The sequence below is a fragment of the Mastigoproctus giganteus genome, chromosome 2, assembly GCF_048544385.1.
Source record: "Mastigoproctus giganteus isolate SK-2022 chromosome 2, ASM4854438v1, whole genome shotgun sequence".
Lineage (NCBI taxonomy): Eukaryota > Metazoa > Arthropoda > Arachnida > Uropygi > Thelyphonidae > Mastigoproctus > Mastigoproctus giganteus.
In genome coordinates, this window is record NC_143576.1 from 77,568,264 (window position 1) to 77,712,442 (window position 144,179).

At 39.9% G+C, this 144,179-nt stretch overlaps 1 protein-coding gene across 2 annotated transcripts; it reads right to left on the reverse strand.

Annotated features, from left to right (window-relative positions):
• Window positions 1–22,240: 22,240 nt before the first annotated feature.
• LOC150089354 (nuclear receptor subfamily 2 group F member 1-A-like) lies at window positions 22,241–117,186 on the reverse strand. 2 transcript variants are annotated; one of them, XM_090389176.1, is made up of 3 exons: window positions 116,213–117,181; window positions 114,914–115,441; window positions 22,241–25,196 (listed from the first exon to the last, which is right to left on the reverse strand). In XM_090389176.1, the coding sequence occupies exons 1-3, from the start codon at window positions 116,607–116,609 to the stop codon at window positions 24,922–24,924; spliced, it is 1,200 nt and encodes a 399-aa protein (XP_090245302.1). In that variant the 5' UTR covers window positions 116,610–117,181; the 3' UTR covers window positions 22,241–24,921. The 2 variants fall into 2 exon arrangements, with proteins under 2 accessions (XP_090245302.1, XP_090245310.1); XM_090389184.1 differs by having other exon boundaries at window positions 22,243–25,196; window positions 116,225–117,186.
• Between the last annotated feature and the right edge of the window lie 26,993 nt (window positions 117,187–144,179).

Consider the following 144,179-nt stretch of genomic DNA (forward strand, 5'->3'; position numbering starts at 1 on the left):
GGAAGTTTTATTTGCTATCGTAATCCTTCCGAACGAACAAGGCGTCAGGCAGTTTCTCCATCTGTCTTCTCTTTATGGTTTGCATCAACGCCTATTACGTAATTGAGTTCATCAGTTACAGAGCAGGCTGCCTTAAAATACTTTCAAACATTTCGGTGCCAGCACGTGCAGATAAAGTATGGGCATTGCTGTTGGTTACTGTAAACAATCTCGCATCGAGACACGCGTATCTGTTTACTGTAATACCGTAATTCTTACAAGGAGACCGTTTTTACTATGTAAACGGTACATTTCGCTTTCCCAAAGATAAACTTTGATGGATTGGGTTCCGGGTACCTTCACAGGCGTTAAGTCTGCTTACGACACTTCCGTTATCCGAGAAAATCTGGTCAGTATGCTACCTAGCAATATGATGGAAGGAGACAGGAAGATGGGTCGCGCTGTACCCATCGAAATAATTCTATATTTGCATTATTTCGATGATTTCCATTGAACTGCATGAAGATAGTTGTCTAAATTAGGTACCAATCGCTTTTTCTTGGCCGCAAAGTCTAAGCCCTCGACTTAGGGCCAAAGGACCTTATCTGGCTTGTGATTCATCCGCGTAATTTTGTTTACTGTTGTACACGCTTGCAAATTTCTTTACGTTGTGTTTCTTTTAGGAATCATGGTATGCTGCATATTGTTCTGAACTTCGGATACAAACAAACAGCCTCGGAAAGTCCGTTGTTAGGGGCACACATATCGAAAACCGTGTGTCGCATTGTCATTAGTTTTCTATCCAGTCAGCGAAGATTAGTCTAATTCGTAATATAGTTTTTTGATACAATATTAGTCTAATTTTTAATATAGTTGTTTGATAAAATATTAGTCTGATTCTTAATATAGTTCTTAATATCTTATAGTTCTGTGAAAACCGTAAAGGATAACGGCCTTGTCAGATCGTTGAACAAAACTAGCACTGTTACTCCTGGCCAATTAACTTTCTCTCATGAGTAACCGGTGGGACTTACGAGCCTTTCTTGATCCCATATTACGAAACTATTACATTCATCACCAGAACCGAGCCTTTTATTAAGCTTTAAATCATAGGTGGGCAGTATTTTGGCTCGCGGGTCACATTAGAGTATTAAGTAGGCATCGAGGCTAGTAAATATATAAAAGAGTGAACCGGTTATTCCGGTGCATGAAGCGAAATTGAAATGTGTCAAGTTAACATTTCTGAAAGGGAAAAACAAAGACCACATTGTTATACGTTTTATTTATTGAGGTGGTTTTATAATGTGGACTTTCTTAATATTTTATAATTCGGGCAATAAATTTATAGTAACAGTTGGAGAATGATAATCAATGAAGATTTATAAAATCTTTCTTAATTTTTTTATTATTATTTCATGATTTTGAATCTTAACAGACCCGTCGAGGCATTTCGGGGTTAATATTTCAAAATATCGTCTTTGATCGAACAGAACATTAGAATACAGTGTGATTGAACACGGCTCACGCGAGTCTGCTGTTAGATTTTGTATAATCTGTCTAGAATGTAACTGTTTTGGACTTGTTAATATAGTTATGTGATAGCTAAGTACACGTAGGTGAGGTTTTAGAAGTATCTTGTATGGCAGCGCAAGAAGTAATGGCTCGCGCAAGTGAACTCCCTTTAGGTGTGTATTGACTATTCATCTAAACAAACACTAAAGCACAGGTTAACTCAAGCGATTCTAACCGAGGTACCATATAAAGTGATATTGTGAAGTGATGTTATGAAATAGCACAGCCACTCGGTTCAAACACTGCATTTAATTTTGATCCCTTTTAACTGTATATTCTCAGTATTCTAGATGTCAGCCTAAGATGTCAAAATTTTAAATATTCTATTATTAAATCATAATTACTCGTGTATTTCAAAATTCCGTATTCACCCTTTCAGGGTGAAAGGTTGTTTCAAAGCTTGTTGGCTTCTCTTCGGTGGGTGGGCAGGTACCCTGGTGTTGCAATAGTGACAACCCAGTTATGAAGTATTACTTCACAATATGAGAGAGATGCCTGATGGTGTGTAGTGATATAGACTATAAAGTATTTGGGGGCAAAGGCCTCATGTACCGTTTGGGTGGATACAACCACCCAAACGGTGCCGTCTGGGTGGTGGTATCCGCCGAGAATAAATAACAATAGTCTTCTCCACTGGTGAAGTGTTATTTATTCGAGGTAGTACAATACCATGGCAACTCGTTAGTCACAATATGGGATATAACCAAAACGATGCCAATTCAATTAATTAATTTAACTACTTTGGTAGATAGCTATGTTAAAATGATGCATTTGCACTAACCTACATGAAGTGCGGAATTTAATTTTTATGGTTTTTTTTTTTTTTTTTTTTTCCACAACGTGGCTAAGTTAATCTATCTTAGAGGAGTGTAGTATGGTATCCTCCAAGAAACTCTGTTGTTTTTTTGGTCCAGAAAACAGGCAAATCGCTTACAGATTAGATCTAATTACAGACACACAATGAAGAGCAATAAGCCCTATCCAGTGTTGCTACTTCCAGACAGTATCGAGAGGGTTCAGTTCGACTCCCGTGGCCAGCTGAGGTTAAGAATTAATGAAATACTTGACGTGAGTAGAGAACGGAGTTTTATATATAGTTTATTACGTTTTGGCCAAGTTAGTCGGTCTCGTGCAGGAGTTACGTTTTTCCCTTCCAGGAATTTCGGTTTTTCATCCCTTTACCCCTAAATAACACAACGCTCATTTGTATAAAACAAAGTATAACACGCCAAATTAAAAAATCAGAGTAATACAATTAATTCAAAGTAATTAATAAGACATGACAACATTTAATTAATGAAATTGTTCGCAAACCGTGACCTAACAAACAAACACTGGCAGTTTACGTCAGAACCACCTGCCTCAAACTACTGCACATATTTGTTTGAAAAACAGCGTGTTATATTAGACAGTGGTCGTAATTGCTAAAGAAGCGTAGCGCTGTAATTTTGACAGAAATTTTTGAATGATGGTTCTATCTAAAGCGCTCTCTAACTGAGGAAATACGAATTGCGAAGTGTCACAAGAACTCCAGAGGCACATTTGTACACCACGAACTTCGCTAATCACTACTAAGACGAGGAGTCTTAGGATCAGCGATTAGAGCATATATCTAATTAATTAATTTAGTGCAGGGTTAGACACAAACGTTGACTACGTGACTAATGACCGATTCACGGAATAGCTAAAGTGTGGAAAAAGCCATCACCTTTTTAAAGAAAGGTGGGGCATCTCTAATATTTTGTTCACTCAGTGTTTAACTAGATATCAGCTGTTTGATGAACTGATAAAGTAACCTCGGTGTTCAGGAACTGGTTCTCACTAATTGTTCGTATCCATCATTTCCTATTCCTGTGACAGTGTTCACACGGCGTCCGTTCAGAATTCGTTAATTTATTGAACTATTTCGTGCGTTGATGCTCACAACGGCGCTCATTGCAATATTTCGATGCAAGACAAGTCGCAAATCGGGCCACAGGCTAAAGGAGGTTGGGGCGAAGATGGATTGCGCTTGCTGGAAGAGGGAATGTGACAGAAAATTCATTGTGTATTAATAAAACATGTACACAAGAATTAAATTATGGAGGGTTGCGATGGCATTCATCACGTGACCTGTAACACCGGAGCAACGGACATCTTAAGCGTGCTGTCGGAATGAACAAAAATAGAAAGATGAAGGACGTATTCGTTTTATCGTTTGGTTTTTATGTTCCCGCCGTACGACACGCTTGCGAGTGAGCATCATTTGTGTACGCGGATACCCTTTTACGCGCTGACTAACCTCCGAATCTGAATTGATTCATTGCTCGCGTCTTTGGAGGTCTCTGCATTGGTGACTTGCCCTTCATTTTCCTGCACGATTTCCGTATTGCAACAATAAGTAACCGTACACCGCACCTACTCCTCTGACAAGAAACTAATTGAAATGCAGATTAAAATTCTCCACCAACTCCATCTTTGCCCCTTCCCAAATGGGAGTCACGAGCACTATTGGAAAGTTTTTGCCCGACAAAAAAAAAAAAAAAAGAAGTAGGTAGGCAGTAGGTTAATTTTTAGCTTCGAGGTCAGCGAGAAAAAGCCAAGAACCAAAAACACCTGTCCAGAAATGATGCATTGCGTCCATTAGTGGAGACAGTACAATATTCATTAGTCCTCGGTTGTCTTCGAACAATGAAATACTTAACCGTTTGCGGAAATGACCTCCCATCCCCTTTCTCCTTTTCATAACCTTTAATCGACCTTGATATTTGTTTTCCTCAGAATCATTTGTAACCAGCCAGAACAACAGTTTTTATCTTTCCAAAACACATCAAAATTTCAGGATTGCTTTGTTTTCAGTTCTAATGGTAATATAAACTGGTTCTGATGTCGATTAGAAACTGTGCCTTCCAGTTGTCTCCAAATGACTACAGACAGTGTGTACTGTACTAGTTACCTCTCTGAACCTAGTGCCCAAGTAGATCACACCCAGGAAAAAGAGTCTCTCGACTGTGACTCACCACAAGATTTAATCTTAGACTTTTTGGAAATCTAATCTTTTTGGAAATTTAATCTTAGACTTTTTTCCCTCGCTACATTTGTTCCACTCAGCGCATCAAGTCAAACAAAATGGCGGTTAATTTTAATGCCCGCCATCACTTTAATGTATTTTTATTTTAGGCTTCTCGGAGGAAGTGATTCAAATAATAGACCAAGTTTTAAATAAATATTGCTGGTTTGAACTTGCTCTACTCCATAAATTTGAAGTTGGCCATTACAACACGATTCAGACTTTTTCTTTAAAGAAACAGTTTCTGCAGAATAGCGTCAGAATTGGCTATTTAGCGGGGAAAAAATGGAAATAATGTCGAACGCTAAGTTCCGATCTGCAGATTATTCTTCCAGGAGACAGATAACCTGCTTCAGTCCTAAGCAAAAATCTGTTTTCGCCTATACTTCCTTTGGAACCCACAATTCTAGACAAGTTTAAATTATCTTCTTGAAACAAATCCCCCGTCCTTGCCGAGACATATCACATACATCTTTAACTTATCCAGCATTCAAAAAAATATGAGGCTTTCTGTTTTGCTTCCGGCGGTACTTTGCCCGTATTAATCTCATATCAACCATAACACGGAATACTGTTCCATTACTGGATTGGTTTCTTCATCTACAGCAATGATTCCGCTTAAAAGAGAGCCTTCAGACTTTCCATGTTCTTGTCACACCGACATTCATCTTTTGCTTCTTGTTTTGTGATATTTCCACGGGCACTGTTTTTCCGATCTAGCATCTATAATTCTAATTCCCACGCTTTGCTTTCTTCTAAACCAACGAAATTAGATATCACTAGTATAGATACTTTCTTGCTCAAGAAGCCGGTCTTCCTCATTCATTTTAATACAAGAATATGAAAACTAAATAAAAACCAGTATCAAGTAGAGTTAATAATAATAATAATCATCAAAACACTGTATAAAATATTGTTTTCTTTTTAAAAGTAGAGAAATGTTCTTTTTATCAAAAGGAATATTAGGAACACAATGGTAAGTTGAGTAGAGCTTTAGGGATTCAGTCGAAGTTTAATAACGTTGCCTTATAGGCGAGCCTATGATATTCATTTAACATGCGAAATTTCTAAAGCATCTTTTTGATTTACGAAATTTCGGAGACTCCTTAAAAGCTGCTCATTTAAAACCTGAAGGTTCCGGGGAGTTCCAATTGTAAACTAGTGATTTGAACCAATTCTTCCATTAGAATATGTGTCGTAACCAATACCCTCCATTCGCGGTTTCGCTGCAATGCCACCGCGCTAAATTTTCATCTTATTTATTCACCAATATGGTCTCAAATTCCATTCTTTGGAATGAACTGCGCATACAATTTCTGGAAATTACAGCCCATAGAAATTCAAGAACGAAGTTAGCAAGTTTCTGCGCGGTTTCCAGTCTGCTTCTTTGCATTATTTAACCCTGCTAATATTAACTCATCAAATAAACTTTATAAAACCACGTCATCTTCCAAAGTAATCGCAAGTGACCTTCATAAATATCTACAGACGGACAAAATTCATAAAATATTCCAAAGAAGAAAACATCATCACCCAGTAATGAATCCCTTGGTGAACAGTAATTAATAAATTTTGTAAGTCTGGCAATTGACCGTGTCATTTTAATGAGGTCATGTATTGCAACCCCTCCACCCCACCAACAAAATAGTAAATTCCCTTGGACCAAGTTTTCCTTATTAAAATGTTTCGTTTGTCGATCGCAACAGGACTGAATCACTAATAATGTGCAATCTCTGTTGCTAATCAACAGAATGATAGAAAGAAGGGCTCACACAGCATACTGACCACGGTAACTTAGGGATGATTACTGCTGAATTTGCTTTTGTTTCCTGGAATAATATTACACGACAAGAATACAAATATTCGTAATTATTTTACTCATTCCATCTGCCATTTAAATCTGTGACGCGTCAACATCCGAATATAAAACACCCGCAGTCGTGCCTGAACACAGAAAGGAACGTCTCTCTCTCTCTCTCTCTCTCTCTCTGTCTGCCCTTCCTTTTTCGCTCCCATACTGTTCTGAGGAAGGGGAGTTGTCTCTAAGGAGTTGCAGAGGTCGTATCTGGGCAACATATATGAGGAAGGTTTATGAAACTGGGTTTATGGTCCCGGATGAAGGAGAATGGGAAGCTAATCTCAGTAAAAGCTCCGCCAGTAGCCAGGGATGAGACCACAGAGGAAGTGGAGATTAATTCCCGACTAAGGATGCTGTCCAGAGAAGCATAAGCCCTTGCAGAGCTATAAACGACGCCACGTAGAACAGTGTAGAACACACGCTGACAGGTTCTAAAAACCTAACAGAATTTCTACAGTCGGTATCTCCGCCAGAGTGATAGGCTTATCTGCCGAACTCGTTTACAACGAAGGTTTGCAGAGGAAATAGAATTTTGGATTTACGCGGCTAAATTGGCACTTTTATGCAGAAATGCTGGGAAATTGTTGGAAAAAAATTGGTTGATACCAAAAAACATAGCTTAGAGTGACAAAGTCATGCTCCTTCTTTCCCTTTGGATATATAATAAGATCATTTCAGTCTAGGAAGTCTAAAAATGTATAAATTATTAACTGCTCTTAAGCGTAACTAAATCAGGAGCATTTTTAATTGGACCGCGCTAAATGTTTTAATATTCGTTATGTTACAAGTGCCTTTTTCTGCAGCACAATATTTTATTTTATTTTATTTTATTTTATTTTATTACGGAATATTTGCTTATTAGATATTACAAAACGCGAAGAATAATTTTTGTAGAATACGCCTATTTGAAGAAAGGTACATTCAATATAAACTTTGATGGATTTTTTAAATATCACGCGTCAAATTAAGAGTACACACAAAAATACAAAAACTAAAATAATTCTTTTATTTCCTTAGCGTAGTGCAGCATCAAGACAGCTTGTGGTGAAGTTCCTCCACAATATTAAATCGATATCGTAGTAGCAAACCCAGTTTGTTATGTACAGAACGAGGCAATGCCTGACAAGTACAATGACTTTATATAGCTTGAAGACTCAACTATGTCTACTTCATTTACTGCACCATCTCCCTCACATGTTGTTGATATATAGCGTCACTGGATTGTTTAGGTGTTCACAGTACATGCTCACCCACCTAGGAGACTCTAGTCAGGTTCAAAACAATGATTTTTTTCTAATTCTGGACGATACACATAAGGTAACAAGAGTTCAGAAGATAGAGAGAACAAAAGAACTCAAGAAATCATCGTATTCAACGGACACACGGGCTTGAACCACTGTCATTCAAAGCACATGCATTTCTGTAGCATCGTGCTTGACCTCTCGGATATATTTAGAGTTATTATTCTTTATTGCCGGTTTGGTCAGTTTGTGATGCCGTTGTCTGTTTAAAATTCTGAGGTTGGATTGCTGAGCAGTTGGTTGGAACCATATTTGAACAGTCACTTGTGTGATCATCGTTTGAATTAGTAATACTGAATTGCTTGGTACTGGGCTGAAGGGATTTTCTTTAGCAGTTATAAATCTCCACCCTTTTTTCCTCTGTAACTGGATCACGCCGAAGATTGAAATCAAAAATGAAATTTCAATCTGAACTACATTTGATTTCAGTAGGAAGAAACGAGATTTCTTAAAATTGTTGGGTTTCGTTCGTTCTGAATGGTTGTGTCAGTCTTTCCTTGCACACCACGTATAAAACTATGGGCGGGACGTATCTCATATGGACTCGACCAGTGGTGGAGTTCGCTATGACTCATAGGTTCGTATATCCTTGAATAACGCGGATGGCCGGCATCGTGTTCCCTGATATCGCAATCGACAAAGTACCATGAGAGTGCAACAGTCGGTGTGTGGTCGCAATCCGAGATGGAATAAATGAAATAAGCCATCACCTCTCAGCCTTTTTAGAAAGTAGGACCGGTGTCAGCTTTCTTAGTTACAGATCATTAAAAGAAGTTAGTTAATGCACGCAGCACATTTCGGGCGCGTTCGATTTTTTCTTAAATTAAATTTATTATTATTTTTTTTTTCATTTTCTGTGATTAATAGAAATGAGAAGTAAATGTAGTTATCTCCTTGTCAGTTAATTACGCAGATTAAGCTGGATTTGAACCTAGACCTTTTCAAACGAAATGATAAGCAACAAAGCTACTATTGTTATGGAAGTCTATACCATTAGAGATTTCATCCGAATTGCTACCAAACTTAAGTAAAATTGCGTATATAAAACGGATACTTTTAGACAGATGGCAGAAAGTAGTGTCATCGTGAGAGCAGCGGTCTTTCACGAGTAGTACAAGCATTTATTAGTATAGTGCGTAATTTGGGTTTTCAACAAAGAAGAACCCTTTTATTTCGGAACATTAGCGTGCTTCCTAATGCTCTTTGCTATGCCAAGAGAATTCAGTGAAAAGTAACAAATATCCAACCAAGCCTGTTCCAAATAAGACTGAAGCAAAACACTGATTACCTCATTCGTGCCATTGACGAATGTATTCTTCTTAGAATTGTGTCAAAGGTAAAAAGAGAATGTGTCTACACGAAAAAGATGAACACTTCCAGCATATTCTCTAACTGTTTTAATTCGATTTTACAAAATTTTGAAGCATTGCAAACTGGGCTTCATTTTAATTACACAATCCTGCGCGTATAGTCAATATTTCATGTAGATCGATGCTTTTGATAATTTAATATTTCCCAATTTAAAAACTCAGATACCGTTTGGACCTAATTCTGCCAATGAAAGGCCCATAATTTTGTAATCACTTACGTTTACAGTGAGCAGGAGATTAGAAGAGGAGACTAATCAGCAGAATAATACAGGTGCCAAAGAGGTGAGGGGGAAGCATTAGTAAACGCCTCTTATATTGCTTTTGCCTAGTAAACTGATTATCAGGTTATAAAGTCTATAAACGGGTTCCAATAGTTAAATTTTAAAAGAAAGGAAATGTTAATAAATAGAAGGAATAAAGATGTTTATTCCCGTGAGCTGTTTCGATCCTAGGATTTTCTAAGGAGAAGGTTAAACAGTTAAAGACAGGGACTAAAGCAGTTCTCGGAGTATCATTAAGCTTTAATGATAATTGGCAGTAAAAAAATCACATTATTTTGATCATGGGGGGACTATAGCCCCTCATCCTAGGACTATAGCCCCATCCTAGGACTATAGCCCCCCATCCTAGGACTATAGCCCTCATGGCCATTAGCGGTCCCAGATGTACCTGGGATGCTACTGGCCATGAGGTGTCATACCTGTGTCAGTAAATTGCACTGTCCTCCCCACACTGGGTGGAAAAGACTTAGGTTTGTATCTTGTCAATGATGCGAGGAATTTTTATGGGCTTTTTTTCACAACTTGGCTGAGTTAGTCGGTTTCGGGGAAGCATGGATTTTTCCCTCCCGGAAACTGGTGCGTGTCATCCAGCAAGGAGCAAATTGACCACAGAACACACACAATTTAATTACAGACGTAATATATGAGGTACAATATGGTCTAAGTGTTGCTGATGCGATTAAAACACTACAACAACAACACAGTTCGGTCTGCTTTGCGGAATAAAACCTTCAAACCTTGACCTTTTCGGAGGGGAAGAAATTACATACTATCCTCTCTTAAGACAGACTAAGTAGGCCACAGCATGAAATAAAGCCCATAAAAGTTCTTTCCATCTTGATAGGACTCGAATCCAGGATATTTCCATATAAGGAGGAAGGACAGCGATAGTAATCACTGTGCTGGCCGCGAAGGCAGAAATAATGGAGACTGTGGAGAGTATAATTTGTTTTGAAAGCCAAATAGCTTTTTAGAAAGAATGTTTTTGGCAGATACATAGTGAGAGATCGTCATTGATAAGACAGTTTGAATTATTTTGGGAAGGGAAGGAAAGGAAAGGGGGGAGTATTTGTTGGTTTTTGTTTTTGCACCAATGCAACTAAGGCTACGAGCGGTCAGTATTGCTTTTCTAAATTGTGTGTATTCTGGAATGTATACTCTGGTCAGAATTCCTGTTTTATTGGCGCCTCCGTAGCCAGGTGGGAAGGAGCAGCAGTGCATAGCACATGCTTCTTGATTAGACCGGGGTTCGAGCCCGTCACCACCAAATACGGAAGATGTGGAAAGGTCAGAGAATGACCACCGCATATCCCGGAGCAATATGGCCTTAGTTGCTAATGCTCCTAAAAACCAAAAATAACTAACTAACTAACTAATCCTGTTTTATTAGATGAAAAATCAGACTTTCTGGGAGTGGAGACCATTCAGCCCTCGCTCGAGGTGATATAACTCTGCGAAGGTATGAAAAAAGCTCATTAAAGTTCCTCCTCCTGCTTCTTGGCCGTTTCCACATGGTGTGGAAGTTATGAGGTTTGGAAACGTCTGAATTTCCAGTACGGAATCCGCGTTGTTGGAATACAGAACAGGATAGAAGAAAGAATACTGAGTATCACAAACCATTCATTTCGCTGAAATAAATTTAAATTTAATTTAATGAATATTACATAACAGTGACGAACCATTTTCGAGTATCAAACAAGTGATTCAATTTCATTTTTTCCACCATTTCAGTGACGGCTGCACATTCCTCATGGGACAGCCATTCGAGACCTATATAGTTGTCAAAAGTTATTAGCAGTTTAATTAATGAAAATAGAACTTTGGTTATTACACTTAATGAATTTTTGAAATGTGACACAAACAGGTCCCAACCAAGAAATATATTTTTATAAAATAAAGCAATATTTTATTATTATATTTAATAAAATATGCACGTTTCTCTCAGCACGTCGGTTACTTGGTGCATGGAAGGAGAGGAGCGTGGATGATACCTGGGAAAAGGCTCCTTTTCTAAGAAAAGCATAGTTCTAAGCAGCTGTAAGTTTTTTAACCGTGTGGGAAAGGTCTGGGTTCGATTTTCTCTGGATGAAAGGAACTTTTATGGGCTTTATTCGTGCCAAATTAATTGGTCTCATTAAATAATAGAACTCATGCGATTTATGGACACAATAGTACCTGAGACCTCATGTCCTTATCTGCCTCGATACTCTTTCTAACCACTGAACCAGTTACATACTCCCTGTCCATTAATAATCGTTGATCAGATGTGCCTCTGCCATAACAATGAATGAACTGCACTTCCTTTCATCGTCACTATAAATGCTGATATCCGGTGAGAAATCCAGGAGTTATTCAATAAGTTATTCAATAAACCATCAACCGTGAATGTTTAACTGATGGAATTTAGGTATCTAAGAGGGTTCGGATTGTGTGGTCATTTATGTCTACTTCAGCATTTCATTAACCCTTGACTCCAAAGACTTTTCAGTTATGCGATAATTTATGTATCTAAAAGGGTCTGAAATCGTTCTAGTCTGTAGCATTGATCTCAGCTCAACGGTGTATTCAGGGTACCTTAAGCGAGAAAACTTAGGATTATATTTACTATCCTCAAAAAAAAAAAAAAAAAATTGTAATTGGTAACTGCGTCAAACCTTTACTACGACTTAAATTTTGTAATCAGCCTACCCAAACCATGAAGGAGGTGTTATTTATTTATCTTTAATGAATTAACTTTAAAATACTGCACTTTGCAAACAAATGTCTCAATGTCAAGCGTGTTAGCTGCATATTCTAAAATAAATAACATAAAGAAGGTCTACTTTTTTTCTAGCAACTATATTTATAATGGTGTCTTGGACAGTATAATTTTGGGAGTGGAGGAGCTCCTAAATCTTGGAGCCTTAAGTGGCCTTCACCCACCGCGGTTTCTACTGTTCCCGCATCATGCAACCATCTTTGGATTTGGCCTTTCACGATGAACACATTTTTATCAAAATCGTGACCCTTAACATCATAACAAAACCTTAACATGGTAACAAAATATCCTGGGGAACCTACCATTAATTACGCGGATCAATTTTGAACCAATTTTCAATGGACTGATTACCAATATCAGTAACGCGACAAAGTAGCTAAGGAAAGAAGTGCAAGAATCCTAATTTTACATCAGATAACATTTTACTCAACGTTCACGAATTCTTCAAATATTCCCTCACAATGGAAAGGTTCCAAATAAACCTAACTAGAACAGAGCGGAAAGCAATATCAGCTGAAATAACTTTAGGAAGATTGTGAAGAAACCTTCTGCTGTTGTCTGCCATTTCCCTGTAGATGTCGCCGTCATTGTGTTCCAATGGCAGCAGTGTCATATCTGGGATTCGAACAATGTGCCACTTCTCTTTCTTTTCCAGTGTCCACGAGATGAACACTTGTAGCGATAAGTCTGTTAGAACTCCTTCCCCACTCAGACTTAATTTCTGAGTCAACGACCTCCCCCCGTCCATCCGCCCCTTGACGGTCCAGTACAACACCCTAGCTATTATCAGCCGTCACAGACCGAGTCACTTTGCAAGCTGCATTCTCCTTCCTTATCACTATATTTGTCCCCTCCTCCGCGACCAACTGGAGCAGCTAGGCCTAGCAAAACGCTACTTATCTCCCATCTTCTGCCCAATGCACGCAACATGACGTGACACTCTCGCTCGTTTCCCGCCAAGGAGCCTGAGCGATTCCTCCTCTTTAGCTGGTGGCCCGAGGGGAAGGAAAATGTTCCCAAAGTTGGCAGTTGATTTCAGGCTTAGTTTCCTGTGAAAATTGAACGATGAGGTGTAGTGTACTCTGTGTTTCAGAGAAAACGACACCAGCCCTGTCCGATTCAGATCGAACTCGACACGCTTTTAATAAGTAATTTATTTACGCTGGAAAAGAAATGGAAGTGGCACATTGCTCAACCTCAGATATGATACTGCTGCTACTGGAACACAATAAAAGCGACATCTACGGGCAAATGGCAGACAACAGCAGAAGGCTTCCTCGAGCGATCTTCCTAAAGTTATTGTTTCAGGTGATCTTCTAGTTTAGAACCTTTTCATTTTGTGAAGGAATATTTGAAAAATGCGGGGACGTGAACACCAAATAAAATGTTATCTGATGTGTGTAAAATCCCCTAGCATTTTCTCTCAACGGTTGTTTTACTTATCCTTTTGAATAATACAGATTTAATACTCGCTGTATGAATTCTGAAAGCAAGCAGTCTGCATCAAATTATTACAACATGAAATCTGAAGATTCAGAGGGTATTGGTGTCGCCATGAACGTTTTAGATCAATATAAGTTCATCTTGCCATGTGGGATGATAATGATGTTGGGTTGGATGGTAATGTGACTGTCTGGACGTTTTTTGTCATTGTCACATGAAACGAATTCTTATAGTTATATTCTTAAGGAGGCATGTCGAATTAGTACTATTCTTTTTGTGATTAATAGTGACCTTGACCAGTTTTATTTGTCGTAGAGAGAGAGAAAGTTAAGCATAAATGATCGCATATTAGGAAGGTAAAGTCAAAGCCTACTAATAAATTTAGGATGTATTTATTAAGAAATGTTACGAGAGAGCGAGAGAGTTATTTTGTGCATTCCTAATGGTCTTTGGTGTTTTGAAATATTTTCTCCTTTTACTAAAGAACCAGAATCTTTCTTTTGTTTTCGGGCAAAGCGTTCTTCTAATACTGAAATCAGAATGATAGGATAATGATCTCATCTTCATGGCACAGCTCATTCGTATCACAATAGACCGCCCTTAACTACTCCAGTCCATAAACTTTTACCTTCTGGAGCATAAATCTGAGAAGTAAACAAATTTTCTGTTCCCTTAAATTCAGAACGAATCATGGAGCTTGAAGTACCATAAATTGCGTGATGTGATGTCCAATAAAACATAAAAATTTCTTTTGTGAAACCAGTCACTACCAGAAAAGCTTTAAAGAAGTCATTCACCAATAATTTAGACTTTTATTCTTACACATCGAAATTTTTATCTTTTCGATTAATCCATCTAATGTAAAACAATATACAGAAACATTTATTGTATCCTAGACTGTATTAATTAATGCGATCTGTTCGATTTATACATTATATATACAAATAAATCGGACAGAGGAGATTAATTAATACAGTGTACAGCCCAATAAATGTATATTTGTCGAAATATTATATATTTTTCAGTTATTACTTCTATAATTTATGAGTACATTCTCATGCATTGAAATAGCTTATTTTTACTCCGATAAATCTCTTTTGTAAACTTTACTTGGGTTTAGAAATCCATATTTCCCATGCACTCCCCTATAAACCACCAAAGAAATAAACCAAAAAAACCAAATAAAATAATACTCGTGTTATCGGTTCTTCTCTTCGATGGTGTGAAACTACTGTTTGGGTCCCTCGGGGTCCAGAAATACGTATTGGACGATGCTTGTCTACAGTTATCAACTGCATTCAACGAACTTCAAGAGCTCATCCAAGTTCTTCGGGTACACGAATCCCAAAAATCTGAGAACCAGTTTTAAGGGATAATTGCTTTGTAGTGCGTGAATTCTGAGACTCGTTTTAAAGTCACGATGCAAAGCGGGAATGGTTCGTTATTTAGACGACCAGTGTTCGTGTTCCTGTCTTCAAGTTATTTACAGCTCGATCTACTTCTATCCTTACGACTGCCGTTTACATTGATTTTCAGATTATGAGTGCGTTCCTTTCATTGTGTTCGGTGCGTTTCTGTGCTGCGGAGAATGTGGGTGAGCTACGACACATTTAAATACCAATAAATGTCCGAGTCCAGCGTTTACAACGCTTTTTATAACTGAGTCAATTATTTGTTTTTTACGTTCCTGGCGCGGTCCTTCGACATTCTGTCGCTATTAATGTCCATATACAGCTATTACACTTTGCCCGTTTTCAAACCTGTTTTGGGAACTGTGACTTGTGAGGGGACACGATAATCAGCGAAGTGTATGAATCTTCATAATCACCCAATCGCAAGAATTAATGAGCCAGATTAGACGTATGTAGTGGTATTACCACATAATACTTCTTTTATTAAAAAAGCAGACCAGTCATCTACTGGATGTTAGACAACACTTTATGAATGCATTTCTTTTGTCATTTAATTCCTCTGGATTTGTTATGGGCAGTGAATGTTGTCACGATAGGAATGCCAGTCGAAGTATAAATGTATTTATGTATCAAAAAGTCGAAGTATAAATGTATTTATACTTCGACTTTTTGTGTCGAGTATAAAGCAGTAATTTAAATTCAGAGACAGCGGCCAACTGACCAGATATTTTTCAGATGTTTCTGGATTCTTAAAGTCCTATTATTTGGAATGGGAAGGACATGGTTAAATACCCCTCCCCCCTTTCTGGGTATCCGTCATTTTGTCCTTGCTACGGCTCTGGTTAAATATTGGTCTTTGGTCTAGTGAAAATTCCAGCTGCTGTTTGAATAGATTAGCAAACAAGACTCCACTAGTGATTGAAGCTCTTTGGCTTGAGTCCGCTTGCGAAGTTGACCTATCTGCAATGCTCGCCTTATGGTTTTTAGTGTGAACTTTCTTTATTTTCCTGATATTATTCTTTAGTAATTTTAACTATTCTAACAATTAAAAAACCAATTTGAAAATAAAATATGATATTAGATGCACATTCCTTTGTAACTGTTCACTAAAAAAATATGATACTGAATGCGCAATCTTGTCTGTGGTGTATTATGTAGGGTACATTTTTAATTAAATCCATCTCATAATGGATGACCTTAGTGGATAATCACCGTCAAAAATATCATTAATATATTGAATCAATAGAAATATTGTTATTTTATGCTGCCAAACACAAAGTTTGTGGTCCAATACAATCCAGGAATAGGTAGAATGCGAAAAACATGGTACAGGATGTATTGTGGAATTTATTTCATTTCCATTTTTGACTTTAATATTTGTAAAAGGCATTGAACGTGACCGCTGTAACTATGTGCACTTGATTCAGAGAATCGCAGATAAGGGAGATCGCGCGTTCTTCAATTTTCCATTTGTCCAGTGATGTTGTGCTGCTACACCCTGTCCGCAGTGCCATAAGTGTTCAATCTCAGTCTGCACTTCTGTGACATACAGTGTCCCCGAGTGGCCACAGAAGTTATGGTCATTTATCTGTAGACAGAGTCATACTACAGTACTCCAATCCACAGTGTTGTTGGTGCTTGGAAAGTTGTGAGTATTTCAGAATCTTTTCCACCTACCGTTGCATTTGCACTGTCATGATCAACAAGTCGAGCTAGAGGACTGTTTAAAACAAACGCCGAAGCAACTAAATTCACGACATAAATTGTCCGCGTTCTGTGGCCAGTTTACCATTTTTGCTGGATGAAAACCAAAACTGCTGCGCTGGGGGAAAATTCCGTGCGTAACGAGTGAAGAAATATTAAGAAATTCCTTCAGTCGTCGACGGAATTTGAACCCATGCATTTTCAAACGAGTGACGAACTGCAAAACCATTATACTGTCAAGGATAGCTACACGGATAGCAAAGCTATAATTAACTAATTTCTAGTCACTTTAGGAAATTTTATTACAAGAACGATAAGGTTAGATATAAATTATGGTCAGAATTATGGTGCGGTAATTAATTTTCCTCGTTTTGTAATAAGTGTGGCAATTTTATAGCAGTGCAAGTGGGCGAGTAAGTGGAAAGGTCGGTGTGGATGCAGACTCAGGTAGGCGTACCCCAATATAATTATGTGTATTCTAAATACCTGTCTGCTTATTCGATCGGAGGCTGCTCGTGAATCATTTGTTCTGCTGACCTCGCTTATTTAGCCTCGCTTTTTATATTTAAGGAGTTACGTAGACGAAGTCTACGTCGATGTCCTACCTGGAGTTCGATATGAACTGGAGCAGATCACCAAGTAAAGAGGGGAAATATTGAAGTGTGGGTATTTCCTAATATTTCGAAGTGACGTTGTTTGTTCACTTGAACTACATCTGCTGTTGCTACACGGTGGGATAAATAGCCGGGTTGTAGATTCTGAATGACAAGTAGTACAGCAATCGCTAGTTTTAAACCAGTAAATAGAAAGGAAAACATTCGGCGACATCCACCGCCTTTCAAACAGAATATTCCTTGTAGCCTGATTAACAGAGCTGACAAATGGATTTCGATTTCGTTTTATGAATAACTTTGTAACGACTTCACTACTACACGGTGGAAAAAATGAAGTTCAGTGCATGGCAAGTGCAAGTCATTTGCATAATAACGCAGGGTATGACTCATAACGAAATATATTACTAGCGGAGAGCAGTTCTATATAGTCTGTTTTTTCTTTGGTATTTTTTTAGACATTTTTTAGACAAGAATATGACACACTTTTCATACGTCATTAAAACTCCCTTTGTTTTTTGTTTTTTTTTCCTGTAAAACGCGTAATCTCCATGTTGGCTCTCTTTTTATCAACTTCTGATACGTTCGGCCTTCATTTAAGAAGAATGGGCTTTTTCTGCTGTTCCAAAACAATACCAGTTTGTCTCTTTAAAGGTTTAACTATTTGTCATTAGCAGCTATTGTCGATGCTGTGATGGATGAAGGCTTCCCTAAATGAGTTCCATCCACGTCAACTTGTTGCTTCAGCCATTCATAGAGCTCCTCACAAGTGATGGATCTCACTTCCTGTCTTGTTTTAAGTGTGCACTTTTGCTTTCAATTAGCTCTACTCTATTCCGAGTCAGCTTGATCTATCGATTATTGCCTGTCCTGCTACTGTCCATCATTGGATGTGCGTCAGACACTGATGCACATCACCTTTTATCTCATACTGCTACATTTTGATACCCGAAATTCCCTCTTTTCTACTTCAAACCAGCATATCAATCCAGCGAGTAAAAATTGCAATTTTTTTTAGTTTCTGCTACTGATATGCCCAATAATCTTTTTCTAGGGGAAATTTTCTTCAGCTACTCTAATAGAGGCACCATTGTGTTAGGTAGCGCAGTAGTTGTAATAACCGTCCTCCTCAAACCGGGTGGGAAAGATCTGGGTTCGAATCCCATCAATGACGCGAGGAACTTTCATGGGCTTTTTTCACTCCTTGGCTGAGTTAGACCTTAGGAGAGCAAGGGCCACCCCCCTCATAGAAATTGGAGTTTTTCGTCCAAGAAAATAGGCAAATCGACATAGAGAACATACGCAATTTACGGCATAAATACCAATGAGCAAACGAATTCGTTCTCGAATGACTGATTTTTTTAAATGGCGGTATCAAACCTCTGTAATAATTGTGCAGCGATTTTGCATCCGGTTATCTTTAGGGTGCTGCTGGTTATTGAAAAGGACGCATTGAGACATCTCTGAAGCAGCATCTAAAATGGACTGTGTCACACATGTGCGTAATGTCATATATGTGTGTGTGTGTTTAAGTTATGTGTGTTTCGGGGTCCTGGTTGCATTTTTTGTACGAGTTTGAACCCTGCAGCTCTGCAGGGTTCAAATTCCAACCCAGATCTTTTCATTCCCATCAGTGGCTATCTATGTGTGTGTGTGTGTGTTAAGCGCCAAAGAAACTAAGGCTATGAGGCGATAGCATATCATGTCTATAAACTGCGCGTATTCTATGATTTATTTGTCTGTTTGCTTAGCGAAAAACCGAGTGGTCAGGAACGCGAGTGCAGTAGCACAAGCTCTTTGAGTGGACCGGGGTTCAAGCCCGTGACTGCTAAATATTAACATTTGTATTGATTGGTTTATTGTAAACTCCACTGATCTGGTGGTCGTGCCGGAGTATAAACAAGAATATTTTAAAAATCCATGCAACCCTTACCTGAGACCGACTAACTCAGTTGGTCTCAGGTGAGTGTTGCACGGTTTCGCGTTGTGAAAAAATGCCCATAAAAATTCCTGGCGTCACTGACGAGATTCGAACTCAAGCCATTTCTTCCCGATGTGGGAAGAACGGCGCTACAGGAAGAAAATCTAGGCGTGTGCCCTTTCGTATAGCGAAGTGGACAACATCCTTGTTTCCACATGTGGAAATGGCCTTAGTTTGATTCGTGTCATTGGTCGAAGGTTTTAGGCTTTTTTCCTACACTAGTTAGTTGGTTTCGAGTAATGATTGTAGGCTTCCCTACCTGAATTCGGCATCCCACAAAACACGAAAAGCAACCATAGACCATACCATATTCTGACGCCTTATGGCTTTAGTTGCCACGATCCAAATTCTGAAACAACACTACCTAATTCTTTTAGTGTGCTGCGAATAACTCCAAAGGTGCAGAAGTTTGAGATCCACTCTCATAATGCAATCTTTTAAATTCCAAATCGTGAATGCTGCTATGCATAATCTAATACAGTCTAATTCTGGTACAATGCACAATAATATATGTAGGATAAATTAAAAATGTACAGTTTGTTATATTAACACTGGCATTGACACAAAGTTATTTTTAGAATTTTCGTGATTTTTATGTTTAAAATATTTATGTCATGAATTCATTATTTTCAATTTATTTTAACGGTCCTTACAATGTTAACGCTTTGAACTTGTGGCTTGCTGTCTAATGTCATTAGGGCCAAACGAACAGGGGACGTCTCAGATGTCCCACTTGCGAAAGATGTAGAGCATTTAATGTTCAATTAAATGTTCTGCATTTAATTAAATATTAAATGCTGAACCAAGCGAATCACTAGCGGATTTAACACTTTTAGAAACCATATGGCATAAAAATTCACGATTATATACATTGTGAAAAAAAGTAGGATTTTTCAATGGATTGTTTGGCTTTGAAATGCATTGCAATGGAATATTCAGTGGAATGTCATAACGCTCCCTTAAATTCGAAGGCCCTAAGCGGCCTTCGCGATATTTAATGCGCTGTACGCTACTGAATCGAATTATTTGTGTTCATTCCAGTCCTTGGATATTAATCAGCCACAGTCAATACTCCTGTATAAATTTGAACACCCAGTTATCATAATCAGTCCACCTACATCCTGGTTTTTACCATTAGAATTGCTTTCATGCTTTCGTAGGCAAGTGTATAACTGAATTTCAAATATTTAATAACTTGGATAACCTTTTTGTGATAACGTAGTTCGTCAATTGCTTTCTTGACTTCTTTGGTCGCAGGTAGAGGATCGAGTTGATTACCTCCAGTATATCTGAATAGACTCGATTTTTCATGTCGTAAAACAGACAAACTGAAGTTTACAGATACAAAATTTACAGGCAATGCACTGTCAACGCTCCCAAAGTCGCCTTTGTGATCATCTAACGAACCCAACACGGTCTTCAATCCGTTACGTCCGTCTTGCCACTTTCTTACATATCGCCTTAATTACTTCATTATTCCATGCTGTCGATGCTCAACTGATTTTAAATAAGAGATTTAATAGCTCTGAAAATGCAAAGTCTTTTCGTTCATTAGTAAGTTCAATGACAAGTACCATCCCCTCCTTGTATCTTTGAGCAGCATTGCATTCGTTATTGATCATCAATTATCAGAGGCGAGTGTTTTGCTCTGTTGCCGCGCACGTGACTCCTGTGAGCTTTGTTTTTACCATTAAGTTTGGCTGCGTAGCGTTTAATGATTAATTACAAAACTGTAAGGTTGATTCTCGGAAATATCTGATCCATATGAGCGCGTGTTTTTATCAGTTTTAATTCTTTACAACTCTTGCTGCAATTCTATCAGCTTCCTCTAGTTCCCTTACGAAGGCGTAATTTTCCATTCTGTATTTTAATTGCCCAACAAGAGCCATCTTCTTGAGGTTTCAACGATTTTCTTGTCATTAATCAGTGTATTCAGAGCCCCTTCGTGTTGATATTCTTGCATACATATTTTTATTAGCCATCAATTTCGTTTTATATCATTACCGTTGTCAATGTGATTCCAGCATTGATATAAAACTCAGCGACAACAGCTACAAGTGGCTGCCATCCTTTTGGCCAGTAGTTCCGAAATAAGGGTGGCAAAACTGGAATCTTCGAGTTCTCTGACTTGGCTGTGGTGTGGTTTAACAAAAGAATATATTTAATTTTTTATTTTATTATTAACATAAAATATTAAAGCATTCATACTCTGATGTAATAATTAATTGTGGAGTGTGCATTTGCCAAGTTCGGCTTTTTAAAACAAATATTTCATACTCAATACAAGTCTGCTGGAATTATTAAACTGTTTACTGCGCTTTAAATATATTTAAATGATCACGATGGCCTCTTATGATTATGTCAAAATGGAGTTTCATTAGCTCATTTCAAATTACTCAAAAGAAATGTTATTCTTAATGAATTTTCTTTCCTTTTTCTTAGAAGAAAGCTTGTAGGATGGTACACGCTTGTAGAATGGTACCTTTTACTTACCCGCACCGTTGAAGATTAGTAATGATGCACTGAATTTCATTATCTTTTCAAAGAAGCCCCAGTCTCTTCTTTCTTCTGGAAACACTTATAGTCTTCTTCTAAGAATCCATTGAACCCGAACTGGTATTCGTTGAGTTTTTTCTCTGTATAGTATTACATCTACAATGAAAAGATTGTTTATGAAACTGTTTAAAAGGATTTTAGCCTTCATAAAGCGTGATACTTTGGTGTGGATGTGCATAAACAACAACAAAACAAAAACCCAGTTTGAAACTTCTCTTGAACAGAATCATCTGTGTTTCTTTATTGGAATATGTTTACCAATCAGAGATCCCACTTTCAGTATACATAGGGGACAATTAACCGCTTGTCGCTACGGTGCATCGAAATCCCCAAATATATGGAGAATCGAACTGTTTATAAATGGCAAGCCAATTATATGAAATTTGCATTGTAATCATGATGGGGAAGATATCAGTACAGAATGAGACAGACACTGTTTTTTTTACAACAAAATGAGATCAATTTAATGATGTTGTCAATCTTGTGTCTTGGACACGTCTAAAACTCGACAGAGAAATTAAGCACTGGTAAATACAAGATGGTGCTCACTAGAAAAGGGGGGTGAGTTCCTAGTGGCACTGATTACATGGGGGAAACAAATCACCACCGCGACAACAACAGACTATTCTGTCGACATTGTATACACATACGTACATACAATACATTACATATACATACATACATACATACATACATACAATAACGCTGTTGGTCAGAGAGAGGTCATGTTTTAACCCCTTACTGCTATTCGACATACGTTGCTGTCAACTAAGTAATAGGTCGAAGAAGGCTTAACTTAGAAACACTTCCAGGAATAATGAGTCCGTAAACCTCTCACCCTTTTCCACTTTACAAGGGGTGAACCAACAGGTTGTGTTTTACACTGGCCATAAAGAAAGGCTTGGTGTCACATTATTGCCCGGGATGCGACCGAAGATAGAGATTGCTTAACACTGGTCTTTCATCAACTGTATGTGTGTGTGTGTCTGTTTTCGTGTGTGTGTGTGGCACAGTCTGCGTATATAGATAAGAAACAGCAGCATATCAAAATCTGTACACATCATGGAAGCAGAAAGGAATCAAAAATATTGCTATGTACTTTTGATATTCTTTATTAAATATCACTATCCCAATTAGTGATGTACGCAACATAGAGGGGCTTCCTCGGGCGCGTCCTTTGCTACGACAAGAGATTGCGATATTCAAAATACAGAAAGGAAAAATAGGAACATCTTGCAGTTAAGTGGACACTGATTGCTCTGATCCGAATCTCTTGGAAATATTACGGATTTTAAGTGAGCAATGAGTTAAGGGAATTTATTAAAAGTTTTAGTTTGGTGTGATCTCTGACGAGTGGGCCAAGGGCCTCTGTCCAAAGAATGGAGCAAGTCCAATTTAGAGGCGATTCAATCGATATTTTCTGGAGCTAATGTATTTGTTCACTTTATTAGCTCGTAAAGAACTTAACAGAAGACTGTCCAAGATACCAGAGGACACACAAAAGCTGGATGGTTGGTCAGTGTGGGATGCGGTATTTATTTTACTTTATTAATGTAAAATAAAAGATAATACGAGTCCCTCTTTTGCGTGTTGCATTGTCACCCAGCTTGTTTCTCTTTACACTTATGAAAAATTGTTTGCTTTAGTGGCAGAAATGGAGTATTTAAACTACCACGGAAGGGATTGTTCCAGCTGCTAATGCAATGTTTCATTTATTACGCGGTTTTGCTTATCCTGCGTCCAAAAGAACCATTGCGGTGTAGTACAAGAAAGCTAAACATCTTAGAGTTGACCAATTTATTTTCCTTCCTGTATTGCAGGCTGCTGCAAGATACATCATCCAGATTTCAAATTAAAGGTTTTGCTTAAAAGTTTCTTTGATGACGATTTATGAAAACTCCAATCGAAAACGTCATTAAAGCTTGCGCAGTTTATTCCGGGCTACTTCATTTGTCCGAATTCTGTGGGATAAACTGGGAGATAATTTTGAAGCGGACACTTTTATTTACTGCACTCAGTTTTAAATTTGATCGTAGCTAAAAGGGAGTTTGGTATTTTTTTTAAGCTTAATATTAATTTTTATGAAATGTAAAAATTCATTTCATAATTTAAATTTAAACAACGCAATGTATTTAAACAATTTATAAACAGCGGCGAATTAATTCATCTATTTTTATTTCCTTTTAACGAGATCTTGACATACCAATATCTTAGAAAATTATGTCACCACGTTCAATCTGATTTGTCTTTCTGTCCAGAATATCGAAATCCCTTGACTGTTTTGCTTGTGGCTACTAAACTACAATCTTTTATGTAAGGGCGGGAAATCTGGAATACATTAAGAGAGAAACAAGAAAAGAATGACTTTGAAGTTCATTGGGAATAATTTTTATGTTTGGAAGATGGAGAATAGCCGTAGCTGACCCTGAATCTCACAAATCATGGCTGCCAAGGTTAAAATTGATACAATGAATATTGTGCAACGGAAAAACAAAACGCTGGGCTAACAAGCGAAAGAAAGACACGAGAGAGAGAGAGAGAGAGAGAGAGAGAGAATGATTACTGCTTATAGTTTCCTTATAACTTGGCGAAAATCCTACATGCATATGCAGTGATATATATATAATATATATATATACTACATATGTGATATATATATATACAAGAGTGTTCTCTTACACGGTTGTAGAGTCCAGCCTCCACTGCTATGGCAACGTATTCATTTGGAGGAGGAGGAGGAAGAGGCTGGACTTTGGAAATTGTCTTCACTTTGTCACTTTATTTTTTGTTTCCATTTTGGAAACGAGGCTATCTACACACCTTGCTGCGAATCATTCGCAGCCTGGGAGGCGAGGGTACAGATGGTGTGACCACCGTTAGAAGAGGGGTGGAGGAGAAGAGTCCACTGATGTCACTACGATGGTGAGGGCGAAGGCCGACCTTTGCAATCGGGCAGCAGCGGGACAACAGCGGGCACAAGGGGCGAGAAGTAGACGTACCGGTGTTCTCCTGTTAGGGAGCCCCGTGGAGGGGCCCCTGCCAAAGGTCACTGGAGTTGCATGTACGGCCAACTGAAGGAACTGCCACTGAGCAGCATGTCCCTAATGAGCGTCTCGATTGGCGTCTTTCCCACCAACCGGACGAAAAATAGCTGCTCTATGACTTGGGAGCTCACAGTCCGTAGAGAAGGTAGGCGGAGTAGAAGTTTACCGAAGCGAGTAGGCTGGTTGGGATACTGCGTCCGACAGTACTCTTCTAGGGCACACTGGGATTTTTCCTGGAGGCTTTCAATGTGAGCGACATCCGATAACCCACAGGCATCTGCAAATAAAAAGAGAAAATCGTATTACCATCATATTGGACCAATCTTTGCATTGATAAAACAAACAAAATTTCAATGCTTGAAACTCAACTGAAACGCGCACGAATTGTGAAAGATTGCATTGTTTCTACCCGTCCGTCCGTTTTTGTTCTTTTGTATCGGACCCGCGCTCACAATGACCCACTCGCCGTGTGGTTTTCAATGAGACAATATTTCGCGTTGAACTTCCTCTCCAATTTGAAGAAAAGTTTTGCCAAGCGGATGTTCTCTATAGTTCCAGATAACAAACACAAAGGACTCGTGTTAATACATTCTAAACCACAATAAGCCTCGCGTATTAAAAATAATCCTTATCGGCACAATACCTACAGATGTCTATCTATAGGCATTGTGTCGTCCAATAATCAAACATACCCTAAAGGTAGAGTACTTAAATTTCTGGAGAAATGTAGATTGGACGCGCAAGCGAGGCGACACCTGAACTAGCTGGTGACATTGCTGATTACGGTAGTCAATATCTGGTGGCAATTAGCAATTGAAATGCAGGTAATTTGCAATACACCTTGCGTGTCATCGGAAATGTACGTTAAAGGCGGAGCGTGGTGCATTGTTTTGGCGACCGGTTAATGTGCATTAAAATTGACATCGGTTCACGCATTTCATGGCATTACAAGTTCACTGTATTACAACACATCCCAACAAATGTTATATATGTAACAAGTTGTTTGAGGATCGAAACTCCGCGGCGTGTCACGGAATTCAGTTGCAACGCTACTAACGCGTCTGTTAACGCACGTGCGGTGATGAATGGATTGTAACGGAATTATTTGGTAATCGGTGTAAGAAGTAACTTTTCCAGAGGGAGTAAACAAAGTCAAAAGAAAGTGCCAACGTTGCATCAATGGAAGAGGCTGCTCTAAAAAGTCTTTCCTTTGGCTGCAGCCAGAACTGCCTTTGCCAATATTAGTTAGATTACAAATAAGTTAAAATAAAAACAGAATTCAATTCTTTGGGACTCATATTTATCATGTTTTATAAATCGATTTATTAAACGTGATAATTCACTGTTCTATTACATTTAGTGATTCCAGTGCGTAATGCTTCGGAATATTCCATTTTCTAAAGCTGGACTTCAAAGATTAAACCTTATTTCCACATCCGCCTTGTATGTTATCGCGAGGCTTTAATCCATTGTTTTGATGGGTCTACCAACACCGTGGATCTCTGTATTATGTCTTACGCTAAGCCACCCTAAACGGGTTATATAACTTCGTAATTCATTGGTACGCATCCAAGATTAGATACTTTCTCTATACAGGTGTGTGTGTCTGCTCTTTTATCAAACCGGATGATCTCGTGTAATATACTTCCGCTGCATTCCTTAGTCGAATCCAGTGTTTCCCATCTGGTTCTACAACACACACACACACACGCGTTAAGTGCCAAATCTGGAGTATGGCGCTTTCGTAACTCATATGTTACTGCGTTGTCTGAGATTGCAAGCAGAGGGCATACAAGTTGGTCTGCTGTTATAATGATAATGCGGATAAGATAAACATCTCGATATGTGCGAAGCGGGAAATGCTGCTAAGCCAACGTCTGCTGTATGTATAGACACGGTTATGTCGGAGCATTTTCCTTTCCGTACCTAATCGCGTGCGTGTGTGCAGCATTCTGTAGCGCACCATAAGTTCTCTTTGCAAAGAATGTGTTTTACCAGGAGCCCCGATCGTGTACGCGACAACCGTAGGACAAAGAAGGGAAAGAAAGAAAAAGACGGGTCAGACTACCAGTGTCGGGTGAGAGTAGGCCTTCTTTGATCATCCTACTGGAATGCAAACAGGGTTTCGTTTAACAATAATAAACTAAAACGTGTTCTCTTTCAACGACATTTATCTGTTTTCACGCAGTAATATTCCACAGAAGTGGACAAATGTCGTTTCACATTGTCTCTGGAAACGTTGTACGCGTGCGCGAAATATGTACCCGCTTAAGTCAGGCGTGCGATGAAACGGCGTAGCCCATTGTAAGTTAGTCGTGTACAGCGAAAGGGGAACGGAGAAGTATTTGTGTACACTTCTAATCGGGTGAGAAATTCGAAGGAGTCCTTCTGTGTAGAAAAGTTTGCAAAAGTCGACAAGGTAAACAGTACATTGAACTTTGACATGCCAACGTGTGTTTACCGTTAAACACGACAGAGAACAGAGATAGTGCCGCAGACGTCGGATACGGTGACCCTTTATCAGACAGCGGGAAAAAAAAGGTGTACGAGTACTACGAGAATTGAACTGCAGCTCCACGAGCAGATAAGGAGTACGGCAGGTGTTCTGAGTTCGGCAGGAATCATTTGGATACGGTTTCTTCTTGATAAGGCAGACTCCGGGAAGGACACCAGCGATGAATGAGTCACACAGATCGGACCAGCGAGATTCTTAGCGCCATCTAGCGGAGATTACTGTGCACACAAATACAACGCGCTATTTAAGATTGTGGAATTCCTTTAAACTGTCAAGATGATGTGATTTGCGCCGTTCTCTTGTTTGAAAATCAGGCTTTTCTTACGTCTTTCTTTGTCAGAGATGTCCTTGTGAGCCTAATGAGCTTCCGTCTTGACTACCAGTGTGTTTACTATTTCGCGTTCACCTGCGTCGGAGTCCTCAGTCGTTGGCGAGTAGCTTCCAACAGCCTTGAAATTAAAGCTTGAATTCCTAGCATCATCCATCTTCAGTAAAACAAAACTGGTTTGGTAGGGTATACCTACACGTGCAATGGGGACCCCTCGTAGCCTCTGGTGTGTCGTCCGTCAATTAACAACCACCAGATGGCATCCTGTCAAACGTTACCAGCTTGATCACCTCCATGTTTTCCTGCTTCTTTTCACATTGAAACTATTTGCGCAGCAGGTGTAGGACAAATCCGAACGAGGAAGCTGCGCTCGTGTTCTATATAAGAAGTCCAGTCCGCCCTCGCTCCCAACAGAAAACAGGGACGTTACAGGCGTCTTTGCATGAATTATAAAGATCAAAGATCAGTAAAAAGAAGAATACTGTGCCATACATTGCCGTTCGAGGACAATTCTCCAAAACAGTGATTCGTATTTCTTACGTGTCATCCGGAATTAGAAACTCATTGGGACAAAAAACACAGACGTCATCCTGAATTTGTAACTGCGCATTATTTCTGATGACAAACGCTTGCTGTGACTTTTGTACTTCAGTTTCGGTTGAAATAATTACCATAAACATAAACAATGACCGTTTGTGTCCGAAAAAGATCATGATTGGGCTTGTCAGAGTGAATGAAGAATACGCAAATTCAAAAGAGCTTCTTTCAACCAAATAGTTGAAAGAAAAAAGGATTTACTTTTCTTCGCTGTTTTTTTATTGTAAAACAAACGACAAATTTCGACTGATTTTATTGGTTTAAAAATTACTTCAGCACTTAAAAATATTTTTTTTTTCTTTCAAGTTTTCTTTTATAACCTGGAAGCAGTTTCAGTTGAAATTTCGATTAAAATAATGCGGCATTCTGGACACACGTATAGCAATGAACGAACATGGAATTAGCTGTGAAGTGACGGGCACAAAAATATTTCGAGGGGGGTTATTTCTTTTTGAAAAAATATTTTAATGCGCCATTTAATTTTCCGCCCTGCAGTGGATAACAGAAGATTAGGTCGATTTTTTTAAAAAAAATTCATTGTTAGTATTACAATAACTAATGGATACAAGGATGCGAACTTTTCTGGACTAGCTAAATGCAGAAGAGTTCGCAGAGAAAAATAAATCATTGCTCAGTCGCTTTTATTACATTCAGTGCTAGAAATAATCCATCGAGATCGGTCTTGAATATTGCCAACCTGTCCTCTCGGCCATCTCATGAGATCCAGTCTTCTGTTACTCTTTAAGATTCTACATTTGTGCTTCTGGTTCTTGTGTCACCTACCAGTGAGAAGAGACCTTCTCTAATTTGCCTTACTGATTGGCTTCAGGACTTTAAACATCGCAGCCAGAGCCCTCACTCCAAAACTTGTTTCCAAGCCTTCCAGACAACCTTCTAAGTTGTTACGCGTACGTTTAGCGTGATAGATGGTCATAAATAGGCACTCTGGTTGCTCCCTCTTCGAGTCCTTTCCTAGAAGGTCAGTGTTGTTTTCTTTTAGAGATGGCATCCAGACCTGGATGCTACGGTGGTCTCACCAACATCCTACTCCCTACTTACAAAGGTCCGATAAATCATTGATAGGACAGCATGTGCCTTCCTTTCCGCCGGTTTACATTGCATGAAAAACTTCATGACTGTCTATAACTAACTCCTAACTCATCCGGAAACATCTTTAATTCTTCCCGGCCCCCGTCTAATCCTATAGGTTATTCTTTTCTGTTTCTCAGGTGCATGACTTTACATTTAGCAGAATTTAGCCTTAGTTGCCATTTTCAAACCATATTTGTAAAATGTCCAAGTTATTTTGGAATAGCACAGCCTAACCAGGTTATGGTCATTAACTAACCTCCTTGATTTAAAATCATTAATCAGCGTTGGCAACCTCCCCTTCAATTCCTCGTTAGTGTCGCTAAGGAAGATTGGAAACAAGACTGGGTAGAGCTGGTATCGATCTTTGAGGGATCCTCACTTGCTACTCTGGTCCGCTCCGAAGAGTGCCCATTTATGACCCTCTATCTCCTGTCCTTCAGCCAGCCACTGATCCACCAAAGGGTGTTTCCCGTAAATGTAATTTTCTTCTGTTTAGCCTCGCATTCAGCATTGTGTTAACAGCTTAGCTAGAATACAAGTATATAGTGTCAGAATTGTTTCTTACTGTTTTCTAATCTGGACATAGTAATTAAAATCAGGCAAGACCTTTCCTTCACGAATCCACACTGCGATCCATTAAGAATACCATTCTTATCGAGATGGTCCTGTACTGAGCCCTTAACCACAGACTTCATGACCTTGTCCACCACAGAGGTAAATTCACAGATCTATAATTATACATCACTTCTCTTAAATGTTTTTCTAGCTCTTCTTATAGACTGGGAACATATTAGCGCATCGTCATCTCAAGCGGTTGAACTTTCCGAAATCTAATGAAGATCTCTCTAACGTTCCCACTGGTCTGATGTACTTACATGCTGCCTCTTTCAATATAACAGGAGTACGCCGTTCATCCCAAGGCCTTTCTCAGTCAACCCCTGCATTTCTGATAGATACCTCTCCAAGATCACTGTATGATATTTTTATAGCAATCAGACTGATCTCGATTTGTCTCGTTCCGAACATGCATTCAATTGTAAAGATTGTTGCAAAGTCCAAGAAATGAATCGTCTCCTAGTTCCACTGGATTATTTATGATCCCACCTTTTTTTATCTTGTAAGGGACTGCATGATTTACTCTCTTCTTTTTTTGTATATATGCTTGAGAACTCTTCCTTGCGCTCTTCATTCGTGTTCTTGGCTCTTTTCACCAATGATTTGTCATATTTTAATGAGGGTATTTGCCAGTTCACCCTATCAATGGTTTTGTTACATATATTTTTATAATTTTCATATGAATCAGTGTAGTGCGATAGCTTATAACTATTTCATGCTTTTTTTTTCCTTTAGCCCAATTAAGCCTTTAACTTCTGTTATCATCCATTTTTGCACATTTCTTTGGTGGCAACCCTCACTGGAACGAAGCGTTTGTGGCACCTTTCAACATTTCGCATAACGCATTTATATCTAACATTACACATTTCTCACCACAGTCAGTATAGTCCAAGAAATACGTTAATGAGCTATAGTCTCCCCGCTCCCTTGAAATTTAAGTCTTCTTCTTTCCCATTGAACTTTGAAATTCCATTGGATATCGGGTAGAAACCAGTATCATACAATGGGCTATGTCATAGTCATATCCGTAATACAACTTTTATCCTTCGGAGGACCAGGTCAAAGATATTAATATCCCTTGTATTGCCTCTGATGCTTTAGTTTAAACAGCAGTCATTCAATCAGTTCAAAAAATAAGCTTTCACTTAGTGTGCTGCCGATCCATGATTTCCAGTGATCCATAACGAGGAACTCATACTTTGAGTTCTTTTCCATTCTAATGTTTTCTTTACCACTAGTAATCCTCCACCAAACAGAATCAATGTACACTTGGGCTGGCACAGACTTTGTCCAGGAGTGATCTGGAGGCTTTCAGAAAGCTTTCAATAAGAAGCACATCCCCACCCTCACCTCCTCCTATCTTCTAGCACATATCGTATTCAAAATAATGAAATCTTCATCTCCTCTATCTCGGGATGACCTCATATAACGCGGCTTTGCAATATCCGCGTTAGTTAATCTGAGCACACGACCGAGTGCTCTCGAGAAGGCTGTAAACGCAACCTTTATTTATGTCACTGACCTATACCTTTTAAATTCCTCCACCTCCCAAAAAAAATCTCCTCTTCGACATTTATCAGAGACCCTTGCACCACTTTTTTTAGAAATAAAATCCGTCTTTACTAAGCAAATCCCTTTTAAAAAACTCAGGGTGGTTGCTTTGGATGGTGTGGGTGGGTGTGGGGGGAATTTGTAATTGGTGATGTGCATGCGAAATATGAGAGACCACTGAACTGAATAAATCCACTTCGGTAATTATTCTCCTCCTAGCCATGAAACTACCACTGCACATGCGCAGAAGAGCTTAATGCACGCACGGTTGTTTCTTATATGTGCGCGAGTATTTCAAAAGTTATTATTTAGAGGGTGATGAACGCAGTTTATAAAAATCCTCACCGACACGAGGATTAATTCTGCCTTTTTTTTTTTTTTTCACTTCGGAGGACCCTGTGGTGACCCCTAATGTGCCCTGATTACCCGATACATAACAGGGTATACAGGTGGTCTCGAACGAGCGATGTGGGAATCACCGCTGCAGCACAGCGTTCCTTAAGACAGAGTCGGCGCGTCTGCAGAAAACCCCCAGCAGAGTTGGGATGTTGTTAGGGTTCTACGACTCCGCCAACGGGAAGGTCGCTGTCATCTGTTGGTAAAAACCAGCGATATATTAATCTGACATCTGGTTGTGTCTTAATGATCCGGTCGTTACGGGCTGTTTATCAGATTATAAGCCTCCGTACGTCTCAAGACGGCTGCGGCTCCGTGTCGTTACGGCGGAAGTCCGACTCCAATCGAACCGAGTAAAACACGCCCTCCTTCGTCGTTTGCTACTCTGCATGCATTAGCGGAATAGCTGTCTCGCGCTGCCTGATTACTTCGAGAAATATAGTATGAATGGCAAAGTCAACATTACCTCGGCAATTACGCCTAAACTGCTCCGGTGTCGATATCCTGCCGCTCCTATCGATGGGCACGTGTTTATCGCTAAGGATTTTTTAAGGAACTCTTCCAGGAGTACTTCAAAGGTTGTGTGGTTGCGGTTCAAGCATTACGTTTCCGTCATTTAACCTTCGAATAGACTGCAAGACTCGAACAGACCTCAAATATCTGTGGTTTCGAAAGGCGAGGATTTTGTTTTATTTGGGGCAGGGGTGGTTGAATAGGAATGGTGCTCACCTAAACGGAATTCTCGATTCACACACACGCATTGGGGCTAGTGGAGTGCGTATCCATCTCTGTCCAATACAAACGTTGCTTAATTCTGAGTGGTGCCACCCACGAGGAGCATATCTGGATAATTACTAAAACATCCCCAATATTTCTAACAGTAGGAGTAAGATAGGAGACAAATTTGTTAATTTAAACACGGGTCAATGTACTCTTTATCTACCATGCTGTGGGTGCACAACAGATGGCGTGGCTATCGCTATCTATCCAATTTAAATACGAAGAAGAAGCAACCTCTGACTAAAAGCACTCGCGTTTTTCGGATGCATTTTTTTATCTCGAAACTCACGCCACCTGCCGACAAGGTTTTTCTGTTGTAGAATATCTTTGGAAATTTGGTTTTAACTCTGTGTGTGATATTCGACTTAGATTGAGTTGCACGTTACAGAAGTCGGTTCTCTTTGGAGATGTTTTTATTCCTGAATAAAGGCTCATTATAAAGCCATCAATGGATATTTATAAAGATGAGTTGTGCGTAGAGTGCACGATTATTAGCGCTCACTACACTTGGATTTATATGTTAGAAAAATTTAATGTCCTGTTGAATACTGTTCGCTGGGGATCTTCTCTCGAAGAAAAGGCGAGTTAACATTGTTAAACTCAGTATGGATTTCTATAATTTAAAGCTAAAATATCTAGTTTGGAATGTTTTTTTTTGATGGAATATCTCAAAACGACACTGAAACAAATGGTGTGCAGAATTTTTGGGGCGAACTGCAATCAAGGTGGAAGCTGGCAAACAGAAAAGAAAAAAAAAGTGCTCATTATCTTTACCTCATTGTCTATACTAATGTCGGTAGACGTCTTTTCGAGGGCTGTTCGAGAGGGCTGGAGTTGGGGAGGGAGGGGAGATAAACGAGAAGAAAGTCGTCATCAAACATTACATACCATTTACTGGTTCGAATGGCGTCTTTATGTCTTTCTTAGACTCAAATGAAAGGGAGTGTTTGGAGGGGGGGGGGATGAACCGAACTGTCTTTCGTCTCGTTGTCTTCCAAGTCAGCCTCTTCCCATCGACACAAGTGGGCCACCAACTTGACAGATCACCCTGTCGCCATGGCAACGGAAGGTCGCTTCCCATCACCACTTTCTGCGACAACGCCTCTCTTCTGCTCGAGAAGAGGACGAGGCAGGGGCCGCAACATTTGCATGGCACGTGGTCTCGTGCACTTGCCACGATCACATTATCTATTCGCGTCTAGCTCATCGCAATGTGTTCCAGTGGCTCATCAGGAGCGTTTGGCGGAGAACTGAGTACCCCTCATCGCTCCGCCTGATGCCGATATGATGACAAGGCGCTTTGTTTTTGTGCTGAGTCGGCATTTTTCGTCGGGGCTAATGCGTGCTTTGATGGGTTAGGTCAGACTCTCGAACAGCGCGAGGTTATAGAAATTACATTGTTTGAAACCATCAAAAAGTACCCAACTGGTAGGGAGGAGGGGGTGGCGCTATTGAGAAATACGGGCATATTTTAGGGTTTTTAATCCCGTCGAAGCGGAGTAAATATTGTCGGAGCATGCACGGGTGCGTTTTTTGCCACGCTTTGAAACGCTTCGTTGGAACTTAGGCTTGGCGGTTACATAGGCCCCTTCAACCTCTTGCATTTCCCAGAGAGAGAGAGAGAGAGAGAGAGAGAGAGAGAGAACGGAACAAACACGATACAAGTTCCTGATTTTCAGATGTCATATGAATCCCATTTTTTTTCCCTTCTGTTTGTTTCATCAGTCGAGCGAATACATTTCAGCCCATTCCAACGGGAAAATATGTTTGTGGATTCTTTCTTTCTTTCCTTCAGCGCGCGCACCTGAGTGTTTAAAGAGAGAAATGATTCTTGAAAGAGTCTCTGTTGTGGTGGTGGTGGCAGAGTTTCGTCTTACCTTTTGTGTCGAATGGTGGCATCGTGATCTCCCGCAGAAAAGATCACATTACGGATCACAATGCGAACACGCTCTTCTGTGGGAGGTTGAATTCATCATTTACTTGGATTGGCCGATTTCCATGGTGCTCACTTATCGACTTTGCTTCCGTCTCAAAAAGAAGATAGGATTGCGTTCATTTCCCAGGAAATGCGCGTGTCCAAAAAATAACAAGAATTTGATGTAGGAAATATTGTACACGTGAAGGATATCAGCTTTGTCACGCAGAAAGAAAAACTTCTTCAGAACAAATTCGCATATTTATTTTCCCACTAAGGGATTATTTTTACAGGAGGTATTTGTCAAAGGGCTAAAAAGCCAGGCCACACACCCCAAAGAGTCGGGTCTTCTCGTTTTTAATTTTAAACCGCGGGCCAACAGAAGGCAACTGGTCAGTACCACCCTTTGCTCATCAAAGACACTTTGGAGAAAATAGACTTGAGATAGACGTTACCACGAGGTCTTCTTGGATCCTAGAATTCGAGAGGGGAATCGCAATTAGAATTGTTAGTTAGATCAACTAGACGCTATTCTCCTGAGTAACGTTTTTCACTCTAATATTCGAAGACAAATCTAATCGCCCCCATCACTGACCTCTGGAATACAGCAATGTCCAGTTAATCTGTAGATAAATTGCCAAACTGTCCACAGTCGTTTGCTCATAACTAATTAATGAATATACATTACCGATCTTTGCTTCTGAACCGTTGTATTGATATCTTGGGCCTCTGGTTAGCTTTGGGGTTCTCTTACATTTCGTTATAACTAAATTTAAACCATTTCATACACTTTTTTTTGGGTTCCTTCCTGTTTCGATCGTTCCTCATCCAAACTCCTTTTGTACTGACTCCATTCACACAACCAAGTTTTATGACATTAATGACATAATTAAAATGAAAACGTTTGTTTTTATTAAATATCGAACGACGCATTGTGTTAATTTAATTTCAAACCGTAGAAGCGCGTTTTGGGAACCGGGTTTTATCGAAAGCAACTCGCACTAAAGTTCAAATACACGAGGAGGTTCTGCATATGCGAATAACGGTGATTCGTCATTTTACCGAAATTTGTGTGGGTCAGAGATCTTGACACGCTTCGTTACGGCAGAGTTATGTTGAGTCAACATCCCGGAACTGATATCGGCTGTGGAGAAAAAGAAAAATCCGGTTACAGCGGCAATCATTCTAGTGCGGGATATCGTGGAAATGAATGTACGGGCGAGGTGAGATTCGTCTTTTAACGGGGTATCGGCTTTCGTACGACGCATTTCTTCCCCCCCACCCCCGAACACCACCCACTAAACGGGGGGTGCGATCCGAGAGGAGTCTGTTGCTTATTCCTCGTCCTACCCACCTGTCGACGTGCATCCCCGTTAGCCAGGAGCCGCAGTTTCGAAGCCGCCATTAAGACAACGAATCTGTTAGCTAGATGAGTGGCGCCAGTGCGCGTGCGCAATTGGGTCCGCGAACGTCAAGGCTAGAAATTAGCATTTTAATGACGGCTGTTTGCCTGTAGCAGGCAGGGTCGTCCATGCCGTCGTAATGTGACAGCCCTTTGCCCGAGCAGAGCTGTAGCGGAGTTATTTGACAGCCAACTAAGAATTCCCCTGATACACGACTGTAGCCGTAGCCGGAGCCTTTAGTAAAGGTGTTCACCATCTACAGCCATTAAGAAAAAAAAGTGTTTGTATGAATGTCACTTGGTATCTTTATGGAGTGCCCCTATCTTCATGATGAGAAGTTTAATCATCATAAATCTCCCGCATAGCTGCGCTGAATACTTAAGAGTCGCTGCAAAAAATGGCACGTGAAAAAGCGCATTTGACTACTAAAATATAATATAAAGGTTGCGATGTGGGAGGGGGAGGGGGAGGAGAAGGATAGGGAAAAAAAAGAAGAAGAGCAGAATTTGAAAATAAAGATTTAGTGAGGAGCTGATCTCGAGATAAAAATGAAAGAAGGTTCATTTTGCAAAGTATGAAGAAGGAATGATAAAACGAATAGAAAGTCAGACGAGGTTAGAAGAAAGACACTATTTTTTTTTCTCTCTCTCTCTCTCTCTTTTTTTTTCTTGGCTCTGCCAGCGACGATTAAAATCGTTTGTACCACCGACGAAGATTTTAAAGGAAAACCAAAAATTAGACGAAAAAGGGGGAAAACTTTAACTGTGAGGAGGAGGAGGAGAATGTTTGCGGTGTTTAATGGTTGGTTTAAAAAGATTTTGCCGAGAAAACACGGAAATATAATACCTGTAAATGAACACGAGCGTGGAGAACGTTTTAAAAAGTGTTTAAGTGCTTTTAGGTGGAGAGTCCTTTCTGGTTAGGAGGTATCGTTAAGCAATTAGGAGGAATGTTTAGATGTAAAAATGGAACATAAATGCAAATGAAAAGCGATAAAGAAGTCGATATTATTTAGAGGTAAGGTGTCCTTTAATGTGGGCAGAGAGTTGAGTGTGCTGGAAAAGTGCGCGTGATTATAATCACACACTCGAAGAGAGAGAGAGAAGAGATTTGAAAAACAGCGCAAGAATGACACGTAATTGAAAAATATCGGGTGCTGTTGTTCATTCAATTCCAAAAACTGCTTACAGGCATTCCAAGAGATTATCGGAGTTGGCGTCTTAACACGAAATAAGAAGCGACCTCTGGGCCTTGGTTCTCGATCCAGTAATTATTGAGATACGGATTTGACCGTCTGCACAGTAGAAAGATGGATGTGGATGGAGGGACAGGGACTGGAAGAGATGTTCGCATTAATTTTACTCTTTGAGAGTTTCCTTTGTGACATCTAGTAACGAGCAGGTAAGCAGTTTCAGCCTCTGCATCTTCGAGCTTGCACTACGCTCAAGTACTCAACCCGCGCTGTGTCTGTAGCTGCCATAGAAACGAAGTTGTTGACGACTTCTCTATCCGCATGACTGCCCCGATGTACAAACGAACTTTTTTTTTATGAAAAACACAACGTCTTTACAGGAAGTTTACGGTAGTTAACAGAAGATTAATCGATTACGAGATCTGTTATAATAAATAGATAAGAAAAAACAAATTATTCGCTTTCCTACTCATATAGGTAACCTTTGAATTTTCTACTTGACCTTTGAATTTCTTCAATCTGTCAACCTCAACCACCTGAGTTGAGCCTGACAGTTTGAGAAATTGTAGGAAGTTTTCTTTTAGCCTCGCTGGCTGAAAGAAAACTTCCTGCAATCTAGTCTAAACCACTTCCTCGGTAATTTTATTTTATGGCCCCTAGTTCGGGAATTCTTTTATAACAGTGAAAATTCCTCCTTCATTCATTTTACTAACCCCTCTCAGAGCCTTACAAACCTCAATCAGGTCACCTCTGAGGTGCCAGGTTGCCAAGCTGTGTGTCCCATATAATCGAAGTCTTTCCTCGAACGGTCTCGTTTTTGCCGATGTCACCATGCGAGCTGCCCGTCGTTGTACCCTTTCAAGATGATCAATATTTTTTTTTCAGATGAGGTCGTCATACATGGACACAAATACGGTCTTACAATTGCCTTTTACGGTGGGACATGACCTCTCAATCTCTTCAGGATATTGTTCAATAAATCATCAATAGGACACCATGGGCTTTCCTGCGGCCTGTTTAAACTGCCCAGAAAACTCAGCTCGTATCGTACTCCCAGATCCCTTTCTTCCTCTCCTGTTTTTAATTCGACCCCATCAAGTATATAAGTTATTTTGAGTTCTCTTCCAAAAGTGTAAGACATTGCATTTTGCTGCATTAAAACAAAACTGAAACTTTTCTGCCCATTCTTGCAGCCTCTTCAAGTCATCCTGAAGGAGCGCTGCTTGATACTGATCGTTAACAACTCTACCAGTCTTTACGTGTCTGCAAATTTTGTCATCACGACTTCTATCCCTACGTGGATGTAGTTTATGAAAATCAGAAACAACGGTGGTCCAAGAAAAGGTCCTTGTGAGACCTCACTTCTGACGTTACACCAGTTTGCCCTTCTGCCCTCCAGCCACCCTGCAGTCCATCTGAGAATCTTTCCAGTAATCTCAACATGTTCCAGCTTACACAGTAGCCTCTCATGAGGAACCGAGTAAAATGCCTTGCTAAAATCCAAATAAAATATCTCGAAACTATGTCCAAATAAGCTGTATAGTTATATTGATTTTTTTTTATTAAATAAACATTTAATCCAAATATATGAAAGTTTTTGTATTTATTTATTTATTTTTGTACTATATCAGTTTCTTCGTAAATAAATAATTTCCTCTTAGTCTGTTGCGCCAACGAAATAAGAATGTAGTTAGTCATTTTATTTTATTTGTACAAAACAAAATTCAGTGGGAATGAGTGGCTGGAAACACGCTGTTTTACACTTACATGGATCCCGTACAAGTCCTCTCATCGCCCACACATTATCACTGCTTTGCCTCCTCGACCTTGTTCTAGATGGACCCACTTCTTCAAAAAACAATGGAGAACTCACTTCCCTATGCGTATCACGAGCGGCGACGTGCTGCTAGCGTACTTGGTCGCACTAATGGTCAACATCAACCGGAACCGGCGATTTTGTTTCCAATGTCCAACACTTCTCCCACGTTCTGGAAGAAATAAGGAACGATTTTGTTCTCTAAATCTCCAATACGTCTTTCTCTGGCTTTGCCTTTCTTTTCTTCCCTCATTTGAAATGTTATTGGAGTAGATATGGACGGAAACAGATTTGCGCCAGGGACCCCATCCTTCTAAGCACATACTTTCATTTTATTATTTGTTTGTTTTCGCCTTATGCATCATTTCAGTGAACAAACTGTGTGTTTGACTCACTCGAAAGCTCATCATGATCCCTATGATAGTGGGCGTGTTCGAATTTACGAATGACATTGTTAAATAATAATAAGAAAAAAATAAAATAAGCTGAACAACGGTAATAATAAACCGGCAAAAGAAATCTTCAGCTGAGTAAAACACAAGGCAGATACATTTTAATTCCAATTTTCTAACTCTATAATTGTAGATCTTTATAAATTCAACTTTCTACTGATCCAGAAGCCTTTTAACAATTTCATGTTCCCCCCTGCCACCCCACCCAACCTCCCGCAATAGAAATAAATAGGCTTAAACTTTACGGATTCGGACTGTTTCGTTCAATCCGCTTGTCTTTCTCCAAATAAATTATATCGTGACAGCAAAACAGAAAATAAAAGTGGTTCTCCATCATCTAATGGACTAAAGTTAAGTCTTTTAACCAACGGGCGATTTGCCAACAAAACAGTGGCATCAATGAATGGTGTCGTCGTCAGCAATTTCTGCTCAATACGTTTGAGACAACGGCGCTTTGTATCACCTCGCTAATTCGCCCGAAGAAGATTCATCCCCGAAGGAGGAGTTCAAAATTCTGGAGATTCGATAGTAATTTGGTTACCGTTATTTTATTTATTTATTTTTTATTTGGCACTTCCTGCGGTTGATTTTCCGTTGCAAGAGGCCCGTGACTCCCGTCTGTTCTGCACTGTCACGGTTAAACAAGAAACTATGCGATGTCACATTCGCAGTTCAGCCACTCTGGCGACTTCGTACTGAACAAGCACGTTCACAACTCACGACATTAATTCTTATTTAGGAATTTTGGTTTCCTTATTCGCAGGTGTTGCTGGAACGAGCACGCATTCGGCACGTTCTAAATTTTCTTTTGTCTTCTTTTAAAACTTAGGTATTCCACTTCGTAGATTCCCGTCAGTTTCGTCGAACTGAGCACCCCTCCCCCACCCCGTGTAGTTAAATATTAATTAATTCCGATGGATGGTAAGAAAGAAAATTTCCTGTTTTTAAAATAGGAAACATCTTATACGCAAACTGTAATGGCATGCACGATTTCACACGCCTATTTTGTTGTGGGAGTAATGGAAGGGGGGCTGCCCCCGAGAATGTTTATTTATAGTTAGTATGGCCGAACTACCAATTTATTTCCCCTTGCAAATGAAATGGGACATTTGAGTAGGAGAGACATCTGATAAATTGAGGGAAATAATCTGGGAAGTGGACAATGACTTCATTATTATTTTCTGGTGTATATTTATCATCAGTGATTCTTCCACTCCTTCATTCTACCTTGAATTGGAACGTGTTTTATAAAGTTATAATCTTAGTGAATAACTGAGAGGGCAATAATCTGTAGGAAGATATCTATATGTACTTTTCACATCAGTTAATCAGAAAAAGAAAACAGAAATCGATTAATTTTAAGAACAAAATAGAATTCGCCTGTTTGGACATTATTTAATAAGAAATAGCACAATCAATATCACATTTTCAGCGCATATTTCGTTGGTCCCCGGAAAGCTTTTAAGATCAGTCAAGCCCCCCCCCCCGCCACAGAAATCTATTCATACGAATGAAAGTATATTTTGCGTAGTACCCTAGAACTAAAAGCCGGATCGAGGCCGAATTTTCAACTTTTGTTCCGTTGGTCCTTGGGAAAATTTAAAGTCCAGTTACGATTTCACAATCCTCGTTCCCTTCCCCCCACTCCCCTACAAAAATCGGCATAAATGAAAGAATGGTTTATCATTAATCGGCAAGAAAAATGCTGATCCCCACCAAATTTTAAACGTATATTCTGTTGGCCCATGGGATGGTCTTAAGTTTAATTCCGATTTCATAACATTCCCTCCTCAGTTTTCCCTACTGAAATATTAACTATAAATTTGGAACAGGAGTCCTGATCCATTTCGGAATCTCGATGTCTTTCTTAAAATATTTTAGAAATCTTTGTAACGAATTTTCGTGTCGGTGTGTTGTTTATTTAGTTGTAAATCGTGAATTATTAGCATTTGCTAACGCGCCTGAAATGTAACGTAGTGCGTACATTAACTGGGTTTCTTCCTGATTGGTCGCAATGCGAGGTCAGCAAACATGGTGGGATCGAGCCAGGCAGCACAACCTGATCACATCCATAAAAGCACCACGAAGTTAGTTCCATGCCCTCTGCTATTCTTTTGGGCTTTCTAAATGACAGAGGGAAATTTCTTCCTCTTGCTACCTCCCGCTGTTAACGGTTCAAAGTGGGGGTGGCAGTCAACGGGAAACGCCGACTGACAATCTGACATTAAATGGGCGAGGACGACCCCGCACTTTTTTGCATGCACCAGTCGGCGACCTTTAAGACACACACTCGTGGTGTCAGACGCGGTGATGGATGAAAGGAACCGACTTGTGATACGGGGGAAGTTGTCGACGGGGGGACAGAGAGAGAGAGAGAGAGAGAGAGAGAGAGAGAGAGAGAGAGACAGAAGGAGAAGAAAAGAATGTGGTATATGATGGCGTGAACGTGACGACATGGGGGGGGGTTGGAACGGATTATTCCAACGTTTTCCAGTGATGACATTTGTTCAACTTGCTGATGTTGAAAAGTACATGTTTATTATTTCTCTTCAAGGTTGGCATAGGGAAGTAGACAGAGAGAGAGAAAACCAAAACATCATCAGTGTCGGTGAAACGGTAATTCGAAGCAGTAATAACTGTCAGAGCATCTCTGCTGATGCTTCAGCCCTTTCTCTGCCACGAGCTGAAAATAAGAATCTTTTTGGGCAAACGCCAATGATGTTAATAAGAGCGAAGTATCGACTTTATTCATAATTCAGTGTTCTCTCACCTTTCTTCGTTTCTGTTCATGGTCTTGCGAACTCAGTCGTGTTAATCTGGTTGCTCAGCATTCCTGACTCTTCGATGTGGTCTCTGTTAATGATGGCAAGTTATTTTCCAATGTGTCGTCATTTATGTAAATGACACAAAAACGCTGCCTCTTTATGCTTCATGTTGCCGCTGTATTTGTCATCCTTTGGATGAAATCGATTTATTTTATTCCGTATTCGTTCTTTTCATTACATTTTCTAACTACAACGTTACTCGATGTCAATTCTCATCTGACAATCAATTTGGGTGGAAATTGGCGTACCTTGTTTGCCAACTTGAATAGCTGCGGGTCTGAATGGTCCATTTTGCTGGATGCCTTTGTTTTAAAGAAGACAGATTAATTTTAAGAAAAGGAAAACGAAGCTAAAAGTTGCGCTACTTCACAAATTAAAATAATTAATACTTTTACAGGTAAATGGCGCTCAGACATGAATTATTTTAAAGCTCAGTTAAATAAGAACAGAACTAATCGATATGTTCTATAATTTAAATAAATAAATCTTCCTGGCACGATTAATGTAGTTTCTTTAAAAAGGGAAATAATCATTTTTAGATAATTTTCTAAAACGATTTTTAAAAGCCCATTTAATTAATTAAGCTAATATAAACTGAACCTCCATCGATAAAATGACATAACTACAGAAACGGTTGCCCTGGGGATGGGGTACTACAAATAATAATTATATTTTTCTTATGACCGCAGAAGAAATGTTAAAAATAAATAAAGTGGTGTCCTTTAATCTCAGTGCCTTTTTGGCATATTTTACAAACCTTGAAGCGTAACGCGTGATTATTTTTGGCGAGTTATTCGGTTATAGCTGTTTTTAGGTTCTGTATGGTACGAAGTTTCCTCAATGAGGATGTCTTTTAAATATCCTCGCAGGAAAAATGTTCGGGGCTAAATATGGTGGCCTGGGGCGGCTACACGATAGGGCCACGACGACCAGTGTCGCTTGCTTGGAATTTTTCATTTAGGAATTTCCTAACTTCGAGGGAATAATGTGCAAAAAAATCATTTAGCTTGAAAAAGATGATTTCCTTCAAATTTTAGAAGAAAAATTGATAAATAGCGTCTCATCGGCGTTTTGGAAACACAAATGGTCCACCAATTCCCTCAAAGCAAATTCAGGCACAAACAACAAACCCCGAGAGCTTAATTCCTTTTCCAGTTGGATATAAGGGTTCTCGGATTTGTTGCAGGTCCAAAAACCACAGTTTGGTTAGCTGACATATCCGCTAGTCTTCGGATGCCTCATCAGACCACATGATTTCATTGGAAAATTTTCACTTTTGCACATCTGGAGAAATTTTTCTGCCCATTCAACTCTCCCATTTGAATCATCCTCATCCGCAATTTTGGAGTGTAAGCCTTGTATCTGGAATCTTTTAAAATTCTCCTAACTGAAGTTTGAAATATTTTTCACTCATTTAAAAACCCCCTTGTAGATTTTTGGCCGGTTCTTTGGCCAAGGACTTGCTTAGCACGTGTAGCGTTATCTTCTATTCGAGCTGAACGTGGCCTTCCGCTTCTAGGCAGATTAGCTACACTTCCTGTCTCCAGAAAATGCTTAATTATTTGATGGTCAGCACATTTTGAGGGTCGTGGCAAGTCAATATGCCGAGGCCATTCTTTTTGGATGATCGTCACACCTCAGTATAACGCAGTTTTACAAGAACTTTATTTTGTGTTGTTGTATCAGCCTTAATGCATAAAACTTAATTCTCCCTGCAACAAATAAAAAATTAGCTTTCTCAATATTTTTCATGGTTATTTTTTAACGTGCACGCTGGATTTTAGCTCGACTTTGTATTAAAAATTTACCAGAACGTAGAGGGGAGATTAATAGTAATTATTGGTTATTTGAAAGAGTCCTACTGATCAATGACGTCATCGGAATACTATACCACTCACAGAAACTCTCATGATCTTGAGGGACCATACAGAAAGATGGGAAGGGGAATGCCCTTATTATCCCTCTTGCAAGGATGTTTGTAATCCATAACCACAGATATCTCCAAAAAGAATGCAGATAGAAATGGTAGAAAAATTCTAACGAGAGTTTTTTTTTTTTAAAAATCAAAAAAATCCTTTGTTTAAGAAATGTGAACTAATTTCAAAGGAAGGGTGTTCATAAATTTCTGGTTCTAATGTTTACTGTTTAACGACAACAGATGGTGGGTAATTTCTAGGAATTTTTCCAAAAAAACGTAACATTTTTCCAGGCTTGACAGAAAATGGAAATGATGAAAGAAAGGAAACCAGAAAACAGTATTATAGTCAGCCGAAGCGCAATCTTGGGTCACCGGGATTTCCGCAGCTTCCTTCACCCCAGCGCAGCGATGAGATGCCCGAGATAAGTCAGTGAGGCGGTCTGTCTCAGGGAACCCGCACACCACTCTTTGCATGTTCACAATGGGGAGGTTAAAGACGAGATCACCAACAGTAAAACATTAGCCGAGTTAACAACCATGGCAACCTTACGATACGGAAAGGCAGAGAAGGGGTGGGGGTAGGGGAGGAATCGTGCTTAATCAATGGGAGTCTTTCATTCGACGTCACACACTGAGGGTAAAATGGCGAAAAATTCTGCACCAACGACTAAGCCACGAAGCCTGCTCTCATAATCTATGGCATGAGTCATTCTCAGACAGCTGCCATTATTAATAGTATTGGATGGATGTTCAGGAGAGGTAGTCGCGAGCCAGCGTGGTCTGCCTTCTTCCCATTCTGCTAACCGGAGGGGAAGAGAAGGCCAAATTCGCCGGGAAGCCACAAGTATTGATTGTGGCCGTGAATCTTAATGAAATTTTGAAACAAATGCCGAGCCTTGCTTAGCGACCTATAATAATTTGGCGCGCGCCTCCGCGTAACACTAGACAGCAGGAACAGAAAGAGAGAGAGAGAGAGGAAAAAATCTCGTTGGCATTAATCCTATCTCTTTTCCTAAGCAGTCAGTTTCACAATAGAAATCTATGGCACGAGGCTAAAAGAGAGATTGAAAGAGACAGAGATGAGAGAGTGAGAGACCTCCGACGCGTTATCGTAGCGGCATATTTAATGGCTCCAATAGCGAACAGCGCTGCAATTATGGGGTGATTAATGCGACCTCAACGATATACGAACTTCGAAGGCAGACTAGGGGATCGTTTGGTGGCGAGATCTGGAGTTCAGATAGACAGCACCAACTCCTGTTTTAGGGGGAGGAAAAGAAACGCTGTAACGGCGTGCTAATGGATTTTCTTGTTGGCGCATTAATCATGAAGAAACGGGCAGAACGCACGTGGAGAAACGGGGCCACTTAGAGAGAGAGGAGAAGGGGGGTATCTGTCGAAGTGTCCAGCAGTAAATGAGTGAACCAGATAGAGAGACAGATAGTCGGAGTGATTTATCGGCACACTGTGAACAATAGAACTTAACCTACATTTGATTATTGGAGTTTTTGTCTCTCGTAGTCCGCACAGCGACTGTTGGAGAGTCAGATGGGCGGAAAGTTTGAAAGAACCGAAGTTGTGGCATTTTTTTATTCTTCCATGTTTCTACATCTCACAAGGAACGCAGTTTCTTTAAATAACTTAACGTCTTCGGCTGCACAGCAAGACTTTAGGAAGGTTCGGGAATCCTATTGCTACTGGAGAAATTCTTTTATCATCAGAGTCGCCTCCTACTCTCTCTCTCTCTCTCTCTCTCTCGCTATTCTCAAATTACGGTGAATGGGTTAAGAAAAGAAAACGAACTAATACAGAAGACGGATCTAAAGTTGCGTTAGGATTTCCTAAAATCATGTCTTTTGGGCAATTTACAACATCACCCGAATCCTGGTAGTCCTATGGGAAATGCTGTGGGATGATGTCCTATGGGATGATGCTATGGGAAAGCAATATTTCTTGCTTTCCCATAGCATCATCCTTAGTTTAAAGGAATAAAATCTCTAATATTTGTAACTCGACAATCATTGAAAATATATGAAAGCTAATTTGGGAAAGAATCAATGTATTCCTTAAAATTGGCCGCATCGTGTTTAAAACCAAATGTCAAATGTCAGGGAACTGAATATTCCTTCACGTATCGTTAAGCACGTCTTATAAAAACGCCTTAGAAACAGAAATCTTTTCACGTCGCTTTTCTTGAGAAAGGCAGGCCCTGGAAACACTGGATGTCTGGTTTGTTGGGATGCCCCGAAGTCGTGTGTACCGTGAGAAAACACAAGCCTAAACCTCAAGGATACAGTTGTCCGGGAGGTGTCCAGCATACCAAATCAGATGGGTGTAGCTACTGTGTTGTCCACTGCCACCCGGCTTCGGTGTATTTTGGATAATGAACACATGCCGAACAGAAGGCAATGGATGCCCATAGGGCCTCTGGGGGTATTTGTTTCCGCGTGGTTTCCCTATTCACGTTTTATATAGTTTTCCTCCTTCTTAAGCTATTTTTTTGCAATAATATTCCTTGTTAATTGGTTTACAGAGCTCTGGGTTGAACTTTCATTTGTTAAATTAGATGACAGGGTTACTGCGAAGTAATTTCTACCGTTATCGAAGGTAAAGAAGGATTTCCCACGATTCTGTTCTTGTTTACTCTGTTAGAAAGCTCTGGAGTCGATACAACTGGGGCAAATGCTTGGTATTTAGAAGAGTAGCACACATTGTTCCAGAAATCTGGTCCTATCTGCACTAAATTAGGAAAAAAATAAGGCGATGCCTCCTCTCAAGTCATATCCTTTGATTTGGTTTTTACATTGGCTGCAATTTCTCATTTAAGGTTCCGAGAAATATCTTATTCCAATTCAGCCGCTAGAGTATTGTACCACCCACCAATGGTGGATCTGATCATTCTGGAGTTGCAGGAATGTCAAGTTAAAGAAATGTGAATGTTTGTTAATGAAAGAGTGTAGGTTTTGGAGAATCTGACAGTGAGTAGGACACAAGGGGAGAAAAGGGACTGGCCAATATTAAAAATTATAACATAAAATATGCTATTTACAATTAGGATTCAAGAGGGAATCAAGTAGAGTACAATAGCACGTGCAAGGGAAAAATATTAAACAGTGACGATGTTCTTTATTGATTTAGGTGGAATAAAAGATAAAAGTTTTGAAATGTGTTTTTTAAGGACAGTGGGAAAAAGGATATTAATTTGAAGAATGTAGGAAGTTGGCTAGAAGAAGATGAGGCTGGTTATCTATCATATGATGGAAAGAAGAAACAGCAACAGTTCAAGGGCAATAATCTGTAGGTGAAGCAGGAACTGAAGAAGAAGAAAAAGTTAAATTACACGAAGACTCTTTCTCGATAATCTTATGAAAATTCCTAATTCTGACGAGGAATTCGAAGAATATTTACCCTCTAGAAGAAATGAAAAACCCGTTATAAACCAATAAACACAAAGTTACGATTATTATTATTATTTATGCTGAGAAATCCAGTAGAATATTTACAGCTATCTCGAAGCTAACCTAAACATTCTGCATCATTTTTTTTGCTATATTTAATCTGCGTGAATGTCATCTGTTCGGTGGTGCATCAAATCTACTGCCTGATTATGTCTAACGTGGACTCATCGGTTTGTGCTTTCGTTATATGGCTAGAATATAAACCTGTTTATATTCTTAACCGTGTAACGAAATCCTAACTTCATAAACAGGTTTATTTTTAATTAAGAAATGTTTCTTAACTAAAAGTCTTTCAGTATATGCAACGTGGAAGAGTAGCTGCCAGTTATTCAAATATTCTACGCTTTTTGCGTCAGCAAATGTTACATAACTAAGAAAGGAAAAAAAGATACAGAGAAAAGCCAGACCATTACTGTTGATCAAATACTTCAAAGCACATTACATAAAGTGGAAAACAAGTTGGTCTCCTTTGCTGTTTTCAAAGATTTTTCCCGCGTTTCTTTATGATAAATAACCCATTTCCAAGTAATCCTGAAAGTTTTCCCCCTCCATCGCTCGCTTAACGACCTGAGCACGTCATGCCCACCCCCTCGCCGTCTAGATTCCTGACAAGGTGACCATATACTCTTCTTGTAACCCAACTGGTTTGACTGGCTTCAAGTTCAGCGGTCTGACAGATAGCGTCCCCTATCGGTGTACGATACAAGAGATAACTGGCATTCATAAGCGTGTGGACTGGTTGTGGCAGGAATCCGTGGAAGAGAAATGAATTAAAAATGATTTTTTTTCTTCGTTGACGACGGAAACTGGATGATTGAATATCGGAGATTTCTTGGAATGCGAAAGATTGAAATTAATGAAGTCTGAATTCTGTTTTCATCGATGTGTTTTCATTTCTTCTGCTTGTAGCAGTTTCCTTCAGTAATGCAGATTTTTACAAATCCTTCTCGAAGGCACGCAGTAACACCGAGTCCACGAGAAGTGTTCTTTCCAGAAGAGCACAACGACTTTCATAACCAAGCACATGTTCGACATGTTTACTTATGCTCTTCCGTTTTTCCTACATAAGCATTACTCGCGTGCTTCTAACACTCCCTTTGTCTTCTGCTCTTCAAAGACTGATTCTTCGCCCTTCCTCTTAGAAATGCGTTCTCTCCATCTCATTTTTTCCCTTTTTTTTTCTTCTCCCCCCCTTTTTTTCTGTTTTTCTTTTGTCGAGTGGGAAACAGACAAACGATGGAGAGAGTAATGTGATATCGTCTTGCCATTGTGTGTACTCGCATGCGCACATGCACTGCCATTTCGCAGCAATAACTCTTCATTCGTAGGTTACAATTTGTCATTACCATTTAGCAACTCATAGAGTGAACAGGAAAGACGAAAGGGCTAGTGGGGCAGTTAATTCTATAAATAACAGAGCGGAAAGGTGTATTCGGGGTGTTATTATTTTCTGTATGTTCTGTATAACAAGGACCTTCATTGAGTAAGTCAGTATACAGTGTTATAGGCAGAATGGCAAACAAATTTAATTAATGTACTAAAAAGAACTGTTATTATTAACTATGAGAATTACTGTTATTAGTTGTGAGCAGAGAAGAGCCCACGATAGTTAGAGTTAATTGGTGAGATTGGAAAATGAAGGCCGTATTTCGTCGGGATGACTTCGAACTTGCGTGACGTCATTTCTGTTCAGAAATACTGAGGTTGATAAAGGTAATCGGTCAGTTTTCAAACATTCCTGCAATTTGGTGATCCCATAAAGAAGTTTCCCACAATTCGTCCACCGATTCACCCAATTCCAAGTGACCTATACTTGGAATTGGGTTTACCTGACAAATGTAGTTCCGTGCTAAACAAAAATGCACATTGGGCATATTATGCACTACTTAGGGTGAAAGAGTCGACTCGTCACCACACAGCACTGACGAGAAGGTTCAGATGATCAAAACAGTGGCACAGAATCCACTGAGAAACCTCTAGGTCTGCCTGCTTCTTGTTTGAAGCCTTGAATCCGTTGCATATGGTGTTCCTGCAGTGTGGGCCAAACGAAACTGGGATGGATTCAACTTAGTAGGCATACTTCTGGTTCCGATTTAACTGTAGTCTCCAATGGATCCGACCTCAGGCATTTCTGCTTTAGGTTGGGGCGTATAGTGGTAAACACACGCCATTCAGGATGTCGATGCAGTGGATATCAACAGTGATATTCGACTTCTTCAGCTGTAGCAACATCCTTGGTTTGTGCCACACAAGGTGCTGTTGGTTCTACCCAGCTAAACATTTTTATCCCTCACTCTTCCGCGGTTGTTCGATGTCTCAGTATTTGAATGATCCATAATAAAAACTGGCATGACAAAAAAGGAATTTCCAAAATATCAATAAAAATCTGCGTATTCCTTTTGAGAAGAACAATTTCGAGGTCCTATAACTCGATGACATGCCTCCTAAAATGCCTCCAGACTATTTGTTTACATTTTACAGTAAACAGCGTATCAATATTGCTCTGCTTATTGCTGAGGATTTTATGAATCTCGAAACATTCCATTACTGAAATGCTGCATGATTCATTAGTTAACGCGAAGCCCGCCAGAAGATCGCCCTTAATATGCGAATCTGTTTGTATGTGCTCGTAACATCAGTGGTATCCGCCAGCTCAACAAGTAACCATTTGATTGACTTATTCTGCTCATAATTTATGCGCCTCAATCTCATTACTTGCTCCTAATGGTGACCTGGATTCCGCTGATCACTGTAACGGCACATATTAATACGATAATTTTAATAGTAAAAAACCATAATTTTAAGGAAGATCATTAGTCATTTTAAGTGTCGACCTTTTCTCAAAGGTTATACCTTAGTACTGTTATAGACCTGGAGGGCTGCGGTAAATACGATTTTCTTCGTCTTAAATCACTGTTTTTTCCTTTCCCTCGATAGCTCCGTGGACCGTTGAGCAGCAACTTTCTTCTTTCTTAAGCAGCCGATCGTTAAGATGCCGGGAAGTAATTAATTGTGTTTTCATGTAGTGTCTAAGAAAAGAAACGGTGGTCTTAAGAAAATCGATGTCGGGTGTCAAGGGTTTGACGATAAAGTGGCCGTTTTAATTACATCTTAAATAATTAGCAATTTATGGTTTATAATCAAGAGATCGTTCGTCAGGCTGATAATATATGGATGTCTCCTGCCTCACTGAGTCCGCACTCCTTGGATCACTCATCCTTTCCTTTTTTTTTTATTTCTAGGAATGGAGTTATGGTGGCGGAGATGTTGCCACTAATTTCATGCAGCCAAAGGCATGGCAAGGGGAAGAAACGATCGGGTCGGTCATATAGTTGATCAACAGATGGCGTTAAAATCAGAGCAGTACTTCGTATCTAAATAGAAATATAAGTGTATTTTAGAGCCTGGTTCAACCATAAAATATATCCCTTGACCTGAACATGAAACGGATTCAGCATTCATATTTTCATCCCACCCTCTAATTATGTGTTCGTTTTGTTCCCTCCCAAGAGTTGACATCTGAATATGGACGCTTTGAAACTTCCATATTAACGAGGCCCTGCTCATATCCTACTATAATATCATAAAATGCGTTAAAAATCAAGTTGGTCCTCGTTGGCAATGACATAATGATGCATTGATTCTACAAGGAGTACATTGGTAGTCCTGGTGAGCCCTCGAGGTAACACAGTTGATAGAATCACCATTCTCTCTACACCGCGTGGAAAGACCTGAGTTCGAATCCCGTGGATGACGGGAGGAATTTTTATGGGTCTTATTCACAATGTGGTTGAGTTAGTCGGTCTCAAGCAAGGGTAGCATGATTTTTCTCTTGAGAATTCGGGTTTTTTCTTCCAGAAAACAGCAAAACTACAGAACATACGCAATTTATAGACGGTATATACAGCGCAATATGGCCTAAGTTTTGCTGATGCACATAAAACTCTGCAACTAACAACCAACCACAGATTCTGAATTGGATTCAATATATTCAAAGTATTCTTGCTACCTTCCGTTCAGAATCCTCGACCGTTTTCGTTCGCCCAGGAACATTGCTGTCTTGGCACCAACAGTGAAAAAACTGATCCTCATCAATATCCAGACACTCCCCAGAGTTGAACGTAGTCGGAAGATGATGAAATGATCAGCTGTGCCATAAAAATATTGTCCAAACAAGAAAATTCATCAAAACCTTGAGAAAAAAAAAAAAAAAAGAAAAAGAAAAGAAAAACGTACGATTCATTCTAGATCCATTGTTCCCTGTGGCTTCATTCGTACTCACATGTGTCTCCCGGTGGAAAACAATATGAAACGGGATTCCTCGATCATATTATGCATTTTCCCTACTCCGAAAACCACGACATCACTGAAAAGGGATGTCTTTTGTGTTCAGACACAGATGCGTACAGAGCGTACCATAATTGCGTACGCCCATTGGTCCCGAATTGCATTGATATTGTCCAAAACTGAATCGTTCAAGATTTTGAGCAGCTTGCCTTTCGGGTTTTGTTTACGTAGTGGGAAAGAAATCATCTGTCCTGATCATGGAGTATCTTCTTCAGTTTACTTGATGCTTGTAGCTGCAAATTGTTCCTGTCAACAGAATCCCTTGTGTTTAGCACAGTGTCTACCACATTCTAGGAACTTTAAGCGACTAAAGTCGGTAGAACCACTGATTATACACTTGACACAGTTTGTATCGATACATGTAACGCCTCCACTGCACGGAATCATATTAAGACACCTGTGTACTCTCGTATTCAGGTGTAATTAGTGGCTGCATCATCATGAGGCGTATTTTGATAATCTGCGTGGACTGACCATCATCAGCATCAATCAGGGAAGTCACACGTGAGGGGAGGTTGGTTGAAATCGTGTGTTTCCAGAAATCCTATTTCGGCCTTCCATATTAGTCTTTTGGTGTTTGTACGAATAAAAAGGTGAACTGTCGGTATGTGCACAATATAAAACACGATACCTTTTCACATTCCAGATACTCTCTGAAGGCTTGTTCGCTATGCACGGTCACTCCTACAGAACCCATCCGCTGTTCTAATGATTATTCATTAAGATTTCTTTTAATCTTATTTCCCTCTTGCTCGTGAGACTCGCTTCAGTCTTTATCATTTTTTCTTCCATCAACCTTTAATGTGGCCGACTTAGAACACATCCATTTAGACCTTGTGCTCCGCTCGAAATAATATATGGAAATTCCTTACACTCCGCTGGTCCTGGCAAATCATCGCTGCAGAGCAACGGGGTCTCATATCTTCTGTGGCAATTTCTTTCGCACACGAATATCACGAGGGCTGCTGTGAAGATTCTTAAACGATAGCTTGATTCGTTAGATATGCTCTGCTAAGTCAGGATTTATTTATTTGTTTGGAGTAATGTATACATTACAGCGCTTAAATACTAATTAACCTTTATGTAAAATACGAAATCAGAATTAATATGAATGTACAATAATCAATAATATGCAACTATTTACAGCTATGAACAAGATATAATTAATAAAACTTTAACGCACCAAGAGTCAGCTTCCTGGACGAATTTTTGGGAAAAAAATATCAATCTTGTGAGAATTAATTAGTTTCATAGGTGAATTCAAGAAACACAGAGTTCCATCTCTGCGATGGAACTCTTGTGTTTCTTGGAACAAAGGAAACGAATATATCTGATTTGAATACATTCGAGTAGGGTCCGAAAGATATTTCAAGGACGGGGACCAAATAATGACACAGTTGTCAAGGACAGGTAAAACTAGTTGCTTGAAAAGGGTCACGATAGCGGCTTCACTATAAAAAGCCGAGGTTGTGCGTTTAATGAGACCAAGAAGCCGAAAAGCTTTGGGAACGATGCTATTTATGAGCCGATTGGAGGAAGATCATAACTTATGGTGACACCAAGGTCTCTGAAGTGATCAACAATTCCGACCTCTTCCTGATCAACATGATAGTACTATAATATTAAAGGCTTAATACTTAGGGGCTCATTAAAGGTTTAATACTTAGTTCTGATACTTACACTGGCATTTGAGAATGATTATTAATCTTGGAGTTGTTGAAATCAATGGTTTCGGCGTATTGGTATTGCTTCCATCGGAAATATTTTAATAAATATTTGACGCATGGACCACTTTGGTTGTAGTGGTCCAGTTCCTATTTTTGAGGAGTAACAAAAAACACAGGAACTGGAACTCATATGGCCTTTATTGTGTAATATGCCCGTACAAGTGTGTGTACGTGTGTGTGTGTGTGTGTGTGTGTGTGTTTTCAGGCCAATCTGCATGATGTGTGGGCTCTAAAACGGAATAACATACATGGAAAACCATGCTCCCTCCTTTTGTATTGTCACTTCCCTGTTATTGTCCGCTGCAAACTGAAACAAGCTGTTTAGCAAGCTTTATAGAAGTATGAACTATTCATGGAAAGTGGGTACATGAAAAGAAAATCACAGAAATACTTTTATGAATTCATTTCTGTGATTTCCTTTTCATTCACCCACTTTCTATCAGTAAATGTTCATAGTTCTATAAAGCTTCAGAACTGATACTGTCTTGCAAGATGCCCTGCATATCGAATAGTAAGACAAACAACCCAACGATAAGTTAATTACACTCCTAAAGCAATCCCGACTTCTATATACGCCAGTGACTGCATTCTTGTCAAAATGATTAGTTGTGAACTCTTTTGACTTTTCTCTTTTTTATGAAACTCAAAACACGACAGCTATTAGAACCTATAGTAGTTAGTACCCTGTGTGGGCTGAAGGTTGAGAAGATGAGAAAAACAAGATACTTGTTGACATTACACTTCATTTCTATATACTGCAATTTTCAGGAAATACGTGTGATGGGAGTTCAAGAAAACTGAGGCTAAAGGAATAAATGAGGAAGAAGAAAAGTTGGTCCTGTGAGTTTGAAGTTGGACATTAAAAGGATACTGACTAGTTGCGGCGCGTGTTCGGACTGGTTTGGAAGAGAGAGTGGGAATTATAGAGGCCAATTCTGAAGAACAGTGCCCATGGTCAGTGGTCATCTATAGAAAAGGCGTGCAACAGAAACAGAACATATATGAGACAGAGAGTGGAGGGACTTTGTAAGAGACAGGTCATTAATTGAGTCGAGAAATCTGAGAGCGGTTAAGGAGCCACTGCCCCATGGTAGAGCGGATTTAGATTTGTATAGAGTGAAGCTGTTTTAGCAGAAATGCATTGCCGAGAGCGAAAGAGAAAACCCAGTTTTTTAGATGCAGAGTAAGCAATCTTTATGATGTGTTTATGCCAAGAAAGAATTAAAGTGAACTGAAATTAACTTAAGTTTCTTTGCCCTGCTGGAGAATTACCTGGTTATTTAGTATTTAAAGAATTGGTAACGGATATTTAAGAAGTTGAAGCTGTTTGTGTAGGGCAAGGTTTCTCAAACTGGAAGGTGTAATGTAATACAAATCATCAGCAAAACTATGGATAGGATTTCCAGTTAATGGAAGAAGGTCATTATTATACTAGGAAGAGCGTGCGTTAAAGAACTGAACCTAGTGGAATACCAGTATTAGTAGAGAAGTCAGAAGACAGAGAGCTGTCTACCACCCGCAGTGAGCGGTCAGAGAGAAAATTGGACCCACAGTTACAAAAAACAGTTGGAAAACCATAAGATGGAAGCTTATTTAGGAGAATGTTAAACATGATCAAAAATCATTAGCATATGGTGCAAAGAAGCCTGAAGCTTATGCTGCACCAGCCAAAAATGGCTTTGAAACATCAAGAGCAACTGCTTGAGTTTCACCACCAAACTTTTACATTGAATTTATCCATAGATGAGTAACATAAGCCAGTATATCTCCAGTGGATCGACACTGACGGAATCCATACTGGCGATCATTAATCAGATGGAAAGCTTCTGGATAGTTTAGGAGTTGGCGGTTAATGGATTTTTCCATTATTTTAGAAAGAGTAGAAGTGCAATGGGATGATAATTGTATAAGAGAGATTTGTCACCCTTTTTAGGAAGTGGCTGGATATGAGCATATTTCAAAGCAGAAGGAAAAACACCAGTGGAATAAGAAAGTATGAAAAGGCGACACAGAACACGAGTAAGCTTAAGAGCACAGGTTTTGAGAACAAGTGGAGAAATACCGTCAGAATCTGGTGCTTTCTTGGTATTAAGACTATTCAAAATTCTTCTGGTATCCTTTTGAGGCGTTGAACGGGGTATACCAGGAATGGTGGGAGGTGGTTTACCAAGGTCATCCATACAAGAGTTAGTAGAAAAGTAGGGAAAAGTAGTTAATAGAATAATGAGACTCATTGACGTGCCAGCGAGACAGCTCTCGCCCTCGAACAGTCAGCGATTAAATGTTTCAATGTGAGATGCTATAATGTTTGTATTCCCCCACCCCACCCTCTACCAGAGTCTTTTTATAACTGGTTGGTCGAGATTCAGTCTTAAAACTGATTCTCGATCTGCTGTCACCTGCAAGGAACGCCAAACACGTCCCATTCATCAAACATCAGGGAAACAGACCACTGTTACAGAGGTGGTCTGATGAGTCATCATGATGAACGTTACAGGCCCTGAATTCATTTTCAAGGACGATAATGGACTGGTCTCTTAGTTTTGGGTAATCATGATCTCAACATTATGATTTTTGAAAATAGAGACACATTGTCTTTCCAAACTCGATATAATTTAGTCTTATCTCTGTAACAAGAGACCAATAAAAATTTCTGGATATCCTAGGAGGGTTAGGGTTATAATTTAATTTTTTGATACAAATGTAGATATTTACAGAGTAACGTACCAAGCTACTAAGAGCATTAGGACAGTAAGAGAAAAGACAACAGATGGGATCTCAGTACGGGTTAGAGTTTTGCAATATACAGGGTGATTCAAAATTCATGAAACTCAAAATTGTAAGTGTTAATTTTTCACTGACAATTTGGTGGAATTTTATGCTAACTGCTACAGGAGCAGTTACCATAAAATCTCCAGATGTCCAGCAGTTGTTGCCGTTGTTATATTTAATGTTTTACCTGGACTCTCAACGTTTAGGTTTCAGTCACTGACCAGCAGTGTTTTGTTTACAACGAAGCAGCAGCCATTTTCCCAGGCACAGCACATGTCTGTGCTGTCCACATTGAAGGTCCACAATTCTAGGATTTTTAGCTTTATCGTGAAGGAGTGGAACTGTTTGCACTAACAGCCTTCATATACTGGAAATATTTCTATAAAAGTCAATATCGAATAAGAAATTTCAACGACAACTGTTCAAACACTAGTTTAATCTCATCGAACCCTTCAAATCCTTTACAATGAAGGATTTGAAGATCAGATAGCTGCATAATTGAAGATTTGAAGATTGAACCACGTTTTGTTATTCATTGTTGTGTTCAACGTAATGTCAGTGATATAAAATTACACACTTTCACGCGGTTTTGTTTCTGATCCGGTGTCAAGTAGTATGGAATCCAGCGAACACCAATTCATTAAGACTATTATAGGGCTTTGCATTTTCTCCGGAGAGGCCGAAGTCCTTGGCTGTTCTGGCCACGAGTCGTCGGCCACAGATTCTCAACCTTTAATTGGCCTTAAAAATTGCAGTCTTTTTGAAACATCTATTTCTGTAAACCTCTGACATTTCTCTCACAGCCTCTGTAGCGTTCGCACTACCTCGAACACAACAGCGAGTAACAAAACGTTGCTTAGTCTTCATATCTTCCACTATACGGCCCACAGAATGGTTCACACTTACAAACGTAACTTAAGACCACTTTGCAATTACCAGACAACGTGTCAGAACTTGCAATTGTGTTAGTGTATTCTTATGCATCGCTCACCTGTCGGCAGTTTGTCGAAATTTGAATGGCTGTACGGTGGTGCTGGCATTCCGCGAATTAAATGATCAGCCTGTGTATTGTGGGTTGTATGTATCTTGAATAACCCTGTAGTAAATTTAGCTTGCAATACAACTCATTATTTATTAAACATGTCGACGGCTGCCGTAGTCTAGTGGTCAGGCGCGCGGGTGCATAAGTACACGTGCCTTGAGGGACCGGGGTTCAAGCCCGTGACTACTGAATACGGTGCTGTTTTTTGTATTATGTATCTTGTAAACTCCTCTGACCGTTTGGTCGTCCCGGAGTATAAACAGAATATTTATTTATATTCTTTCAGCGAACACTTTTTAATCGGGCATGTGATGTTTACCTTCATGGGACGTGTCCATCCTCCCCTTTTTTTTTCGTCAGTGCCACATTAGTTTTCCACAGACAAGCTATCACATACTAAACTTTGTGATGTGTATTTGTGGGGAAGAGGGCGTTATCCTGTTGTAAAATGTAAAGTTCTGCAACTTAAAATTTCATCACTGTTGGAAGAATGGTGTTGTCGATGAAAGAATATCGCTTCGTCTCCAGTTCACAGAAGCCATCCGTATATTGAAACCATATCTCGAAATGCAGAGCCAAACCAAACCACCATCGTGTTTTTAGGAGTGTCGATTCAGTCCTTTTATAAACATTCTCCAAATTGGCGCTGTATCCAGGTTTTTCCATCTAATGAAATTTTGTATACTGAGATTCGTCGCTGTCATCAACACCCTGTACTTTGTGGGTCTTCGACAACTTTGGGTGTAGTTTTACCAGAAAACGTTATCAGTTGTTTGGAGATCTCTTGATGTCAAAATATATGGTCTTTGTAGCCTTCCACTTGCTCAAGGTGTTCCCTACTGAGGTCACTGGAATATGGAGAATTCTGAGATTCCGCGTAAACTAGGGCCTGTCCAATGACAACCTGGTGGAGTGACACAGGGCAGGACTCTCAACGTTTAAATTCATTACTTCGTCGTTACAATTACAAAGTTACTGTTAATTGATGGTCGTTACGCAGTTGGATTGATAGATAAATGTGGGTTTTAGACGGCTCCATCAGATTCACAAACTGGATCCACTGCACTGAAATGTTCTGCGTTAAAATAATTGCATTAATACACATAAATGCAACCACAAAACAGCCGATAGACTGTCAGAATTATAAACCCTTTATTTTCGATCTTCATTTGTTTTCTTTACACGCTCATAAAAGCTCGAGTTTCCCATCATGGAAGGAGGAAGGTCCAACCGTATTGATTTCATATAAACAACTCTGAGCATAGAGATCACACCATTTATAAGGCGGTTGTTAGCGGTCCCAGCGCGAATTAGGAAACCGCATCATCGGAGAAAGTTCTGAATAAACATGAACATTGCGTTTAAGGGACTGTTACGTCACAACACGTTCCTCAAGATCTGGTGCAATGGTGACCTTGATTCTTCTTGCCGGTTTGTGCTGCCACCTAATGGTTGTAATCCACGCGGCGACTCTTCGAAATAGTGTTAGCAATCTTTTGTGCGTAATGCAATAGAACTATGCGCTTATCAAGGAAGTAGTTAAGAACGCGAGGCCTCGTGCAAGGAGAGAAGCAGCTTCCAATAGGGAGCACAATCTTGTTTCATGTATAGATGTGTGCGTGTGCAGCTGGGGGAATGATTACATTGTAGACAGCAAATAAAAAAAAGAACTCAGGGCCATATTCATTGCGTAAGAATGTTCAAACGGATGTGTTACTACTTCAGACACTGTGGCGGCAAAGTCACTCCATATGGCTACGGCACCTGTCAAAGGAGAGAAAAAGGATCATGTACTCTTCATTCTAGCTGTACTTTCCGTGTTAATTATTTTTTTTTATTCGTTTTCAGATTGTTTTTTAAATCAGAAGAACTTCCGGTGCACAACGTGCGATTAAAAATAAAAATATTTAATTTTTAAGATCGCGTAGATCTAAATTAACTTTGGATTACTGATTAGTATTATGTGTGGTAAATCGAGACCCGCTTTTGGAGAGAAAAAGAGAAAACTGGAAGAAAAGAAACGCATAATGGAAACCGGTGCTAAATGGGTTATTGTGAATTCTGTTGAACTGGATGCTGCTAATTCTTTGGACATTAAAGAAATTGTAAATTTTTCCACGGAAAGACCAGGAAAATTAATATTTCACTTATTTTTTTCCACATTCATATTGTTTATGTTATGGGTTTTCAATATTTGGGGCCCATCCCAAACCTGCACAAAAATTTCCTCTCCAATTGACACAGAATAAATCTCAACGGGAAAGTTCATTTGTAAAGTGAACCACAACCGGAAAATCTTGTCCATAAGTCTAAATGCTTGTTTTAAGAAAGATGTTGAGCTATTTAAGGAATGTCCTGTAGTAGATATCTTACGTCATGTCTGCAATGAAACCTCGATAGTTTTATCCCGCGTTAATTAATTAATTACAATATCTACATCCGTTTATGAACCTCTTGTAGTCATCCTTCAACTTTTGTTCTGATTCTTAGTAGGCGAGTATCAACTGAGTCCTTTTGGTAACTCGGTTACGTTTGTCCTTTTCATCAACCTCGAACTGAATTTTAAATGCTGGAAAATAATTCAACTACCATTATTTTTTCACCATTCATAGACACACCGGTTTTGCTACCAACGCATGCACCGGAACTTGGTGAATGCTGCACGCCAAACAAAGATAAGACCATGCGACTGAAACAAAGATAAAAGTCAAGTGCAAGCTGAAGGTCGCACTCTGTTGTAGTGACATATTAACAGAAGCACTGTATATTACGCTGCAGTTGGATAAAAGAAAAAAGACTCGTATCTCACACAGAAAATAAATATACGTAAATAACTCCGTAGGTTTTTCTTTCTGCACTATTTTTTCTCCACCACAGTCTAACTACACTGTGTCTTTATACACTGGGCTTTTGATGTAACTGGTTTTCGGTGTATTGTGGTTGGAGGAGAGGGGAGAAGAAGGCCGAATATCCATTGAAGTTAAACCCTTGAAAGGCCTCAGATCAGCTTTGTTTCGAGAGCTATTTAAATCACTTCAGGGTTCAAAGAGCTGTTTATGTTTAGTTTTTGTTTGCGAAGTTTTCGCTGCGTGTCTGCACTGTTGTAATGTGGGATAAGGCGAAGCTTATCTACATTTCTAGACATACGACCGAGCAGCTGAAATGTGGAACTCGATCTCCCTCTCTGTGCTGCCTTAGCCTTGAGAATGTCCAAAGTTTTTTCTGCGTCTTTTCAAACTGTAGTCATCTTCTTACAGAGTAAATTAATATCCACAATGCGCATTACTTACAAAAAAAAAAAAAGAAAGAAGGGGGAAAAAACCTTTCCATTCTTTGAGTTAAATGTGGCGATAGGTGGCAGCAACGTCAAAATGTTCCAAAAAATGTTCCAACAGTTGCTTCCGTCCACATCTAGTTGAACTTATTACGGACATCACACACGCACTTGTACGTCTACATCTGACCTTGCAGCTGCCAGACCTGAAGCAACAGGTGATGGAATTTGTGTACAGATGGACACATACTGGAGGGAGGGGGAGGGGGGATTAGCGGGATAGAGGCTTGCGAAGAGCACACTCTGCACTGGAAGCGCAAGGGAGCGACTGAAGTGCTGCTGGAAAATCAAGCGTTTCCAGCGTTCAGTTCCTTGACACGATCAAACCCGTCGTCTGCACGCAAAGGTTCCTTTACCCCTCCCGTATGTCGCACGCCAAGAATTAAGTTTCCTCGTCATCGAAGAAATTCATAAGCGAAACCAAGCAGCCGAAAATGATAAAACGACAAACACAAAGAGCATGGAAACGCTGAGAAATACACCCCAAAGGGACTTATGTCTCGCACACAAAGGGCAATTGGTTTTTGTCGACAGCATCGTAGTAGCTGGTGGAGGGGAAGGGGGGTTGTTACGATGTAATCATTATATAGGCTAGAAAGAGCTAGCCAAGTACAGGAATGAGGTCGAGGTTCATTTTCCTGTTTTCGTCGTTTTAGTTTCTCAAGAAATTCGCAGAGAAAGAAGAAATGGCGGCGGGCGATACATCAGCATCTTCTTAAGTTTGCAACAAAACGATACCTAAGATAAGCCGTTCATTGGCCTTCCTACTTTACTTAACGGTCACTCTCGTGATGGTGAGGTAATTTAGAGGCGAGAAGCTTTGCAAAACTGGTTTCCTCATTTCCCTTCTAACAGGTCTGGAGGTACATGGCTTTTCTGGCTGCTAATCTTATCGGATTTCACAAAGATGGCGGATCGTAAATCACTTAACAGATTAGTGATCATCACGCACTTCATTTCTGACTAAGTGACATTTATCAGCTGATAATTGTCTTTATGATATTTTAAGCCATTTAAAGTTATTTCTTTAATTAAGTTAATAATTAGCAAGCGCTTTATTTTGTTTAATTAATGATTAATTATAATAAAGATAACGCAAGTGATGTTGATAAGTCTTTTTCGAGTTCATAAATAAAAATCTGGTCGAAAGAATCTCTAGAATTATCTTTTCTGGGCTTATTTGTTTTGGAAATTAAAACCTTGCTGCCTCTAGAAAGAACACTAACATTTATAAGATATCCAGAATTTAGTATTAGTGTTGGCATTTGTTGCATTCACGATTAAAGATCTGTTCGATCTTCTGGCAAGATCGCGGCAGTGACGTTGTATTCCGAGATGCGTAAAAAGTGTAAAAGTTAAGCTGGAAATTCGAGAACTGGATGAAAATGCATCATATGTGGAGGCGTCAGTTTGAATCGCATCAACCGACTCAGTTAACAGTCAGATGATTTCGAGAAATAATTGGTGCAGTGCACAAGGGCATCATTGGAAGACAGTGTGGTGTGGTGTGCAAAGATAGAGAATTTTGCGTAGGCATTTTCAAGGTTTCAATAGTCACGAAAGTAAGTCCACGTGGCAGTATGGCGAGTTAGGAGGAATAAATAGCGTTGTCCACTGAAGACGACACTATGCGATGAACTGGACTGTCGAGTGGAATTTTATGAGTGGATGTCAGAGCGTCCCACAAATCTAAGCGAATTTGTGACGGCGATTCAAGGGTCAGATGAACCAAATCTTGAAAGTGTGTCTGGACACAAACACGCTACTGTGTGCACTTGAATCCCCTTCACTCGATGAAGAAGTTACATTTTGAAAATGTTAAGGAACCAGTTGACATTCACCTCGATGATCTCTTGTTTGACCGCTTATCCTGGATAACACAAGATTCCAAATATTCCAAACACAATATTCCAAAGCCCCAATCCCATTGGAGACAAACTCTTTATAGCAGAGTGTCATTCGGTGATGGTTAGTGTCTTTCTTGTGAAATACACCCCTTCTGGGGTGCATTTCACGAGAAAGAGAAAACAGATAAGGCAGATTTCCTTCTGGAATCCTCGAAATTGAAGATGCGTTCAGTAATATAGACATTTTTTCGACCAGCAGCACCCTTACTGGTCGATGAAACAGCTCAAATAAAACTAAAATAAATTTTAATCTGTTCTTTCGCAAAGTTTCTGTACTTCTCCTGTTCCTAATTTTATCAGTTTTGTGGCATATAATTATATATAACAAGCGACGATATTGCAGTACAATAAAATAATTTTAAACTGTAATATTTTCCCATTTCTTCTGTAAGACCTTTTAAAATATTTTGAGATGTACGCGTACTCGCTATCGACAACCACTGCCTTGATATATGGCGCAGAATCGAAATCGTTACGCTATCACGAACTGGACAAACAAGGAACGGGCAAAGTTCAAAATCGTACTGTATCTGGTGTAAACAGGGTGATACTAAAATGTAGCAAGTTATGATTTTATGGACAATGCCAGTATGGACTGTGGGCAAGTACATAAAATGTTATATGGGAGCTTTTTTCTTTTATTTTTACTATATGCATTTTTCTGTGAGACTATGGAGAATTTAGTGTTGCGTAAAAATACATTTTTATATAGTTCATCTTGCGAGACTCCTTTGGCGTTTTACGGGCATTAGGAAACCTAAGGTTCAGTGCCACTAATGGACAATTCAAAGTTCTCAGGCAGAGTTGCGGGCACGAGAGTATTCGGAAATACGTAAAATAAGGCAGCAGGATTAGGATTCTTCAATCTTGACAGCATGCTCTATGACTATATGCATCTCACTGACCAAAAAAAAAATAAAAATAAATAAATAATAATAATAATAATAGAAATCTCTATTCAGCGTCTGTTAGTGCCACCTTTTACCCGAATTACAGTCTGTGTACGTCGTGGCATGAATTCCACTAGGTGTCTGAGAAAGTCTAGCTCTTAATTTGACCATTCTTCAATGAGAATATCTATTAGCTATTGCATTGTGGTTGGTGGAGAACTGCGAAGCTGAATTTCTCTTTCCATAATAATCCAGACATTTTCAATTGGTTTCCAATTGAAGATTTGGTGGCCAGGATAGATAGATGTAGAACATCTTGGGCGTGTTCCTCGAACCATTTCGGTGGACAGTTGCGTTATTGTCATTGAAGAATCTAGGAAAAAATCATCGCAATCCCGGTAAAAATGAAACACTGCAGGGTAAATATCTTTCTCCGATACGACAAAAAGATAAAGGTACTACCTACAGATCGCTTAAATGGTGAACATGAGACAGTCTGAATGGATGATGGCTTCACGAGGTTCACGCCACACTTCACTCTGCCATTAGTGCAAAAAAGTGTAAATTGAGACTCGTTGGATCATGTGATGTTTTGCCACTGTTCTGCAGTCCACCATAATAGTCGAATCTTTTTGATTTTTTTTTTTACAGAAAGTGTCTTATAGGCACACAACTACGAAATCCCAGATTCTCCAACCTCCACCCCATATAATTCAGTTGGAAAGAGGTCTTTCTTTGCCTGAATTTGAAATTTTAAGTGATATGCTGTTGGAACTTCTATTCTGATGCACAGTTCGTTTCAAATTCTTGCGGTCTCATTCTTGGAGAGCAACTCTGTTGTATTCCTTTCTTTTAGAGCTGCATTCTCTTTTCATCGTCCACTCATAGAGTTGATAGTTGCTTTCGACACAGTGGTTTCCTTTATTTTCTCAATTGTGGCTGCTGCTGCTGAATGTACTACAACAATAACGCCTTTCTGAAATTCGGAAAGATCATCTGGCTTTCCCGTGACCATATCCATATCAACTAATCTGAATCCAAGGATTTTATGATCACACCATGTGACAATTCCCATTTGCATATCGTATAATTATCTGTTAATGCCAATTGGAAAAGGTATCTATTTTTTTGACCACTCATTGTGCAAGTTTATTAAGCAATAAAAAAAAAAAAAGTTTATTTCACGTATCCCTTGCATTTTTAAGCTGAAATGTAGAAAATTTTAAAATCTTCATTTGAAAAAACATTCAAATATTCATCAATATTTTACACGTGAAGTTTTTTAAATTAAAATCGAATTTGAATGCTATCTTACCGTTTACTTATCAATGGATTAGACAAACCAACGTGATTAACTTTGTAACCAAAGAAATACCAAAACTGTTTAAAATATTTACGAATACGCGCGATTTAATTAAAGCTAATTTTAATTAAAATAACGAGAGAGAATGTTCAGTTCAGAAAACGATCAAAAATTAATGAAATTTCGAAATGGGAAAAAAAAACGGAGTTGAGTTGTGCGCACGAAGATACCTCGTTCGCATTTGAGAGTCCAATGTAGAAGTAAAACAACCGTGACAAGGTATTAAGTGGCGCTGTTGTCCGCCACCTCACACATGTTTTCGCTGCAGCTACGGACAACTTTGCTCCAGTCAAACTGCGAGGGGCTTACGAAGTCCGTAGATCACACGAACTGTAAGCAGACCGTAACAATGGCCCGAAGACATCGGGACAGAGAAATAATCTCTTCTGTGGATTCCTCCGCCGTGTTGTGCGACTCGGCTTATGCCGAATGAGGAATGCGGTTCCGTGTAATAGCAGTAAACAACTTCGTCGCGAGAGCGGCACGTTTTCAAACTATTTCCCAGCGATTACGGGAATAAATTGCGGATAAATTGTGACTCGTAAACCCCCAGACACGGACGCCAGAATCCTTTAATTTTGTCAACTGTTCGTTTCAACCTTGCGCAGGCAGAAGCGGGGCGAACGAGACCATGTCTGTAGAACGCCGTACGGATCTTCTCTTCGCTAGCCCCCCTGATACTCGCCGGGCCCAAGGTCAAGCGGTCCTGTACATCCCCCTCCGCCCAGACTAAGCAGTCGGTGGTTGAGCGTGCTAGTTTTCCGGCTGCTTCAGTCGACTCGACGAGTGGACAGGGCTGTCTCCTCCGCTTCGGGGTGGCAAATCTTATTTTTTTTTCCCACTTTGGTATCCGGGAATTCAGGCCGACTCTTCTCTTCCCTCCTCTGTTTCTCTACCCCCCTTCCATTTCTTCTAAATTAAGAACGCGGCCTTTCAACTCCCTTACACTTTCTGACTTCACCCTCCTTAGATAAGAACAAACACAGCTTGAAAATAAATGCAGCAACAAAAAAAACAGATTTGGTAATCGGAGAATTAAACACTCACTAAGTCGTTTGGTTCGTAATATATCTGTCTATCCGTGTGATAATCACTCGGGGTTGTTACAGTTTTAAGAGGAATGCGTTTTAATTTATGGTTCCGAGCCTCCGTCTGGAATACACCCGCTTCGTGGTAAATCTCAAAATGCAAATAAAACACCAACAGCCATGAAATCGTTTCAAAGAATATCTGTTTCGAACTAAGCTTGGCAGCTGGAGGTGAGGCGAGTTACTAAGGGTCCCTGTAATATTACCACTATTTGGGCCACAGAAGTTAATGTTTGTTTTAATAATTTTCTCCGCATGGGTGGTGGAAGTCACTATAAAAAGCTACAAAGTTTAAAAAAGAAAGAGGCGGAGTTAAACAAAGTTATTTCGTGGTTATCTTTTATTCCAGCGTGGGTTTTTTCCTCTTTGGAAACTCATTCTTTTATTACTCTCGCAGGAAAATGCCAGTTTATACAGTATCTTGTGGTTAAAGTTTAATCCTTCTTTCTGTTCAAAGAGAGATGGATGGGGGTGGGGATTGCAGCAAAACCAACTGGACACAAACAGGGCAGCTATGTTTAATGCATAAAAATTTCCAACTCGGTGAAAATGTATTGAAGTAATACTCCAAGCTGGAAACATTGGAAAAAAAGCAATAAAACTGGAATTGCTTTTTTTCCAAATACAATGGGGAATATTTTCTTAGGCTGTCATTATCCTACCTTTTATTAATAATAGCCTTAATGTAAGAAGTTCATAAGTCAACGATATCTGCGTGAAAACTGACTAACAGTTGTCCCTGCAAATACACGTTTCTGTCGAAACTATACAAGAGATTCTATCAGTTGAAAGAGAGCTATCAAAAGAGGGCACAGTTCCAGCAGCAGGAAAAACGAAGGGGAAAAACTCGTAACAGGAACTTTTGATTTTTTCACAGATCGGGGTTTACCACGAATTAGGTAAAGGTAAAATGCTAAACACGACTTTGGTTGACATTCTTAACAAAAAAAGTACCTGAGTATTGAGGGATAAAAGGAAGAAAGAATTTTCACCGATTGCACATTTTGTTTGTTTCGATGAACTATTTCAATTCGTCGAAATAAACCTCTGGGAACAATGACAGCGTACGAGGTGTGGCAATAAAGCTCCCGGACTGGTTGTGATCATGTTCAATGAGTTTGAAAATAAACGGAAGTGGTATGTTGCAATTCAAACTCTCCAGCAGATCTTGGCACAAAGATTGTCCACAAAGGTTGTACCGCACATCCCACGGATGAGCAGAAGCAACGAAGAGTGTTATCATGCGAAGACTTCATCCAGACTTGTCAAGATGATCCTAATGTCCTCGACTGTATTGTCACTGGAGATGAGCGTTGGGTGTTTCAGTACGACCCAGTGACGAAGCGTCAGAATATGGAGTGAACTTCCAAATCATCACCAAGGCCCAAAACGTTTCGCTAGTCCAGTATCGAAACGATGCTGGTGATGTTTTATCGACAAACAGGATGTGATTCACAAGGAATTTGTACCTGAAGGGGAGTGCTGCATTCCACGTACAGGTGCTTCTAAGACTATTAAAGAGTATTTTTCGGGTGAGGTGGCCATTTTGAGAAAAAGGCAGCTGGTTCTTGTTTTTTCTCAGGATGAAAACTGCCCTCAACGGAAAGAGACTTCAGGATGACAAACAGAAAAAGTTCACTGAACAGCATCTCTTTGGACGCCTTCCCTGACTCTTTTCAGAAACATTTAGAACAGTGTAATAAGGGCATTCAGTGGTGATTACTTTGAAGAAAAATAAAACCATTTTTGAGCTCCTTCACTTTGTGTTGTTTTTATTGCACTACTCCAAGAACTTTATTGCAACACCTCCACCTCACACGCTAGAAAAGGAAAGCATGAATTACTGAAGGCTTCGGGATTCCTTTCTATACTTATTTCTATGTGTGGGCAGTGGCGTGTCCAGGTATCACCGTAAGGGCATGGCGACCAGTCTTTTGAGGTTTTTTTTTTTTAGAACGCCTCCTCCGTGGGGGCGTGTGTGTGTGTATATGTGATCTCGTAACCTTATCGGAAGTGTCAGGAATTAAATAGCAAAGTTAATTAAGATTTGATGAAGAATAACACTCACTGTAGATTAAATTTTAGTTTACTGAGCATGCTGGCTAAACAGTATTTAGAACCATCTGCACCAGTTTGGTGTTGCATTGAGTAAAGTCTAATTCACATAACCCGAAACATTTTGCTTATTTTCAGTACAGCATTTCGTAAATTGAAGGAGTAATTATACTTTATCCAGCCACACTGAAATATCCCTTTTATGCTGCCTGTTAGTTTGTGAATGATGTCTTATTAGAAATTCTTAAATAAAAAAGTAAGACCTGAACTCGAATCGTGTCGATGACGTGAGGAATTTTTATGGGTCTTTTTCATAACGTGGCTGAATTAGTCGGTCTCAGTCGAGGAGAGCGTGGTTTTCTTTCCTGGAAACTCGGATTTTTCGCCCAGCAAACAACAAATCGACCGCAGAACGCGCAATTTACAGACACCTCATAGCCTTGGTTGCTCTGGCACTTAACTCACATTACATGACATAGGTCAGGGATACCTACTAATTTAAATAATAATAATAAATCATAAATATATTGCGGAAAGCTGCATGATGTTAAAGGAGGTTAAATCTACACGAAATCAGTGCAATACATCTTTAGTTCCTATGGTTACAAAGCCATAATCTGCAGTTTGTTTTTCAAGGTTTACTTTATTTTATTTATTTAATTTTTTAGTGTTAAGCTTTTAAATGTCAATAAGTTATTTTATAAAATTTATGAACGCTGACACGAAAATAATGATTATTAAAATAAAATAGAATAAATAAAATGGCGATAAGTGGATTCGAACCAAGAACCCTAACTGGAGCACAACAAGTCTTATTTGACATTTCTCGTCCGATACAGTAATTGTTACACTGGATGAACAAATTCTCCAATTGTGTTGTGTATCGGCAGAATCCTGTGTGTTACAATGGCAAAAGAATACAAAAAAGTGTGGTGGAAATCAAAAGAACCATGCATAATTAGCATTTAAAATAGAATCGTATAGGATGATATACATTATTGATTCGTATTTCCACAACTGGGATGGAAATTTACAAAAAGCAGTTTCCGATTTCTCATCCCAACTTTGACTGAAAAAATATGTTGAGTTTTAGAATTTACCATGATGAAACTCAACCACACTTATTCTGTTTTCGATCGGTGTGATTTTCGCGACTGAAGGGGAAAGTGTTGAAGGTGACCCCAAATCGGATCATCTTTTCGGTACATATTTGGGAAAAAAAACATCTCCAGGGATTGGAAATTTGTTCAACATGATTTCAACATGTTTGAAAAAGCAAACTGTATGCGAAATTCGTTACCCAATATTCTCACACTACAACAAAAAGAAACTCGATCTGCGATTTGTGAGCCTTCGTGGGTAGCACAGTTGGTAAAATCACGCCTTCCCCACACCGCGTGGAAAAGACCTGAGTTCGGATCCCGTCAATGACGAGGGATTTTTATACGATCTTTTTCGCAACGTGGCTGAGTTAGTCGGTCTCAGGAGAGAACATCATGGTTTTTTCCTCCTGGAAACTCAGGTTTTTTGTCCAGCAGAAAGCAAATCAACCGCAGAACATGCGCAGTTTACAGACAGTATATACGGCGCCATGTTGCCTAAGTTGCTGATGCACCTAAAACCCTACAACAACCAACCAACCAACGTGCGATTTGTGCTGACGTGCAAATTCTAGTTAACGACAACATCTTCATTATTTCCATTTTAACTGGAGATGGAACTAGCAAAGTTGCGTGCTCAGAAGCTGAAATGAAATCCCTGTTTATCGCTTTCTTCGATGCAGAAGGGATTGTATGTAGGTATGTGTCAAAGGGATGGCGATACCTGAATGCCAGTTCAACTCCGCCAAGATTTCCTTTATGGAAAGACAGTAAAGGACAGTAAAACGGTTTAGATACAAATTAAAGCGTTTAATCTAGCTCAAAGAAGTAATTGGAATAGTTCGGTGGTTAGCGGTGGTTAGGCTACAAGTAAGGAGGAAAAAAATAAATAGATTAATGTTCACTTTATCAATTGCTTGTTTTTCGTTTGCAGTCAACCTTATTTTCACCCCTGCATGAGTGATAAATTAAATTTGTATTAGATATCCCTGTAGTAAATTTGTAGCAACGTTGCCCAACCAAATCCCATGTTACAGAATTCAGGCGATGATCTTTAAACCACACCTTGACTGTAGTCTTTCGCATGGTTCACGATTGTTACCTTTCACAGTCATTTCAAGAAGTGAAATATGTGGTAATCACGAAAAAATATCCGGACTGTGGGAAGGTGTTTATGTTGATGTTGGAAAATTTTAGGGGCGCAAATGTTGCTATGACAGTATTGCGCATGTCATTGTAACTTAGCGGATATATAGGTTCAAATACATATATATATACACAGTTATGCCCAGTTAATTTATTAAAGTACAAATAAAATAAAATGTAATATAAAATATTTGTACTTTAATAAATTAACTGGGCATAACTGTGTATATATATATATGTATTTGAAACTATGGACCCCAGTACTCCAGGCCCATTTGTCACTATCGGATATATAGGGTTCAGTAAGAGTTAGAAAAATGAATATGGAATCAGAATGAGTGAAGAGATGAATTATTTGTAGAAAGGTGGGGGGGGGGAAATAGTTTTTGTCTTACTGGACAAATGAGTAATCCAAATACATCAACCAAGATGGGCAATGCACGCCTATCTTGGCAGAGAAATGTGGCGTGATGAATCACGTTACACAGACCAGACAACAGATTGACGCACCTGGATGTGCGATATGTTCAAAGAACGATTTCATCCGAATTTTATAGCATGAATAATGTAGTTCGGTATGGGAATGTGATGTTTTACGTGGCTTGGACTTTGTCCATTGGTTGTCCTGGATGAAGCCACGAATGAAATTGTCTATTGTGACATTTTGAAATGCATTCGCCTTATTTGCATTGTGAAAACTCTTTGGAGAGGAGCCGTATTTGTATCAGCACGACACCCGGCCGATACAATAGTGATTTGAGGAGAATAACGTGGTGAACCTGCCATTTCCACATCAACATCCAGATTTGAATCTATTTTAATACCTTTGAGATTTCGATAAAAAGAACAAGCCTTCCTAATCAGGTCAAAAGTAACCATTACGGAGATACAGTGGAACAAGATTCCGGTCTCCACACACCAAAAACTTCTAAAAAGGATCCTCTGGAGGGTTACTTATATCATTAAAGCTTAGGGATCATAATCGATATTAAAAACTTCTTTTTTCTAATTGATGTTTTAATTTAGTGTCTCAATACATGCTGAAGAATAGTTTTATTGAGTGAGCAGTTAATTTTCAGTGAGAAGGTAAAATCTCTGAGATGAGTACGCCCAATTCGTGTCCATATGCAAACAATTTCTTCCTTCCTGTTTGGAAACTAAAAGCCCAAAATTGTGGATCAAGTTTCATTTGCATGCGTGTATGATTGTGTAATACTTGCTTTCTTTCACTGCATGTGAATAATCGAAAATCGGTGAGCGGAAATGGAAGACAAAAAAAAGCATTTTTTAGGAAGCCTGGTCAGCGTGTTCATTCCCTAAGATTCCAAATTGTACTGGAATCCAGTAAAAGGCCACAGATTGTTGACTTTCTTGGATTAAGATTCAACCGAGATCTAATTTGATTAAGGACATCAATGCATTAATTGAATTGAAAGGGTTATTAAAGATTTCATGTCTTCAAGTAGGAGGAATTTCTATATATTCGAGGGCTAATTTAAGTGCACGTAGCTCTGCAGTAATATTGTTGCGCATTCAGCTGGAAAATAGATTGAGATGGTTTATCAGGGAATTCAGCTGCTGCTTCAGCTTTCACGTCGGATTTTGAACCATCGGCGAGAACTGATGGTCCAAAGTTAAATTTGTGGTTGAATATCGAAATCTGCTGGGGATTATTTTCTGCATTGGTGAGAAAATGGAACCGAGAAGAAAATCAATAATCGGTGAGCGGGATAGGGTGTCTATTAATCTAAATCCTCCACATTTCTGAGTTTCGTTTGAACAAAGCTTACAATATCATATGTACGCTGTTTAGTAGTACTTTACACTTGATAACTTAAAATAAAAGTCGCTGTTCAAAGTTTTAGTATTTCCATGAATAATAATACGTGTAAAATAACTCTCTGTACGGACATAGACATTGAATACAACGAACCAAGGCCGGATTTAACATTTGAGCGCCAAAGGCACAACGATAAGCGTCAAGTGTTTCTCATATAATAATATATATATTTTTTTGTTTTTTTGAAATTCGCCTTATTTAGCCTAATAGATAGGGACTTTTGGGACACCCTGTATTTTATATTATTTATAATTTATAAAACAAAACGTATAATAAATTATATACTTTTTTTATTGGCATTAGTATAATTATTACAAGCGCAAGCTCAATTCTGAATTTCTCACTTCAATTACTTTTTTACATGTGTTCTAAGGATAGTTAGTGCATTATAATTGTGTTTCTCTTTTATCCAGGTTTAATTTCTTTCGCCTTCTGGAATTAATATTTTAAACTGAATTATACGTTGATGTTTCTGGATATTTTAAAATTAAGCGAAGCATTCACATATTCCCAGTTGGTGTGTTATTTGACCACAGAACTCCCAAAAGTGAACCAAGCCAAAGTCAAAATCGCATCTTCCCTAATGCATGGTCACACATTTGTGAATTAAATTCCTGCAAATTTTTTTTTTTTTTTTGTTTATTTGCATCTTGATTCTTGATAAAACAGTACACACGCTGGAAGGGCCATGATTGAAAGGAAGATAATTATTAACAAAGCCATTTTAACATTAAAATCGATACATTAACCGAAGCCCGAAGTTAGTTGAATAACGCCCTCCCGTTCGAAGATCGACAAAAATAAGAAGAAAAACACAGTCGAATGTTTGTAGCGTTTTGTTTGCGTTTGTATACCTTTTAGCGACTATTTATTTATTCCAACAACTCGAGGGCCCTTAAAAACCGCACGCACGAAAACAGGGACGCGTGCACCAACGACTTGCGTGCGAATACCAACAAAAAAATTTAAAACATGATCCATATTCGCGTGCTTACAACAATGGCTTGTTAATTCCAGTGATCTACACAGGAAGTAAAGCGATATGACCCGATAAGGGCTCCATCTGAGCCACGTATTGAAGTACTCGCAATGATTATCGCAACTTTAAGGGATAGTTGAAAAAAAAAATCGGGCTACCACCCATTAAAAGCATCATCACAGTACAGTGGACAACGCAGCACCCATTGAAGAAGCTCCGCATCCTTAGAGGCATTTGTCTGAGTGCGTGCGAGCATGGATAGTCAGTTTGTGACGACAGAGATATATCATCCGCGTTCGCCGTGCACATGACACGTAGGTAATGTTACACAACACGGCCGTATCCTCTCGGCTAGCGGCACTATACGACAATACGTCCGTCGTCCTAGTGACAACGGAAACCATGGAATCGCCGCTGTTCAGCTTCTCGGAAACAAGGGATCTCTGTTCACCATCTCCGCTGGAGGAAACTAAATGTGTCAGAGCTTGTTACTGGTTTTCGGGCAGGGGGTGTCGACGGCTTTCACGTGGTTAATTCGAGCGAATTAAATCTGATTCAGATTGGCTATACACCGAGAGAGAGAATACCCCCTGATTACTAAATGTATTTGCTAACTGAGCGTGCTTTTCATTCTTCACTCGTCTCTTAAGTGTACTAATTGAACGTGGTACTTACTTGGGCCTCAGAAGATGTCACGAAGAATATGAAACGGATGCCCAATCATGGTCGCCGTATCGACAGCACCTATCGATTTGGAGTATTACAATAATCTTTGATTAATCCTCCGAACTACCACCAACCTACCGTAACAACCAACTCCAATCGTATTACTCAAAGAACCACCATCTTTTAGAAATGTGGGATTTAAGTTATCCAACATCCGAAGTACAAACAGACAGTCTCTCATTACAAGATCAGTCTACTCTCTTGTCATACCATATTGCTGACGGCAATCTCAACTTATTTTTGCTTTTTGAGGCGAGGCTACTTTCCGTCCCACTAGTTAAGAGGCATAGCTGTTGAAATTAGGACTCTGAAACTCCAGTTATTATGTGGAAACGAACAGTCTTATAGTCCAGTTGTTATATGTCATAGCTCACAATAATAGTCTTAGATATTGCTTCTTTAAGGAACCAACTGGCATTGGATGCCTAAATTTGTTCAAAATATATGGAGTTCCATCATTTGGAGGGAATTACAGCCCTGCATCGTTTCTCAACAAGCCGAGTGGATTTCCGAACACTGCGAGTTAATAATTCAATTGAGTCAGTTTCTAATGAAGTATTTTCCGACAAATGAATCCAATTCATGGCCACTGTCCTTCTCTCATATAATGGACTTTTTTCTAGGAACTCTAGCAGGTCACTTAAACTCTTGAAAACGCTTGTGTTGGGGGGTATTCTCGGATGAGGGTGTATGGTTTTCGCCTCGAAAAATAAGCGAACAGTGCATAAAATGCAGGAATTAGTAGACAGTCTATACAGAATCCTCATGACCTTAACTGCTTTTGCTTCAATTCCAAAAAAGCTCATCCAACGTTTCTGAGGACACAGGGAAGGATTAGTCCAGTAATACGACAACCCATTTCTAATTAGAACCTGGTTTTGTCATCCTGTTGACGACTGAGTATGTCCACGTGATAACGTTAATAATAACATACGCTTATCCTGGTGAGATAGAAAGTCGGAAAATGTATGACGGAAGAAATATCCACCGTAATAAGATTGAGTGCCGTGTTCCCTCATTGATTCCCAAGGAGAGAGAGAGACGGATAAGAATATCAATGAGGCATTCGTGTTTCTGAGACCTTTGGTGACATGCGCTTATCACTTGTTGTTGGTAATACTCCGAGGCTCTCACCGTGACCAGTTTGAGCGTTGGATCTTTCGTTTAAAAACGCAACCCCACCTGTGTAGATATCCGCCACAGTGCTGTTGTTTGCCCGAAGCTGTAAAAAAGTGATCCAAACGCGAATAAAGAAGGTGAAACCTCGCAAAGAAATGTCTCTAAGACCTCGATAGTTGCGAGGATCTTCCATTGTCCGTGTGTAAATTAGAATTTGTATAAAATCAATAAACTTATAAATGTTTAATGACGTTCATTAATGGTGGAGAGATTTTATTTGTATATAGCGCGGAAATCAATGTTCCTCAGTAGAGTTTTGGTGAAAAAAAACTGTACGTATGTTATAGTAATTGCAACTGTCAACCCATTTCTCAAAATATCCGCTGAGTTTGCTGTTCTTTTTTTAACCCCTTTTCCAATAATTACCGTTAAATTTTTAAATTTCCATACAATTTAGATTTGCGCGTTTAGATGAATATTTACGGTATCCAGGGTAATGATGATGGGCAGTGAATGAGACAGAAATATTCAGTTTGGGCTTGTCTTACCAACAAACGAAGTTGCTTACAAGGTTGCTGGCTATTAGACTCGAACACGAATTTGATAAGGTGTATGCCATCACTCGCAATGTGCTTACGTCTTTCGATTAATTGGGGGGTAAGATGATCACAACGCGCCCCCCAACTGATTTTAGGAAAGTCATCGAACCGATAGGGGATAGGGTGAAATGGCTGAAGCGTTAGTGGAAGTTGAATGGGGAAAATACAGAGAGCAGGTGCAGGCTGTATGGTTGCCAGATAGGACAAGATTGCTGAAAAGAAACTTTCTGTTATCAGATAAGAATATTTGTAGATAGCTGATAAGAGACAGTATGGAGCACGGCAAGGAACCTCGAAAGCTCTCTCTCTTTCGTACTGGCGGTGAATGATTGGTATCTGTCGCCGTGTGTCGTCCCTCCACGTAAAGGATTATTCTTAATATAAGTAACTCGTTTGTAGGCCTTCCAGCGCCATTGATTATTCTCGCAGACCCCGAATTTGGAATCGAACCAAACGATGAATACTTAGGTCACGAGCTAAATAAAACACGATCATTGACACGATCATCAGAGGAAGTGTGTGTCGGTAGCTTGTCTGGTATCGCACTTCCTGTAAAGCGAGAAATCTGACGTTTGGATCCCCCCCCCTCCTCCCTTTGGGCAGGTATCTAAAGTCGTCTCTTGCAGACGTGCACGCGAACAGAAGGTGCCCCCCTAAAGTTGCTGAATGAGTGTTTCTTTATTGATCATCGGGATAATGCGATGGTCGCGAAATAAACTGCATTTAAACACCACCGCCCGCCCCTTCTTTACCCGATCCTTACAAGGAAGCAGCTCTCTAGATAGAAGGGTCACGTGAGGTTGTGCATACGAAACATTTCCAGGCCTAGGGCCCTGTTCAGCTGTCCCAGTTAACGTTAATAAGCGCTCGATGCACCAAAACCATGTGATTAAGTGGCGAACGTGCTGACCATCTTTCCTCGTGTCACTTTTTAAAGTACAGTTCACGCATTTACAGGGCCTTCTTCCATCGCCACAATCACCAAAGATAACTGCGCAGACTCCGCTTTTCTTCTTTTTTATTGTCCATTTCATACGCTACTGTGAATTGTCTGTACGCGAGGGTTACCAACGGTTTCAATGTATGTACCCTCGCGAACTTCATCCACGATCTAATCGGTACCAGTTATATTAATAACCCGCTAATTAATTAATATATCAAATCTGAAACAAGCGAGCTAACCTCTGCGCGCACGCTCTATTGTATTAGAATTTCGTTGATTTGTTAGAGTGAGTTTAACTGTCGAGCTGGTGACAATGCCGAGCCGCGGATTCGGTTAGTGTCACGTCTGCCATTTGTTACCCTGTGAGGTAAATAGTCCGCACTCCGCATGATTGCGGACAGATGACCGACTATTGTGATCCGATTGTTACCAAAACTTGTGTTTAACCGTCAAACACGCGTCAACGGGGTACCATAACAGGCTCGAGCTTTTCGAAATGGTCAGTTGGTTAAGTGAAATTTAGAATTCGTTATCAAAAGGTTACATTTGCTTTTTTTCAAAAATTATTTATAAGGGAAGAGGACAGGGGACTTGTCGGATACCTGCCTGAGCCCGACTAAGGTTTTAGCAGACGCTACTCAGGATTTTCCATCACCAAACGGGCCCCTAGAACAGAGCGGTTTATCAACATTCTACGCCGACGCCTCATAGCCGGAGTTGCCTTGGTGGAAATCTAGTCCACGTGTGCTCGACTTGTAATGTTTTAGCTTTACGTTATTCACGGCGAGTACATTTCTCCCGCGTCCACTCCGATGACTACTCAAAGGCGCGTCCCACAAATCTTATTATCTGCATTACGCAGGAGTAGCGTGGAAGTGTGCTCCTTCTTCCTCCCCCGCTCTAACCATCTAGTAACGGTTTCCTCCTCCTCCTCCTCCTAATTGCTTTCCGTTGGCAGAGAATGAACGCAATAACAACGCAAAAGAAAGAAAGCGGAATGAGAGAAAATTAAAACCACTATTTGACCTCGCCACGCTGTTACTAAGACCCATGAAGCTCGGACACCGAGTTTGACGCCTGGCCTCCGACATCACGTGGTTTTTTTGTTTTTTTTTTTGTCTTCAAGCGACCCTTTCGCTTACTTCTTTCAGTCGCAGTATCTGTGACATTAGCCAAGACTTTCTTTTAAGTTGGGACTCTTCGCCCGTACACAGAGACACTCTCGCGAGAGCCGTTTTTTCACGATCCGAGACATTCGCAAATATAAAATGTCTCTTATACGACTTAAAGATACTTGGGTGATCTTTTCCAGGAAGCGAGTATCTGCAGTGTGGGTTAGCACGCAAATATATCGGTGCTGAACGACACGCAGAGAGTGAAATTTGTATGAAGTTCGGGCCGGGGGGGGGGCATATTTATCAATGATTGATGATTGTAGAAATTGATAGTTGCGGTTATAAGCGATTTGTATACTAAATCTCCTGCCACTCTCTGAGAACACAATAATGGACTTTTAGGCTTCGTATTATCTGCTATTTTGTCCTTTCCCACAAACGATCCTCTTCTTCTTTAGCTTTCCCCCTTTTCTGTCATGTTTCTTCTTTCTGCGGACACTTCCTACTTTTAATATTTAATATGATTTATTTATTTTTTTGTGAGAAAGAGAGAGAGAGAAATATATATTTATTATTATTATTTTTTTTTTACAGTCCTAATCTTACACCTTCTGGTTTCGCAAGTTCCACTTCTCAAGCTAAGGTGGAATTTCGAAAAATGTGACGCATAATTGTCGAGTACTTTAGCAAACACTTTGCTTCTCTGATGGAAATCTTTTTCTCGATAGTGTGTAGAAGATTGCATTGAACAAGTCAGTTAATGTACGCAGTGCTTTAGCAAATAGCAATGATTCATGTTTTATAAAAAAAAAATAAACGGCAATAAAAGCAAAGACTTTAATGCGCGAACCGAGAAAATTTAATTTCTGCGCATCCGCTACACTGTTCAGTCATTGTTCCAACCAGCGCATGGCAACAGGCCTACCATCTAGTGTTTTAGCTACAATATGCTGTCCACACCGGGTGGAAACGACCTGAGTTCGAATCCCGTCGATGATGTGAGGAATTTTGTGGGTCTTTTTCGCAACGTGACTGAGTTAGTCGGTCTCAGGCGAGAGAAACATGGTTTTTTTCTCCCGGAAACTCGGGTTTTTCTTCAAGCAAACAGAAAATCGACCTCAGAACACGCTCCTAAAATCCAACAACACCAATATATTGTATATGTATGAAAAATAATAATAATAATTGCAAATTTCTGTTGGTCCGATTTTAATAACATTTCGGAAGGCTATGCAAATCCTTCTAAAAAGCCCAAATATGACATTTAATGAAAATCCTTTCACCCGGAGTCGAATTATTATGAAGACAGGAAAAAAAAAAAAAAAAAATTAAAAGGCTCAAAATATAAAATTTCATGAAAATCCGTCCACTGGAAGTGAAGTTTCACATGCAAACAGATGAATGGACAGACGGACATACACTGTGAGAAAAATAGGCACGTTATGCATATATAATAACGAAAATGGTACACCCGAATTTCATGTTTCTGCAATAACTCTTTTGAATATATACCAAAATACACGCCATTAATTAATTAGCGCCCTGACAGTTTGCCTATTTAATTAACCCCTGTTCGTTTTTGGGTCGAAAAAAATCCTGCCAATCCTGCCCCAAATTCTTTCCAACAGCAATACAATTTAGACGCAAAGTGCAGTAAAAATTCTCTCAGTTCAGTTTTTCACTTCTAAACATAGCATGGATTACTTTTATTTGAAAGGCAAAATAATCCAAAGGCATTATAGGGATTAAAGCATTAAATAAATAATAAATTAACTTCATAGAACGTTCATCTGTATTAAATTCAAAAATTGGTTGAAATCCCAGTCAAATAAAAAATGTACTTCATTCTGAGACCAGCTAAAAGAAGATAAGACATTGAGTTTTCCTTTTGAGACGTCTGGCGATTTGTCTAATAAAGATTAAGAAAGCAACGAGACGTTTCAAATACATTTTATCACGTGTCATATTCCCTTTGCACTTTAACGTGGGTTCTCATGTGGAAGCATCATCGGTTCAAGAATATTTCTGTAAATTTGTGATATATGGTATTCGTTAAACTGCGAGTCAGGTTGTTGACAACTGATGGCATGCTCTGGATAGAAAAAAATTAAAGCTTTAAGAAATAGCAGCTCCCAAAAGGCTCTGAATTCCACGTGTCGTCTTAAAAACATCTAGAATGAATTAAATTTTATATTTCCATAGTTGAATTCATTACTCCAAGTTCATTAGTGGTACTGTCATCTGCGTAGTCTCCCAGGAAGGCAATGCGATGGAATGTGCATTGTGGTGCCCTTACGAGACCGGCACACACAGTAGTTTCAGGTTTTGACACCACCCTCTTTCTATAAAGGATTACTCCAATCTTCCCGGCCGAGAAAGAAATCCATTTCATACTCCCAACCACCATTAAGTGTGTCCTCCCCTCTGTACCCGGTAATCTGCTCTCCCGAAACTGATGTACCGTGTAGTGGTCTCAAATAGCCATAATTCACTCAAATAACTGATGGATTGCTTGATTGGTTGACTGATTGGCTGGCGGACTGACTTAGCTGATTGATCGATTGATTTCGTTACTCTCCTTCAACAGGAAGTCGACTTCAGATGGGCACGAGAATTGAAACCTACCCCTCGATTCTTTTCTATAGAAGTGCGAGTTATTAGACGGAAAGATTTTGTATTTTTTCTAACGTGAGAGAGAGACACAGAGAGAGAGAGAGAGAGAGAGAGAGAGAGAGAGAGAGTAGTAGTAAAGCTTGGACCCTTCTGGCAAGTACGCCATAATGTCAGCACCAGCTACGATATTTCACGCTGCAATATTCATGAAAAGGAAGCTGTTTTGAAATATGAAATCATGTCTGTTAATACAACATACAAATAAAAATACTGTGTTTCAACTCTCATTTCTGTTACTATAGGAATTAGCTATTTTCTGAGAGAGGGTGCCTAATTCTGAGGCCTCTTTGAGAAAAAAAAAATAAGAAAATGAAGAAACTAGGCATAAACATCTGCTAAAATATAGTTCCTTAGTACATCCTAACGCCTTTTATATAATAAGCTGCTCTGGATGCTTTCACGAGATTAAAATGTGGGCTCAGGGGTGCATGTTCCCAATAACAACATTTTATAAATCTACGAAGTTTTCTGCAGATCTGAGCCCGGCCTCTTCCTGCCGATTTGTTTACGTGTATCAGCTGTTCTTTGAAATGCGTATCTAACGCTTCGTTTGTTTTAATTGTAATTTTAATTCTGTTATTATCGATTAGTTCCATGACTTTGTAGCTGATCGATAATAATGAATTCGGGCTTCCTTTTCTTATTTTATTTTTTTTCCTGGATATGAATAATAAGCTGGGTTCGGTTTAATAAGCTGCTCCTCCACGCCAAGGCCTGGTTTCGATTCCATAGCCCAGTTAGTCAACATCGGGAGTGAGTTGCATGTGTTTCCTTCTTTTCTTCAAGACTGTCGGGTTTTTCAACTCTCAAGTCAGGCAAACCGGACATAGAATTCATCCAATTTACAGATACAATTTGCTAACGCCTCATGGCCTAACTTTGCTTATTGTTAAAAAGAGACAACAGCTATATGCTAAGACCTTTCATAAAATAATGGAAAAGAGTACGTCATCAAAAAACCACGAGATTGGTCAAATAGAGCCCTCGTGGAGATTCCACCACAATTGGTGGAATCACCGAGTTCGAGTCCTGTCGATGACGTGAGGATTTCGATGAGTCTTTTTCACAACGTGGCTGAGTTAGTCAGTCTCAGGCTAGGGTAGCGTGGTTTTTTTCTCTCGGAAACTCTATTTATTCGTTCAACAAACAGAAAATCGACCACAGAACACACCTACTTTACAGACAGTGTACACGGAGCGATATGGCCTTAGTAGCCAATGCCCATAAAGTCCTACTTCTACTAGTCACATAGACGGTTTCAAGTCTTCCATCAATGCAAAAATGTTTCCCTACATGACTATTTTTATAATGACTAGTGTACACATAGTCACTTTATACCTTATAGAATATGCTTTAACCTCACGTAGTTTATTTGTAATGGTTTTAATATTTTTATTGCTTTTATCCATCCTACGCATACATTACAGAGTTCTAGTGATTTGCTTCCACTTAGAGCGAATGCGACAAGGACTCTCTTTGTTGTTTCCTTATTAACGCTTTCATGTCCGAAGTCTCTGTTTATCAGATACTTTATTACTTCGAATCAAATTTCAGTTTCCAAGCCAACAGTGACAAAGAACGCGGATCTGATGAATTTTTCCGAAAATTTCTGGTGCCAGGGGTATCACTTAGAGATAATAAAGACATTCGTAGACGTTTGGAATCCATTTGTTATGGTGAAAAGTCATTACCAAAGGACCATGTTGTTTGGTTGAACTCAGAGTGATCACGTGAGCTAATAAGTGTGTCAGGCAGAGTTTCACGAAGCATCAAGGTCTACCTCCATCCCTCAATTATAGTAGTAGTAGTAAGCAAATGATGCCATAAAAAAAAACCTACCCAGTTCACCCATTCGTACCTCATCCCCAAGAATTTGTCTAGTTGTTTGAATTCATTCAACCCATCCACTTTCACAACAACAACAGATGGAAGCCTGTTCCAACAATTTACTATCCGCTGTTTGAACGCAAACTTCCGCACATCTATCCTGCAACCATCCCTCCTCAACTTGAATTTATGCCTCCTCACGTGTGTAGCCTCAACAAGTGGAAATATATCATTAACATTCAGCTTACTCAATCCAGTCAAGGCTTTGAACACCTCAAGCAGATCTTCCCGCAGATGCCTAGTCTCGAGACGCTGCAATTTGCAGAAATGAAGCCTTTTTAGGTAAGATGACCCTTTTGTTCCCTTCACCAATCTGGTTGCCCATCTCTGCACCCATTCCAGTAGCTCCACATCCTTCCTAAAGTGACGCCACTTGTATGCAGTATTCAAGATGCGACCTAACCATGGCTTTATACAAAGGATAATCACCTCTTTATCCCTGCTAGCCAGGTTTCTGTATATCATTGACAAAACCCCTTGAGTTGTTCTGGAAGCCTGTCTGCACTGCTCAGAAAACTGCTTATCTGCCTGCACAATTACCCCCAGGTATTTTTCATTCTCCAGTAATCTGAGTTATTTTCTTGGATCTTGTTGCAGTAGCTCAACCTGGTGACTGTCGTTAACCACCCTGCCAACCTTTGTTATCATCTGCAAACTTAGACATTACGCCCGATATGCCTTCGTCAATATCATCGATAAATACAGGAAACAACAATGGGCCCCGCACTGAATCCCGAAGAAAAAAAAATTTACGTGCTTTCAAATTGTTACCATAAAAATCTAGTTGATGACAAATGCTTGGAAGAAAAAGAATGTCAAGAACAGCACTCTGGACATCGAGACATTAGCTTATTTTAAAGTTAATTCGTATAAAAAGAAAACACATCCGTTATGTCGGTGCGAAAAGGCGCGTAAAACCTGAAACGTAGGTGCCAAATCCGTTACTCCCTGTAGGTGAAAGTAAGTTAGACACTTCGCAGACAGCGCGTATTCTTGGGACTTAGAAAGGGCAATAGTCGGGCATTCTAATTGTGGTATGTGCTTGTAGAGCTTGGAAATCCAAGCGTGTGAAATACTTCTGACGCTTTTAGGGACGAAAGGGATGCGACTTTGACTGCCAAAAGTGGAGAATTAATGGAATATTACTTTTGAATTCTAAATGCCACCCACTCACGCGGTACGCTAATAGAACGTGGTATAAACAAGGTCTGCACTCGAGAAACACCATGTTCTAACCATAACGAAATGCACACACCAAAAAAACAGCGCAAAAACAAGCGGAGGAATTTAAAAAAAAATCATTTTTTGTTCTTCATTACAAATTAGGCACTGTTAGCTTCATCCCTGCTTGCAGTTGCCAAGAATAGATAACATAATTAGGAGAATGACAGCCAACCTTGCCGTTCTAATTGCCAGACAGAAACCGTCAACCGAAGACAATCAAAACGCAAGGAACACCCTGCAAAGCAAAAATTAGTGTAAATTGTTCGAAGTGGATGGAGAACTCCAAAAAACAAAACAAAACAAAACAAAAAAAAGCTACGTCACTGTGACGTAGAATGCAAACAATGCGCCGGATTTAAATGGTTAAAAAAAAATTGTAAATAAAAAATAGTGGACGATTTCTTTGATTCAAAATGGCGTACTATGAAAGGGCAATAATAGCCACTTCCACTGCGTTTCATTTCGAATGGCGCGTGCAGTTTTTACTCGTACGTATCCAGTAAGGAGGAGAGCGTACATTCGACACCGGACAACGGTGTCGCCAGTGAAGGGCAGAATACCACGACTTACGATTCCAATAAAACTGCCGTAATGTCCCGTCTGTAGCTGAATCAGATATCCCCTGGCGGACGCATTCTTTTGTTCGCGGATCCACCCTTGCAGCGCGTGTGGAACCGCAGATTGCGTGGCCACCGTTAGGCCTAGTCGCTTGTGGTTTCCGATGAGAAGGAAAGCCATCTTTTATCAGTCCCGTTAATGGGGGGGAGAGAGAGAGATGGGGGAAGGGGGGAGGACTTTTTTTCTTTTCTTCTCGCCCAGGAGGATTCAGTTCGTCCCTGTTTGTATCTCCCTCCCCTCTCCCCTTGTTGTTCTCACTGTTCGTGGCGGCTCATTAGAGTTAACAATGTCCTCATCGACAAAACAAACAGCGCCGACGTCTCGCTACCATCGGCGTAACACGCCATATCCAGTGTTGTCTCATACTCCAGCGCCGGTCCCTTGTCAGCAGTTTGACGGTCGCACACATAGGTGACAGAAAGCGGCGGACACTGCGAGTGCAATAAATTTCCACGAAGGTCGGAAGGTTAATGTTAATCGTCGATAGGGAACTTGCGATGTCTATCGGGCCAAGATTTCGTCCGCTTTTCTTGGCCGGGATTTCTCACGGGGGCTAATTAGGAGCGAAATAAAAGTTAATTACGGGGAAAGAGAAATCGGGCTACATTAGCGTCGCGTATGCGTACTGGTACCCGGCAAACCGGAAATGGATATTTATCATCCCGTATTCGGTCTTAAGCAGCTGCAGTCTCAAACAGCAAAGTCCGTGAATGGAATGCTGGGCGTGATGGTTGCATCGGCGATGCTCTTTCCACCGAAACAGTCTACGGGATTCTCTGGCGCTCGAGCAATTAATTTAACTGTGTCGAAACGGCGTGAAGAGAAAATATTGAACTGCTCATTTTGGTGCGGTTCGGATCTACTTAATCACTCATCGTTTGCTCAATGAACAATGCCGTTATATGCGGGAACAATGCCGATCCAAATACTGTCATTTACAGCACGTTCCGAGTGTATAAACTCGGACAATGGAACCATAAATGCGTCGTGTTGTAGCACGCGCCGACCTGCTCGGCGCTAAATCTGGATGGGGATGTTTGCAAAGTGACAACAAATGAATATTCATATAATATATTTATAGGCGCACTGCCTTACAGTAAACACGCGGACGTGTCTTGGTAATCCCCTTTAATTGAAGGATCTGGGATGAAATGGCGATCAGGTTTGTTGCAGACTCACCCCTTATCTGTTACGACGTTTGAACTGACAATACTTGTTTACTCACCAACTTATCTAGAAATTATCTACTTTCGCTTCAATACTGGCATCACAAAAGGGAATAAAATAACAGGTTTGGATTCGTGTTCGTTGCTGTGAGGTTTTTTTCTTTATTAACTCGCTAAGAGGTTGTTTAGGTATTATTTTAGCATCACAATAAAGGGCTTAAAGACGCCTTTGAGAAAACCGAAAGTGTTTGGTATTAGCGAAGAGCCTCGGTTGACCAATCAGAATTATTTAGAATTTAATTGCCTTATTACTGTCGATTAATTAATTGAACACTAAAAACAGCGAGGCAAAAACGTGACATATAATTATTACTTTATTTTATTAATTTAATTATGTTGCCTTTGTGATTTTTGTTTTCTATTTCACTTTTTTGTTTTGTTTCATTTCGCCTATTCTGCAAGTTTCAGCGTTATTTCTTTACACAATTAACATCGCTTACCTTTTTTTTTTTTTAATATTTTAATATAAGAAATACCCCCGTGAACAAATAAATATGGCGAACTATAATTTTTTTAATGGCATAAATACCCACACGCACCTATTATCACCCACACCCTTATTATTGCGTGTCTTAATACATATATATGAGGTCTGTGCGATATAAAGTTGGCAATATGGGCCGATAGTCACTTTTTCAAAATGGTAGTCACCGGTTCTGTAATGCTCTGATCTTTTACTGTCTAAAGAACTAAAGCAAAGTAAATTTTGCTGTTGAGTGGTACGCAATATATTGACAGTTGTTTGACATCGACAAACGTATGCAAATGGCACGAACTGTACAAAAATGAATGCTCAAGCGCAGATGTTGATCATCGGTCTGGTAGCTCAGTCGGAATAGCATTAATTGATACTCTTGAACTACGCGACTATCATATTTAGGATAAATGCATCACTTTGGATGAAAATTGTAATAAATTCGATGGTAGCTATTGAATGTTAGACAACAGTCCACTCATCATCGAACATTTTCAATCCATTACAGGATGAAGGCCTCTCCAGAAACTTTCCAGTTCCTTGTGTTGTGCAATGACCATCCATTTACTACCACGAACTCTTGAATTTCATCTGCCCATCTCCGTTGTTGTCCTACAGGTTTTCTTTTAGTTCCTCTTGGATACCATTCTGTTATTTTCTTAGCCCATCTGTCAACAGTCCACTAGAAGGCGTAATTCGTTAACATCAGGAGAGTGCTCACCAAATTCAGCCTGACCTAATCTCATACGGATCACATGTGTCATCATCATCGGTGGTTTGGAGAAATATTCTTTATTGTTCGATTTTCTTGGAAACTTTCATCCAACAAATCCCAGGGATCATTCTTTGCCCAAAAGTTTTATTTAAATAAAATAATAATAATAATTTCGAACCAAATACAGCTGAGCTATATCTGGTTCGAAAGTTGTGTATAGAAAGGGTTATGCTACGGAAATTATTTGCAATAGGAACAATGAAATTAGTGATATTGAAATTACCCCCAAAATGTCATGATGTACACAAAAAAGGAGATTCGCAGCATGCAGATGAGAAGTTCCAGTTTTTGATGATAACAAGATGGTAACTTGCTTCAAAGTGAGAATAAATACTATCCTCGGCTGTTCTGAGATACAATGTAAGAATCCTAGTTTATGAGCGAATTTCTAATATGACTCTTCTCTTTTCAAGAAGATGCAACGATCGTTGTTGTTGTTGCAGTAGGGTTTTAGAAGCATCAGCGACTTAGGCCATAGTGCTCCTAAACTGTCTGTAAATTGCGCGTGTTTCCACTTTGTGAAGAAGGCCCTTAAAAATTCCTCCCATCATCGACGAGACTCGAACTCAGTTCTTTTCCACGCGGTGTGGGGAAGACGGAGATCCTACCAACTGGATGCAACGATTAATTTGGTCGAGTGGCGCCAAAAAGTAATGCTCCACATCGTTAAAATAAGTATCCCCACAATAAAAAGATATAAAGCTTTGTGTTGTAACGCTTAACTTCTGGATCCGCATCTGGTTGCAGGATTTCAAAATGTTTCTACGTAGCGCGAGCACTTAATGTTTGTTTTATCGTCGGCCGGCAGCACAGTAGTGACGATCATTGTGTTTCTACAGCGTGAAGACCTGGATTCAAATCCCGTCTAGACCGGAGCCTTTCATCCAACAAACAGGCAAATCGACCACAGATTTTTATAGTCTTGGTTACTTTGGCTCAAAAACAACAAAAATGGCTGTTTCCTTATGGGGAACCGTCTTCTGGGACTCCGTAGAAGGAGTTAATCTGAGCTCATGCAAATCATATATAACCAGAATTAACTCTAGACCTATTTATTTATTCTTCGCATTTTAATAAGAAAGTTTACCCCTACAACAAGTCTGCCAGCAGGGTGTACATATAGCTGCTAACATATGTTTCCTAATAAGTTTTTTGAGCAAAACTTGAGCAGTTCGCTGCTCAATAGACAAGTGTGAAGGCACAATAAGTTCAGGAGCATGAAGGAAAGAAGAATAAAACAATGAAGAGTGCAAATCCCATACAGGAGGGTCAAGGTTGTATCAATGAGTGAACTGTTATTTTTTTAAAAGTAACCTCAATCACGAATGGTTATTAGAACCTGCAGTACTCCTACCATATAGGTTGAAAAGACAGAAGATACTTGTGGACATTAAACGTACATTTCTGGAGATTGTGTAATTTTCAGAAAATACATGCGAAGGGATAAATGAGGAGAACGAAAGTTAATGTGGTGAGTTCGGAGTTGAACGGTGAATAGATCTGGACTAGTTGAGGCACGTGTTCATACTGGTTCGGAATTGGAAGGGAGAGGTGGAACTACAGATACCAGTTTAGAAAAACAGCGTCCATGGTAATATCTATTTTAAACTGCTTAATGAACCTGACTACCCTCTTCTGGTTAGAGTTCATGGGTTTAAGCAAAGTTCTGGAAGCACCTCTCACCAAACATGGGAACAATGTTTCATAGTTGAACGGATCTTTGATTTGTACAGAATTATCAGCTGTTCAGAAAAAAGCAATGCCCAGAAAGAAAGCCTAGTTCTTTCGATGCAGGGGGTTTAGGATATGCGTATGCTAAGTTAGAAGTCATGGTATTCCCAGTAAAGACACGTGACCTTGTTTAGAATACTGAATGTGGTTGAAGACGAGCATGGGAGCAGAACACTTTTTTATAAGAAATAAGATAGAATTTTATTTTAGGAGGATTGAAGTTAAATAAAAATTTCTTTCTCCACTAGAGAGTTCTGGAAGTGAATATTCAATGAACTGGTGGTGGATATTCGATGTTTGTATAGGTCAAGGTTTATCAGTGTAGAATGTAGCCCACTACCATAATCAAACTGGGGATAAGATTAGAAATCTTATCCCCAGTTTGATTATGGAACAAATCTAGCTTTTTTCCTCACTGTGCAGAAAGACAGTGGGAATAACGATACTTTCTGGGCCTGCTACTTTATTGCAGCAGCGGTATACTTCTACGATACAATGCAGAATGAGGCAAAGAGAGGTATTGAGCAGATTGGAAGACCTTGGGCCAATTGTTCAGCTGATGGTTTAGGCTTCTCGGCATCCACTACTGTAAGGTAAAAACACTGCCGATGTGGAGATTGAGCAGATGTTCATATCACAGATGATTACAGGATCATTCGGTAATGCACGTTAATATATTTTGGTCCGTCCATCCGCATGTAATCATTCGACTCTCACTAGATGGATTTCATGAAATTTTACATTTCATTCTTTAAAACAATTTTTCGAACCTTCCTAAATTTAAATAAAATCGGACCAATAGAAATCAGCAATTATTGTATATTCATGCATGTCACATAGACTGTGGATATTATGTCTATTATGCCATGCGCTGATTGGAGGAATGAATGGTCAATATAGAGGATGCGCAGAAGCGAAATGTTCGCGTATAAAAGTTGTTGCTTTTTGCCCATTTTTTGTTATAAATCACGAATTATTGCTATTAGCCAAGGAACCTGAAGTATAACGCACTACGTTCATTAACCTAACTTGTCCTTTACTTTAGTTGCAATCGAATTAAGTTTAAATAACTTTTTAGGTCAAGTATGGGCCATTGAACTTTTAAGTTGATATTTTCCGCTGAACCTATTGAGCCTACGAAATACTTGACATCATCTGCTAGAAATGGGTATTGCGTATTTGATAGAAACAGGGAATGTACAGGATAAGACTCCATTTTCAGAACTCTCCTGGAAGCGTGAAACTGCAGTCTCAGTATATTGTCGTTAACTATTAGGATTTTAGTGAATTCCATGGAGTAAAGACAAAGAATAAACGGTTAAACAGAAATAAGTAAAGAAAGTATCGTAGAGGTGATATGGGTCTTGGTATAGTTAGGCCTGGATCGAATGGGTCCAAGTTATTGATGGGCTTGGATCAAGTGCGTCTAAGTTACTGATGGATTAGGCTTGGATCGCGTTATTGATGGATTAGGCTTGAATCGCATTATTTGATAATTTATACGCGCATTTTTATAACTTTAAGACCACTGATAGTGCCAACTGGACTTGTTCCTAACTTGGGGAATTTTCACTGGCTTTCGTAGTTCGAAATGTTATACAAGTTTTAAAAAGGAGCGTCTCCGACTACGTTGGATTTCCACAGGGAAAACTGCAGCAGCTATTTCTACTAGAGTTTGGACGGGATTATCTCAGATATTTTTTAAAAAAGCGGTGTCCTTGGTAGACAAGACAAGGCAAGAAGAGAATGGTCATTACGGTTACTAAAGTTCTAGGGCGTGTATTTGCTCATTATTCTAAACAAAGGAATATTCTTTATCCTGAAATCTTGGTTATAGCTGTGCGCAAATTTCTTTAATGAAATACTCTATTCATTATCGGTCATCGTAACGAACTCTTCATCTACCACTGCCCCCTGGTGGAAATCTATAACATAATTGAAATTATCATTTATTTACGTCCTGTTATCGTAAAAACGATAAATTGATTGGTTGGTCAGTCGTAGCTTTCATTGATATGAAGCCACGCGTCCCACAAAAGTCTCGTGGATGGCAAGGCGAAACGCGTTCCAGCACTGGGTGTTTCGATCGCTAATTATGTGTATCGATGGCGTTCTAATTTAGCAGATTATAGGCAATTTATCAGTGGTCTCAATGAACTTTTTTAGCACGAGGCATTAGGGTCTGCTTCCCCTGCACGCGTTGAACGGTTGTCTATCTCACCCCTTTGATTACTGTAGTCTTCGCAGCAGAGTCCGTTAGCCAAAGAAGTCTCTCAGAGGACTGTACGGGTCTCTACTCAACTACTTCCATTGGTTACATCCATCTGAAGCCGATTAATAGGGCAGCTCCAATACCAACGAACAATTGGTAAAGGGGTGGTAGTGATGAAAATCTGTTTTATATGGGGGATGAGCGATCCCCTTTTAATGATGTTACTGCCCTGCTTCTCTGGTCCAGATGCAAAAAAGCTGGCGTTGTCTGTAAATCAATAGCAACTGTTTCCCACATAAGCAAACAGAAGTCATTAATACAGATTAAAACATAGTTTATTTCCTTAATCACGTCATTTAGAGGAACATTAAAAGGGCAAGATTCATTATCTTTTAGGTACAGAAACAATCCTATTAATGTCCATTACTCTGCCTTTACACTGTGTTTCAATTTCTGACAGCGCACAAATGCACATCACTTTTGAAGTGGAACAGCTCGATTTCAATACGTTAAAATTACTTGATCGAAGGATTAAATCCCGACTGCTGCGCCAATAGATGTTTCTTTTTCTCCTTATTTTTTTATACAACAGTCGAGCAAACAAAACCCCTAGACAGACACAATTTTATTATTTGTTATCTTTCGACTTTATTTTCCCAATTGCCCCGCAGATGAAAGGCAGCAGTATGTGCCCAGTGGAGAATCGATACCAGTAACTTATCAACCCAGACACACATAAAACACGACATTCAAACAAACACGATACTGTATAGAGGGCAGATAGATCTAGACTGTCATCTTTCATTCGGGTTTTAACATCGGCTAATTGGTTTCTCGGGAGTGCGCAGCGCTATCCCAACAGCAGAAGCACAGGGCAGACATGTTGCAGAGTTCTACAGTAACCCAACCATTGAAATGCGCCTCGTTTTGATTATTTTAGGCATTCTCAGCCCACATGGTAGTTATACGGCGGCATCAGCTGCAGGCTAACCAAGGTCACCTGTCACTTCACGGTGGCTTGTGACAAAATACAGGCGATGCGGGGAAAGTATTGATAGCCGTGTCATATTTTAGGTTGTGCGGTAAGGTCACGTGGTGTCAGATTTAGTCTGGTAACCTCCTTTCTTATTGCGAGTTTATCATCCGGGAGGGTAAGTTTGACGAAATCCGAATTGTGGACAGTCGGGAAGTGAACCCAGAGTGGGCGAAAGTCGGTTGAAAGGGAAGAGTTAGACGCAGGATGTAAGAGAAAATGTTAAGGACGAAAAGAAAGACAGAGTAAGATATCTACGACGTAAGAGAAGGGAGAAATAAGAAGAGACGCGAAGGGTGGATTGACAGGTGGTGAGAAATGAAAACAATCAAGGCAAAAGGAATGACATCGAGCAGGGTTGTGAAAGGAAGATTGGGCTATTTGCAGAGAGTGATGCGTCGGATTGGAAAGAAGAGATGACGTGAATTGTTTCAGGTGTGTGTGCGCGCATACGGACGCACAGGAAGAGAAACTCGAGTTAGTTATCCAGAAGAGGTACAAATGCAGCCAGATATGAACTCATAGATTGAGATAGGCAGCGTCATAAACCGTTGTATTGCTGTGTACATCCTCTACTATCTCCCGCTGCTTGGAAATCATTTGGATTTGAATTTATTTCATTTTATTTAGCCACCAAACGTTCTTTATACCCAATATGACCTTCAGCTTTCGTAAAAGTTACGTTTATTACGTGGTTATCTGGCCAAATAGAAGACGCAATAAAGTTTCTTATCTGTCCTCAGGTATGAGGCAAAGTCTGCCCTAACATATCTAAATGAGAATGTGCATAAATGCATTAAATTGCTACATCTGCAGAAGCAGAAATAAACTGATTTATATTAGGGAATCTTTCTGCGTCTGCAAAATATCTAAATAGGCGTAGATAAATGTATTTATACACTATACGTGTATATAGATAACTATATATATTCAGCAGCTGCCTATACAATGGACACTATGTTTAATCTGTCTACTGTCCCCGATTAAAATGACGTGTGACCATGAAGCCTGTGGCATTGCAAAGAATTAGTTGCAAAAACACGAGTGTTTACATCAATAGCTGAATAGATTTTGGGTTATCCATCATGTTTCGGGTATTTTCCGGCCACACCTCCAGTCTAATTTCGTATAGCAGGATAAAACACGAGTCCTGTACGAATGCACGTTTCTATAAATTATGCATTTTGTACTTGTTATAATGCAGACAAGACATGTAACACATCTACAACACGAATACAAATAAATGAACCCACGAATTGCAGAGTTTGGATATTGTCATAGATTCTATTAGAACAGACATGATTAATGCAAATAAACTTTACTATAGGATTGTAGAGGGATTTAAACGCCACAGTTGAAATTAAAATCAAAATTAGGATTCACCTATTGTGGATATTATACAAGTTAAAAAGATATTGGCAACTTAGGAAGAACTGTGTATATAACGGTATTCGTCCTCGAGTTGAACACAAGCTCAAGCCTTGTCGCTGAGGACAGAAGTTTTCTCCATGATCGAAATCTAACGCAGGTGAAGAGTACGAATTTTGATTTGTAAATAAAGTTGTTTGAATATTCCAGTTTTGAATACTTAATAGAAAATAGATGCGCACAATAGAAAGTGTCAACGGTTTACATGGTGAGTGAGTGACAGCTAGCAGAGCATTCTATTCTGTTTATGTGCGTGTAACTTTTGCATGAATATGGCAGCCATGAAGAAAGGTGGACAAATATTGTACTGGAACGGGACGTTCCAGTCAATCACTCCATGATTTGTTTGTGCATGTATGAGTCGCTAAGGTCGCTAAGACCATGAGACGTCCGTATACTGAACTAGAAGACCATGAGAAGTCAGTATAACTGCGTGTACTCATAAATATTCCTGCCATTGAAGAATTCGATACCGAATTCCTCAAATGGCCAAGTTAGTCGGTCTCAGGCGAGGGTTCATGGTTTTATCTCCTGGAAACTCGGCTTTTCGTCCAGCAAACCGACCGAAGGATAAACGCAATTACAGCACAATATGCCCGCTGCTAATAACTTTAATTGCTTTGGCGCTTAGCATACCTTAGCAAAACCGGTGGTCGGCAACCTATGACCCACCCATCACTGCAAGTTGACTGACACATTAATTAAAAATGAAAAATTATATGGAATGCCGAGCGTATGAAGGACTCGCTAGGTGTCGCTGCGATTGTAAGTTTGATTTTTCCCTTTTCATTAAAAATTTTGATTTCACCAATCAGATGTTGCAGAAACCAACCACAGATTGACTAGGATCAAAAGAAAGTTACTGACCATTTTCATGGGCTCAAGAAGGTCCACTGAAACGACGAGGAAGAAATTTTACTGATGAAGATATTGCACGGGCGGTGATGGTCTGACTGCACTCACTGCTGTTCCTTCGTATGTAGGTGTGCGTGTGGAGGGGGGAATATCAATGATTGTGTCCGCTGGTGGTACAAGTGCCTAAGTTCCAGCTATTGGCAACATGTCAAGGGTGGTGGTGGTGGTGTGTAAGTTCTCTGGTTCCGAATGCCAGCGGCGAATTTCTGCAGTTGGGTATGGGAAGAGTTCAGGTAAACAACGCTTGCCTGTCTTTGTATAAAATTTCGTATCAGCACATTGCTGGAATGATTAAATGAAATCGTGGTACTAAAACAGATAGTTTTGGGTGTTGTCTTTGGTACTAATGCCGTAAGTCGCGGATCCGTGGAGTATAATATTATGATGCCTCTACGCACATTGTTGTATCCGTTAACGAATCAATGAATCAATAAATCAATAGACCACCTGGGTTGGGTTGTTTAGTACGAATTTGTGTTGAGGCAGCTATGTCCATGAAGCATCGGTGTACTGTGTCTGTAAATTGCATGTACTCTTTAGTCGGCTGAGAAACCCGAGAAACCCGAATAGCTAGGCAACCCTTGCCAGATTAACTTGGTCGCTCTGTGTAATAAAAGAAAAACAAGGCCACAAAAGTTCATTATGTCCGGGGTAGAAGTATTTTTTAACTTCAGCAGCCATCTATCGGGAATCTGTCGTGGCCGTGTGTTCCACTACTCTATCTGTGAGGAACACGATATAACAGCCCTCTTTATCTTACTTTCTGGATAATCCTTATAATTTCGAAAAACGGTGTTTTTCGAAATATGATCTCACCAGACAGGTTCGGAAGGATCTCGGATTAGACCTCATAGAATAAGTTAGCGCTTTCTTGTTGTCACCTTTTATTTGAGCTTAAATTATTTCATTAAATGAATCAGTTATTTAATATTCAAGTTTTGGGGGCAAAAAAAAGTGGTATTCCTCTGGAAATGTACAGTTGCTTGTACTCCATGCTGCTGCTGCTTCAGAATGGTGTTTAACACATGGCGTACATGGCAGGTCTTAGGAGGTCGGAAGAGTTGCCTCGTGCTTGTCCTCGCCCTTAGGCCGACCCCGCTTTCTGAAAGCGTAGAGTCCAATTTAATTCTTTAGACTGGAACATAAACGTATAATTATACCTATTGTTCTTGTTCCTGTTATGATAGCAAAAATTTATTTATTTTTTTATTAAGCTACAAATATGTTAAGAAAAGGTGAAAACGTGGCAGCTTGAAGGAAATTAAATGAAGGATATAGTTAGCTACGTAAAATTAAGTCTACAGATAGATAATTTAAAAGTAAGTCTACAGACAGAAAATTTCTGGACCACGCTTCTGGACTCGTTTTGGAATCCTGTCATCAGAATAAGATAAGAGAGAGGGAGGGGGTTTGCTGTGTCACAGTTTCACAAGATACTCCAATTCATATTGTTTATCGTGTCATATGGCTGTAGAAGTGTGTGTTTCCCACACTTTTAGTCAAAAACTAGAATACCTCAAGAGCGGCGAGAGCCTTACTCCTGCTCTCAATGTTTGAGGTTAGCTAATTACAATCCCAGTTGAAAAAGCCTCTTAAAATTCTTTTAGTCTTCGACGGTATTTAACCTCTCTAAACAATTATAACAGGTGGCGAATCTAACACATCATCATGGAGAAAAAATGGGGGTGGGGTGTCACAAGTATAAGCCGTTGTTCTAAGCAAGAATTGAAACCAGATTGTGATCTCAGCTCTTGCCTAAACAGCTGTCTGTACTTTTGCCAATTTTGGCCTGATAACAGGATTCCAAAGTAAATTCCCAAACGTACCCCATATACCATTCAATTTGTAAATTTTTAGATGCTGAAAACTTTTCGCCCATACAGAAAGAACTGTTTTGATAAATTAAATTAAAATTTAATTTACATGGTTAAAGGCATTTTTCAGCTAGATACATGTATATTCAGTAAGCTATTAATCGCCGGTCCGTGCAGTTATTTTGCACCGGCTCGCAAAGTTATTCTGAATTCGGTTCCACAAACCGCAGAGTCGACTCTGATGGCGTAAAGTCAAGGATTAAAATCCACATAATATGTTAACGTTCAAAGAGTGTATTGCTAATTGTAGTTTATAATAAATAAAATAAATTCCCTCTTTATAATCCAGGACAGCCAGAGTCAAAACAGTTTAGAAGATAGAGAATTATTACCCATTACTTATTTAACGATCGTGTGGGCTCGAACCATGGGAAGATTAAACGCGTATATTACTGCTCGTTGAATATAGGCTGTTTCAACTTTAAAGATTATCTAGTTTAATCACTTATACTTTTAATTCAATTTAAAAAAAAAAATCACAAAAGTGAATACATCTCTCTCTTTCTTAAACCCTCAACCGTAATATCATTGAAGTCGCGGCTTTATAGGGCTCAATGTTTCAAACAAAACTTATTGGGTTTAATGGGTTCCCTTTGAATAGCCAGAAACCCATTGGGTGATTCAATTTTATTTGTTAAATTATACATTTCTTTGATACGAAGTTAGCTTGATCAAGTTAGCATTGCTGTTAGTATTAGTAGTACAAGGAAGCCAGGAGTTTTGCTGTTCCCCTCAACTATCCACGAAGGCAATTTGTTCCAATGATTAACAACTGACTGGCTAAAGGAAATCTTCCTACGTTCGGTTTATAATTCTCTCCCCTTTGAATTTACCCGGTTGATTGTGGAATCATTTAAATACGGGAAATTTTCACCTTCATTCAGTTTACTTTCTCTCTCAGAGCTTAATAAACCTCAGTCAGATTCGCTATCTTTCAGCGCTATTCATATAGCTGCCCTCCTCCAGTTCACGAGAAGCTTTCAAATTTCAGTCATATCTTATACAGGGCCGACCTCGGGGCACGGCGCTCGTGACCAACAGCCCTGGTACGCCCGCTCTTCGCCAATAAAAATAAATAAATAGATATATATATAAAGACTTTTTGAAAAGAGTTAAATAAGTCGTAATTGAATAAAACTGAAGGTACATAAAAATATATTTAAGAGAACTTTAATACAACATTAAAATCTGTACAAAAAATAAAAAAATATATGCACCTCTCTGTTCCAACATTCAATTCCTTCCAAATGGATATTCGCCAGATTAGTGAAAATAATAAGTGAAAGGAAAAAATGTTATCCTCCAAACATATACGTGATGTTCTTTGGGTTTTTTTGAAGAATGATAATAAATTTATAATTCTATACTTTTGTGAAAAATAAAGCTAACATTTTTTCTCATATTTAAAATCAGCATGAAACAAGTTGGATAACGTGCGTACTCTTTTCATTTCAGATGCTTTCGATTATATATAAAAAAAATAATAATAAAAAAAAAACTCATATTAGGGCTTCCCGAGAATTATCTCATCTATCCGTGCGTTTAATGTCTGTAAATTGTGTGTGTTCTCCAGTCAGTTTGCCTATTTTGATAGACCAAATCCTGAATTTCCAGAAGGGGCAACCTTACTATCCTCGTCTGAGTCCGACTAACTCAGGTAAGGAGTGATAAAATGCCATAGAAGCTCTCTGAGTCAACGAGTTAAATGAATATAATCCAATAACTGCAGTTAAACGAATATAATCCAATAACTAGGGTTAAAGGAATATAATCCAATAACTGGAGTTATAAACTTTCGAAGTTGTATTCAAGAAGTGTTTACCGAAATCTCATCATGTGCTGCTCACGTGATGGGTAGCCTTGAGATTTTACTTGTGCAGCAGTTCTTTAATGGCGGAGGGGAAGGAATGATTCAAGAGATTATTAGTTAAATTGTGGACATGAAATTTACTATAAAGGCTCAAAATAATATTCCAAATAAGTCCTGAGATTTTCAAAAAGATCGGAGCTTCTCTTCCAAGTTTGTGGAGGGACTAGATATCCCTCACCAGGTCCCTATCCCTACAGAAATCTCTGTTAGTTTCGGAGATGGAGCATTAAGTCAAATCAACACCAACATTCAACATACGTTTCGTTGGTCCCTTGAAAGCTTTTTCCATTAGTTACGACTCTGTAGTCCCTCCGCTAACTCGGAACAGAAGCTCCGATCTTTTTGAAAACTTCAGGATTATTTATCAAAGAAGAAAATGTTTGATAAATCAAGGACACTACCACCCCTCTTTGCCATCTGTCTGCATTGCACCGAGTTGTTTTTTGCTCGTATCGTAACCTCTCCCTTAAATCCTTTTCTAAAGAGTCCAAATAAGCAATGCCCAAGTTATTTCCTACATCCAACTCATTAGTGACACTGTCATAATAGTTTATCAGCTAAACAAGATTTTTCCTTTACAAAACCGTGTGTTGCTTCCTTGAGAAAACCCTTTCTATCCAGATAATTCCATATTACATTCTTAATAATTATATCCATGATTTTCCTACCTCTAAAGACAGGATGACCGGTTTGTAGTTACCTACTTCGTTCTTGGAACCACCTTTATGGATTGACGATGCTTTGGAAGCCCTGAGTCTAATGTAGACCTCGTTATAAATTTTAAAAGGTTAAGGCATTTCTTCGCCTCTTCCTTTAAAATAATTGCGTATCACTTCCAAGTTCAATTTTTCATTAGGAAAACAGACCACAGAATACATAAATCTGAAATACTTATTGACTTTCTAGGCTGTGTTTCCTCAGTGTTTTTGATATACAGCCAGTCCGAACCTATAAATTTGATATGTTCGTGAAGTTAGTCGGCAGAACACTTACAGATTGGTTTAGTATGGAGAGGTTGTTGTATTTTCGATCAGATATGTTCGGTGCTGAGATGTCAATACCGAGATTCATGTTAGAATAGCTGTTAAACAAACTAGCCCTGATTTCATTACAAATGGCTTATTCGTTTACCATCCAGAGTTTCTTTTAGATTTTTATTCAAAATGTTGTGGGCTGTACTTTTTCGGATGAACAGGTGGCCAATACGGTAATCCATTTATCTGACATTTATCAAAAGGGTAGTGCTGCTCTCCAAGTAAGACTTGAGGGACGCCACGTAGGAATGTAACTTATTCAAGAGGTCAAACTTCAAGAAGGCCGTTCACTTACATCACCGCTGTTTGAATCAGTTTTATGCGGGAATGTAAAGAAGTGTTCTGAGATAACAGAAAAAAAAAAAAAAAAAAAATGGAGATAAAAAGTTATTGCAGTCATTAAAGATGCGATGCTCCATGCTTCTAGAAGAAACGTTTAAGAAACTGTGCCTTTGCAGTTCCTTCGTCATACATTTTATATTTTTAAATATCAAAAGTGTATCCTATTTAATCATTTTGTTCAAAGCTGCGTTCACTTACCACGCGCATGATATTTGTATTTCTATCTAAACATTCGTATCAGTTATTTTTTACTGTGTTTTGTCATTACGTTTATTTAGTGGCCCCTGGAAACTTCACCTCCTTCGACATTGACTTTTTTTGGAATCCAGTACTCAGTGACAGCAGTTCCACTGGAATTGGGTCCACTTTACTACGTTTTCCATTCCGCCTCTGTAGTCCAACCTCATAAGCCTTTTCTACTTACCTGACATTTCGCACTTGAGCACCCTCACCTTGGCCAATAAGAGAGGTGCTGAAGTTGTTCAATGATTTCAAAGGTCGTTGCACTTGAGGGGAATCAGCGTGACGTAATGAAATGAGTAGCGCTCAGCTGCTCCTACGCTTACTGTGCAATCCGAACTTGGTCAAGTTGACTCCCACTCCTTCGACTCAGTGAACATCGTCAGAATTTGAAAGAGACTTCTATTACATATTCACATCTAGAAGTCCTTATGGTTTTCCTTTCCTGCCTTCAGCTATTTTAGTTAACCAGCAATGGCCAAATAAATATTCACTGATGGAATTGGGTGTAGATATAAAATCTTACGTTCCTTGCTTGTTACGTTCGTTATTAATTAAAAATGTTATCCACTTCTTTACTCATTCTGGTCCAGATTTACACATCGGCAACTTCCTGCGGACAAAATTTGAAGGCATCGAATAATTTCCTCGCTTTTTGTTCACTTGCCAAGACAAGTTGTAATTTGAAAACAGTTCAGCACATGTTAAGAGTTGAAGCATTCGCTGCGTAATTTTGCCTTCTGCAATTGCTTATATTAGCCTGTTATTGGTAGCCTATTGATAAATCATTATATAGAATGTCCCAGGAGGTATCTGCCAAACTTCTGAGATTGTTTTCGTGAGTAATTTTAAGCACAAAACTTGATATCAACTTGGATCTGATTCTAACTGGTTAAGCAGCTATATCTGTTTAAATTTTCAAAATGGTTGTGGAGTTTTGAATGGCAAAAAATAATAAAAAATAAATAAGAATAAACCGACACGTGCCTAGTAAAATGTTTATTCATAATAGTCTCGTGCCTGCTTATACCTGTTTATTTCTTTATTATTTTTTTTTACCCTTCAAACCTGCATAGCCATTTTGAAGGATCTGCCAAACATCAGTTTTTGGCAGATCCTTCCTGGAACACATTATATATATATATATATATATATATATATATATATATATATATATATATATATATATATATATAAACATTTGTTATACTTCTTAGGGAGAAACAGAAGGCGCTTTTAATTTGGTGTTTTCCAGCGCCAGAATCATAAATCCGACCCCGCTCTCTTCGTGTTTAGTCTCATCGATCCATTGGCTAAGTGGATTACTATCCATTTGGAAAGGTCCAGTCTTAGACCTCTGACAATAGGATTGTTGAGGTGTTTCAAGAAATCTTAGGCAGAAAGGCAGAGTTCCACCAGAAGCAAGCATACCAACCTTAGAACAGAGGGTTACAAAATTTGCAGCCGTTCACGTAGGACTATTTTAAACGTTGGTGAATGCAATCAACATCCTCGAATTTCGATCCTCGCTTCAACATCCTCGAATAGAGGTTATGTGCAGTGAGAATTTATCTGTATGAGTTGCCTAAAAGTACACAGGAGGTTGCCAAATCCAAGAATTCTAGGATTTGGCAACTTGGATCTTGGAAAAATCCAAGATTCTTCCCCTGTGTGAAGAATACGGCCTGGTACTCTCACAACTGATGCTGTTTCCATTTCTGCAGGCTTTGCGGATAGGGACAGTTGACTTGAGTGCGGGCCGAATGTCTCCTTATCATATTCTAAACTTATTTGTATGGACGTGGTTACCGTGTAGTAGCAATACCCTTCTGTGTTCGTGTCGGTATGACCTCCAAGCTCCATCTTTCCCCCCAAAGACACGCTATTAAACTCATCTCCATTAGTCTGTCTTCACCACTACTGACCACTTCCTGTAGGATTATTCATCCACATACAGCGGAGCACGCAAGCGCATATTAATACCGCTTCCGGTCCGTGTAGGCATCCGTGCACGACAGTCAGGTCAAAGTGCGATTGTTGCGCACGTACAAGATTTACAACTGTTCAAGGTTCAGCCACTCTTCAGAAAATGAGACAACCATGACGACCCCGATATCGCCTACACAGACGGGTCGTAGTTCCTTGTTTGTGCTGTTTGTGTGTACGCTTTGGAGAGCAGATACATATCTGAGATGCACGAGAGTTCGCCTTGCATATAAAACCCACCTTTTTGGTAGGAAAAATTTCTGTATATTTTTGGGATGCCGGACGTTTATGTTGATGTTTTCTGGATGGTTCATTCCTTTTTAGTTTCATGCCATAATTCTTTCGTAATTCCAGCCCTCGAATGGTTATTATTCAGCTAGACAAGTTTTCCTCTTGCGTGACTCCATCTATTCTCAATCTTCTGTACACAGTCGCCAACCACGCTCTCGGTAATATAAACACAATAATTTTGGATTTAAAATTCACTTCTCGTCAGTGAACTATTTACTTTGTGGTTTCACAATTTATTTAATTCAGGAAAACGACTTTTATAGGGAAGGCAACATTTTTTGTTAATGTCCAGTGTTCCTAGTAAACACCTGTACTCTTACAGGTTGTCAAATGTCTAAGTACAGCTTGTTTAATATATGAATTCGCCTTTCCAAAACAACGAGCAAAAGGAAATTTATTTTTTCTGAGAAATTTCCAGTCGTTCTGGAACAAAACTTCGGGGGAAATCCCAGCAATGAACTTGTGTGTAATGTGGGACAAATTGAACCAGCTTATTCGGAATCATTTCGTTCTGCTTGACGAATGCCGCCCCCCCCCCCTCTAGTAGTGCATTACATCTGCTACGTTTTCTACACTCTTGTGGAAATAAATGGTGTTCATTCAGACGATGACTGGTGTCACAGTTTCGACAGAAGGGGAGACCTTGTGACGAAAGAGAAACTTTCCTCATAGGGTTGTTATTATTCAGGATTCGTCACCTCGCGTACTTCGAAGTACACTTAAAATTCACGCCATGTTTCCTGTCCACTCCAGCCCTCGTGCTTCGTGCACTTCGCCTGTTATTTTCCAAAAGTGTTCACTCACCCCTTCCATCAGAATGCCAGTTTGCAGTCAGCTGATATTTTGTTTCTCCCAAATAGGGAATGCCGAAGGACAGGTAACTCTGGACACCAGCCACGTGTCCAAGCGTCACGTTTAACGACGAGGGTTTAAAAACAGTTGCACTCTACGATGCCTGTTTGGTAAAAAAAGAAAAAAAGGCAGGGGGAGGGAGGATGTCGGTGATGAAAACCATGTTTAGATTTTGATTTTCCATTCGGGTGCTGCCTTAGCCATATATTACATTTTTCCTTCATTCTCTCTACCACAAAGGAAGGGCTAGATGGAATAAGAGTTCAACTTCTTATAGTAGTCTGTTTCGCGGATAAGCGGATCCCAGGCCACGCAGCTTGACACTAACAACTGTCGCCGGTAGGCACATCATGAGCGTTTGCGTGACCCGGCTCGGTGAGTGGGTAAAATATACAGCGTTCGAAGAGAGCTTCGGTTGGTGTCGGATCTGTATGCCTGTCTCATCTCTGAATTCGCTCTGCTAGGCACGCCTACGCTTCAGTCTCTCTCTCATTCTCTCCAACTCTCCTCTCTCTCTCTCTCTCTCTCTCTCTCTCTCTCTCTCTCTCTCTCTCTCCTCCCTCTCTCTTTCTTGCTCTCACCCCCTCCTTCGCAAATCGTACGGTTCAACAACAGATTTCACCCAGCTACAAAATGTCAGCGTTCATGGGAGATGCTGCCGGCGGAAAAGTCCTCATTCTCATCCTCTGTCTCTCTCTCTCTTAGCTGGAGGCTCGCCCTTCACTGAGGAGACGCTACCGCCTCTACGAACGCTGCTTCAGTTGCCGCTTGCTCACCGTCAACAAGAGGCTTTGATCGCGTTCGATTTTGTGGTTGAACCGCGAATTTGCGGCTGATGGGAGGGTGGCGCGCGGGCATGTGAAATTAATCGTTAGGGAGAAAAACGGTTTTTATTTTGCTTGCATATCGAGATTCCTTCCCCCCAACTTCCCTCCCCCTCCCCCTCCTCCTCCTCCTCTGCTCTTTTCTTCGTTTGATATCAGTGGCTTGCTGGAGCAAATAAAAATAATTATAAATTGACGGCGACATTTTCTTTCTCTTCCGATTACACGATGGCAAAGTGTGAGGAAATATTCTGGCTTGCAAAAGGTGCGTAATACGCCGTAGTAGTCCAAATGGGAATTTCATCTAACGCGTGCCAGCAATACGCTATTTTATTCCCTTACGATTCCTGCAAACAAGATTCGAAAGGACTGTGGGATTCATCACGGCGCCTATAATCTATTCTTTTAAATCCGCGAGAGAGAAAAGAAGGAAAGTGGTCTTCATAAACGGACAAACATAATCCTGATTCCATTCCTTGGACGTAATGTTTGATTCCAATCCTTCGACGTAATCTTAAACAACAAAAACTCAACAAACGTCTACAAATCATTATAAAAACAGGCTTTTGTAAATGAAAGGAAATATCCAAGTAAATACAAATATCCCGTATTATTTCTTTATTTGTGTTTATGTTGTTTTTAATTCTTTTTGTGAAGTCCGTGTCAACATATTATGGGTACGAGAAGAAGGGTACAGTTGAATACCATAGAAGTGGCATTCGTAAGTAATATAATACCATTCATAAAAAATATAATTTTTTTTGAACTTTCTATTGTTTTTAAACTTTTGTGACAAAATAAAACTGGTTTCATGGAATTCCCCTCTATGAATTAATGCAATATCAAATCAGGTTAAATATCACTAAGGTCACGTAAGCTGCAACAGTAAACTGAAGGCACTAAATGCCTATATCAGGCAGGAGGTCATTAATTGACTCAACCAATATGGTACGGATGGATTTAGAAATCTGCATTATTATACATCAAGTATAGCGTAGTCTATTTTCAATGAGTCATGCACCATACTCTTCCAAAGTGGTGTTGGATTATTGTAGAGGAGCAAAGTAGCAGAAGGTGAGTTGGTTCATTGCCATTTGATGAGACCGTCTTTCCTACGTCTGTACTTGAGGACTACAGATTACGAAATGCCATCCGTGACATGAATCTGACCACGCCAGTACCATGACAAAGAAACATGGTCATGTGTTTATGTTGCAAACGAACACTGAATGTGGATGATTCTAACCTGATTCGGACTCTGCAAAGATATGATCTTGAAAATATGAGTGGAGTTCATTGTGTAAAGAGTTCTTCCATCGAGACTAATTGAGTCTGTCTAAGGCGAAGTATGTACAGTTTTATTCACAAAAAGATCGGTTTTTATCCCGAAATAATAGCGTACACTGTTTATAATAAACTGACTCCTCATGGCCTTAGCTTATCGTTATAAACAACCAGTCGAGACTAACAAAAACACGGAATTATTTCTACCCCTGAATTGGTATTCAATGGTAGCAATTTGCAATCAGGAAAAAAGCGAAAAAAAAAAAAAAAACTCAATGACGTCACGAGTTAACCACGCTATAAGGTGAACTTAGGCATGTAGGCCACATCTGATGGAGCATAATAACTGTTCTCATTTGGATATGCTTGATAGGATCAGAGGGTAGAGACCTGTTAAGGTTCAAGAGGAAAATTGTGCATTCGAAACTATGGCAAATATGGAATTTGAATTTTGCTTATTAGACGGATTCTGTATCAGAAAGTTTTAGCTCTCTCAATGTCATGACCCAGTGCTCTGTTCGAAGAAAAGAATCTTTCGCGGTGTTCGTTGAATTCCAACGACTTCAGCCATTTAGCAGTGCCCTGCATTTCACTTTGCACCAGTCGATGCCGAATCTCATTTAAGAGATGTTGAAAATTTCCGTTTCTTGGTTCAATACGTTTGACATATTTGCTGCAAGCGCTCGTGCCATACCGGCACGTATTGATTTCGGTATCGTATCTGATATGGAATAAATAACTATGACTAAGGATATATACTGAAACGTTAAGAAGCCAGCGTTTCCTTTGAATGTAAGGTTCTCACGGAACTCTGTCATTTTTGGAAGGAAAATGCCTTTTCACACAAGTGCGTGTAGATTTAGTTTCCGGTCACATGACGTTGAAGAGCGAATAGAGAGCTGTGGTGAAGGTAAAGGTTCGATAGCGAAAGGCACTTTCTCAAAAGTGGGCTATTTAGTCAATTAGAAGTTCGAAAGCTCTTTTATCCGATTAGATGTATTGTTTATATTATCAGACTCTTTCCTCGAACTGAGGAACGAGGTTTAAGATAAGGAAAGCAGTAAGACACAAAGAGTAGAAGTAAAAACAAAAAGTAGTTGGGTAGAAGTAAAATCAGAGGTAAAGAAGATAATTTCCTACAACTAGATTTACCGGTTTGAAGTGCTGAAGACTCCCTGCTTGTAGATGCATAACTGGCAGACGAAATCACCTGCATACTAAGATTTAAGGGTAAGGCAGAAAACCCAGTTTCTAGTTCGGATCTATTCGCTTCGTTAAAATCGGTTTCCTCTAATTATGCCACTCATTCTGATACATTTGTTTTTTCCTCTTTTATGCGCATGTAGCAGAAAACGAGCTTTTCGTTCGTTAAGAAGGAAAGGCAACCCAAGCTCTGATAATAAGGAAAGTGAAGTGTAAATCTCTTTAGAAGAGATTAGTTCAAAGTGAGAGATGATCGTGCTCACTGAGTAGCCCAACACGTCATTTTCCAAAACACATTCCTCGATGTGGAACTCTTGTGGCCTAAATGTAGAAAAAATAATTCAGTAATGGCATAAGTTCCTCTCGTTATACTCCACAAGACCCTCCTTCCAAGATGTTAAATTCAGAAAATCTAGGACAGAAAGTCTACATAGATTCAGTCTAGGTGTCGTGTGGTGTGCGAAACGCCACTACTTCAACAGTATCCCATATTTGTATAAATGCCCTGCTGTCCACTTTACGAATTGATCTTTTCCAAAGCTCTTTTTCATGACCAATGGCACCGTCCTTGGAATAGAGAAACAAAGCGAGTAGTCTTTAGTATATGCCTACACAACGCCTACATATGTCGCCATCTGTATTCTGATTTCTCAGTTCTCTTTGCCTTTTCTAAATGTCCAAGGGTGTTTGATTAAAACCAGTAGGAAGCCGAGACTAAAACCGAAACAATTTCGTGATAACTGGGGTGGACAGGACTGTAATATCGCTCACTTTCTCTGTTTTGGGCAATGCACGTTTTAAGTAATAATATTGTAGTAAGCATTCCACGCAAAGATTTTTTTCATTTTTATTTCTTCTGAAGGTAGACCAATCATCCAAATATTGGACGATTCGATGGCCAATTGTCCAAAAATTTCCCTTTTCCTGTTTGTCTCCATTTTAAGCCAATAGGGAAAATCTTGCGGACCCTGAAGAACAGCAATGGTCCTCTAAATTCTCTTTATGCCTGACCTTTCTAAATATATTTTTATGGGCTCTACATGAACTTCATCCATCGAAAACATTTTCTTCCTTTCAAATTCCAACATATTCTCGTCAGACGAGTACTGGCTTATTTTTGATACTTGAGAAGTATTGCTAAACACTTTGATGTGGATACGCTTTGGGTTCACATTTCAGTGATGCTACATCATTGTTTGTGATCTTTTTGGAAAGTGGACAGATGTAAATGGTGTAAGTGGATCACTACAATTCAGAATTATGTGATGAGGATTTGGGGCGTATTTATGTATGACCCGCCTTTGATTATGTAGTATAAATCCTGCATACAAAATAAAGATTACAATCACATTAAAGGAACACAGGAGAGAATAAGAGAAGTAGAGAGAGGAATGAAAAATGGATTGCAAAAAAAAGCGGACAATTCAGATCTCTAGAGTGAAGATATAGAAAAGCGGTAACCTTTTAACCAGTTTTTTTTTTCTGCCTTTTCATGCACTATTTGCCTATATACATGACATTAACCTGCACTTTGAAGTAATCAAAATGCAAATTACCTTTCAAAGACTTAGCTCTTAAAAACTGGTAATAACGAATAGAGACTACTTCCTTGAAGTCTTTGCATCTATTAATTTAAGAAGCATCGCATACCTTTGGATGATTTGATAAATCAAACTTGAATTCATTTTATACGACCTTTAGAATCTTTTGCAAAGAGTAAAATTAGATAAGAAAATCATAAGGAAGTAGATATTCTCTCTGTCTTCCTGACGTTAAACGAAACTATGAGCAGATCATTCAGCCCCCGGGAAACAGCGACATTCCTGCTATCTGGACAAGAGATTTAGAGGGGGAAACCTGTCAAGGAGACACCCTGTACTTCGAATTTACATATGGGATTTTCCTTTCGTCTCCGTCCAAACGGGACATGCTTTTCCAACCCTGATGGATCCCCGAGTGGAAGATTCCCATCAAAGGCTGTGGCTGACCAAGTGCGATTCATTGACTATTAATTAATCCTGACTTCGCGGAGCTTCTACACGTTCTTAAACAAATCAGTAGCTGTAAGAGACGCTTTACGGTCTTCGGTCCGTCATACAAGCGTGGCGTTTATGGTTGTAAACAGTGTCTCACTTCGTTTGGCCGTCATGCATAGGAGACGAAACAAGAAAGTCTGGTTAGCATTCTTACGTCACCAACTCTGAATGTCTCTTTGGCTATTTAATGGGGACCACGCTCGCAGAGCGCTACTTGGAAAAGCAGGAAGTTTTTAAATGTTCGCAAAACTTTGATAAACATGTAGGCTGAACTTTTACCCGGATTTCCTTCTATTTTTGCAGAAGGGGAAATAATCCCGGGGATCGCACAGAGCCTTCGTAGTGAATGCACGTGGCAGGACAATAGCTGACTCCATTTGGCTTCTTCTAAACGAGCCACGGCAGCGTTATTTGCCATCGTACACTTTAATATCTTCATTTTTTTTAGGTCCTTTTTCGCATCTTCTTATATTTTGTGCAGTCTTTATCCATCAGGCATTTTTCTAACGGATAAGGGCTATTTATCTGCACTGTAATTACAACGCTACTCGCTAGGCGACTCAATATACGTAGCCCTCAATTTTAAACTCCACCCCATAATAATAATAATAATAATATCCCCTCCTGGACTGAACCGGCTGTTTTTGTGACTTGCATAAGACTGAACCCCAGGGCAGCTGACACTAAGGCCTACTCGCACGGGGGCTATTTTTAATGTGTACTTGGCTATGCTGTTGCACTCCGACCTGGAAGCAGTCTTGAACGAATAAATTTCTTTCCGTTTTCCTGTTGAAAGTCACATGCTTTAGGCACAGCAAAGAGAGAGAGAGAGAGAGAAAAGGAAAATCACAGATTATTTTTGATACAACCATTTACTAAAAAAATCTTAAATGTATTAACAACTTTTAATGTTCGATTAAATTTATTGAAAATCGAATTCTAGTTAATATCTACAAGTTCAAAGATAATTTTGCAGGAGTGGAAAACTATTAATTCCAAATAGTTTTTTAAATTTATGTCAGAAATCAAGAATCAGCTGACACTTCTCAACTGTATTTTAGATTTTCTAGTCTTTTGGCATCGCCATAAATGAATTTATGATTCCCAAATTTTGTATCACCGAGAGACCACGAATTTCGACTTCAAAGTCTTTTATATTCCAAGTAACTCTTTGTTAGACAGAACTCTGAATAGTCTATTTGGTCATTTTATAAGAAATTTGACTTCCAATTGCACGATCCTTTTTCAAAAATTGGACATTGTTCCAAAGGACCATTTTGCTGTTCTTTTTGAGGTACCAGATGCACTGTTGGAAAAGTTTAAAGATTGAAGAACGGATTTTATTCTTCAATATGCGTTGTATGGACAAAATGCAATTTGTACAGTGGAAGATATAAACACAGGTGGTCCCTCCTCTTAAATTATATTAAGCAAGTACCATAAATGTATTTTTTAGAAGAAAAAAAATTAATCACATTTTACGATTTACAGAAACATTGCAATTCATTTTAAAGTCAATTAATTCATTAAAAGCTTCATAATTAGCAATTTAAAGTATTCCGGCTTAGATCCGGGAAGTGCTAAATCGGCCATTGTACGTGCAGAAATGACTTTCTATTGAAGTCTTTTGAGCGCGTGGTAGACCCGCTTTTAACAAGACTAACTTACCATTCAAGCTTAGAGACCCCGGTGTGGCACTGGTAATTACGGGTCACGTCCAAATTCAAATAATATCAACAGCGTGCTACAATATGCCCACAGTGCGCTTCGGCGGCAAACTTTATGCAACTTCCAGTTCTGAAGCTCCAAAGAATGATTCATTCACGGAGAAATCTCTTTGTAACTTCCACTTTGTAAATTACATGTCCCAGACAGTAAGAAGGGCGGTAATGGTGACGTTCATTAGATGGCTGTGACTTAACACATTTCCAAGAAAAGGAATCTCAAGAAGATAGAACGTTTTACAAACTGATGGCTTTCCTCGAACACCGGTGCAGAACCGCTCGTCTAAAAACAGAGATGCATTGTTAGCCACCGTCATGTGCCCCTCAAGGCACTATTTCGGACAGCTCCCCACTCAACAAACCCCCCTTTAACGAAAGATGGATGACTTTTTTGTGTCACTTTCTAAATATAGCCCCCCAACAAACCAAAGATTCGTTAGATACTGCTTTTTATAGTCCTACCGCAGGAGGGCGCTAAATGTCTGGAAGAGAGAAAGTGGAAAACAAGAGCCGTTTGTTGTTAGCTGTATGAGTTGTGACTTTTATGAAATATCTTGCTCTCGCGCGCACACACACACCTTGATGACAGACGAAATGGATGGCTTCAGATTTAATCATGCCCTGGAAGAGCATGCAAGTGTTGATGTGGAGGCAGGGAATTGTTTGAATACTTCACGCTTCCCTAGCGTTGCTTCTTTCATTTGTAATAGGCTACTCTACTTGAACTTGGTTTTGGAGTTCAAAACTGTGCGTTGTCAGGGGCCACGCAGCTGGAAATGCTCATAATTGTTTATAATGCACGCGACTGATTTCCAATGATTAGATGAGCACACAGACACATTCTTCGATCTGTAATTGGTTAACATTGCACACTATAAGATTTATATTTGGGCGAAAATGATCAAACCAATCTGAAGACAGGAAATAATGTGTAAAGACATATTCCAGTACACTAATATTCGAAGATACTGAAATGGAATTGGATATCTTTTGGTCAGAAATAAGATGACACGAGTCCAGCAGAAATTTAACTGCAATGAAGCTTGCTGGTTTATCTTTGGTTAAAGTGATAATGCCCATCATCTAACACTGAAAATTTTATTTATGTTTGTCTTGTTTGTTGACTAAACGTATTTATTTTAGAGACGTAGGCATCACTAGAAACTTTCCAAAGTAATGTAATGTAATATATATTTTTTAAATATTAAATTTGAGACATTTTGTAATCTCTGCAGATCTAAGTAGGTAGTCAGCTTACAGAGTGAGTGGGCCACAATCTACAAGCAGCTGCCCATTGATTCTTTGTAATTACATTATTCGAAATATCGGCTGGAAGGTTAGTCCTTAAATTCATCTTATTTGGATAATTATGAAGTATTTTGACCTCGAATTCGAAGTGGAGTTTCATCATTGCAGGCAGAATGATAACTATGGGGTGAAACTATTTGTTCAAATTGATTTAGTAGCTTATTATTTAGGATATCAATTATATCCACAGGAAATATTAGTTTGCAATAATTTTCGTTTATGTTTATAAGGATTATGAAAGGTAAAAACGGATCTGGTAAAGACAATGGAAGAGCCTGCATTCATATTCTGGAGCTGAAATTTAGAATTCTGGGTTTTAGCTCCACAATTTTCGACTGCCATCTTAAATAGTTACTGGCAGATTTTTATCCTTGAGAGTTTTCAACTGGCACTAAAAATCCAGCTGTAAACTAAAGGGAGTTCCAGTCCAGCAGAGCATTTGAGTGGTTGACATCATACATCTATTATCCAATTTCCACTTTTGATGCAATATTTTACCCCTTTTGGACCATTCAATTATGATGTTTTCTTGCAATAAGTTTGACAATCAATAAACACGGGCATTTAAGACAGTTCGTGTTAATATTAGTTCTTAAAGAGCTCTATCAAAGTCAACATGGGACCCTTCAACTAAACAAAAGAAAATTAAATTTCTGAAGGACATATACAGAAAGGAATGTAGAAACGTGCACACGGATGGTTGGGGACCATTGAACAAGGCGCTAATGCTTTTAATGGGGATACCAACCGATATTTTTAGTTAGCAATGCCATCACCACCTGCAAAGCTACATGAACTTCGGGGTGCTCTGGGACCACGAAGCACGAATATTTTGAGGAATGTTGGTGCAAAAGCGAGCGAGTAACAAACTCCCATGCATAGTTAAGGACTTCATGATGGAAAACTGGGCTCATTATAAGTTAATTACACCAAAGAACCTCCGGGAGGTTTGTACTGCATGATCCCACGACATTGCCGGGTACATGGGTTTGGCAGGTGGTCAAATTGAAATTTTAATTTGATGACAATGGTGAGTTATATTCCGAGTTCCGTAAATCGCACAAGCGTGTCCGCCCAACACGCGCCAATGTTCTTTGCCGAAAACAGCCCTAGCACGAGAAATGTGAAACCCGTTTGCTTTCAATCAGCGATTGAAAAATAGATCAATTCTGTTTTCATGGTGCCCACTTTCCTTCTCTTCCTTGTAGCAGTACAGAGATCCTGCAAAAGTCGTAACACAAAGCTCTCTGTAATCACGATTATGGTCTTAGGGACAATTCTAATAATGACTGCCTGTACCCCCCTTACCCCCGCACGCCTTGCATACCATTCTCCATCACTGAACGCGTGCTGCAGTTTCCTACGGTACATGAATTACAATCCCCCTTCTATATAGGGCACCGATTAGGTCAATTATGCAAACCAAATCAGACAGGAAATATAAAAGAAGAAGAAAAAATAAAAAAATCACCGCAGATAGAAAGAAGCAGAAATACAACATTTTAAATAACAAATCAGAAAATTGAAGAAAACGTTGAAAGATTCAAAACGAAGAGCACCAGGGTGGAGTATGAAAATCCGAGCTTTTGGAATGTTACTCTTGAGCAGAAGAGGGGTTATAACCTCCCCTAGAAGCGGTGCTGTCACAGCGTGTACTTTCTTGTTAACAAGCAGGTCAAAGCAAAGAAACTTTGCAGATATTTTCCAGAAAAGGACTTCGGAATGAGAGTGATGTATTCGAGTGATGAAAGAAAATACTTCGCACGAAATCCCGTCAAGAGAAAGACCGAAGAGGTCACTTATGTATTCAGAATCTTCCTTGGAAATACAGGACACGTTCTACAATGTCCTCATTTACTCCGAAGAAGTGGTCAACTCTATCTTGAAGTAGGGTGGGACTGACTCATGACTATAAAACAGATAATTCATGACTTGTAAAACAACAAAGAAAAATATCGTCGCTGTTGAAGATCGCACCTTAAAGCATGACGGGATATCTCTGGACTTGGGTGGGGAACATTTTACAATGGAAATTTATAGCGGTTACGCATGCACCATTTGGAAGTCGGAAAACTGAACTCTACAGTCCACAGTATTGTTTTCTCTTGGAGAAGAAAGCATTCTGAACTGAGCATGCTAAGTAAAGAAATGTTTGGAATCTGTCAGATAAGAAAATGGGCCATGGGGCTAAATGGAAACAGAGGAAAAAAGCGAAGGATAAAAGGAAAATACTGAAGTATTAGTTTGACATTGTTTCTTGAAGAAATGTGAAATGAAAATTCAGAGATTGAAACAAGATCCGTCAATCTGAGTTTCTAGTGCTAAGCCTAATCATTTTTATGTTCTCTCTTTCTCTTCCTGTTTGTAAGAAGGTGAGCTTCATTTTAGTTAAGATTACTCAGCGGGACAATTTTTACCACTCAGCCCCTCTCTCTCACCTTACATAAGTTTTGAAAGATGTATCATCAAAAAGATCGTGCTGCACACTCTTTATTTGAATATTTCTGATATACATTGGTATTTTTCAGCTTAGAGGGGAATAAATGAAATTAAGGGACGGTAAAGAGGAATATGAGACAAAGATGATAACTGTATGGTTGTCTGTTTCAATATTTGTCAATGAAGTGAAAACTGATCCACTAACTTATTTATCAACTTCGGTTTAAATTTTGCAATTGCGCATCCGTTTGTATATCATAGGAGAATCCATTTCCAAATAAAAGGACTGCGTAATCAATAAGATTTCTTTGGATTGTTAGTACTCCCCACCTCTTCTGTGTTCTCTTGGTTAAGCCTAATCCTTCCAATAAAACGCAGTGCTTGTTCAATTCGGAACATCACGAGAACTGTTCTAACCGTTCTGCAGGCTGCTGAAGAACTAAATCATGCAAAACATGTTCAAAATCTGCGTGTATAAACTGGTGTACGAGTTGTTAATTTTTATCAAAATGGTCGAGTGCCAGAATATGAGATATATATTGCAGAAACAGTTGGTGGATGCGGTTATAGCGAATATGTTTGTAAATTTGGTGGCACGAGACAATAATTGGAATTTTGTTACTGGGAGATTGTCTCTTGGGATGTGTTCATAAACAAAGTGTACCTAGCAATGGAGAACTGGAAATGGAGCAATCAGTGTGGTATTCAAATGGGGTTTTGAAAGCCACGGGAGAAGAAACAAAATTTTTTTATGGCGTACTCTGTAAAGGAACTCCAAAACAACGTGTGATCAATGATGATGAGGAGAGAACACGATAGACATCGTAGGAGAATACAATCAATATTATATTGCAACTGCTATAAACATTGGTAAAGACCACTGAGAATGAGGATTGATTCTAAAATCAATTCAATTTCCATATTACTGTACTGGAGTTTCACATCTATCCTTGGTGATGATATCGTGTCCCTGAAGATTAGTTTGTGTTCTTGAAAGCTTAGACAACAGAAGCAAGGGTAAAGAAGAGGAAAGCTTATAGCCAAAGGGAAGATTTCATCCAGGAGTTCAATGTATGATTTAACTCAATTCTATTTGTCAGAATCACACGAGGACAGAATACACGTATTGTAACAGTAATTTCTGTTTGGCACTAAGAACGATGGGCTATTCTTAATACCGTCCAAACCCTGCACATGCGCATTAAATGTCTTTTACCATAGACTTGGAGAATGAATGAACCACTGAGTTTATGCCATTAATGGCGTTTATGTTCTTTTATTAAATGCCCAGTAATAGAATATTGCTTTTTTCTATGCTTGGGGGTGGGGCGCTTTTGAACTAGTCTAAAATGATTGTTCACTTAAGTCTTCAATTGTGTCTGTGTGTGCATGTCTTTTAGGTGAAAGAGGATATAAGGATATCTTATTGAGCTAAGTACCTGGCTTCGGCAGCACGTATTTTTCAGTTAATTTTGGCTAACTTAAGCGTTTGGGTATTAGGAAACATTAATGCTACGTAAAGGAGGAGCAATAAAAATATCTTACCTGTTGTGAAGAGCACTATTGCCTTAAGACAGCTGTATTCTGCCGCATCCACGTGTAATGCCTTCAGTTTCTCTACCTGTTCCTGGAAGATGCGGATGTGGTCCATGAACGCCACCACCCTGTCCGCAGCCATGGGAGAGGCATGAAGTCCTGCGGCCGCCAGGAGTGGGGCCACGTGAAGCGGCATGGAACACTGGGAGGCATTCAGCACAAAGAGTTCACTCCACACAAGTCGCAGAAGGGCCACTTGGTCCGTGACTTGGAGGTCGGGGAAGAAGGGGATGTTCCTGGCCCACTCCACGGCACTGAACAGCAGTCTGGCGGCCAGTTCACAGATATTGTCGATGCCCATGATGTTGTTGGGTTGCATACACTGGGCGTACCTTGACGGCGGATACGGCTCCGCTCGCAGAAGTAGGGAGATGAAGCTGGATAGATAGGAGTGTCCGTTCAAGGCATCGCCATTGGTCAAGGCCATCTGTCCAGGCAGGGGATGCTGCGTCGGGGGAACTCGTCCTCGCTGGACAGCTGTGGGACAAAGGACACAGAATGAGGTCGGCCGACTAGCAACGGGTGCTTGGCAAGTGCCACAAAAGAACATTTTTTTTTTGTTTTTTTAAAGAGAAAACACAACAATTGAAAGCGTTAACATTAGAGTCCTGCACTTATGGCGCAGCAAAGATGCGAATTGCAAAAAAACGTCAAGAGAGGGCGTTTCAGTTACCGAAACTTAATTCCTAAGAAAATAATATTAATAAAAAAAAGACACCCATAAGATGAGGGAAAGCGCAGCGCTAGATCGTTCTCCGGCTCCCGTCCCCCCAAGCTCGAGCGGCCGAGTCAGACAAGTGGAACAGAACTGCCAGGAGACAGCTTTTTCTACAACCCGTCAGCGATGGCGGGGCGGGAAAGTCAGGGAGAACGTGGCGCTGCGCCACGCCGCGTCGTGCTTCTCTGTGTGTGTCGTATGTCGATAGTAGTTGCATGCTCCGGTGTCCGCCAGCTGAGCAAGCACCAGAAGCCCCCTCCCCGAACACCCCGAGATGTGGCAAACATTCGCTACTTCGAACCGTAACTACGCCGTGATCTTAGAAGTTCGGCAAAAGTGCGGGACTCCCGAGATCCCCGGCTTGCGAAGCACAGAGAAGCACGAGCAACGTTGCGACTCAATTCTTTGTCCTACGCATGACCTCAGGGTAGTCGGGTGTCACCCGCCTCGGCAAAAAGTGTCGAGATCAAGGCCTGGGACAAAGAGCAGGGCCGCAGAAGGGTGCTGAGGGAATAGAAAAATAAGCTGACCTGGGCACCTACCCTCCCTGCGCATGCCCATCTTTAGGCATTTCTTGAGACGACAATATTGGCACTGGTTGCGATGATGCTGGTCGATGGGGCAGTTCCGGTTTCCACGACATGTGTAGGTCAAGTTGCGGCGGACACTCCGCTTGAAAAACGACTTGCAGCCTTCGCACGTGAACTGTCCGTAATGTTTTCCACTGCTCTTGTCTCCGCACACGACACATTCGATGTGTTGCTGCTGGTTCTTCTCGGAACTCGACGGTGTGCTGGGTTGCGTTGGCTGAGGCGGAACCGCTGCGTTACCGTTCTGAGTCGGGGGCTGAGAGGTCAAGTCCGAATCGGGCGGCGTCGTGCCCGTGCTATTCGCCGGATCCCGCCACGGAGTCACGGCAAGGGCCATGCTAAGGTGGCGGGATAACAGTAACGGCGACGTCGGCGTCAGATGCGAAGAGGTCGCTAGTTAGACAAAGCCGCCACTTCTCGAATACACACACATAAGCACGGCACGAGAACCTGCCTCCGAACTGCTGACTTGCCGAGGCCCCGAGTTGCCGTCGAGTCAGATGTCACAAGTACACGCCCTGCTGCGCTACCCCGTGGCTACAATCGCCGACACTGAAGCCTAAGAGGTGAAGTGTGGTAAACACCGCGGAGCGACGAGTCAGACCAGAGCGACTGGTCGCCCGTCCTGACGTAGTCGAGTCACACAGCCGACTGGTGCTGCCACGCTCTGTCGTCACGTGAACAGGGCCTCCCTGTCGGAGGCAAGCCCCAAACGTGAACCGGGGGAAACGTCAGGAGCAAGGAGCTCTGAACCCGCATGAACTGCGCGAGCGGAACAACTGCTACACTCGGCCAGGCCACGCCGCTGGCGCGCGAACGTCTGGACGCAACCCCCAGCTATTTTGAACTATGACACGACGGTTGAAACTGTGCGGTTGGCATGGCAACAGCTTCCATATACGGCAGGATGTGTCATTAAAGTTCAAGAAGCCTATTAGCGAGTGGTAATCCCGGGCTCGATGGTCGTGCCCCCCAGGCAATCAGGGCATGACTAGGCAACGCCGAGCCGCCTTCCCATTGGCTGCCACCAGCGTCTGTAACTCGCTTCTACCGGAGCTACGGCGAGATTTTAGTATCCTTGCGCAGCACGCGCTAACATAGATCCTTACACAGGCGACTGCGTTGCGGCACCGCGTACTCGGAGGCCAATCCCCTGTTTGGTTTGGCGGCCGAGTACTCGCCTGCCGCCAGGAATGGGCCGGCGTGGGATGAAAAGAAGCGCAAATCACAAATTCGGTGTGTGCAACTTAAGCGCGCAGAGAGAGAGAGAGAGAGAGAGAGACAGACAGAGGGGGAGCTGTAAAGCAGCCGCCAAAGACGCGATTACATCGTACGGAGGTTTACAACGGTGGTTAGCAATGGGCGGGGTCGGAACACGTACAAAATGCACGCTGACAGAAAGAGAGCGCTCCCACTGCCACACGCCATCTACACAGCGACTTGCCACCTTCCTCGAGCTGCTGAAATCTCCACTTCTTCGGTCCTCCCCCGATCATCCGCTAAATCGTGCCACAAGAATTTCAGCGGGGTTTTCGGTGTGCTACGAAATGCAACGACAGATCGCATCGAATCACGCGGGAGATAGAAATGCTAGCGCCTGTTCGCTGTATGACTCCTCGCGATCCTGAAAGGCCTGTCTGCCTCTTCTTCGCATCTGTTTTGAATAAGGAAACACAGACAGAGTAAAAAACAAGAGCTTAGTCTTTTCGAAGCCTGTGTGTGTGTGTGTGTGGGCAACTGCAATGCGCAGTGGCATGATCATAGCTCACTTCAAAAGCGATATCGTTTTCTTCCGTACAAGCAAGCGGCGAAGTGACCTTGAAGAGCAATTGTGACGACATGTGAAAAAAGCACGGCGGTCAGAGTGCGCACGAAACAGCGGCTAACAACGAAGTAAAAGTAAGGCGATTGCTCAATCTCGTCGACTGTTAACCTTGTAGAGAAGAAGCTGCGTAAATCAGAACGCAGTCAACTGCTACTCAAGGTGAAAAACACCACCGACATCTTGGAAGCGATAAAAAGGGACGGAGAGGGGGGCAGGGCTCACTCGTAATTACCGCAACGTGTTCGTTACGCTTCCCCAATTAATTAGGCTCCTCAATCAGTTGGTTTCACCGATGATTCGCACTTTGGAAGAAACGCTGGATGTTATTTTGGCCGCTGTGACGTTTCGAAGTTAAAGTTAATTCCGCTTTGAATTTTAAACGCCTTAAAAGTGTAAATTCTCCTTCCCGTTTTAATTCTGTTTCTTTTTAATTTGTTTAATTCCGCGGTCCTTTGCCAAGCGCTCGAGGCTGTATAAAAGTACCGCACGTGACGCCCGTTACGACAGCAGCCTAGAGCACGCGCGAAATGAATCATGGGAAATGGCTTCGTCAGACTCACGTTAGTCCATTGTGACGCGGAAGGAAATTTTCTTTTCTTTTCGTTTTTTTTTATAAACTCTGGAGCCTCAGTTCGTATCCATTTATTCAACGAGACCCCTTCCCCCACCGACATATATAAAACTAACAAACGGATTTCTCCATAATAAAGATGTTTTCCCTTTTGCCACATAGGGCGACCTCACGCTTCGGTGACCTCGAAGTATTTCATCGTGCACTCGCCACTCTTTAAAAATTAAAAATTGCCAGTGCGGAAGCAAAAGATGGAATTAATTGTAAACAGTAGGTTGTGCCTACAACTTTTATTTATTTTCATCGTTTTTATTGTCGTCAAGAGAAAAATCAACGATTGAAATATTTGCGACCGAAACCGCATCCGGGAGATGGACAACGAAGATGCAAATGATGGAACAATGGCCGATCATTGAGATTAATTAAACGTATTGAGAAACATTGATCAGTAATTAGCCTCTCGCTTGAAGAAGTAACGGCTTTGTTGTTTGATGCCCGATGTATTCTTCTAACCCCGGCCCCTTCACTGCTTGGAATCAGATTTCCATCCCGTATCCTCATATATTTAATCTTCCTACTGAATTTTTGGTATTAAGGAAACAACGCAACTGTTTCCCCCACTGTTTTCTCAGATATCCTGATGATAGTTACCCAATTCTCTTTGTATATATTCCCCGGATTTATTTCGTTTTATTTAATTTTTTTTTATTTTTAAATTTCTCTTCTTGCAAGGACAGGCTAGCCCGAGAACATACTCAATTATAGTCACGATACACTGATGCCCAATTTCCTGAGGTGCCTAGAAGTGCTTTATATTGTCTGTAAATTGCGTGTGTTCTGAGGTCGATTTTCTGTTTGCTAGGCGAAAAACCGGAGGACCACGATCCTATCAACTGTGCTACTCACGAAGATCACTTAAAATATACTAAACAAATCTGTTTCTCAAAAACTTTCTTCCTGTCTCAATGAATTTGAAAACAGTTTTCCTTCTTTTTGTAGTTGAATTGTAATCTTTGATTTCTCTCTTTTGTTTCTGCTTGTTCGATCGAATTCTTTAAAACAGTAAATGAATATCAAATAAATGATTGAATGAAGGGGAGCTTGTAGACAGACACGTTTTATGATTTAGGCTGCAATTCATTTTGTCATGTTACTTCTGGCCACTTGTCTGGGAACGCTTGAGCTCCACCTTAATATCGAGGTCTTCCCCTACTGATTACATAACATATACGGTATTTAATACTGTGTACTCCTTATATTTGTGAACATCTTGCAGTTATAAATTTTATATGCAAATTATCCTGTATATGTACCATCCTATTTCCCTGCTATCTATTGCTGTTCATTTCACAAATATGCGTGGTCTCAGATCCAATCTCAATGATGTCCATTTCTACTTACAGCATGCCAAGCTCCACTTACTATTTGTGACAGAATCATAATTATCGGTTGATTCAACCACTGCTCATCTCAGTTGTCCTAATTCCTCGCTGTGCGATTCTTTTCGTTTCAAAGGTGGTACTTTTCTTGTGCATATGTCTGTTCTGATGTTCCCTGTCAGAGACTCAGTAATTTGGAATCTCCTCTTTTTAACCTTCTCTGGCTTAAAATCTCTCTACCACATTCTGTAAAATTCATCTGTTGCCTCTATCGTTCTCCTAACTCCACTAATCACTTGGAACTTTTTGTCTTCTCTTTGAAACTTAACTTTCTCCAGTCCAACTTTCCTAACAGTGAGATAATTTTCCTTGGCATTTCCGTATCAGCATACCAGACAATCCTAACCACACACCCGACATCCTTGAACTTTTCCTCACCAACTTCAAAGTACACAGTCAATATTAATGAACCTCTGGGTACCTCATATCAAAAATTTGGAGATGGTATCTTCCTCTAATGAATTTGGCATTACCAAATGCCAAATGAGACGATCTTCGTGATTTCTACTTTTCCTTGTTGAATTACTTTTATGTATTCCTATCCCAATGTTTGCTCAGATCATTTCAGTGAAATTTTTCTTGTACATATGATCCTTTATCCCGCATTTCATCCTTGGTTTTGCTACAACTGTGAAACAATTATTAATAAAGTCAAACTCTATTTTGAACCGGCAAGAGCAGAAAACTTGCTTCTTGTCCAGATGGTAGTCGTGCATTGTGGTCTCTTACAAAAGCTGTTGGTCGCAACATTTCTCCATCAATACTCCCACCTCTGTTACAACATTATGGTTCTATGTCGACTTCAGCTAAATATAAAGCTCACTTATTAGAATCCTTTTCTTCGACTGTTAAACTATCGATGGTCTTGGCAAATTCCCTCCTTCTGTTCCAAACACACACCACTCAATGCTTCCTTTGGCCTCCTACAGAAGGATGTTAGAATTGTGAACAATGTTGATGCCAAGAAAGCTCCAGATCCTTAAAATTTTTCCACTTGTTCACAAAACCTATGCTCCTGACCTTGCACCTATTTTGTGTCGATTTTTCACTTTCTTATTCCACTGTTGTTTTTCCTTCTGCATGGAAATTTCATCACATCCAACCAATTCCTAAAACGGATGACAAAGCCACCCTTCCAATTATCGTTCCGTTGCGCTTACATCTACTCTTTCCAAAGTAATGTAAACATCTATCAACCACTGAACCCTACCTTATCTTGAAACTTTTCGTCGGATTAATGATTGACATATGGATTTCGTCAGTGTCGATCCACTGTGATATGCGTTCTCATCTTTGGATAAATTCGATGGAAGTTCACTACATCCACCTTACAGTTTGAGGTGGCATATCACAAATATTGCTTACCAATATATAAAAAAGAACTGGGGTTTTCTTTTTTTCACTATTGACGTAACTTTTCTTTTAACCAACTGCTGACTCTGTACAAATCTTAAATCCGCTCTACCATGGAATATTGTTCCCACATTTCTAGTGATGGTGCCCAGAAAACTCCCAAGCACATTTCGTTCAAAAAGAGGGCAGTCTGGTTGATTAATGACCCATCTCTTACAAAGTCTCATACGTTCAGTCTATGCCTTTTCTATAGATACTTCCAAGGGCACTGTTCTTTCGAATTAGCATCTGTAATTCCATCACTGTCTTCGAAACCGATCCGAACATTTCCTGGATTGGCCAACGTCCATTCATTATCCAATTCAAACTCACGGAACTCACTTTCTTCATTTATTCCATATACTTGGTTCTGTGGGACAACCTTCCTTCATTTGTATATCATGAAAATCACGATCTACAGATATTCAAACCTAATGTCATCAAGTATCCTCTGTCTTCTCAACCTTAAGCCCAATCATTGTACTAAGAACATAGGTGCGAACACAGGTTCTTACCTTTCATGTTTGGGGGAATAGAAATAATCTGGTATCGTTGTTACCCACTTCCAAGATTTCTGCGTTTTACAATTTTAATTTTTCTTAAAATGAGATTGCCTTCTTTATCTAGTTTTAGCTGTTTACATAACACCTTATGAGAATTTTGTGTGTTTTAAAGGTCGATTGGGGGATTTTGTGGGATGAAAAACTTCTCTACCAGTCAACCTATTTTGCGGTTATCATTGAATTGCAGCTGATTTCCTTTTGATCAATGTTTCCCAATTAAAATCGGTTTAACTCGATTATTTATTTTATTTTATTTTATTTTATTTTATTTTTTTTGTCCTGTTGTGAAGGCTTTGGTTATTTTTTCAATAGCAACCTGCTGATTTTAAGTATTGGGATTTGTAAATATTCCTAACCTTCAAGAAAATGGAACATTGAATTTCGCTACATCGACAGGATTTAAACTGGACCTTCGGCAGCGAATAGTACGAGACAAATCCATTGAGTCATACGAAGAATCAATGATCTTATACGCTCATTTGCAAGATAACTTGATAGACGTTCCATTCCATGTCTTCTCCATGCAGAAGGAAAGTACGAAACATTTTTGGTGCCTTAAAATTTTCACCGTAGGCATTTGCCTATGCACCTGTCTTGCAGCTCATTCGTCATTTCATATTCCCCTGGAAGTGGTTCCGCCTCCTTGAACACCCGTCTTTGCCGTTTGGCCTTGCTTAAACCATTCAGGGAGAAATCAGCAAGCATTTTGAGAAGTGAGAACCGTCCGGTTAGCAATTAAGGAAAACATGGCCCAACGATCAAAAATAAGCACTATCATCTGCTTCGTACAAAATGTGAGGAGTGTGGCAAACAAACTATATACTCTGCAATCTATTATGATGCAGGATGATATAGACTTCATTTGCTTGGTTTAAACCTGGTTACGCGACAACAGAACGCTTCAAAAATTAGTTAATGCTTCTAACTACAAGTGCTTAGACAGAGGGAGAGCAGATAGAAAGGTGGAGGGGTAGCTATCTGCTACAAATATGGCTATCAATCCACGAAGGAGAGTTTATCCAGCTCAGAAAACTTTGACGTGGCCTGTGCGACCTTCAAGCAAAATACAGGTCTTTGCAGTTTACCTACCTACAGATCACACAAAAGAAACCAGTGGTGAACTTTTTAGTTGGCAAATTTAAATCCAAACCCAGACACAATAATTGCTTGGGATTTTAATTTTCCACTCCCAAAGCACAGAGAAGCTAAGTATGAACTTGACACAGTACTTGGAGCTTTTAACTTTAAACCATTTAATACTCCAGATACAAGGTGGACCCAGGCTTTAGACCTCCTTTACTATAATGCCTTGCGCATTAAGTTAGTAAGGAACCACTGTAAGTTCAATTCTGACCATAATCCTTTAACTATGGCCTATCTTTAAATGTAGATAATCTCTTCCAGGAAGATGAACCAAAAACGGAAGAACTACACAGGAGGATTTTCTGCGTGAAATGTATCAGGCTCGAAATCATACTTAAAAATCTTAGTGAATACAACTGGAATAACCTACAGTCAAAATCAATAGACGAAGCCACCACTCTGATGGCACACAAATTGTTTCAAACTGCTGGAGGATGCTTCAATGGAAGGTTTTCTGATAGGGCGAATGCCTGGTTCAGCCCTCAATTAAAAATGAGTTTCCACAGGAAACAAGAATATTTCCGAAAATGGCAAAAAACTGGCCTTCCAGTAGAGCACACACGCTGCAAGAAGGAACGAGCCAACTTCGTTAAATTAAAGAAGCAGGAACATAATAGAACCATACTTTCAAAGTTGCGAAAAGAACTTCGCAACTTTGAAAGGACGGTTTGACCTTCCTTTCGATTGCATAGTGAAGGTTGATTGATCTTCATTATGCAATCAAGTAAAGAACTAAGCTATACATACGATTTAGTAAAGAACTAATATGAAGCTAATATGGGAGAGCAGGTTTTTAATTTAATGACTGGGCTGCTGCCACTTTCAACACCCTTCTCATTGCAAAACAACTTAATTCAAATGAAAACAGAAAGAGAATCCTGGAGTTATTAGACGCTATTAAAAAACAGGAAAGCATCCTGAGATGGTAACCCTAAATCCATCTGACAAGGGTGAGATTTCAGTTACCAGTGAGGTAACTGAAAATGTCATACAAGCTATCAAACAAGGCCACAATAGGGTAAGATAAATTTCCGGTTTTTATCATTACAATAAGTAGTCCTTTCGTAATAAATGCACTTCTATATAAAAAAAGTGGAGTACTTCCACAAACATGGAGCAACTATTTTGTTCAACCAATCCAAACAGCCCAGCTCGCGATCTCTAACAGGAAAATCAGCACTAACATCCCATTTACGGTGGGGGGGGGGCTCCAGCTTCGAAGGTGATCTCTCATTTCGATCTTGGGTTAATGTGGAATAAGGGTCTAAAATTTGTACCTCACTTCACCCATATGAAAGCCAAAACGTGTTCCGCTCTGTAAGCTACCATGCAGGAGCGAGTAGGAATCCGAAATCTAACGCCCACAACTAAATACATCATGAAATGCGTCTTCCCCATGCCCCTATAATCTTCGCAGCTTTGGTTCTTTGCTCCTAATTGTCACCTTAAAGCCGTTTTCGGGCTTGAATATTGGATTCTCAGATGGCTCAATATAGTCGACGAGAATCCCTTCACCATTTCACGAGCCACTTTGTACTCGAACCTCAACATCAATCTTGGAGACTGCTTGTTATCACAAGGAACTTGCTGACGCTGGCTCAACTTCTCACCGGGAAGCTATATGCACCAAAGATCGACGACATAATTTCACGGCCACGACCCAACGCGAGGCTCTCTACTGGCTCGAGGTTACCTCTCCATTCCTCACTAAACATGCTTAACAGTCTATCAGGGATGCTTCCCAGGAAACACAATCAAGTTTTTAATACTCTCAAGATTGATGCCAGCTTTGCGAAGATGCTGCTTACCAAAGACATATTTTGCGCAACTTTTCTTTTCACCCAACTGTGAACAATAACTCCAAATTGATGATCACTGTTCAGTGTCTCTATGCAAAATAGTACAACAAGCTTTTGTGTCTGCCAGATACTTCGAGCTGTCCACAAACCTAAACTCTAGGAACAACAAACAGCAGGTCTCGCTTAAGTCTAATGGAGCCCAATCTCGCTTAAGTCTAATGGAGGCTTTTTGCATGATGTTGACCGTCTTGTATGTTAGTCATCAGGTTGATCCTACTAGCACTTCACACAAGACTTTCTTACATTTAAAGTGAATGATACCAGGAATACAAGCTGTTGTTCCAGATAAGATTTTATAAATATGACTCAAATAAACAATACGTTCTAAATAAGACTCGTGTAAATATTTATCAGGTGGGACTCACATTGAACCGTAATGTACACGTGGCAACTCGCACCTAAGTATATAGTTATCACCCTCCTCGCCTATGGATGTCCAGGGGTGAATCCTATAGGATTAATAAACTAATAATAATAATAATGTCTGAATCAGACCTTGATCCTATCACCAGTTCACTGCATAAAGATTTTGTTTGTGTATGTTTTTGTTCCACTTGAGTTCTCAGTTGTTTTAATAGTTTTCAAATTGTGGGCACTTGCAGAACGAGAAAAATTATAATTTTTGGAGTAAACGTATACGCTGTTGTGCGCATTCAAATACAGAACCTTAGTAGATCCAAAATCTATCAATTAATACTTTAAAAATAAAATAAATTATAATTATTTCAAACGTTTTTATTTTTCTCCAAGAGATTAACGTGTGAATCGTTTCCCTTTCTAAAAGACCAAAGGACCTTCGTTGTAATAAGTGGAGAGAGTTGGTGATTGCGGTCACACCTTTCCACACGCAACAGAACTGACAGAAGCCGACAGTTATTTGTATCAGACAATACAACTGTCGTCCACAGAGCATTAGGCTTAAGTCATTACAAAGACATCAAGTGGCCAATATTCGCGGCTAATTGGCCAGGGGAACAGCCCAGTGATCGGGTAATTACCTCTTCTAACACCTGTCTTGTCTTGAGCAAGGCTGCGTTTGTCAGATCCTGCATTTCTCAACACACTGCGTGGCAGCTTCAAGGAATTTTAGCAAACGTCACACACGACACAGTAAAGGACCCCCCCCCCCCCTCGTTCCCCCAGTTTACAAAAGATGTTGCGCAGTTGTGCGCGATCAGTGTAAAATCTGGTGAGATGGCACACTCTAAAAATAAGGAAATGCCAGCAATCCATATCGTCGCAGCTTTTAGGCCAAAGTTCAAATGATAAAATAAAAAACACGAGATAGACATCGTTTTGCTTATGCCAAATATTTCTGCCGCGTACACTGATAACTCTTTTATCTGTTTTTATGATATCTAAATACTCGTGGAAAGACAAAAATTAATTTTGAAAACTTTGAATCGGCATTAAAATTTCCTGATAACTGTTTCACAGTTATTAAGGTTGGATTTCGTATTTTTCCAAAATATTTTAAGCTGATTGCAGAAAGCAAAACAGTTCCCAACTCGATTAAAATGCACGAGTGTAATCTACATTGGGATCGACTCTAGAAAGAAACTCTCAAGGAACTTCATCAAGTTGGTGCGTGTGTTCCATTTATTTAAAGGAAAAACAGAAACGATTAGCGTACTGGCAACTTAACATCTCCTTGGAACATCTCCTTCCAAACAGCACTCTCACTAAACCACATCTTGTTCTTAAAATAAATCACGCCGAAGTTGTTGGACGTTGTCGTTTTAAACGGTTTTCGTAGGTCAAAGGTCATTGTACAAATCGCGAAACGAGTACCGGGCACAAAAGAAAAGTGAGACCAGCTGCTCCTACAGCAACCCCGAATAAGGCCCTTTCTCCTAGGAAAAAGACTAACGGGAAGTGATCAGGAGGTTCCGCCAAGGGAGAAAGGTCAGTGAATGGGTCCGACACGGAAGGATTTGTGAACATTTTAGGGCTCAAAGGTGTCCAATACACGAGTGAATGGGACAGGACTCAGCTCTTGGAGACAACCCAAGCAGCGCAGAGGCCGCTAATATTTTCAACCCTGACTGCAAAAGGCGAACACGTTCCCTGCGCCCGTTTGACCTCTTCTTTGTATTTTACCGACAAGGGTCATCTTCCATGTGAACTATCTCTAAGGGGTCGGGTGAAGGGGTTGCCGGGTGATCGCTGAACCTTTACGCGCTCTTGACCATGCCATGTCACGGATGGGTGACACCCATCCCACCGGCACATGGTCCGGCATTCCCCTCTGTCGCTCTCCCATGGTCTTAGGGTTGGTCTCCCAGCAGGACTTCGGCTTCGAGACACCAGAAGGCTGACCTCTGGTCTCCCGAATGACCTTCACATCGTTCGACTTGCGGTGGAAAGGAGGCTGAAGGGTGGCTGGAATGTTTTGACTGCCAGAGAACTCCAGCGCCGTCCGAACATAACGGGGAGGGGGGGGTTAAGTACGAAGCAGACACTGAAGAGACGATGTATTCCGTGTCTTTAAGGCAGAGGAGAGGAACCCTGTGTGTCTGGACAGGGGTGATGCCTCATCTATTCTGCTGCCGTCATTATCGTCACCAAAATCTAATGACATTCGGAGATGCCGCTTTCCTAGAAAACTAAACTCGAAGACGTCCCCGAATATCAGTTTCTATCGCTGCCAAAGGCAATATTGCTAATTGGGAATGCAGCTGTTCTGAAGCAGCTTTCCTCATTTCTTCAAGAAGTGATTGACTTCTGTGTGCCCTTCCCCGTTTTGTTCAGATCAGCTACATTTCCCCCTCACCCTTATTTTATGAAAAGTGGGGTAGCCGCACAGCAGTTCGTATGTCATTTGTGACGTCATTCACTTCTCAGCTAATAGTATTAGAATGAAAGTTTCTAGCGCGTGGAGTTTCATGCACGATGTAGTATATTTCATTCTAAACTAGTAGTATCAGTTAAACTTTAAGAAAAAAAAAATATATATTTTGTTTTTTGCTGGAAAAGAGTGTGTTAACATGTAAAAATAGAAAATTCTTTGTTTACAAAGAGTAACCCGACATTATTTTAAAAAATATCCAAGTTTCCTCTCAAAACTACAACCTACAATTAGACCTCGCTTAACGGTTCTTCGTTTAGCGATATTTGGTTATAAAGACACTTGAAAATTATTAAGTGTGCTATTGATGGTCATGAGCAACACTCTTAATAGTTCACTAATTAAAGCAACCCATGAGATCAACGTACAGATATTCTCACATGTCATATATTCCAATCTTCACGATGCTACAAAAACTGTAGACTCTGTACAAACAAACAAAAAGAATAAATGAATAAAAATAAATGATCGAGTGCCGATGTACATTCCCCTTTGGACGTAATACTCAGTACTGTACTGAAAACTGTACTCTGAATAGTCGATAGATGTACAGACCTCCTTTACAAAACTGAAACCTCATTGCCTAAATAGGGTACATTGAACTAACCTGAAACCACGTCCAGGTGATAGAGGATATTTTCAAGGTTTAATTGGAGGTGTTTGACGAGTAAATCTTTACTTACTCTGCAGATGTCCCAACTGTAATCCATTTCTTTCCATATTCGGCCTCACACGTACCTACCAACGCTGCTGATTGCTTCAAAAATGCGTTGTTTAAGTTCCATAATGGGTCCTGTTATAAGAAGAACATAGACATGGTCATTCACGAATCTTCAGAGAATGAGATCTAAAGGAGTCAGATAAGGAATCGTGCGGGAGAGGGCCGTAGAATCGGTCCTCCTCTTCCAATTCACTTCTCAGGGAACATTGTGTTCAGGTATGTGCGAACTGCTCTGTGGTGATGTGGCGGAGCTCTGTCTTGTTGTAAAATAAAGTCGCCATCATTGTCTACTCGGTTCTCTTTTAAACGTGTTCGAAACCTACTCATAAGAGTGGAGACAGGCTGCAGATCGTTGAACCAAAGTATGCACTACTTCTTCTGCGGGTCGATAAATTCCGTCGTGGTTACGGTTTTGCGAATATGCTACCATCTACTGCAGCCGATTAATGAATAAAAACTTGAAGATATCCTCTATCACCATTACGTGGTTTCGGGTTCTTATAAATGCTACGCAACCTACTTCGGGTTCACAACCATAACATCTGTAAAACTGCAAAGACTGATATTTTTTGAAATGATATTCAATTGCGAAGTTTCTGTTTTTGCTCAGGGGAAGAGACACAACAACAGGGATACTAACAACTTCGTTGCTAAGACAGCCACATGGCCCTCGTTTAACAGCGACCTTCACATTTTTTGTGGCGACTTGCGTACCTGCGAACAAGCACGCTACCGCACGAATAGAGAAAGCCGCGTATCCTTTGTAATCTGCGATGCGGCACTTTGATAAAGCAACAGTGGATATGCGATAATAAATAAAAGAATCCAAGAAAAATCATTTTAGTAATTTATTATTTAAAAAAAAAATGTTTTTTTGTTAGCTGGAAGCACTCGCCTAGAATGACAAACGTTTATTTGCGCATCACCTCGAGGTCTGACGCTCCACTTGTGTTTCCTTCAGTGTATCTAAACTTGCGGGCGAGATAAACACCACGGGCTAAAGGAGGAAAAAATAAGAAAAAAAAAAAAAAAGAAAAACCGCCAGAACGACAAATCATCGGACTGTGACGAAGCACGTGAGAGCACGTGCAGAAGTAGCACCCTTTGTCCTGACCCGACACGGAGCCAGTGATGCGATGGTGGACGCATTAGAAAAAGGCGAAGAAAAAGAGAAAGAGAAATAAAAAAAAGATTAAAGACCTACAAAGGTCTAGCCGGAGAGTTCGATAGTAGGTTTAGTGAACAAAGGAAAGGGCCAGAGAAAAACCCCCTTCAGCTCTTCTCGAAAAAAGCGCATCGTGAAATACGCGCTGTCAAAGGGTGTCTTCTGCCGTTTGCAGTACTCTGTGGTTACAAACCGGATTTATTTAAGGTGCTACCCATTTAAGGAAATGATAGTTTTTGTATCTTTATGCAGCGTTTTGGCTTTCGGCCATAAATGGAAGCGCGCGTGTTTGTCGGAGGCCCTTTACGCTTTTGCAGTTTATCGGGGAATATGTTAACAGGACACGACACTGGTTAACCCAAGTTGCATCTTCAGGAAGACTTTTGTATTCTGCGACGGACAGCTCTCATTGGCTTTGCTGTATTAATGCACGCTTCTATCTTCTGTGGTTCTCTCTCTCTCTCTCTCTCTGTTGTGAAATGTTTCCACCACTAACCAAACCTATTGCGATTTTCCAGCGTGCTTGTTCTGAGTATGGAAGCAAACTTGCTTCACCGAAGGGGTTTCGTACGACTACGTAATTTTGATACGCACGAAATTGCATTTGAGTGGGAGGATACGTAGCTCTGGGGAATTCTATCCTCATAGACTTCCTGGATTTAATATTGCTTTGCATCTTAAGTAGAAAATATGTTTTTTTTTTTAAGTTTTCAGCCATTTCATATTAGCAGATCATTATGATGGCAATTTAACTTCTTTAAAATGATTATTTTGAGAATAAGAAATGTACTCGTTGGTGTCGAATTTGTGTCGATGCGTCTAAGGTTCTGAGTTTGCAGAATAGAAAGCCCTCGTGGGTAGCACAGTTAGTAGAATCACTGTCCACCCTACACCCGATGGAAAAGACCTGAGTTCGAGTCCCGTCGATGACGTGAGCAATTTTTTTAAGGGCCTTTTTCACAACGTGGGTCAGTTAATCGGCTTCAGGCGAGGGTAGCAGGGTTTTTCATCCAGAAAACAGAAAATCGACCAAAGAACACACTCAATTCACAGACAGTATACACGGAGCAATATGACCTTAGTTGCTGATGCTCTTAACCCCCCCCCCCCCCACAACAACAACAACAATTGCAGAATAGGGAAAATTGAGCATAAGGCAATGTGAATAATTCAGCTTTTTGTAATCTTGTCTGTTCTTGTCTGTCTTGTGAATTATTCTGGTCTTATGCAACTCTCCCGGAGGTAAACAAAAAAAATTATTTATTTAATATAACGAATTAATATTAGTTCCGAAATAAAGTATTATTTTATAGAAGGGAAAAATAAAAAAAATAATAATACTTATTTTCGAATTTCCACACTTTATTCTGGTTTAATCTGTTAAGAATGATTTCTTAGCACTAATCTTTTTCGTGTTTTTATTGCCTTCATAAAGATAAGTTATTATTACCCCGTAGTAAATTACTTTATCTACCGTTAAGCAATCTCGATAAACTTCTCTAGAAGTTAAGAAACTAACTCGTTGCATCAATGATCTAAAGACAATTTCTACGACGCTGTACGTACCCATTTCGAACAGCGCCATTTTTGTTTTTTGAAAACTATAGAAACAGTAATTCCAGTTTTTTTTCTTTGCTACAATAGTCATGAAAAACACCAAGGAATAAGATGAATAAGGGCAGTGAGAAAGAAAGAAAGAAGCGAAATTTATTTTTGAACAGAACTGCATAATTAATGGGCAAATGACGGGTTTTCAGGGATACTTCGCATGCCAGTATCGTCCTACATAATGTACAACGCTGGAAAGGACAAGAGGAATATTCTAGACTGGCAACAAGGGTTCCAAACTGCACGCTGTTCTCTTCTACCTATGGGGAACCCCATGGGGGATTCCTTGGCTGTAATTGGTCATCGCGATGCGTCCATATCATTCTTACCCGGCAAATAACAGTAATTGTAGTTGGTGTTCTTTGCCTCCTTCCGATACCAGAGCTTAATTAGGAATACACAGTGCGCAGAAGTGACCATTTAGCCGAAGTTGATTACAATAATCAGACACCCAGTCCTTGGCTAGGGACGAAGAAAGGTCGAGAAAGATACAACGAGAGGTGGTAAGCAATGTGGGCCTTCCACAATAAACGGCCGCTACCAGCAAGCGTTCGAGTGAAACAAATCAAGTCGGCAATAATCGAGATGGCAGTACCTCGTTACCTTTGGCCCCTAAACACGCTCCACATCCCTTATAATATATCTAAGGGGAAACGTGTTAAGAGATCACCGGTAGAAGAAGAATACTTGAAAAACTGCAGTCTGTTGATATTTTATTAGTCCACTGCTATTCGTGGCAAAATAGACGCGTGGTTTTCTCGTGTATTTGCAGAACACTGTTCAAGTAAAAGTGTCCACAATTCTAATAATACATGGTACAATATTTATTAACGATGGGTTTGCGTAAGCTCAGTATTATGTAATTAAAGGAAACTACGTTGCACTCGTATCCTTATGCTGCATATCCTTATTACTGGATCTCTTGACATTCACTTCAGATTTCTGCCATAGGTTGTATTGCTGTTACTTTGCAACCCTTTCCGAATGCATCACTGTGGAACAGAGAGCATCGGTCGATTTGCAGTGTGTGAATGAGCTAATTGAAGTGAAATTCCTCTTAGAATACGTGAAGAGTATGAGGACAGTTGTGTATCACCGAATAGGCCGGCGGAAATGTTCAGAAATGATCTTTTATTTGGGTTGCTTAGAATTTTTTTCCGAAGTAATAATAAGCATGAGGCGTGTAGAGCGCGTTTGTAATTTGCGTGTATTCTATGGTTGGTTTCCTAGTTTGTGGGATGAAAATGAAAACCTTGTAACTTTTCTCCAAGACCGACGGACTCTATTACTGTGTGAAAAAAATGGAAAGAAAGAAGACGAAGGGTCTCATAAAAGCTTGGCCCACCCCGTCTGGACTTGGCGCATCATGGCCTTAGTCTCCCTTGGGCCATAAAAACCAAATTCAAATCAAACCCACCCCGTCTCGTCCCGTCGGGCATTATTTCTCTCTTCTTCGGCCTTCGTCGCACAAATTCCAGATACAGTTCAACGTACTGATGACCTTATTCAGAAGGACCAACTGAACATTTCTGAGAAATGTTGAGTTGTTTGGTGACATGTTTTTTTTTTTTTCTCTCTCAGGAACTCGGGTTTGTCTTCCAGCAAAACAGAAAATTTACCACAGAACATACAATTTATAGACAGTATACACGGAGGAATATGATCTCAGTCACTGATGCTTCTAAAACCCTACAACAACAACAACCGCCTTCTACCCTTCACATCTTGTTTATGCTGTTTCAAATATCTACCTTTTTGACTATATTCAGTTTAAAAAATAAAGCAGTCAAAATGCGTGCTGTGTGTTCTTCTAGAAGCTAAGTTTGACATAGAAAAGGTTTGTCCATCAGAGGCGGACAGCATTAGCCAGTTGCAATGACTGCGTTCGTTTATTAGTCAGCAGTTCGCAAAGTACTTATAGGTCACTCTCTGAATATGGTAATGGAATCCCAGAGACAAAGGTATTGTCATGAATAAAACTGCATAATCACATGAGCAGGATTTTGAATAATATTCTTCGTGTTCAAGTGCAAGAATTCAAACGCGGACCCACCGAAGGTAATTCATTGCACAGTTTCATAAATCCTTTGTTTGCTTCACAGCCCCTCTAGCAAGTCTACCACACTAATTCATCCCTGTTCCAGTTTAATGAGCTTACAGTCATCAATTTACGGTGCCTTTCAAACCATTAGTCTTATCTAAATTTTCGTACGGCATAATCTCGGGCAAGCCTCTGCAACACCTTAACGTCATTATTGTCCAATGAGGCTATAATTTTCCACCTTCCTACGATGTCCCATTTTGTTTATTGGAATCACGTTAGCCCAATCACTTACATCGGGTCGACTGACACTAGCTTATTGAATGAAAAGTCAATTTAATAGATTTGACTTAGATACAGGATCTTTGACTAACAACTTGGGTGGTAAGATCGAATCCTGCACCCAAATCAAAAGTGTTAAATAATAGTGCTTATATTGACTTTTCATTAATTACATCGCAATATTTCTGTTTTGAAGAGACCATGTCTTCTGAACACGTGGTACTCTCAGTGACACTTTCAGGACGCTCTCTAGTGATAATTTTTCTTAAAAGTTTTTCTTCCTTGTTGTATAAGGTCTGTTAATTTTTGTCAGTTTGATTATTATGATTCACTGAAGTAAATCAGCTGGTGACCATGTGTATTCAGGGATTTGCTAAGACGGAAGTCTGGAAGCTACAACATCCAGGAGCCAGATTAAAGGGCGCTCTCTCTCTCTGTCGGGGTACTGATAAATCCTAAAGCGCATTATTATAACCGGCACCGTTCTTATGTCAGCTGTTTGTACTCAATTAAATCACCGACTTCAAAATTGTCTAAACATGGCATTTTTACTCCTCGGGGTGAGGTCGTGTACAGCTGAAACCTTCCACGGTCGCGGTTGTCGTGAATAAAAACACTGCCCCTCCCTCCCTCCAGATTTGGGAACTGGTATGACTTCTTTTGCCTCGGATCTTCCAGGAAAATCTGGTATCGCAAGTAGGATCGTCCTCAAAAATACTGACAGGGTGGTCAGACTTCCGACAGAAGGATCACATTGAATCTTGCGTATAATTAAACGTAATTACAACGTATTCGCAAATTCCAGGGAGGATCGACTGACACTCCTTGACCTTATGTACGGACGCCCATGTTCGTCGATCATCAGATGTTTTCATTCACTACTTGCGTGAATGGGTTACCTTGGACGAGATTTCCACTTGTCCTCTTTGCGTGCGTGTCATTTTGAAAGAAAAATATAATTCGAGTTTTCTGTGTGTTTTCTAATCAGTGTTTCTTCTGCACTGCTTTCAAACTGTGACAGAAAACCCATTCGACTACTGAATGTTACGTTGGTCCTACTGTGTGACCTACCCCTCCCCCCCTCCAAGTGAGGAGCATCCATGACAAGTCTTTGTACAAATATTTGAACGAATGTTTATTTATTTTTAATGATGATCCTAAACACGAAGGAGTCTATTTCATTTTAGTAACCTGTGTGGGTTGAAAATTGAAAAGCCAAGAGATATTGATGATATTGGCTTTGAATCTCTCTAGGTTTTATTTTCAGGAAGTAAAATGAAGGAAGGTTTTTCCAATAAACAGAAGTAGAGGAGAAATGCCGCAGGGATAAAGTTAGTTTGATGAGTTTCGAGTTGAGCTATAAATGAATGTCGGCTAGTTGAGGCACGTGGTCAGACTGATTTGGAAGAAAGATTGATTGACTGTTGTAAGGTTTTCGGTACATCAGCAACTTAGGTCGTATTGCGTCGTATATAACATGACTGTAAATTGTGTGTTCTGTGGCTCATTTGGTGTTTACTGAACAAAAAACCCGAGTTTCCGGGAGAAGAAAACCATGCTGAGACCGACTAACTTAGCCACGTTGTGAAAAAGACCCATAAAAATTCCTCGCGTCATTAACGGGATTCGAACTGAAATCTTTTCCACCCGGTGTGATTATATCCACTTGATACGCGCGAGGGCTAAATAATTGAGACATGGCAGATTGTGGATGGGAAATGGTCATCATTGAGATTAAACTGAAATTAGAACTAGGAATACGAATACTTTTGAAATGAATTAGAAAGAAATTTGAATAAAAATTCATAACAACATGGAATTAAGTTCTCAGAACTATGCATTATATCGCGCCCTCTTGGGTAGCCAGTTGATGTAATCACCGTCCTGACCACACCGAGAGGAAAAGAACTGAGTTCGAATCTCGTTGAAGGATGAAGCTTTTCAAGGCCTCTTCTGTAAAAGCGACTGTGTCAGTCATCGATCTATGGCGGATAATATAGCTTTCCCTTCATGAGTTCTTCCAGGTTTTTCCGTCCATCAATATGCAGATCAACCAGTGAACACGCACTGGTTCCATGCACCAAAAATTACGGAAGTAATCCATGCATTTCCATAAAACCAACCAGTCAATAGGATTTTTCATTATGTTACTTATTCCTTATTATTCATACTATACATCAGCTGCAATCTACAGTCCTGTACTTAAAATCTGAACTGTTCATTTGCTCTCTAAACCCTTTGGAAATCCCAATCGCCATTGCACAGACTCAGCCCAACTGAAGATTGTAAAAGATTATCTCGAGTCCATTGGATTAAAAATCAGTCATCTACAAACTGCACAGATTACCTTTAAAAGAAAAAGAAAAAAGAAAAAGAAAAAGAAAATATGATCGAGAAAGACATCAGTGGATGAAATGTACATTAAGAAAGTCTGACCCCCGTACTGGCTTTAGCTTGACTTGGGTGGGACGATAATTTGTCATTTTTCAAATACTTGAAAAGGAACAAGCCAAAAAAGTCTGTACTACGATGTTAATCATCTGACAGAAACTTGTTGGAGTTTACTACACCACTCTTACTCTTGATTATTACAGAAACGCTTTACATCCGTCGTAGTATGTACTTCAAGTAGAGTATTGGATCCAGAGGTAGCTTAATAAGGTCGTCTTGAATCCGTTCACCTATTCTAGATTCATATGCTAGACGTATTATGTAATCTATGGTCGATTTGCTGTTTATTGGACAGCTAGCTCTCATATTGACACTCCGAATAGTAACGCCATTTTTTCCCTGAAACCGGACTAACTGCAGATCCCAAGGTTACCTAGTATTCCCCCTCGAAGTGAACTTAAATACACTAAATACACTTTCTGTTTATACGCCGAGAAAGCCACGTAGTATCAGAGTAGCTGACAAGGTAGAGAGAATAATTGCAGTCACTTGAATTAGAATCACGGTAAACTCAAACGCGTGTACTACCGCACCCTCGGTTAATAATAATAATACAAAGAAATAATAATTGCCACGGTATTTTTGATAATTGTGCTACAGAACCAACGTTTTCATTCTTTAAAGAACTCGAGTTGTGCCCTGGTGGGTAGAACAGTTGGTACGATCACTGTCCTTCCCACGCCGGGCGGAAAAAGACTGAGTTCGAGTCCCATCGATAACGTGAGGAATTTTTTATGGGCCTTTTTCACAACGTGGCTGAGTTAGTCGGTCTCAGGCGAGGCTAGCATTGTTTCCCCTCCGGGAAATTCGAGTTTTTCATCCAGCAAATAAAAATCGACTCAGAACACACTCAATTTACAGATAGTATACACAGAGCAACATGGACTTAGTCGCTGATGCTCATAAAACCCTACAAAAACAACAAAACAAATCCGGTTGTTTTTTAGGCATATATCTTTTAGGTGTCCGTCATTTGTTAGGAAAATGGTTCCTCCATTTCAACCACTAGGGTGATACCCCCATTCCTCAAACCCTCCAGACTTCATTGACGATAACATTCACATCGGTTTTGAAACTCAGTGACACCTGGTGGTGTAACATTGTGGCAGAAGTTGTTAATGACCTTCATTTTTATTCATAATTGGAGAATTGTTGCAATATTTCGATTGATTAATTGTACCCAATAAAATTATTAGTTCCCGTTCCGATTATTATCTCGCTAATCGATTCGTGGTATTGAAGAAAAGGAATGAGTTTAATAAAGTAAAATCGATTTTATTATTATTTCTTCTGTTGGCATTCCTTAAGTGGTGCTTACAAGCGTTAACTTTAAAAAGGGAAAAGAATGAAAAGAATCACTTTTGGTGCTGCTGCCGGACACTTGATAAAGCAAGCTCGCGCTGCAGAGGCTGAAGTTCAAGTGTCTTGGCGAGCCATAGTGCTGCAGCGATACTTGGTGCTAATCCTTCCGACAGTACTTACTCTTCCCAACACACGACGTGTCATTGACGCCAAATGAACAATAAAACTACCCTTGTCCAATAACAACCCCCAGTGGGTCCTGTTATTCCCTAACTACATTGATTAGTGCGCTCATAATTTGTCTTTGTGGTGTCAAACACAATTACACAGTTTCCTAAAGCTCCCCCTTTCTTCTTCCCCCACTCCTTCTCTTTGTCCTGCCTACGCGGATCGGGCCGGTGCCTGTTTACTATGCTAGGAACGCTCCAGAATGCCGCCAAGCGTTTGATGGTAGGCTCGTCACGTTAACGTGACATACAGGAGAATGCCGAGCGACTGCACGCTCATGTAAAGTTCATTAAGAGACGCAACACGGCGAGCAGCCGAGGACCCTGGGCTGCCGCTAACTAACTCTGCGCAGATAGAGTTAGTGGAGTGAACGTCAAGGTAATCTCTGGTAGGTGTATCGGGGATTGATCTCGATGGGGATCTCGCGACACGCGTTTATGGAGTGGGGATTTGATGTGATAGATAACCGCCTTGGGTTAATGAAATTAGATGGACCTCGGAAGTGGGCGAAAGGAAACATAAATGCATTAAGGATGGCTCGTAATGTCTTCGCTTTTTTTTTATGCGTCTGCCATATCGTCCTACGTATGTAAATGTTAACATTTTGCTTTTCTTCTCGCGATCTTCTTAGTGGCTACACAGCGAGGGGGGTGGGAGTCGTAGAACCAGATCTTTGAGTTCGGTCGCCCACACGTTTCTTCTTTTGAGCTTTTTGTTTCTTTTAATCGTTGCCGAATTGATTTTCTGTTGAGCAATACTGTTTTCAAGATAAACAACCTGTAGCCCCGAACTCTCAGAAAAATGTACAACTTAAAAATCAAAGTGTTATTTAAATTGTTAGTTGACAATTAAGGATGCTGCCTCCACAGATTGTATTTCTTCACTATTCATCTGTCTGTTGCGTACCACAGGATGTTTTAAAGAACGTTCTCAATAACAAATGTTGCCAAACAATTCTCCGATGTAGAAGCCAGGTATAAGTTGGTCCCATAATAAAAAATATTAACATTCAGCTCAACTTTAGAGAATTCCAGAAATCAGTTGAAGGAATGGACTTTTAAAACTGAATATAAACAAAAAAAGAAGGAAGTTTTTGGGATTTTTTGGTCACGAGACGTTAGTATATGTGGTCGGATATTTTGTTTTGTAGGATAAAAAACTAGAGCTTTCGGGAGTAACAAAACCAACGTGTAATCCTCCTCAGAGTTTTATTAATGTTTTATTAGGATTTTATTAAAAAGTCCATAAAAATTTCTCTCCTTCCCAGTGGGATGAAAATCCCAGGTATTTTTCACACTAAGTAGGAAAACAGCGTTCAGTCATTGCGCCAGACCAGACTGATTTAGAATGACATCAAGTTGCCCATAGCATTGGCGGTTTGCTCAGAAATGAAAGAAAATTAAATCCTCAATAATAAATAAAAAAAAAATTCTATTTGTACTCCTGGAGACCACACGGTTAGAGGAGTTCAAAAGATAGAGAAAACACAAGAAACATCGAACCACAGTCACTCAAAGCACTTATATACCCTCTGGCCTTAGTGTTACATGATACATGAAATTTATTAATATGTAAAACAATTGCAAATTAAATTACAAATTTCTACTCTTTAGAAGAAACCTCCTCGGGTTAATCAAACAGATTTCCTGAAAAATGTACATTTGAACGACTTTGTCTTTTGTGGTCAGTGTAATCAGCCTGAATCAACAAATAGATACATTTGCCCTCACGGATTATCCCACCTTCTTTGGTACCTCGTCTCCATTGGAATATCTCCTCGTGCTCTTCACCATCATCGCCCAGGTGGTATTAATCTTTAAAGAGAATAAAAGCAATGGAGCTTGATTGACATTCTGCATTCCATCTTTTTTTTCGTAATTTTTTTCAATCCACTTGTCAACTAATTCTTTGTAATTTTCACTCTTAATACCAAGAATTCAAGCGAAACGACTACTAGGCACTTTCAACATCGGCATTTTGTCGTGCGGTTCTTGGGAGCAACAACCTCTTGATTTTTGGACCAACAATATACCCCCATCAAGAAATTTTGGAAATATTGATTGTGTATGTTTGAAGGTGTTACCTTTAGGATTCGGTGCTTTAGCAAGTTGTTTGGCTAGTCCCAGTGGAAGCAAGACCGTTTTTTGAGGAAACCATGGCATTGTTTACTACATTGTGTAAACCAGTCTGCAGCTCAATTCTGGCAGACATTTATCTATTCTTGTAGTGTGATCTACTGGCCTGCTGTCCCAGAGGTAAACAAAGCAGAACTTATTGAAACCATATTATAAGCCCAGAAGAAACTCCAGTATCTTTAGATGCCCACAGACGTACCATTTTATATTTGGCATACTTGATCTTCTCTAACGTGTCCTTCACATTTCCTTAGTCTTCATTAATATGAAGAGAGTTCGCAAAGAGAATTGATGGGTGTGTTTTCCCATTGTGAAGCAACACAGTTTTCAAACTTTTACTTGAACTATCTATGAAAAGGGGTCAATGAAAAGAATAACACAGGAATTCTTCAAAAGTGTAAAATGTGCATAAGTTTTGTTTGTTTGTGTTTTTTCATGTATGTGGTAGCCCAGCTAGGATGCAATAAATTCCTCTCTTTTAAACGAGATGCCAGGAGACCTGTATTGGATTTGATTAGATCCAACTCCCTAAGTCAACCAATTCTTGTTGATTAGGGAAACATAACATTTTTCTGAGTAATACCAATTATCCTGTTTGCCAACTTCGTTATCCTGTTGTGAAGACTCTTCTGAGAGTGTGTTGGCAGGCCTTCACTGTGTGGATTTTGATTTTCAACAAAATGAACAAAATTTGATATGAAGACTTTTAAACTTGGAGATATTCACGATATAAAGATAGCAGTCGCCATGTCGGTATGTGGGCTCTCCATATGCGAGGTATAGCAAAAAGCATATGCTTAGGACAACCACAAAACCATCCCTTTAAGGTTGATCTGCAAACCACCTACGCAGATGATATTAAGTTTTTCGTCATCACAAAATGCCCCCAGACTCTCCAGTCTATTACTGTGAGCTCCAACCGACAGCTACATGAACTGGAAAACTACCTTCATGCGATTGGGCTCTCCATTAATAAAGAGAAAACTGCACAACTCTCTATCACCAAGAAGAAAAATACCAACGATGTGGACATCATTATTGCGAATTCTCCAGTTAAAAAAGTCACCCAACATAAAGATTTGGGTATCATCTGGGACAAAGACCTCACCTTCTTGCCTCACTTTAATGCCACTCGAACGAAAACATATTCGGCTTTATGGGCAGTAAAACAAGAGATCTCCAACTTCCATAACCCGGACCTTATCATCAAATACATTCTTCGTTGTATTTTCCCAATTCCATTATATGCCTCGACTATATGGTCCTCAGCACCCTCATCATACCAAGCCAGGTTCCTCTCCCTGGAATTCTGGATCTTGAAATGGCTAAATAGGGTTGCCGGGCTAACACCTACAATCTCAAAATCTGTTCTGGTCACCAATCTTAATACGCTTCCTTGGAGGTATCACATCATCTCTAGGAACCTTCTTACCCTCTCTCAGCTTCTATTCGGAAAACTGAGGTCACCCGATATTTGGGATATCATCGCCAGACCGTCCGACAGGAGAAGATGCCAGTCCAACACCTCCCCATACAGATCGAAGCTGCGTAGCATGTCCTCCTTGGACAACATGTTTCCACACAACTCCTTCCAAATATTTAACAGATTAGCCATAGACGCTGAGAAACTTTGCAAGGACAGAACCTACAGATCTTCCATTCTTGCAGACATGTATGCCTTAGTCATGCTCTAGGTGGACTCTCTGTGATACCGCAATATCCACGCTTCGATGTATCCGGATGCACTTTTATTTGTTGTAACTTTATGTTTTTGTACTTGTTGTAACTTTATGTTTTTGTACTTGTTGTAACTTTATGTTTTTGTATCTACACCAGTGGCTGTTTAAAGCCGTATATTGTATCTGGCTCTGTATGCAATGCATATGTCTGTATTTTATGTTTTTTCTCTGTATATAATTCATGTCCTCTAGCTGCATAGCTGTAAAAGGACATTTCTTCGGAAATAAATTGATATTAATAATAATAATAATAAGTATCACAGCAGAAATGAGACGCCCACAACTTGTCTTGATTACCCACGGGCACTCCAAAATAGGCTTCGCATCCACTGCAAACTTGATGCCAACTGGCAATCTTAACTTCACCTGCTTTGGACCTGTAGAATATCCAGAAATATAGCAGAACGATCTGGAGAGAACTTAAATCTTATTTACGCGTGTTTTAGAAATCGGCCTTTCCTTCTGTCTTGGTGGCATACGTGTCACAGTGAGAACTGATAATTGTGATATTGTAGTTCCTTGCGTGCGGTTCTTTGAAACAACTTCAGTTTAGCCTCCTTCAGTTCTTTGGAACAACCTTCTCAAATATTTAAATTTCCTGATGATGCTTATTCGAAGCTTATAACTTTATCCCATTAGGGCAGTTCAAGCAACCATCTTATTTGGAATCACAATAAAAGAAGAAGAAAGAAGGAAAGCGTTCCTTTTTCTTTCTTTTTTATTATTACTTGAAAACAAGCCGCAGACTATAAAAAGATTCTTGGGTGTTCAGGGCATTTAATGGCGAAAAACAAAGTTCTTGACCATCTGCAGTTGCTAAAACCGTTTACCGAGGATTGTGTAGCATTGTGTTGGAAATCTGTTCTCATAAAGCTAAACCTCTTGTGACGAAAAAAACGACTGGTTACTTTCTCAGACTAGTGGGAGTTCATTCTCCATGGCTCTAAGCCCTCGTTTTTGTTGAATCGCCGTCCTCCCACGGTGTGGAAAATACCCGAGTTCGAGTCCCGTCGACAACTTGAGGAAATTTTATAAGCCTTTTTTAACAACGTGGCTGAGTTAGTCGGTCTCAGGCGAGGGTAGCATGGTTTTTTCTCCCAGAAAGTCGGGTTTCTTTGTCCAGCAAACAGAAAATCGACCACAGAACACAAGCAATTTACAGACAATATATACACGGAGTAACATGATCTTAGTCGCCGATGCTCCTATAACCCTATTACAACAACAACAACCATGGCTGTAACGGTGCACGATATGGTAAATTACGAAAAGACGAGCAATTTTGTCCTGTTCAGTTTCAAGGAGAGTGAAGTTCTCGTGTAGCTAGATGATGTGGAAATATTTTGAAAGTTTTGTTGGGTTTCCATTTTTTGTCCACTACTGTACATTTAGACAGTAATTTATTTATAAGCTGGTGTTCACAGAAAGTGCATCACCCCTTAAAATTGTAATTGTCGTTCGAATAATGCAATCATATGGCAATATTTCTTGCAGATTGCATCAGATAAGATTGGCACGCGTAGGTGACATTGCATCAGCTCTTACTTTCAGCTATATAACCACGCTCTGCAAGAGTTGCAGTCATTCCTTGCTTGCATCAGGATGGCGAGTTACGTGCAGTTGACACCACTAAGAAAGAGTGCTATTGTTGCTATACGTGAGGAAGGATGTTCTTCCCGTCATATTGCTTATAGAGTGTCTTGTAATCAGTCGACAGTGAGTAGATTTCTTTCCAAACTCAAGAATACTGGTTCTGCTGATAGGGGGAAAAAAAAAAAAGAGGAACCGGATGCAAACGAGTCTCTACGCCAAAACAGGACCGCGTTTTGAAGAGCTTATGCCTTAAAAACCATAAAGCTTCTTCGTCTGAGCTGAAAAGAAAATGGGAAGAACATACAGAAGTGGTGGCAGGTGCAGTAACAGTCAGAAGACGCCTCTTCAAAAATGGACTTGTCGTCCTAAGAAGAAGCTCCTCCTCACACAAAAATGAAAAAGGCCCGATTAAAATTTGGTGTAAGGAGCATGTCAAATGGACCCCGGAGCAGTGGAAGTCAGTTATTTACTCGGATGAGAAGAAATTCAACCTGCATGGATCTAATGGGAGACAAACGATTTGCCGTAGACGTGGTGAAGAATACCATCCAGACTGTATGGTGTCTACAGTGAAATTCCCTACCAGCCAAATGATATGGGGGTGCATTTCGTATCACATGCAGTTTATAAAGGTTTCGTAAATGCCAATGGATACCTGGCTATATTGGAAGGCAAATTTCTGCCAACCATTAGAGATCATTTCAACCTGTCAAGTAACTGCATCTTACAGGACGACTCTGCTCCTTGTCATCGGGCCAAAAGTGTAAGTAGGCTCTTCTGTAGTTTCTTTAGCTTCATTTCTGCATTAGAGATTCGACAGTAATGTGTTTACATTTGTTACAGGTTAAAAAATGGTTGGAAGAGCGGTCCATTACAACTCTTAGCTGGCCAGGAAACAGCCGAGACCTAAATCCTATAGAGAACTGTTGGCATCGTGTGGAGTCTGCAGTTGCCAGAAAGAAACCAAAGACCCTTCGTGAACTTCATAATTCTTATTTGGAA

What these genes read in the sequence shown, in the direction of transcription:
- LOC150089354 (XM_090389176.1), bottom strand. Translation starts at nt 116,609, where the DNA reads ATGGCCCTTGCCGTGACTCCGTGGCGGGATCCGGCGAATAGCACGGGC. An exon ending in CAGGGAGGGTAGGTGCCCAG is followed by an intron (nt 115,442 to 116,212) that starts GTCAGCTTATTT and finishes TTTGTCCCACAG; the next exon opens with CTGTCCAGCGAGGACGAGTT. An exon ending in AATAGTGCTCTTCACAACAG is followed by an intron (nt 25,197 to 114,913) that starts GTAAGATATTTT and finishes TTTTATTTGCAG; the next exon opens with ATGCCTGTGGGTTATCGGAT.